At 38.7% G+C, this 130,278-nt stretch overlaps 2 protein-coding genes and 1 pseudogene across 4 annotated transcripts in view; all 3 read right to left on the bottom strand.

Annotated features, from left to right (window-relative positions):
- METTL2A (methyltransferase 2A, methylcytidine) overlaps positions 1-6,770 on the bottom strand; it is a 17,756-nt gene extending 10,986 nt beyond the window's left edge. Inside the window, exons 1-4 of one of the 2 annotated variants that reach the window (XM_053569794.1) lie at positions 6,647-6,770; positions 6,353-6,444; positions 4,333-4,679; positions 3,146-3,195 (exon numbers count right to left, since the gene is read on the bottom strand). In XM_053569794.1, the coding sequence (XP_053425769.1) occupies positions 3,146-3,195; positions 4,333-4,679; positions 6,353-6,444; positions 6,647-6,756 (599 nt within the window). In that variant the 5' untranslated portion in view covers positions 6,757-6,770. Of the gene's footprint in view, positions 1-3,145; positions 3,196-4,332; positions 4,680-6,286; positions 6,445-6,646 lie in introns of both variants that reach the window. The other variant, XM_053569793.1, reaches the window with a different exon arrangement.
- Positions 6,771-13,431: 6,661 nt separating this feature from the next.
- EFCAB3 (EF-hand calcium binding domain 3) lies at positions 13,432-111,351 on the bottom strand. The gene is made up of 25 exons (XM_053568994.1): positions 111,321-111,351; positions 107,748-107,801; positions 104,746-104,850; positions 97,693-97,746; positions 95,483-95,587; positions 92,577-92,630; positions 91,427-91,531; positions 89,675-89,728; positions 89,063-89,167; positions 87,265-87,318; positions 86,566-86,670; positions 85,873-85,926; positions 85,071-85,175; positions 79,869-79,922; positions 77,607-77,711; positions 75,631-75,684; positions 47,659-47,749; positions 42,895-42,968; positions 37,687-37,830; positions 35,941-36,012; positions 34,121-34,241; positions 27,087-27,280; positions 26,321-26,505; positions 17,799-17,924; positions 13,432-13,880 (listed from the first exon to the last, which is right to left on the bottom strand). The coding sequence occupies exons 3-25, from the start codon at positions 104,804-104,806 to the stop codon at positions 13,554-13,556; spliced, it is 2,403 nt and encodes an 800-aa protein (XP_053424969.1). The 5' UTR covers positions 104,807-104,850; positions 107,748-107,801; positions 111,321-111,351; the 3' UTR covers positions 13,432-13,553.
- Positions 52,527-53,930, bottom strand: LOC128570185 (trifunctional enzyme subunit beta, mitochondrial-like; annotated as a pseudogene). Its single transcript, XR_008375533.1, has one exon. The product of XR_008375533.1 is annotated as a trifunctional enzyme subunit beta, mitochondrial-like (transcript).
- Positions 111,352-130,278: the final 18,927 nt, after the last annotated feature.

Here is a 130,278-nt window from a genome sequence, read left to right as displayed (position 1 = left end):
GCCCAGATGTTTGAGGTTGCTGTGAGCTGTGACGCCACAGCACTCTACCAAGGGTGACATAGTGAGACTCTGTCTCAAAAACAAAACAAAACAAAACAAAACTACGTTAATTCTAAACCAGTGAATTACACAAACAAATGTATTCCAGCAAGACACTGAGTATAGTCACCTTATTTAAATGGTACAACCACTCTGTGGAGAAGATGCTATCTCAATTCATTTTTACATTCATTGATGACACTGATAATTGATGGCCATAACTCCTGAAGGGAAGTCAATCCCGTCTAAGGTGGGTTGCTGACATCAAGGGCAGAACAATCTCTTTTCTTCACTGTTAGCTACTATGACATGCCATTTTTCTATAAATTTCTAATAAAATACATAATTTGTAATGAGGTTAATGATCCTATTAAGTAATGCAGGCTAAAGTAGAATTTTTTTTCTTTATGTTTTCTGAGACAGAGTCTGTTGCCCTGGGTAGAGTCCGTTGCCCTGGGTAGAGTCCTGTGTCCGTGTTGTCTCAGCTCACGGCAACCTCGAACTCTTGGGCTTAAGTGATTCTCATGACTTAGCCTCCTGAGCAGCTGGGACTACAGGTGCCCCCCACACTGCCTGGCTGCTTTTAGAGCCAAGGTCTTGCTCTTGCTTAGGCTGGTCTCCAACTCCTGAGCTCAAGCAATCCACCCGCCTTGGCTAGGATATTTTTTACATACAACCTTTGAGACATAATGAGTTTCAATGGAAAATATGAAACTAGAGTGTCATTTTCATGAGTAGTTTGAAAACAGGATTGACATAATAAATATATTTGGTCTTTGTCTGTGGTTCTAGGCACGGAGCTCCAAAAACCCCAGGAAAGTCCTTGGGTGGCAGAAGTGTCTTTATTCATAATGAACCCCTTCTGGGTCACACAGAATTTGTATTCATGAGGTGACTTAAGAGTGGGGTCCCTGCTCGGCGCTTGTGGCTCAAGCGGCTAAGGCGCCAGCCAGCCACATACACCTGAGCTGGCGGGTTCGAATCCAGCCCGGGCCCGCCAAACAACAATGATGGCTACAACCAAAAATAGCTGGGTGTTGTGGCAGGCGCCTGTAGTCCCAGCTACTTGGGAGGCGGAGGCAGGAGAATCGCTTGAGCCCAAGAGTTGGAGGTTGCTGTGAGCTGTGAAGCCATGGCACTCTACCCAGGGCGACAGCTTGAGGCTCTGTCTCAAAAACAACAACAACAAAAAAGAGTGGGGTCCCTAAATAGCCTCAGGATGGGGCCTATACCACAAAGGGTAAGGATTTAAAGGGTTGAAAGTTTCAGAGTCACTCAACAATTTTTTTTTTTAATTGAGACAAGTCTCACTTTATCACTCTCTATAGTGAAGTCATAGCTCATAGCAACCTCAAACACTTGGGCTCAAGCTATTCTCTTGCCTCAGACCACCAAGTAGCTGAGACTACAGATGCCCTCTAGGATGCCTGGTTATTTATTTTTTTTTTAGCAGGCCTGGGCCGGGTTTGAACCCATTAGCCCTGGAACATGTGGCCAGAGTCCTAACCACTGAGCTACGGGCGCCCAGCCTCACTCAACAATCTCCACGTAGGATGTGGGGAGATAAAGATTAAGCTGTATAAAAACTCTTGCTGAGCTTCTGGGTCCAGGAAAACATCCATGTGCTGGAAGGCAACATGTCCCAACTCCTTAAGGACAGAAGTTCCTGATCGTAGGACCCTGCTGGACCCTATCTATGTACCTTTGCATCTGGCTGTTAACCTGTATCCTTTATAATAAACAGGTAGATATAAGTAAAGTATTTCCCTGAGTTCTGTGAGTCATTCTAGAAAATTAATGAATTTGAGAAGGGGGTCCCTAGGTCAGAAGTAGAGACCTGATTTGCCAGTGGCATCTGAATTAATAAAGACTTATGGGACAAACCCCTTAACTTGTGGGATCTGATGCTATACTAATTCCAAATAGTAGATACTATATGAACTGTACACTCAAGCTTGTGTTGGAGAATTGGTTGGTATGGGCAATCTCCGGCCCCCCACATCTGGTATCAGAAGTATTCTGTGTTAAGTATGCAGAAACAGTGCAGGGTCTCATCTTCATGTATGTCAGTTTTCTCAGCTCTACCATAGGGGTTAACAACAGCATAGCCACTGACTGTTCCTCCGAGTAATCATGAGAATGAAGAACTTGAACACGTATTTTAAGCACCTTTGAGGAAGGGAGGTTTTACATCTAATTTCCCTAATGACAAAAATAACTTATGCATCAGATTAAATTAAAACAGCCCAGGCCAGGTGCAGTGGCTCACGCCTATACTCCCAGCACTTGGAAGGCTGAAGCAGGTAGACTGCCTGAACTCACAGGTTCAAGACCAGCGTGAGCTAACGCTAGACCCCATTTCTAAAAATATCTGGGTGTCATGGTGGTCACCTGTAGTCCCAGCTACTTGGGAGGCTGAGGCAAGAGAATCGCTTGAGCCTAAGTGTTAGAGCAGTGGTTCTCAACCTTCTAGTGCTGCGGCCCTTTAATACCCTCACTCAGGTGCCTCTTCTCTTCTGGCAGAGGGAAGACATTCCTGATGGCATGTGCTCTAAGGACAGTGAGTTAGAGATTGCTATGAGCTATAATGCCATGGCACTCTACCAACGGTGACAAAGTGAGACTGCCTCAAAACAAACAAACAAAAAACTAAAAAAACAGCCCATAAATGAATAGTGCAGAAATCTACATTTCTTTAATCCATGCTTCCCAATGACCACTGTTAAAAGTTTGATGTAGGCTAGGTGAGATGGCTCATGCCTATAATCCTAGCACTTTGGGAGGCCAAGGCAGGTGGAATGCCTGAGCTCACAGGTTCGAGACCAGTCTGAGCCACAGTGAGACTTCATTTCTAAAAATAGCCATGAACTGTGGTAGGTACCTGTAGTCCCAGTTACTTGGGAAGCTGAGACAAGAGAATCACTCGAGCCCAAGAGTTGGAGGGTGCTATGAGCTATGATGTCATGGCACTCTACCAAGGGAGACAAAGTGAGACTGTGTCAAAAAAAAAAAAAAAAAAAAAGTTTGATGCAGCAAGTTTTGAAAAAACAAATCTCCACTTTTTTCCTCTTTGCTGTCATCTAGTTAATCTTTATAACATACTTACTTGTTAGTTTGTAAAATTGGAAAGACTGTATTTCCCACACCACAACCAACCTGCAGGCAGAAAGGAATGATTAATCATAGAACTTCCCGAAGAATTTCTCTGAAGCTAGATAAATAATCCTACCTATTTATATTAGAGAAGGCATGGTGAACAGAGCTAAATAGTAACCATGAGATTCCCTAGTCTTGACTTTGGGAACCCATAAAAGACAAGAACATAGAATTTCATAGAAGGGTATGAGGTTATTTCACGTTTTGAGTTTTAGCTGTCCTATAAATGGAATATTTTCTCACAGAACTCTACTATATCATTATTGGGAAAATGTGTCTAATAGACTATGGTGAAATTTATAAAAAGGAGATTCATAAAGGTAAATCTGTCCTATATACGGGGTGGACATAAAGTTCATGTGCAATTTAAAATAGGTCAACATAGTAAATTGCACACAAACTTTATGGACACCCTGTATAGTGCTGTGTGTGGTAATAAAAAAAGCAATCATTTACTAAAGACTTAATCATTTGCCAGACATTGATTGTTCTTAGCCATTTTATATATATCATCTGAAACCTATTATGTACAAAAACAGTCCCATTGCTCAGAGAAGGTAAGGGACTTGTCCAAGATCATGTGTCCTAAGGCTAACCAGCTCCAGAATTAGCTTCCAGTGAAGTGTGCAATCTTTACTTGTGAATTTATGTTATGGTACCAACCTAGACATTTTTCCAGGTCTAGACTCTCCAAACACCATCCAACTCAGAATAAAAACTGTCCCAGGCCTGAGATTCAGGTAGCATCCCAACTACTCTCTATGTTCTATAACTGTATCAGAAGAGAAGTAACATGTTGTCTTATGACCTAAGACTTTTTTTCCAGAAGGGACAGCACCATCACCTTGAGCTTTTGCACCTGTATGAGACAGTGGCACATAGCAAGTACAACATGATGCTATAACTTTTAGAAGTGATAGGGTATTCCCAAGTGATCATCCACCATATATCTAGCCTGCAATCAGGGTATCTCATTAGTTTAAAAATGGAGGCAAATCCAGGCCAACATAAAGGTCAAGTCTAGTCAGCTTTTCTCAGCAGCTATTCAAGTCACTTTTTCGTCAGCCTCTTTATGCTACTCCCTGTGCACAATACAACAGCTTTACTTACTCCACTAGTAGGACAATGAAAGCTTACCTCAAGTATTCGGTAGGTGGCTAAGGATCCAGGAAACTCATCAGCACAAATTTCCATGTGACTGAGTTTCTGAGTTAGGTTCTCCTCCACAGGAGGCATCTGTGTTGTATGTTCAAGGCTGTTCAAAGAACACTTGTGCGGTCCTTCTATTATTAAACCAGGTCCATCTTCCCTGCTTCTAGGTTCAAGTGTTTCACTCTTCTTGTTCTCTAAGAGCAAACCCTTTGAATGACTAGGTGCCAGCTCAGGAAATTCAGTAAAAAGCCAATGTCTATCTTTGAAAAACCCATTTTCGTGAACTTTGTAGAACTCATTCCAGTATTTGTGAGCATTGATTTCATAATCAACTGTGAATAGTTAAGAAAAACATTTAAATGACTTTTACTTAAAAAAAAAAACCATTTTTTAAGGACAATTCTCAACTATCAAATATCAAGTAGTAGAATCACAGTCTCTATGCTGATGGCCTAGACTTCACTGAGTCCTACCACTTATCATTATAATCAAAGTCCCCCTTTTATCATTCCCAAGGTGTCCAACTTCTGCTGGAACTGTCGGTCAGAGACCTTAGTACCTATCAGTTTTTCCCCCACATCTCTAGATGTCCTTTAACACAAGACAAATTCTAACATTAAGCAAAATCTTTCTAAAAGCTTCTAGTCAAAACATCCTACCATTTCTCAGGGCCATGCAGAACAACTCTATTTATGGAGAGTTATTTTCCTCTCTAAATGTTACTTTTTTTTTTTGAGACAGAGCCTCAAGCTGTCACCCTGGGTAGAGTGCTGTGGCATCACAGCTCATAGCAACCTCTAACTCCTGGGCAAGCGATTCTCCTGCCTCAGCCTCCCAAGTAGCTGGGACTACAGGCGCCTGGCTATTTTTTGGTTGCAGCCGTCATTGTTGTTTGGTGGGCCCGGGCTGGATTCAAACCCGCCAGGTGTATGTGGCTGGCACCTTAGCTGCCTGAGCCACAGGCGCCGAGCCTAAATTTTACTTTTTACAAGCTGAATGGCCTTGTTTCTTCTCTTGTTCCTCTTGGAAACTCAATACTACTAACTGACATATAAATATTAAAAATGGAAACAAGGCTAAAAGGAAAATAGAAAATGGTGCCAAGTGAAAAATGTCTGCAGCGTAGAAGAAAGAATAAAAATCTAAGAAACTGGACTTTAGTTCCACTACTGCTACTACTAACTGACTGCTTACCTCTGGGAAAAGCACTTAATGTCCTGGGGTCCAAATTTCTTTAACTGCAAAAAGAGGATATTGGACTACATGATTTTCAAAATCCCTTTCAACTCTTTAATTTGTTTTGATCTAGTCTCTGTCAAACTATGCTGGGTAATATTTTATAACTGGAATGTTCCCATTGTTGCACAAAACTCTTTCAGTGATAACTCCCCTCAAATTCCTAGTCCAATCTTCAAACTGTCTGGACCGATCAGTCCAGGTTTTATTGTCTAGGGATATTTTGCAGTGAAATCAATCACCTCTTTTTCTTTGGTCAGATTTATTTCCACTTAGCTTCATCCACCTTTCCTTGGCAAAAGCCCTGACCCCTCATATCCACCACACAAGTAAAAGACATTAATAATTACCAGTCTTTAAGAGTTATTTAGCCACCCCCAACAGTATATAGAATGGGATTGCTTGAATCTAGTTTCAAAGGCAACATCTCCTCAAACAAAATGCAAATCATGTAGGAAGTACAGCTTCTAAGATAATCATGTGACCACACAGTTGAGACAGGGCAGCCATATCCATACAAGTCTCATCAACAGAATTAAAAACAGCTACCTTTTCCCAAATTAAAATTACCACGAATCTTGCCTTCACAAGATTTTGCTCCTGGGCCACCTTTTTCCCTCCTTGCTCATCCCGTCCCCCAATCTACTCCTGAGTTATGCAACGGGCCAGTAACAAATGATGTTGGCGGTCACAATTCTCGGACCTCTCGGGCGGGCGCGTTCAGCAGTAGGGTGGCTGCTAATACCACTGACGGCCCACCTGCGCGCACCTTGTTTCTCCTGGCACACCCGCTGGGTACTGTTCTCCTGGACTTTCTTCTCTGCAGCCGCGGCCTGCTCTTCCGACCACTCCACATTGTCCCTGGGAAAATGAAACGGGCAGCTTAGGGGCCTCACCTCCTGCCCGCGGAGAGAGTGAGTGGCTAGCCGGGGAGCGCTGAGTCCCCCCACTCCCCGGGAGAGAGCGCCTAGGATAGGGCGGCGGGACTCGTGACCAGCGGTTAGAGACTTCTCGGAGCTCCAGTGCAGCGGGACAAGGGGCGAACAGCAGGCAGGTCGATTACCAGGCATTGTGGTGGAAGACGCGCCCCGGGTCATTCAAGAACCGGCTACCGAACTGCTGCCTCTTTCCGCCAAGGGCCGCCGACACCTCTTCAGAGTAAGAACCCGCCATGACACCGGAGCCGGAAATACCCCCCTTTCTGTAACAGCAGAACTTCCTGCGAGCCACGCCCCCTTCCGGACGGCGCCGTGTCTGGGCGGGAAAAGAGGAGGCCGGGGCGGAGCTCCGGGTCCTGGCGGCGTTTGAATTCTCTTGGGTGGGGCCGGCGTTGGGGAAGGGCTCGTGGGAAAGGAGACCCAGCTGGCGGAAGTCTTCTCAGTAGTCGTTTCTTCCCTAGTAGACGCGCAGGCTGGGAAGAAAGTGGGGGACATTTCACTTGAGTCCCAGTTCAAAGCTGGAATCCTCTACCAAGTTTCACAGTTTCCTTCAAGTGGTAAAACAGGAAAAATCTTAAATCATTGGTAGTAAGCAGCGGGAGGAAAAAGTGCAATTTTTCAGCTTTTCTAGTTACACATACAATATGTATATATAGTAGAACCTCTACTAAGTTGACCACTCAAGGGACTGTAACGAGCTGGTCAGTATGGAGAGGTGGTCAACATAAGAAACTAGGCCTGCTGTAATGCTACTTACCAGTGAATGGTGCATTCGGTCTATGAAAATAAGGTCAACTTAAGGAGGTAGTCAATGTAAGGAGGTGGTCGACTATGGAGGTTCTGTGTATTTTTGTGGGAGTAGGGGGATTAGGGATGTATATGAAATGAACGAGGCTTGCTCTTTCAATTAATTGGCAGATCCAAGGATACATTTAGAAAATATAACCATTTACCTTTTGCTGGCTTATTAGTACAATCAAGATCGTAATACGTACCTACATACAGTTTGTTATATTAATATATTTAGCCTTACGTGTCTATTTCCAAAATTACTACAAACCAATTCTCAAAGTAATTTAAAAGAAAGTATTCGGTCAACATTGATAGAAGTTGAGAAGACTTCTAAGAGAAACAGGATGAATACCACTTGGAAGAAGAGAAGGAAAGGGTTAATGTGCAGTGTTGGACATAGCAAATTGGTAACCTGTAATCCTTTATTCCATTGCAGATTCTGTAGGTAAAATTAAGGGAAGCTATGAGTGATTCTGTATTTTTCCCACCAAAGAAGTGAGAACAAACTCTAAGCTCTTTTTTTTTTTTTTTTGCGATAGAGTCTCAAACTGTCACCCTCTGTAGAGCGCAATAGCATCATAGCTCGCAGCAACCTCTTAACTGTTGGGCTCAAGCGATTGTCTTGCCTCAGCCTCCCAAGTAGCGGGGACTACATGCACCGGCTACAACGCCCAGCTGTTTTTAGAGGCAGGGTCTTGCTTTGTCCTCCTGCTCTCGAGCCTGTGAGTTCAGGCAATCCACCCACCTCGGCCTCCCAGAGTGCTGGGATTACAGACACAAAAGCTCCTTTCCAAAGAACCAGAGTTTCTGTCTTATCTCAAGGCTAGCTGTTAGTAGATTTGGTGATTGATTTATATTTATTTTTGGCATCTTGTTCACTCGTCTTCGTTTTTTTTCTCTCTTCCCACCAGAAGCTATTTAGTGCTCCCAATCAACAGTTCCACTGCATGTTTTCTTGTAGAGAGCTCACTCTCTGTATTCACTTGAGATTGCTTACTACTGTATCTTAGTTCTTCTAATTAGAACCATTTAAAATGTCAAACAGCTTGGGCCCTTTTTGGGAAATGTACTGATGAAGTATACTAAACCTAATTCTATACAGTTACCTTCGCTTGTCCTGTATCATTAGTTTTTTCCAATCTCTTCAAGCACCTACAATATTTTTTTCCAAGTAAAATTGGAAGACATGGCTGGGAGCTATCTGCAGTATTAGACTTGGTACTGGACTGTAGCCTCAGAGAACACAGTTTCAGAGAAGCTAAGGGTCCCTCTTGTGGTGACTAAAGAGAACTCTTCTAGCTCAATGGGTGGCTTGGGTTCAGAGGTTGTAAAGATTAAGAACTCTCATTCTCATTATTGCCTTGGGTGTTAGTAGAGGACAAGGGTAGTTAATTGTTTCAAGCTTTTCTTTCACTCCCAGTGAGAATTCTAGGCAGTTTGAGCAGGTGCGCTGGAACTGGACGGCTGAGGAAATGGTTCCTAGTATCCTTATTTCCCCTCAAGGTTTCACAGGCCCTCGACAGCCTTTGTAGCAGCCCTAGATAATTGATAAGCTAGTTTAATGACTTTAATTTAAAAATAGCATGTGTGGGGTTTTTTCTCATTGCAAAATAAATATATGCTTATTATAGAGCATTTAGAACATTATAGAACATTATCTATTATCTTCATTTAGAAGATATGGATAAAAGAAAATATCCTAGCCTACCATTAATTTAACTCATTAATACTTTGGTGTATATCTTTCTTTTTCTTTTTTTCTAATTCATTTTTCTAAATAACTTTTTTTTTTTTGAGACAGAGTCCGAAGCTGTTGCCCTGGGTAGAGTGCCATGGCATCATAGTAGCTCATAGCAACCTCCAACTCTTGGGCTCAGGTGATCCTCTTACCTCAGTTTATTCTATTTTTAGTAGAGACTAGGGTCTTGCTTTTTGCTCAGGCTGGTCTCGAACTAGTGAGCTCAAACAATCCACTTGTCTTGGCCTGCCAGAGTGCTAGGATTATAGATGTGAGCCACCGCGCCCAACCGGAAAAATTTTTTTTTTCTTTTTTTTGAGACAGTCTCAAGCTGTCACCCTGGGTAGAGTGCCCTGGCATGACAGTGCACAGCAACCTCAAACTCTTGGGCTTAAGCTATTCTCTTGTCTCAGCCTCCCAAGTAGCTGGGACTACAGGCGTCTGGCACAACGCCTGGCTATTTTTTGGTTATAGTTGTCATTGTTATTTGGTAGGCCCAGGCTGGATTTGAACACACCAGCTCTGGTGTATGTGGCTGGCACCCTAGCTGCTGAGCTACAGGCACCGAGCCATGGAAATAACATTTTTTTTTTTTAGAGATAGAGTCTCACTTTATCTCCCTCGGTAGGGGTGCTGTGGTGTCACAGCTCACAGCAATTACCTCCAACTGGGTTTAGGCGATTCTCTTGCCTCAGCTTCCTGAGTACCTGGGACTACAGGTGCCCACCACAACACCTCGATATGTTTTGTTGCAGTTTGGCCGGGGCCGGGTTTGAACCTGCCACCCTTGTTATATGGGGCTGGTGCCCTAGCCACTGAGCCACAGGTGCTGCCCCGGAAATAACTTTTAATTTAAAATAATTTCAGAAAAAAATGCTTTCTTCTTTTTTTCACAGCGTCATGAGGTATAATTTACATACAGTTACATTCATCTATATTAAGTATACAATACATTTTCACAAAAATCTTTATTCTGTGCATCCACCATCAAAACCAAGTTAGAACAACTTCATGAAGTTACCCCATACCTCTTAGCAGTTGGAGCTTGCTTTTTGTCTTAACAGTAGCTTGGGAAATTATTCCCTTGTTTGAAATATTCTTTTACAATATCATTTAATAACTTTCTGGCATTGTTTTGTGTAACTATATCATGATTTATTGGACAGTTAGGTGACTTTCAGGTTTTTAACCATCAAAAATATGATAAACTTCTTGTAAATAAACCATTTTGTACACGAATGATTATTTCTTTAGAATTAACTTCTAGAAGTGCAGTGGTTATAATTAGCTCCATTACTAAGCTCTGAGGTCAGGGCATTTTATTGGTCTGTTCACTGTTACATAAACAGGACCTAGAACTGGTTCCAACACACAGTATGCAGTAAATAATTAGTGAATGAATGGGTGAGCATCTGTTGCCATACTGTATTGTAGCAGAGAGGTACCAATTTATACTGGCATCGACAGTGTGTGACAGTGTAATAGAATGAATGTATTGCTTGCTGTACATTTTAGATTTTCAGAACAAACCTGCTTAAAATATTCTGTTATCTCATTGATCCAAGGATGTATTCCAGGAATTCTAATATTTTGGCATCCAAATTACTTCTAGATTCTTTGTTATACCCATGACCATACAAAAAAAAAGTCTCTTGTCAAATCATAAGTCTTGTTTTTTTGGCTAGAAAATATGGTTACTTATCCATAAGGTTAGTTCTTTTCTCTAATTTCATAATTTTATAAAGAGTAGCCAGTATATTTAGACTCTTTTGAAAGAATAGTCAAGGTAACATTCATAAAATTATTTCAATAAACAATTTTGGTGGTCTTTACTATCTTCATTGCTTTTTCCAGACATTTTATAATTTTACATTGTAAGTCACTGTCCTCATCCATATCAAACATATTTTTTCATTTTTCTAGATCATATTTTTCTAGAATAATCATTTGAATTTGAAAAGCATTTGTTCTATATGCCAAGTGTGGACTTAGCCACACACCTGCAAACCAGTCTCTTGGGTGACATTTACAGATAGTTCATCTTATCCTTAACATTTTTAGATCAGAATTGGCTAGGAAATAAAACATTTTTTTGCGGGCGGTGCCCATAGCTCAGTGGGTAGGGCGCTAGCTACATACACTGAGGCTGGCAGGTTCATACCCAATCCTGGCCAGCTAAAATCAACAATGACAACTGCAACAAAAAAATAGCCGGGAGTTGTAGTGGGCGCTTGTAGTCCCAGCTACTTGGGAGGCTGAGGCAAGAGAATCGTTTAAGCCCAAGAGCTTGAGGTTGCTGTGAGCTATGATGCTATAGCACTCTACTAAGGGCGATGTAGTGAGACTCTCTTTCAAAAAAAAAAAATTTTTTTTTTTTGCCATCTTGACATTAGATCAAAAGGTTAATAAAAATTTAGTTTTTGTAGATACAGATTTCCTGAGTCCAAAAGTGTAGCAGACCACCATATATCTTCAAGGGAAGGAGAAGTTATAAGAAACATCTGTAACAGCTCAGTAATGTAACACCTTGGGAAGGGACTCAGGAGATGAGAACATCAGTGATTGGCAGTCACTAGACCTGTGGTGTAAGTAGCCGCTGGATCACATCTATAAGAAGCTACAGGAGAAGGCAGTCTGGGAGTGCTTATTCTTTCACTGACCGGCTCTCTGACTCTTTTGCTTCTCCTGCCTAGATGGCCCCTGCCCTGGGCCTAAGAAGACTGCTGAGATTTACTCTCCTATTAAGTCTGTTTCTATCCCTCAGAGACTGTCTTTCTCTCTCTCTCCCTTCTGCTAAAGCGAATAGCCCTCAGGCACCTAATGGTAATTGTTCCTGAGCAAGATAGCACAGCGGTCCTGTCCGGACGATAGATAAGCCGAGGCTGGAAACATGGCCAGTGCCAGGCCCTGACAAGTGGCACCCCAGAGGGGACAGTGGAAGCCACTGGCACAAAAGTGATCTGTGTCTCTGTGGTCAACCCCTAGAAAAATGCCCTAACAACTCCAAGGTGGAACAAGGAAGAATGAAAATGTAATGGATGGGGCGGTGCCTTTATCTCAGTGGGTAGGGCAATGGCCACATACACTGAGGCTGGCAGGTTTGAATCTGGCTGGGCCTGCTAAAACAATAACAACAACAACAACAACAACAAAATAGCTGGGCATTGGGTGGGCACTTGTAATCCCAGCTACTTGGGAGGCTGAGGCAAGATAATTGCTTAAGCTCATGAGTTTGAAGTTGCTGTTAGCTGTGACACCAGGGCACTCTACCCAGGACGACAGCTTGAGACTCTGTCTCAAAAAAAAAAAAAATGTAATGGATAATACATATCTAAACATGATGAAAATAGCAAATTTTATGTAATGTATATTTTCCCACAATAAAAACATTACAACCCTCACACTTGTATTATAGTTGTGTACGTGCTTCCTTTTTAAATGCATTAAAGAACAACACATGCAATGGACAAGTTAAGAGTAATCCAAGGGTGCAGGTTTGTAGCTAAGGAACCTTGGGAACACTCAAATTTAATCAAAGTTTTTTTGTGGGACTGGTAATATTATTCCTTAAAACTGAAACACAGAGCCTCAAGCTGTCGTCCTGGGTAGAGTGCTGTGACATTACAGCTCACAGCAACCTCCAACTCCTGGACTCAAGCGATTCTCCTGCCTCCGCCTCCCAAGTAGCTGGGACTACAGGCGCCCACCACAATGCCCGGCTATTTTTTGGTTGCAGCCGTCATTGTTGTTTGGCAGCCCGGGCTGGATCGGAACCTGCCAGCTCAGGTGTATGTGGCTGGCGCATTAACCACTTGAGCCACAGGCACTGAGCTTTCTTTTCTTTCTTTCTTTTTTTTTCTGAGACAGAGTCTCGCTTTGTAGCCCTCAGTGGAGTGCCGTGGTGCACTACTGAGGGCTACAGCTCCCAGCAACCTCAAACTCTTGGGTTTTAAGCGATTCTCTTGCCTCAGCCTCCCAAGTAGTTGGGATGACAGGCACCTTCCACGACGCCCAGCTATTTTTAGAGATGAAGTCTTGCTCTGGCTCAGACTGTTCTCCAACCTGTGAGCTCAGGCAATCCACCCACCTTGGCCTAACCGAAAGGTTGTTTTCACCTGCTGTCTTTGGCCTCTTTCACAATTGAAAACCTAATCCCGAGACAGTCACTGTCAACTCAGACGGAAATTTACTGCTTGGAGGTCCCTTAAAAGCTCAGAAGGTCCTTTCCTTTCCTCCTTCCGCAGAGGCCCAGGCAGCTTTACACCAGGTGGGGGCAGGAGAGCGCAGCTGGTTGCTAGGAAACTAACCAGCACCACATCTATTTACTATAAAGATTTAAGACAGGGAAACCATTTTATGAGTTAAACTTCTTTACTGGTCAGAATCCAAAAGATGTCAGAATTTCCAGCTGCTAAGAATGTATTAGATAAAAGCAAGAAACCATAATTTTGATAACTATGAAAAAGTAGTTTGTAATGAGCTGTTTAGAAAATGTAGAAATTTCATTGTTGAAATCCTTTGAAACTTATCCGTTTTCTTTTTCTTCCAGTCTCTGTGTCACTTTCACTGGTTACTGACGAGGAAGAGAATCCAGAGTTGTGAAAGGAATTTCTATATGTGTAGGCATCAAATAATCTTAAGTCCTTAGGAGAAAGTAATTCTTGGCAAACATTCCATGACCATGTATAAGTAGAAAATGTGTCATAAAAGGACTCATTTTTAGTGTCTATCCCAACCAAGTCTCCTCGGATTTTCTGCCAGAGGTTTAGCATTTCCTTCCGGTGCTCAAGGGCAATTCCTAAATTATAGTTGTCTGTAGCTCTCTTCACCTGCAGCGAGAAAGCAGAAGTTTACAATAGTTACCATAATTATCTTTGATTTATAGACCACAATATAGAATTCCAAGAGTTATGTTCCCAGGCCTTGAAAGTTACTGAGCCTGTACATTGGGTAGTGCCTCTTGAGAACATGTGGGTTAAGAGTTGATGAACAATCAAAACGTATTATTCAGGGCTGGGCCCGGTGGCTCACTCCTGTAATCCTAGTGCTCCGGGAGGCTGAGGCAGGTGGATTACCTGAGCTCGCAGGTTCAAGACCAGCCTGAGCCAGAGTGAGACCTCGCCTCTAAAAATAGCTGGGTGTTGTGGCAGGTGCCTGTAGTCCCAGCTACTTGGGAGGCTTAGGCAAGAGAATCGCTTAAGTCCAAGAGTTTGACGTTGTTGTGAGCTGTGATGCCACAGCACTCTACCGAGGGTGACAAAGTAAGACTCTGTCTCAAAAAAAAAATGTATCACTCAGGAACAATGATATAAGAATATTAAAAATACAATGAACTAAAATAGGGAGAAGTGTAGGATGGTAAAAGTCTCCGGATATAACAGGAGTCCAAGGATGGGCCCTAATTCAGCCTAGAACAGGAAGAACCACCTGGGAGAAGAAGCTGAACAGGTCCTCAAGGATTTGATCAAATTGAGGGAGTGAGTTGTAATGAGGAGGTGTCACAAGGAGAAGGGACAGCATAAACAAAAGCTCAAAGGCTTTTAATAAACATCTGGAGTTAGTAGGAGAGTACAGGCACTTGGTATGGCTGGAGTATCAAGTTTAAAGTAGGAAGGAAGGAGTAATGTTGGAGGAGAGGCAGGCCCTTAGACTGTTTTGGCAGAAAGTGAGATAAATCCCTTAGTTGTGTGGAGCAGAAAAACCCTGTCATTGTTGAGAGGGACACAATCACTTTTAAGCAGGACAGTGACATGGTTAGACCTTCATGCAGCTGTGTGGAGAACAGTCGGAGGGCAGGAGCTATTAAGGAAAGCAGGCTGGAGACCTGATGAGGGCCTTAATTAAGGTAGTGGTAATAGGGACAGAGTGAAGAGAACAGACTTGAAATATCTTTAAGAGAATGAAAGGGGCTAGATTTGGTTGGTGGATGTGACGAATGAGTAAAAAAGTCTAAGTTAATGATGGTTCCTGGTCTCATAGCTTCAGTGACTGTGTAGATGGTGGTATCAACAGAGGCACTGAATCACCCAGGGAGAGCCAGTTTGATGCAGAAGATAATGAGTTTGGTTTTGGACATGTTTAATTCTTTATGAGACATACATAGTGGCAGAAATGTTCCTTATGTGGTCAGTGAGATAGATGTCTAGGTTAGTGACAATTTTTTTTTTTTCTTTTTCATCGGTCTCTCTTTTTTTTTATTTTTTTATTTTTTTTTATTGTTGGGGATTCATTGAGGGTACAATAAGCCAGGTTACACTGAAGGTTAGTGACAAATTTAAGAGTTTTTAGTATATGGGGGCAGCTGAAACACAGAGCATAGATTGAGATAGCCCAAAGAATACTCTGCCTAGCTGTCTTCATCTAATGCAGAAATCCCTAACGTTCTGCTCCAGTTGGGTCACTGGGATGCAAACTATTGATCTTCTCAAGTGTCTCAGCCCTTGGGGCAGCTGATGCCCCAGAGCCAGAGGCCTCTGGATGAAAACAGCCTCCATTTACTTTACTGTGAATTTGTGCCATGATGAGACAGAAGTTGGTAGTGCACTCTTTTTTCTTTTCTTTCTTTCTTTCTTTTTTTTTTTTGAGACAGAGTCTCACTCTGTCACCCAGGCTAGAGTGCCGTAGCATCATAGCTCACAACAACCTCAAACTCCTGGGTTCAAGGGATCCTTTTGCCTCAGCCTCCCAGGTAGCTGGGACTACAAACACCCACCACAATGCCCAGCTAATTTCTCTATTTTTAGTAGAGATAGGGTCTTGCTCTTGGTCAGGCTGGTCTTAAACTCCTGAGCTCAAGGGATCCTCTGGTCTTGGTCTCCCAGAGATAGGATAACAGGCATGAGTCACCACACCTGGTGGGGAGCTCATTCTTGTGATTATGTGCATGCAGCATTGAATATCTGTAATTCCATTTATCTCAATATATTCCTCCTACCCATTTTCTTCTCCAAACTTAGTGAGGGAGGAACTGTGTATTTTATTCTGTGGCATCTCCTAATCTAAGGACATCTTATTGAATAAATACATGAGCTAGTATATACAAATGAAGGGATGCGTATACTGAACAAATGAATGGGTGAGAAGAGCAATAGGATGAGAGTAGAAAACTAGGAAATATCAATCCTTAAAGAATAAACATTGAGGAAAGAGAAGAGGGAGGAAAGGACACAGAGCTACAAGGAGAAACGAAGATGCAGTATTGGAAAGGCTGAGTAAGTAGAATTGTCTGGAAGAGCTGGATTATTAGTACCAAATGCAGAGGGGGGTGCTGTAAAGTAGATCCCTGTCTGTCTTTGTGGGGTACAAAGTTTGCTGAGAAGTCAGGGCACAAAAGTAGCTTTATGGTTAAAAGTGTGTATTCCAGCTAGGTGTGATGGCTCACTCCTATAATCCTAGCACTTTGGGAGGCTGAGATGTCAGTATTGCTTGAGATAAGGAGTTTGAAATCAGCCTGAGCAAGAATAAGACACCCCTCCTTCCCTTCTCTACCAAAAATAGAAGAGGTGGCCTGTGTCTAGTCCCAGCTTCTCAAGAGTCTGAGACAGAGGCTGGATGCAGTGGGAGGCCGAGGCCGGTGGATAGTCTGAGCTTACAGGTTTGAGATCAGCCAGAGCAAAAAGTGAGACCCTGTCTCTACTAAAAATAGAAAAACTGAGGCAAGAGGATCACTTGAGCCCGAGTTGGAGATTGCTGTGAGCTATGACGCAACGGCACTCTACCTAGGGCGACAGTTAGAGACTCTGTTTAAAAAAAAAAAGAGTCTGAGACAGGAGGATTGCTTGAGCCTAGTAGTTTGAGGTTGGAGTGATGATGACACCACTGCATGCTAGCCTGGGAGCACAATGAGCCCTTGCCTCAAAAAACAGTAACAACAAAAAAATAGGCTTCTTTTTTTTTTGAGACAGTCTCACTTTGTCACCCTTGGTGAGTGTTATGGCATCATAGCTCACAGCAACCTCAAATTCCTGGGCTTAAGTGATTGTCTTGCCTCAGCCTCCCAAGTAGTTGGGACTACAGGAGCCTGTGACAACGCCCAGCTATTTTTAGAGACGAGGTCTTGCTCTGGCTCAAGGTTGTTTTTGAACCTGTGAGCTCAGGCAATCCACCTGCCTTGGCCTCCCAAGTGCTGGGGATTATAGGTGTGAGCTAATGTACCCGGCTGAAAAGTGTGTATTCTTGAACCATATTTCCCATGTTTATAATTCTTATTACATATTAGCTGTGTGTTTTTGGCAAATCACTTAACCTCTCTGTGCATCTCTATAAAATGACAAGAAATAACAGCGCCTACCTTAAAGTGGTGTGTGATAATCAAATGAATCAGCACTGTATATCACTTGTAGAGCACAGTGGCTGACACTTAGGTGCTATTATTATCATTGTTTTAGCTGCTATAATAAAGATGCTTTCACTCACCACTATTCTCTGAGTACAACACTCACAGTAACTGTTGGTTTACTACCTTAGTTTGCTATTTCCAGGATGAAGCAAATGAATGTTCTAGAAATGAGGCTGGGTATAGCTGCATAATTGATTACCAGGATGAAATTATAATACTTAACATTAGAATCCATTTGATGGTGGAGCCAGAAATGTTGTCATTACAATGGGTTAAAATGAGAAACAATCTTGTCTCATTTTAAAAGCATAGAGCAGATAAAAATTCTCTTGGTTTCATGGTGTAGTAATGAAGTAGACAATGCTTTTTTCAGTGCCTTCTGTGAAGGGATTCAGCAGTGAATACTCACCTGGTGTTTAATAGCAGCTGCATCAGCCACTGTCCAAGTCTGCTTTTTCTTGAACATTTGAGCAATGTCAAGGATGTCATCTGAATAGCCGGAGGCAGGGTCTATAGGCTTTTTTACATTTGCTGCCTTTATGCATATTTACAAAAGAAGGTTAGTAATATGTTTCAGTTTGAATTAGGCAACAACAAAGCTATAATAAACAAGTATATTTTATTATGAAAGGATTAGTATATAATTTATAAGGTTATTACTACACTATTGTCAATTGTTTTGGAGCACCTAGGAGAGCACCGTTTGTGAATAGGTATTTGGTAAATTCCCATTAATAATGACCGAAGCCTTGTTCTAAGAGAAGTATAGACCACTTGGTTTTCTTTTCTTTCTTTTTCTTTTTTTGTAGAGACAGAGTCTCACATTATCGCCCTCGGTAGAGTGCTATGGCATCACACAGCTCACAGCAACCTCCAACTCCTGGGCTGAATCGATTCTCTTGCCTCAGTCTCCCGAGTAGCTGGGACTACAGGTGCCCACCACAACGCCCAGCTATTTTTTGGTTTGCAGTTCAGCCGGGGCCGGGTTTGAACCCGCCACCCTCGGTATATGGGGCCGGCGCCTTACCGACAGAGCCACAGGTGCCGCCCTCTTTCTTTTTTTTTTTTTTAGAGACAGAGTCTCATTTTATCACTCTTGGTGGAGTGCTATGGCATCACAGCTCACAGCAACCTCCAATTCCTGGGCTTAGGCGATTCTCTTGCCTCAGCCTCCGGAGTAGCTGGGACTACAGGCATCAGCCACAACGCCCGGCTATTTTTTTTTGCAGTTTGGCTGGGGCCGGGTTCGAACCCACCACCCTCAGTATATGGGGCCAGCGCCCTACCCACTGAGCCACAGATGCTGCCTTAGGCCACTTGGTTTTCATGTGGAAAGGATATGGAGGAGCCAACACCATCATGATCCCAACTTTCCAAGCCATCAAAAAGCACCAAAAATGACTATGGTCTCCATTACAGCACAACCTCTGTTACTCTCAAACTTCTCCCTGGGAACTAGCCATCTCTTTCCCCTGTTCCTGGGCTGGTGAACAATGCTGGTGAAAATCATGTAAATATGCTGATTGCTTTCATGCGTATTTCCTTTTCTTCATTTGCCGTTAACTCTATTACCATCAAGGAAGGGTGTGGTGGCTCATGCCTATAATCCTACCACTCTGGGAGGCCAAGGTGGGTGGATTGCCTGAGTTCATGGGTTCAAGACCAGCCTGAGCCAGAGAGAGACCTCATTTCTAAAAATAGCCAGGTGTGTGGCAGGCACCTTTAGTCTCAGCTAACTTGGGAGGCCTAGGCAAGAGGATAGCTTAAGCCCAAGAGTTTGAGGTTGCTGTGAGCTATTATGCCATAGCACTCTATTGAGGGCAACAAAGTGAAACTATCTCAAAAAAAAAAAAGAAGGAAAGAAAACAAACAAACAAAAATCTCTATTACCATCCTCATAGTGGCTGTTGGAAAACCAAACGTTCCAACTCTCTCAGCTGGTGAGCTTATCTCTTTAAAGCTATCTAATATGAATTCTCTCTATTTGTCTTTCTGTCTTAGGATTTCTCCATCCTTTAGCTATTTTTTTCTCTTTCCCTCTCATGTGTGGGAGATCTTACTTCGGTTTTCCTCTTTCACTGGCTAGGCTTCCGGTGTTTGGCTTGTGCAGTTACACAGTCCCCTTCCTTAGGAGGGCCCTGCATCTGGCTTAATGTTTTGCTATTGCTGTCTTGAAATTACTTTTTTTTTTTTTAATACAGAGTCTCACTCTGTCGCCCCAAAGTAGAGTGCTGTGGAGTCATAGCACCTCCAACTCTTAGGCTCAAATGATCCTCTCACCTCAGGCTTTCAAGGAGCTGGGACTATAGGTGGCCCACCAAGACACCCAGCTAGTTTTAGACAGGGTCTAGCTCTTGCTCAGGCTGGTCTTAACCTCCTGAGCTCAAGCAATCCACCTGCTTTGGCCTCCTGAATACTAGGATTACAGCTGTAAGCCACCTTGCCCGGCCTGCTATCTTAAAATTCTTGATTATTTGCAAGCAAAGGACTCTACATTTTTATTTTTCACTGGGCCCTGAAAATTATGTACTCAGTTCTGTCTCTCTCTTCTATATTAAATTTTTCTTTCCCTTGAGCAGTGGTTTTTAGCCGTGACTGCATGTTGGAACTTTAAAAAATACTGACACCTGGGTCCCACCACAGACTACTGATTTAATGAGACATGGTGGTAGCTTTTTTTTTCTATACTAAGACCTTGAGACTTCATTATTTTTTGAGACAGAGTCTCACTTTGTTGTCCCAAGCTAGATTGTTTTGGTGTCAGCCTAGATCACAGCAACCTCAAACTCCTGGGTTTGATTGATCCTCCTGCCTCAGCCTCTGAAGTAGCTGGGACTACAGGCACCCACCACAATGCCTAGCTATATATATATATTTTTATTTTTAGTAGACGTGGGGTCTTGCTCTTGCTCAGGTCAGTCTGCACCAGGCACAGGGTTTTTAAAAAGCTCTCTTAAGTGATTCTATTATGCAGCTAAGATTGAGACAGCTTTAAAGGTCCTTCCTCCTGTCTACAAATATGCTTAAGTGTTTCAAGTCCCAAAATAACTTTACTGATTCTACAGTAAGCGGTAGTTCCACTTCACTCTTTCTTTCTTCTTTTTTTTCCTTTCTCTCTCTCCTTTTTTTTTAGACAGAGTAACTCCATGGTCATGGGCTGAGTGCTGTGGTATCGCAGCAACCTCAAACTCTTGGGCTCAAGTGATTCTTGCCTCAGTCTCCGGAGTAGCTGGGACTATAGGCGCCCACCACAATGCCCAGCTAGCTTTTCTATTTTTAATAGAGACAGTCTGGTTCTTGTTCAGGTTGGACTCAAACTTCTGAGGCAATCCACCTGCCTCAGCCTATGGGAATGCTAGGATTATAGGTGTGAGTCACCATTCCCCGCCTACTTTTTCTTAATAGGGATTGATTTACTTATTGTTGTCTGCTTTATCAATTTCTGGAGTTTCTAGATAAAATCTCCTACTGTGATTATGGATTTGCCTGTTCATTTAGCAATTATCAGAGGCTGAGCATGGTGGCTCACGCCAATAATCCTAGCACTCTGGGAGGCCGAGGCTGGTGGATTGACTGAGCTCACAGGTTGGAGACCAGCCTGAGCCAGAGCAAGACCTTGTCTCTAAAAATAGCCGGGCATTGTGGCAGGTGCCTATAGCTCTGGTTACTTGGGAGGCTGAGGCAAGAGAATCGCTTGAGTTCAAGAGTTTGAAGTTGCTGTGAGCTGGGACACCACAGCACTCTACTAAGGGTGACTCTGTTTCAAAAAACAAATAAACAAACAAAAAAGCATTTAGCAATTATCCTTACATTTTAAAATATGTATAATTCTTTTAAAAAGTCTAAAGTTAATCCTTGTGATTTTATTTTTCTCCTTATCTGTCAGTTCACTAGGTGTATACAGGTTCAGGGTAGTTATATCTTTTTGGCATTTTGTAAAAAATCATTAAATAGCCTCTTTAGTCATATTTTCTTTAAAATTTATTTTTTATATATTATATACACATATATACATACACACTCTATATATTGATACAGATTATTTTGATTTATATTTGTCTGGAATATCTTTTTCTCTCCCTTTATTTTCAAGCTTTCTGTGTCATGTATTAGGTATGTTTCCTTTAAAGAACAGATATCTGAAAATTTTAAAAGAATCAATCTTAGAATCCTTTTTTTTTGATACTTGAAAGATACATCCTCTGCATGTCTTCCTTCCTTTTCTTCCTCACTTCATCCCTCTTTCCCTCTCTTCCTTTCTTTGGTTAATTTTTTTTTTTTTTAAAGAAACAGCTTTTTACTCTGTTGCCCAGGCTGAAGTGTGGTGGCATGATTATAGCTCACTGTAACTTCAAACTCCCAGCTCAAGTGTCTTCCTGTCTCAGTCTCCTAACTAGATCAGACAACAGGTGCACGCCACCATAGTTGGCTAATTTTTCCTATTTTTTGTAGAGACGGGACTTCACTATGTTGCTGAGGCTGGTCTTGAATTCCTGGCCTCAAGTGATCCTCCTGCCTCAGCCTCCATGTGCCTACAGGTGCCTGCTACCATGCATGGCTAAGTTTTATATTTTTTTGTAGAGACTAGGTATCACTATCTTGTCCAAGCTGGTTTCAAACTTCTAGGCTCAAGGGATGCTTCTGCTTTGGTGTCCCTGAGTGCTAGGATTACAGGAGTGAGATGCTGCACCTAGCCAGGTTTAATCAATTTTTAGAAAGCATTTCAGTACTGAATTTTTCATCTCTAGAAATTCCATTGATTTTCAAATTAGGCTGTTTTCCCTCATTCTGTGTGGTCTTTTTCTCCATTATGATTTCTATTCCTTTAAATAAAACCAATTTAATAATATAAAATATTTTTACAGGCTTTTAAAGATTGTTTTGTGAGCGGTGCTTGTGGCTCAGTGAGTAGGGCGCCAGCCCCATATGCCGAGGGTGGTGGGTTCAAACCCAGCCCCGGCCAAACTGCAATAAAAAAATAGCTGGGCGTTCTGGCGGGCGCCTGTAGTCCCAGCTGCTGGGGAGGCTGAGGCAAGAGAATCGCGTAAGCCCAAGAGTAGAGGTTGCTGTGAGCCGTGTGACGCCACAGCACTCTACCCGAGGGCGGTACAGTGAGACTCTGTCTCTACAAAAAAAAAAAAAAGATTGTTTTGTTATATCAAATTATTATGATACTCCTGTTTATTTTATCTACTATCTTGTTTGTTTAGGCTAGATTGCTTCTTTATATGGCTAGTAATTAAAAAAATTTTTTTTTTTATTTTTTGAAACTGAGTCTCACTTTGTCACCCTTAGTAGAGTGAGCACCCTCAGCTCACAGCAATCTCTAACTTTTGGGCACAGTAATTTTCTTGCCTCAGCCTCCCCAGTAGCTGGGGCTATAGGCGCCCACCCTAACGTCAGGCTATTTTTTAGAGATGTGGTCTTGCCATGGCTCAGGCTGGTCTCGAATTCCTGAGCTCAGGCAATCCATCTCCTCAATATCGGTGTAAGCCACCGTGCCTGGCCACAAATAAATAAATAAAATAAAAATAAATTAAAAAAAATTTTTTTTTGGTAGAGACAGAGTCTCACTTTATCGCCCTTGGTAGAGTGCTGTGGCGTCACACAGCTCACAGCAACCTCCAACTCCTGGGCTTCTGCGATTCTCCTGCCTCAGCCTCCCGAGCAGCTGGGACTACAGGCGCCTGCCACAACGCCCGGCTATTTTTTTGTTGCAGTTTGGCCGGGGCCGGGTTTGAACCCACCACCCTCGGTGTATGGGGCGGCGCCCTACCCGCTGAGCCACAGGCACCGCCCTAAGTTAAAAATTTTTTGGTATAAGCTATGTGAACCTTAAGATTTGGACATGTTAGTGTCTGGAAGAACTCCCAAGGTAGTGCTGGTCTAAAATCTGTTCTTAGGATAATTTCTCAATGTGGAGATTTCATCCAATGCAGAAATGATAAATTCAGATCCATATCCATCCATTCTACAATCTTGAGTTTTCATAGAATACTTTTCCATTCAGAGCTTTGGGCGGGTCAAGCTTAGGCTTAAGTTTTTTACTTCTCTTTTCAGTGAGAGGGGAACCCTTCCAGAGTCTAGTTTTTGCAGAAGTTTCCATTCTAAGGTCTTTACCTGCAGGGGTCCCTGTCTCTTGACCCTGAATGGGCAGCATCTATACCCCACCTCTAACTATCAGGGCCTAGAACTATTGGACCTACCTACCATCACTCCCTGGCCACTCCCAGGGTCATTTTATGAACTTGTCATTCTGGCTTTAGGTTCTCTCTTGCTTCCTAAAAGTTGATGTTTTCCTTTCTTTTGAATATTTTTGAGTGTTTGTCATTTTATTTCATCTAGTAAGACTATCTTTTTGACCATAGGGATCATAGGGAGTCTGGGTGTGGGGTGGAGTAGTGCTCATGTAAAACTCAGTTACTTTCATGCTTTTTTTTTTTTTTCCAGTTTTGGCCGGGCCTGGGCTTGAACCTGCCACCCCCAGTATATGGGGCTGGCACCCTAATCCTTGAGCCACAGGCGCTGCCTGTTACTTTCATTCTTAAGGTTGAAAGTTCCATTTCTTGTTTCTAATTAGCATTTATAAACATACAGTCTATTAGATTAGATGCACTAAAAATATAAAAGATTAGCTGTACTATGCTATGTAGTGTATTAGGTCTAATATACTATATATGTAAACATGTATAACATAATTATATATATTAATAGACATTTATAACATGTTTGATATAATATATACAGATGTAGTACATATAGATGTAGTGGGCATAGATGTACAGATAATAAACATGTTTACAGTGTTATAATAAATATGTCATATATTAGATATAATATATCAATAAATATGTAATATATCAGATGGCAGTAAGTGTTACAGAAAAAAATCAGGGAAGAGGGTAAGGTATTGGAGGTTGTGTTTTAGTTTAAATGTATATATATTTTAGGTTATGCTATCTACCTATCTGGAGAGAGAGAGAGATAGAGAGAGAGTATTTAGAGATGAGGTCTTGCTATGTTACCCAGGCTGAAGTGCAGTGGCTATACTATACCCTCAAACTCTTGGGCTCAGCAGGTCTTGCCTTAGCCTCCTCAGTATCTGGGACTACAAGAGGACACGCCTGGCTGTTTAAGTCTATATTTTAAAAGTAACTTTTGAGGTGAAAATTCACATTACATAACATTAGCCATTTAAAGTGAATGACTAAGTAGCATTTAGCTAATATAATTATGTGAGAACTTTGATTTTTTCCTTTGTTTAACACAGGGTCTCCTTCTGTCACTTGGACTAGAGTGCAGTGGCATCATCATAACTCGATACAACCTCAGACTCCTAGGCTCAGCCTCAAACTCTCGGCCTCCCAGACTGCTAGGATTACAGGCATGATCCTACGAGAAAGATTTTGATTTTCCCTCTGAATGATATGAAAAGCCACTGAGGGTGTTGAGTTGATATTTGGCTGCTGTGTTGATAATAGATTAAAGGAGACAAAACTAGAAGGAAGGGGATCATTTAGGAAGCTGTTAACTCTACCTCTGCTGAGATTATTAGAGACAGTCTAGCATATAATGTGCTCTCAGTAAATAATTTGTATTATAGTTTTCTTTCTTCCAAAAAATATCATGTCATCTGTGGCCAGGCCCTGTTTTAGGTGATGGGGATACCTCACTAACAGAAATAAAGTCCTGGCTGGGCACAGTGAGTGGTTCATATCTGTAATCTTAGACTGAAGTGGGAGGAGGATCCCTCAAGCTCAGGAGTTTGAGACCAGCCTGAGCAAGAGGAAGACCCCATGTCTATTAAAAATAGAAAAATTAGCCAGGTACTATAGTCTGTAGTAGCTGTGGTTCCAGCTACTTGGGAGGCTGAGGCAGGAGGATCACTTGAGCCCCCGAGTTTGAGGTTGAGGTAAGCTAGGCTGACACCACAGCACTCTTTCCTGGAGAACAGGGTGAGACTCTGTCAAAAAAAAAAAAAAAAAGAAAGAACAGAAAAAGAAAAAGAAATAAAATCTTGCATACGTGAACCTAGTATTGTAGTTGGAGAGACTGACAATAAACAGATAAGCCTTATGGGGGGGTTTGATGCTGGGACATAAATTTAAAGGGGATAAATGTCCATTTCATCTTGTTATTGATATTTGCTTGTGGGTAAGACTTAATTTGGACAAATGACTAAATTCATGGACAAATGACTAAAGACAAAGACTAAATTCAAGGTCATTTGTGACAGTGTACCCTGCTTAAACCCTATGTTTGGAGGGACCTTCCAAGGATTTTAAAATGACGTGAATAATACATGGACCTCTGAACCCAGAAATGCCCAACTGGGTGGGCTGGCCTCCAGTTAAAGCTCTATCCTGTTTCTCAGGCTGGAAGGCTTGTGACAAATCTGCCATAACTTGGGCATACTTGCTGAAGACCTTAAAACTCATGACGACAGAATATGACTTGGAGGGGGGATAGATTAGAAGCAACAGAGCTTGAAGCAGGGCCAGAGGTGCTGCTGGGACAGAGTGGGATTCTAGTCAAGGCCAGGGTGGCCTTTCCATAACAGCATTGCTCCATCAGGCTGTGGACTTGTCTTTTCATCCCATGGTATCTGCCCAGCCACAATCTAGAGCTGGTTGAAGGATTCCCTAGCGCGGCTCTGGAGAGCAGTCAGGTGTAGGACCTGGGCATTCTGTTGTTATTTTTATATTCCTCACACCTAGCCCTAAACCTATTTTTCAGTAAGTTTAAATATTTATTGAAATTAAATGAAATATTTACACCTGGGCTTAAATTTTAAAACATGGCTACAGAATCTGGTTTGAAATACTGTATAATGACTAAAAATATCTGTAAAAAGCATGTTATTAGTTCTATGAAATTAGTACTTAAAAATCTCGACTATTTAAATTAGCTAATGTGACAACCTAATCTCACCTGTGTTTTCCAGTCTCTTTTATGGAAAAAATAGTTCTCAAAGTAATTCAGAGGCTCCTTTTTCCTTAACATTTCTAATTTCTGTAAGTCTTTGAATGGCTTTCCCATCACCACCCCATCCATGTTAGGAAATAGTGGGAAGACAGGTATTTTTGAATATGGGCTATCTGAATAGGGACTCCATCCTAAAAAGATAAAAATAAAAATGATATCACAAGCAAGGTCGGAAGAAATTCACATAAAAGACAAACATGTGCTGCCTGTTTGTTTTTTTTAATCTATTCTCCTCAGTGGCCGTGCCCCCCCACTCTTCACTCTCCTGTCCCCACTTCCCACCCATCCACAGACTCCATGCTTCATCCAGGCATCTAAATATTCAGATAAGATATATATTTGCTTTCAAATGGTACCTGTGTGACAGAGACTGGTCACTCAGAATAGGCTGTGGTCCTGCTCTTACAGCACGTGGCCTCTAGTACTGCCCATGGACCAGTACTGGTCCATGGCCTGTTAGGAACTGGGCCACAGAGCAGAAGGGAGGTTCTGCGAGCAAGTGAAGCTTCATCTCCATTTACAGCTGCTCCCCATCACTTGGCTCACCGCCTGGACTCTGCCTCCTGTCGGAGCTACACCCCCACCCCAGTCTGTGGAAAAATTATCTTCCATGAAACCAGTCTCCCTGGTGCTCTGCTCTAGTACTTATTTCTGACTGGGCATATACATATAAATCCTTCACAACAGTGGAGAGAGAACAAGCGGCTCTTACTCTTGAGCTCTTCAAGAAATTTATATAAATCCTTTTCTTTCATTATTGCAACTCGGGCAGCATTAGCAAAGGCAGCTGTGCTTGAGCTTGCATGTGTATATATGTCTGGCTTAAGTCTCCTTTTTCCATAACCCATCGCATAGGGACTCCACAGTGCTTCTGCGCCAGAATGCTGGAACCTTCTTCGGAAATAGCTTTAAAAAAATAGTAATTCAGAGATGGATTAAAAGATCTACAGGCCAAAATAAAATGACAAGTTGCAAGTTATATATGCTGTATAAACTTCTTTTAAATCTAATTTGAATATTCATTCAATAATATTTGAGTGCTTATTTCTGTGACATTTATAGAATATCTATCTAGTGATATTTTCCACGGGCCAGTTGACTATTTTGTATCTGTAGTCCTTGGCTTTTGGTTTCCTTTGTCTTCTCCCAAACCTCCTAGTCTTTTCTAGAAAAAAGTTATGGATAGTGATCCTTGACAAACACTGAAGTGGTACCAGTTTGAATACAAACATTAATCATACCTATTATCATTCATACTTTGTGCTGGGTTTTATTTATTTATTTATTTATTTATTTATTTATTTATTTATTTACTGAGACAGAGTCGCAAACTGTTGCCCTTAATAGAGTACCATGGTGTCATAGCTCACAGTAACCTCCAACTTGGGCTCAAGTGATCCTCTTGCCTCTATTTTTAGTAGAGGCAGGGTCTCAATTTTGCTCAGGGTGGTCTGGAACTCATGAGCTCAAGCAATCCACCCACCTCAGCCTCCCAGAGTGCTAGGATTACAGGTGTGAGCCACCGTGCCTGGCCTGTGCTGGGTTTTAAAATGCAACATTTTTTAATTAAAAAATTTTCATTGCAAAGAACTTGGAAAGCATAGAAAAGTATAAAGAAAAATATACTACTAGTAATCTTACTATTCAGAGTAAATCACTATATATACATATCTATATTTTTTTTAGAAATAGGATCTTGTTCTGTCCTTGAATCTAGAGTGCAGTGGCACACTCACAGTTCACTCTGCAACCTGGAACTCCTGGGCTCAAGCAGGCCTCCTGCCTCAGCTTCCGAAAAGTAGCTAGAACTACAGGTGTGCACCACTGCATCCAGCTATTTTTTATGTTTTATAGAGATGGGGTCTTGCTATGTTGCCCAGGCTTCAAGTGATCTCCAACTTCGGCCTCCCAAAGTGCTGGAGGATTACAGGTATAAAACATGTTTCCCAGACATAAATCACTACTGATTGTATTTCTTTCCAATTTTGGGGGGGATGTACAGATTTAGGAGATATGTTACCAGGCATTTTAGGTTATAAATTCTTTCAGGATAAGTACAACAGGCTATCTCTGACAAGAGACTCTAAATCACAGTATAAACATCCGATTTCCAAACATGCATGCCTCAAATATCAACGACTTTAACTTCAACGGTGTAAGATGCTGTATAATAAGGAAAAGAGAAACATGTAGGAGTGAGCTTGTCTTAGAACTGGGAGGCAGAGAAGCCTCTCAGAGGAAGTGACCAGTGACTGGGATCTAAAAGAGAAACAAGAGTCAGTTAAGCTTAGACAAGTGTGGTGTGTTTCGCAAAAAGATACATCCAAGTCCTAAACCTTGAACCTGTATATGTGGTCTTTATTTGGAAAGTCTTAGCAGATATAATTGAATTAAGGATCTCAAGGTGAGATTCCTCGATTTAGAGTGGCTCCTAAATCTAACAACAGGTATTCTATAAGGCAAAGGAGAGGGAGAATTGAGACACACAAGAAGGAAATGGAGGCAGAATTAGGAATTGTGTTGCCGCAAGCCAAGACATGCCAGGAGTCACTAGAACCTGGAATAAGCAAGGAAGTGTTCTCCCTTAGGATCTTAAGAAGGAATGTGGCCCTGCTGACACCTTGATTTCAGACCTCTGGCCTCCAGAACTCTGAGAGAATAATTTTTATTAGTTTAAGCTACCAAGTTTGAGTTAGTTTTTTATGGTAGGCCTAGGAAACTGATTCAAGAAGGGAGAAAATGTTTTAAGCAAATACCAGAAGGTGAAGGATCATGGAGTATTTCAGTACCTGCACCATATTTAGTCTAGTGTGTAAAAAGGGAAGTTACAGGAGGGGTGACCGGACAGCTAAGCAAAGGATTATCATGAAGCTACCTTGAAATGTCATGTTAAGTTGGAACTTTTTCAGAGGTGACGTGAGAGGACATTGTAGGCTTTTTAGGAGGTAAGTGATATGATTAGATTTGTGCTTGGCACTGTGGGCCAAGGTGTTGGAAACTCCCTCACAGCATTTTCTAACTAAATTTTATTATTATTATTTTAATGTTATTATTATTTTTGGAATGTATAATTTTATTTTTGCTATAATAAAATAGGAAATAAAAGTACATCAGAGACAAATCCCGATTTAAAGTCCATGATGACCATGCCTTAACGACTCATCAAAAATTTGGGGATAATTTATTGTCATCTATCTGTCAAGTACCAAGCAGTGGGAGTGAATCATAGAAAGGTCAATGTGATTTTTGAAAGGAATCACTCCAACCAGACCACACGCCCTGGATCTGCCCAAGTGTATTGATCCACCTGGATCCTTTTGCTGGTGACACTGTGTGCCTTCTGCCGCACTTTTTACCAAAAGATTACTGGGATAGAATGATCACTTTCTAGATATTTTCTTTCTTTCTTTTTTTTTTTTTTTATTGTTGGAGACTCATTGAGGGTACAATAAGCCAGGTTATACTGATTGCATTTGTTAGGTAAAGTATTTTCTAGATATTTTCCACATTCAAAAGGAGTTTTTTCTTAAGTCATGATAATTTTATTTATTTATTTGAGACAGAGTCTCAGTCTGTGCCCTAGGTAGAGTGCTGTGGCATCGTAGCTCACAGGAACCTCAAACTCCTGGGCTCAAGTGATTCCCTTGCCGTGGTCTCCTGAGTAGCTGGGTCTATAGGTGCCCGCCACAATACCCAGCTAGTTTTTCTATTTTTAGTAGAGACATGGACTTGCTCTTGCTCAGGCTGGTCTTGAACTCCTGAGTTCAGGCAATCACCAGTTTCGGCCTCCCAGAGTACCAGGGTTACAGGTGTGAGCCACTGTGCCTCACCTGTCATGATAATTTTAAATAAGGTTTGAGCACATTGTTTTGGCTTTCAAAACTCCATATTTTCATTAGCACATCACTGTATACACTAAAATAGCTTATCATACAATAGGGGCCTACAAATCTGTTTTTATGTCTCTCTACACCCCATCAAACCTATGAATAATGTTTTGTGAAGTAGATCAACTTGCCACACATTCTTAAGGGATTGGGGGGCTATTGAGGATTAATATAACAAAGACTATGAAAATATAGTCTTGCTTTGTGGTAGCTGTTAAGTGAGTCAGTGAGAGCACACAAGAAAGGCTATGATATCCCTGAAGACAATCTTGGAACCTAATTCTAACTACATGTTATATTCAGTTAGCATTTGGCTGCAGTATGGAAAATGGATAGAGATGGCAAGAACAGAGGCAGAGAGACAAGGTACTACAGGAAGTATAGGAAGACAGTGGCTCACACTAAGGTAGTTTCTACAGTGATAGAGAGAAATGTATGACTCTCATGTTTAGGAAGTGAAATAGACAGGATTTAATGATTGGTTGCATGTGGTGAGTGAGACAGCAGCACCTGAGGACATGCTGGGCATTTGGCCCAGGCAGAGGCGAACACACTAAGATGATAAAGCCTCCCTGAGATTTGGTACCCAAGTGGAAGAACTCATACAACTGGGTGTCGAGCAAGAGGTGAATTAATTTTGACATTTTGGATTTGAGGGGCTTCCATATGGAGATGCCTAGTAGGCAGCTGGGAACTCCAGAGAGGGCAGGGGCTGGAGATACAGTGTGACCTTCTCTGTGTCTCATTCTCCTTTCCCGTCTATAAAGGAGGTGTTGGAAACTCCCTCACAGGTTTGATCTGGGGATCAAATGAGGTCATTCGACAAATAATTATGAGTGCCTCATGTATATACCAAGCATTTTTCTAGACTTGGGGACATAGCAGTGAACAAAACAGACAAAAAATAATCCCTGTTCTCCTGGAGTTTATATTCTAGCATGCAAAAACAGATAATTTAAATAAATAAGTTACATAGTATATTAAAAGATGATAAATACTATGAAGAAAAAGCAGAAAAGGGGAAACAGGAGTGGTACGAGGGTTGCAGTTTTAAATAGGGTGGTCAGAGAAGGCTTTACTGAGATGACATTTGAACAAAGACCCGAGGGTGGGTGAGAGTGAGTAGAGTGAGTCATGGGATATCAGGGGAATAGTATTCCAGATAGAGGGAAAAGCAAGTGCAAAGGCTTTTCACGTCTAGTGTATTTGAGGAATAGCTAGCAGTCCAGAGTAGCTAGAGCAGAGTAACAGGAGATGAAGTTAGGGGTCAAAGGGAGTGCAGATTACAAAGAGGGCCCATAAATCATCATAAAGACTTTGGCTTTTACTTGGAGGGAAATGGGAGGGTTTTGAATGTTTTGAGCAGAGGAGTGACATGATCTGTAATGATTTTTTTTTATGCTGCAATTTTTGTATTATTTTTATTTATTTATTGAATTGTTATCATTATTAAGTCATGAAAACATAGATCATGTATACATTAATGCATTTATGGGGTACAATGTATTGATTTAGGGTCATTTACTGCTGTAGGAGTCAAAGAGTCAGCGAGGCACAAGGAGTGTTGAGAGTAGACAAAGCCACAGGTAAGGCATGGGAAGAAAAGTGAAAAGGGACAAGCACGGAGACTGTTTATTCTAGGGAAAAACAGATGTATGTAAAGGGCTTGCTCGGAGCTTTGTACTTCGTAAATGTTCAATAAATGGCATCAACAATATGAATACCTATCAAATCCAACAATTAACTAGCTCAAGAACTGCTTTCTCAGGAAACCAAATTATCTTTGCCACTTATTTGACAATTATATAACATCTTTTATATTATTTTACTTCTATATATTTACATATCCACATACTTATGGCTTTTCTCTTCATTTATATTTTAAGCTCCTCAAATGCAAATACTATGTCTTAAACAGTTTTAATTTCCTTATGTACCAGGCAATAGCAAGATGACCAGATGCATAATTAGCAGATGAAAGAACCAGATAAATACCAAACACTACCACCACAACAATAAAAAGACCAATATCTCTTGGGGGCAGGACACAATTATAAGAGAGACTTTACCTAACAAATGCAGTCAGTGCAATCTGGTTCTTTGTACCCTCAATGAATCCCCAACAACAATAATAATAATAATAAAAAGACCAACATCAGCTAACGTTACCTGAGCACGTACTTACTGAGTGTGAGAGGCAGGACTGGGAAGTGGATAAGAACATGGGTTCTCAGATCAGACTGTGCTAAAATCTAGGCACCATTGCCTCTTTGGTAAGTTTTTTTTTCTTTTGAGACAGAGTCTCAATATGTCGCCTTCAGTAGAGTGCCGTGGTGTCACAGCTCAGAGCAACCTCAAACTCCTGGGCTTAAGCAATTCTCTTGCCTCAGCCTCCCAAGTAGCTGGGGCTACAGGCACCTGCCACAACACCAGGTTATTTTTTGTTGTAGTTGTCATTGTTGTTTAGCTGGCCTGGGCTGGGGTCCAACCCACTAGCCTTGGTGTATGTGGCTGGCGCTGTAACCACTGTGCTACGGGCACTGAGCCCTTGAGTAGCTGGGACTACAGGTGGTCACCACAATGCCCAGCTAGCTATTCTATTTTTAGTAGAGACAGTCTGGTTCTTCTCCAGGCTAATCTCAAACTCCTGAGCTCAGGCAATCCAGCCACCTTGGCCTCCCAGTGTGCTAGGATTACAGGCATGAGCCACTGTGTCTGGCCTTTGCCAAGTTATTTAACTGACCTGTGCTTCAATTTTTTTATCTGTCAATGAGAGATGACAGTGGTATCTACCCATTAGGGAAGTGAGCTTTTAATTAGGTAATATGAGTGTTCTATGCTCATTCTAGTGGCTACCACATAATAATAATAACTAAATTTATGGAGATCTTAAATGTGTTAAGCACTTCAATCCAGCCCACAATTATTATCAAGTGCATTATCAAAAACTCATCCCACAATTGTCCTAAAGGATAGGTATTATTATTATCCCCATTTAATAGATCAGGAAAACTGAGGCTAAGAGGTAAGGAATGTACCAAATTTGTGTACCAATAGCAGGGATTTAATAAATGTCTTTGAATTGGAATGAAAAGTAGAATTTTGTGCACCTTCTGTTCCACATTTGACAGAGATAAGATAGTATAAGGATAGTACCTGCCGAGGGGTAGAAGAATATTTTCACATTGTTAGGGATATTCTGTACTCTCTTAGTGGGACACCATAATGCTTTGAAGGAGTATGAGTTGAAAGATTGATAATGGCAACATTTGTTTACTTTCTATAATTAATATAATATTAAAAACAGATCAAGGAAGTTTATTTTTAGTACTATTTGCTGGAATAAACAAACAATTTTGGGCATGAGAATGTTTCCTCATCCTTTATTCTGAGTCTGAGTCTGGCTCTGCTGTAGTTCAAGGGCTACTCTGGTCTGAACTTGCTGTACCTTATCTCAGAGTCAGAGGCCCTCTTGAGAGCCTCTGGTAGTTTCAGCATCAACAGGAGTGTTTTGTATTCCAAACTGGATTTCTAAGTCTACCCAAAATCATCCCTGGAAAAGTTTTATTCTGCTGGGATTTTCTGGCCTGAGATATGAGAGGCTGACATTTCTTGCCTGTCTTAGGCTCTCAATGGAGCCCCAAGATGGTCTGAGGTTAGCCTTGCAATTTCAGAGTGAGGCAGGACTGTGGTGATAAAGGAACAAGATCTTATATTAACAGGAGCTTTGTCCAGTATCTTTTCCTTTCTTTTGGACCAGAGCCTCTGGAGTTGTATGTTAATGAGAGATGATTGCCATGATATGATCCTCATAAGTACTTCTGAGAAGGCTGTTTTTATCCCTTTCCTTCCCACTTACCTTACTATTTCCATTATAGCTCTTCTGGGTAGGGCTGAAGTCTCTACAAGCTTTGATAGGATTTCAAATAATAGGATCCCTGGGTTGCCAGCTAAATTTAAAGAGGTCTCCTTTTCTGGAGCTACAGAAGGAAAAGAAAAGATTTTAAAATGCCTTCTGAACAAACCATCTATCATAAAATAATAAAATGACAGTCTTTTTACTAATTATTTATAATAATAACACCAAGTCAGGGAAGATGCAGGGAAACATTAAAAATTTGTTCTATTTGGTGAAAAGGCCATTTTGATTACTCAGCAGACAGAATAATCATGGAATATAAGAATACTTTTAGTTTGGTGACTTTTAAATAAGTATAACAATACTTCTAACATAAATATGAGTTATACGTTAAATGCTATTGTCTTGTTCTTCTAGACAAAGATTCTAGCCAAATCCCCATTGCTATAGTAGTACTTGCAAGCAGTAACTTCTCTTTATCCTAAGGTTATATTTCAGATCTTAAGAATGTGTGTATTTTCTTTTTTTTTTTGAGACAGAGCCTCAAGCTGTCGCCCTGGGTAGAGTGCTGTGGCATCACAGCTCACAGCAACCTCCAATTCCTGGACTCAAGCGATTCTCCTGCCTCCACCTCCCAAGTAGCTGGGACTACAGGCGCCTTAGCTACTTGAGCCACAGGCGCCCAGCCGAACATGTGTATTTTCAAAACTGTATACAGTACTTGGAATTTGGAATGTATTTATCCTAGAAAACATGATATGAGTAGTGGTTAGATTTTCCAAGGGAGGCTGCTAAGCTCATACACAAGTGATGCAAATACCACTAACAGTATTTTGAGTGCACCTATATACCATGTGCAGCCTATATAACATGCTCTCTAACCTCCAGCAGACTCTCCTGCACTGAGGGTAGAGGCTTCTTCAGTGTGAGGAAAGTATTTTTTCAAGAACGGTAAATTACCAACACCTCAAATTTGCATGAATGAGAACATTTTTATTTTTCTGAAAAAAAATTGTTTTTCTTTTGTAAAAGAATGCCTACCGAGCTTAGTGTATATACTTGAAGTAAAGAATTCAAACACTAGTGGTGCCATGGTTCATGCCTCTAATCCTAGCACTCTGGGAAGCCAAGGTAGGAGGATACTTTGAACAGGAGTTCATGACCAACCTGAATAGAAGAAAAAATAAAGAGCAAGACCCCTGTCTCTACTAAAAATAGAAAATAATTAGCTGGGTGTGATGACACATGCCTGTAGTCCCAGCTATTCGGGACCCTGAGGCAGAAGGATGGCTTGAACCCAGGAGTCTGAGGTTGTTGTGAGCTAGGCTGACTCCATGGTACTCTAGCCTGGGTAACAGATCAAAACTGTTTTTTCTTTCTTTCTTTTTTTTTGTTAAGCAGGCCCAGGCAGGGTTCAAACCTGCCACCCCTGGTACCCGGGCTGGCACTCTAACCTTTGAACTATGGGAGCCCAGTGAAACTCTGTTAAAAAAAAAAAAAAAAAGAATTCAAACACTATAAAAGGAGATGGAATTTTTCTATACCAGTCACTCCCTGTCTCAATGTAGACCAAAAGGCAGTGTGACCTATAGGAGGGTTTCAGGAGAATGCCAGTGCCTGCTTGATGTAGTTAAGTCACAATTCTAAAACTCTCATCAGTTTGCTTAGCAAATATTGTTTTGAAGAAGCAGTACACAACTGAATCATATCCCACACTATCCTCTCCTGGTCTGCCTCCTGATCAGAGCCTAAGTGAACGACGTTTACTGTGGAGTAAGCTGAGCTGCCCAACTACCTTCTAGTCAGTAACCTCTACTCACCCACGGCCTTGATGAAGCGGTTCTTATCTGTTAGCACTTTTATAAAGTCTGAGAAGTTCACCTTCCCATCTCCTGCAACAGAAATCTAAGGCTCAGAATAAGGATAAGATGTATTTTACTTATCAGAATATATTTTAAGTATAAAAATTAAAAACACTCTGGACCATTTAATACTTAAAATCAGAGCTGGACATATGCTCAGTCAAACAATGGTCTTCTTCACTGGATCTTAGCTAAAAGGCTGAGAAGCCATATGCCACGGTTTTCTCAAAGTGGTCTCAGCCCCATTATAATAGCCCTCTGCTCTGAGCCTGAAGAAGTGATTGTAACCTGTAAACATCAAGCTGGGGTGTCCAGCCGCTGCAGTCTGCCACTCATTCCTTTATGAGAAACTTGCCATGCTTGCAAGGAGTCCACCCAGCCTTCCCATTCCATATCAACCCCATTATTCTTATTATGACATCCTTACGTTGTGCCCTGTTTCCTCTAAAATGAAAGGATAGTGAATGCTATCAGAGGGGTGTGTGTGTGTGCATTTCTATGAACTAACAGAAGAAAGGGCAGAGTTAGTAGAAACAAGTGACACCTTAGTTAACTGGTGACACTGAATCACATGTGGAACTGAATGGGGCACTGGCAGTTGGGTGGAGACAGGTGAAAGGAGGCAATATACTGAATATATTTTCACACAACAAGATATCAGCTTGGACTACTATTCACTAGGTACGTATTTCAATAAAAACATTATCTGTGGGCCTTAAAAATACTAACAAAAGTAGGTGTGGCTCAGTGGCTCGTGCCTATATTACTACCAGTCTGGGAGGCTGAGGTGGGTAGATTGTTTGAGTTCAGGAGTTCAAGATCAGCCTGAGAAAGAGCAAGATCCTGTCTCTAAAAATAGCCAGGCGTTGTGGCAGGCACCTTTAGTCCCAACTACTTGGGAGTCAGAGGCAAAAGGATCCCAAGAGTTTGATATTGCTGTGAGTTATGACGCCAAGTTACTCTGTCGAGGGTGACAAAGTGAGACAGTGTCTCAAAAAACCCAAAAAAACCCCCAAACAAAAATGCTGTGACATTTGAAATTTGATATGAGTGGGCCCTGATGATGGAGGAGGAATATTTATGCTATTGTGATTCAAACAGAGACAAAGGGTTTGGATTTTCTTGGTAATGTGTTTAAAATTGTTATTGCCTTTGTATCTGTTATTTAAAGGTACCTTCCAACTTCATCATAGGTAACCTAAAATTGATACTGGAATAAGACACTCTTAGTTTCCACACAGGATTTTCAAATAGTTCATTTTGTAGCATTAATTTGATTTTTTTTTTTTTTGCAGAGACAGAGTCTCACTTTATCGCTCTTGGTAGAGTGCTGTGCCATCGCAGCTCACAGCAACCTCCATCTCCTGGGCTTAGGTGATTCTCTTGCCTCAGCCTCCCAGTAGTTGGGACTATAGGAGCCCGCCACAATGCTCGGCTATTTTTTTGTTGCAGTTTGGCCAGGGCTGGGTTTGAACCCACCACCCTCAGTATATGGGGCCAGCGCCCTACCCACTGAGCCACAGGTGCCACCCACATTAATTTGATTTTATAACTTGTACACATACCTCACTGATATCCTCAAAGGGACACACACACACATTTTTGAGCAAGAAAGCATTCTTTTTCATGTTTATGTAGCCAATAAGAGAAAAATACATGTTCACCAATATCTTATATGAGAAAAATAATTAGAAAAGTACTCACCATCAATATCAGCACATCTTAATTCATTGTAGACATCATGCTTGGTTAGATTCATTCCCAATCTAGCTAAAGTGCACATCATCCCATGTAAGTCAATACAGCCAGTTTTATCCTTGTAGAAAAAGTTGTAGGCAGCTCGGAAGGCTGGGGAAATAGAATTAAGGACAGTTATTCAAGAAGAAATACACATGCTAATGAGACTGGAACAGATAATACGGTTGACTGAAGATCATGTTCTTATAAAGGACAATGTCCTTCCATAAAATTTGAACTGGGAAAAAATTGGTGAAAAACTAAATGTTGTAGGGCGGTAGATGAGATGGCCTTCTAAAGATGTCTAATCCCTAGATGTTGTGAATGTGTTACCTGAACATGGCAAAAGAGACTTTGCAGATATAATTAAAAGATTATTCTGTGTCATATTTAAGTACATAATCCCCCACATAACTAGAAGCCAGAGAAATATGGCAGAAGTCATAAAGATTCAGATCATGAAAGACCTGACCTACCATTTCTGGGTTGGGTAAATATAAGGGGTGATATGATGTAGAATACAAGCAGCCTTTAAGGGCACAAGAGAGGCTCCTGACTCATAAACAAGGAAACTGGGACCTTATTCCTATAACCATAAGGAACTGAATTCTGCCAAAAATCTGCATGAGATTAGAAGCAGACTACTCCAGAGCCCTCAAATAAGATTCCAGGCTGGCCAACACCTTAATTTTGGCCCTGTAACATCCAGAGGAGAGAAACTAGCTGAGCTGACCTGGACTTCTGAACTATAAAACTATGAGATAATACATTTGTATTATTTTAAACTGTTAGGTTTATGGCAATTTATTACAGCATTAATAGAAAACTAATATACCAAATTGGACATTGGGAGCTTATTTGAAGGTTCTAGAAGGGGAGATCAGCTACTTGTATACTCTTGACGAAAGAAGGGTCTGCCTCTATCTGGGAAGGATGTCCTCTTTGACTGAGCTCTCAGCTTTGGAAGGGACACACATGGAGTGGTGACGGAGGAAGGGGACACTGGCCTAGCTAGCCAGATAAGCTGAATCGACCCTGGTGATCAATGTGGTGACAGATGTCACAGCCAGATCACCCTCACATCCTAATACATCAAACTGGACCCACAATATAGAAATATATGCATGTTTTATATGGACCAAAAATTTTCAAAGAAATAGTCAAGGTACTAACTGGAGCTAAATTAGACATGTGTTTTCTGAAATTAGTGAATAAGGAAATAAACCCAGGACAAAATATATCCCAAATGACACCAAAAGAAACTTATTTCATATCACATTCAGATTTCAGTACATTTATGTACAAGAATGATTACTTCTACAGAGTTAAAAATGATACCTGCCCTAGAAGTCTGGTAAAAGATAATATCTTCCTTTTTGATAAAAGGTAGGCTTCTCTAGGGCTGGAATCGAACCATCTCTGACTAGTGTCTACTTTCTCCCATTATGTCTAGCATGTTAGCAGGCATTCATTCATTCACGTAACTTAGTCAACAAGTATTTACTGTGTGTGTTCTAGGTACCAGGTGCTGCTCTAAGTGCATAGGATACATTGGTGCATGAAATAGACAATGATCTCTGCCTTCATGTAAGTGTAATAAATAGGTAAATCAGATACCATTTTAGAAAGTAGTACGTTCTATGGAAAAAAGAGAGGTAATATTGGGTGGGGGATTGGGAAGAAGAGAAATAGAACTTCTACAGACTCCCACCTCCATATTTACCTCCCTATTGGGACCTGTACCTACATAGTTTGTCTTCTTCCCTATTCCACAAATGAACTTTATGCCTTTATTTAGAGCCAATTCTTTTGTTGTAGATTATAGCCCATCTCTTCTCTCATATTCGAAGAAATTACCGAAGAAAAGATCTTCTCTGTTTCGAATACCAACTTTTTTGACTCTCTATATCATTCATATTATCATAAAAACTTGCTGTAATTTCTCACTTAAAAATTTCTTGTGACCTCATTTCCCCCTCCAGCTACTACTTCCTCTGCCATTTGTCTCTTCTCCATATTTAATACTAAAAATTCAAGCACTTATTTCAATCAGTATGGACTCGTGGATTTCTATTTTATATGTCGAGTTATAGTCCAATTCTGTTATTTATTTTTGTCACTCAAATTGTTAAAAAAAAATTGGTCGAAGGCAGAGTAGCTAGAGATGCTGACAAGGAGCTTGAGTTGGCGAGGAAGTCTGTGGAAATTCTGTTCTGATTGCTTCAGTTTTCTTCAGGGAAGTAGGAAGCAGGGATACCAATTGAAAGTGACAGTGGAAGATGTCCTAGATTTTGAAGTATTCGATAAATATTTTTAGAATGAATAAATTAAAATTTCATAGGAAAGTTGAGGATTAAGCACTATAATGAACACATTTTTAGTTTCTGTATTTGATGCTTTGATGTCTGGGCCCTTTACTGGCCCTGGAAGGACTGTCTTTTCAGGGCTAGTCAGTTCCTAGGAACAGTAAAAACTATCAGCTTGTGCATCTTGCTTTCATATGCGAACCAACTAACCAAAAGCCCATACCCTACCAGGGGTCCTCCTCAAACTTTTTAAACAAGGGGCCAGTTCACTGTCCCTCAGACTGTTGGAGGGACGGATTATAGTTAAACAAACAAACAAACAAACAAAAAAACTATGAACAAATTCTTATGCACACTGCACATATTTAATTTTGAAGTAAAAAAACAAAACGGGAACAAATCACACCGCCTCATGTGGACTGCGGGCCATAGTTTGAGGACTCTTGCTGGCCTAATCACTTCCCTTCTCCAGCTCTTGTACTCAGGGCCACTGGGAGCCACAGTAGAGGCTCTTGTCCATATTCTGCCCCAACTACTGCCTGACTGAGGTGCTTCCTCATGTGGCCCTGCGTGGTGTGCTGTGCCTCTTTTTTCTAGGAATTTGTGAGTATAAAAAAACTTCATGACAGTCATTTCCACATCTGCATGTCTTACTATACCTGTCTAAAACAGATCCCTTAAAATTAATACCAACGCACACTGATGTACTTTGAATTCTTAGAATTTTACACAATCATAAGCTCTCATTATTTACAAATTTAGTTCATTTTTTACAATGAAAAATGCAAATCTGATCTTGACAATCCTTTGTGTTTTTCAAACCAGCCGTCCCAACAACAAAGGTGGTTCTTTGATTTCTTTGTGTCTCCTAGGTCAATTTCTCAATTGGTTCTCAAATTGGAGTGGTGAAGCATTAGCTTCCCCAGAACCCAAACACAGTCTTCCTTCTTCCTGTCCTTCTTTCTTTGTCTTCTTCTTTCTCTTCCTCTTCTTCTTTGAGAGAGAGTCTCACTCTGTCACCCCAGGTAGAGTGCTATAGTGTCATAGCTCACAGCAACCTCAAATTCTTGGCCTCAAGTGATCCTCCTGCCTTAGCCTCCCACGTAGCTGGGATTATAGGTGCCCGCCACAATGCCCAGCTAGCTTTTGAGACTGGGTCTTGGTCTTGCTTGGGCTGGTCTGGAGCTCAAGCGATCCTCCCACCTCAGCCTCCCAGAGTGCTAGGATTAAATAGGTGTGAGCCACTGGGCCAGGTCAACGCTTGACTTCTTTTAGTTTTTCTGGTGCATCTTGTTTTCCATTTTCTCTGGATCTTTATATATTCTGTTCCTCTGTGTGCTCTTTGCCTGATTTACTCTGACTCACCATTCAGACTTCTCTGGGACTCTCCTTCTTCCCTCACAGGATTAAGTTAGGAGATTTTCTTTCTTTTTTTTTTTTTTGTAGAGACAGAGTCTCACTTTATGGCCCTCGGTAGAGTGCCGTGGCCTCACACAGCTCACAGCAACCTCCAACTCTTGGGCTTAAGCGATTCTCTTGCCTCAGCCTCCCAAATAGCTGGGACTACAGGCACCTGCCACAACGCCTGGCTATTTTTTGGTTTGCAGTTTGGCTGGGGCCGGGTTTGAACCCGCTACCCTCGGTATATGGGGCCGGCGCCTTACTGACTGAGCCACAGGCGCCGCCCAGGAGATTTTCTTTTATGCTTCTATTATATTCTACACTTTTCCTATCATAGTTCAAGTAAGATTGTAATTTAAGTGATTTATTCAACAAATTTATGGTTTAACTTCCTTCCATGCTCGACTTCCTATGAGGGAAGAGACCATGTCTGACTAGTTTTGTTGTATTTTCTGTGTCTATTACATTTTTGACTTTAAGTAAATATTTGTCGTTTGGATGAATGAACTGTAGCCAGTATGGCTAATGTTATCATTGTAACTTTTTTCTCTGAGAAATTCTGGGACTTTGGTTGTTGAGTTTATACTCTTCAATCCATTTTTTTTTTTTTTTTTTTTTTTGAGATAGGGTCTTGCTTTGTTGCCCTGGCTAGAGTTCAGTGGCATCCTTATAGCTCACTGTAACCCGAAACTCCTAGGCTTAAGTGATCCTCTTGGGTCAGACTACCAAGAAGCTGAGACTACAGGTGTGTGCTACCACCATGCCTGGCTAATTTTACCATGTTTTTGTAGAGACAGGGTCTTGCTCATATTCAGACTGGTGTCGAACTCCTGGCCTCAAATAATCCACCCACCCCACCCTCCCAAAGTGCTAGGTTTGCAGGCATGAGCTTCCTCATGACTTAATTTATATTTTACCTCACATTTGTTCTTTTCCACACCCACAAATTCTTCTTTGAATACTAATATTTCACCAGGAGTGTCTAAACCTAGGGAGATGCCCATTTGAAAGCAATTCCCCTCCTCTGCCACAAAAAGGTGTTTTTTTTAAAAATTCTTTTCTCATTAGCCAGGCACTGGGTTGCCACTTATAAAACGAGGCTATTGGGCTAGGTTGATCCCATTAGGTCATTCAGGATGGAACAAGGACAAGGGGTTCTTTCCCTTGACCTCTGGCCTGTTCTTGTTTAACCACTAGTGGATTCCCTGATAGCAGAGTTGGGGCCTGAGACTAAATGATCTTGGAGGTCCCGGGATTTCCTGCTTTAGAATTCTGTGATTTTCTGTTGTCTTGTATCTATGGAGACAAAATACAGTGCAGTTGGCGGTGAAAAAAAAAAAAAATCTTTTCTCAAATGACAGCTGGTGTTGAAAACCCTTGAAATTCTAGAGTTCTCTTTGAGAAGAAAGGGTCAGATATATTAAGGGGCTGTTTATTATGTTTTGGTTTTGAGGTTGATTCTCATTACCTTCCTTTTGTGAAGTACTTATCTTCTTTTCTTTGTGTTGTGTTTGGCATTGAGATCTTGCTAAGTCTTTATCCCTGAGAAAAGATGTGAAAAGATTTAGATTTAATACATATGTGGAACCAGCAAATGTTAGTCCTGTTCATCAGTTTTTGCTGACTGGAATGTCTGTAAGCATCACAATATATCCAGTCTTACTACCTAAGGTAGTAAATACCTATTACCGTCAATTGCCAATAGCCACACGGGATGGAAAGTGAGAAAATGCTGGCCTCTGACCTCTGCCCTGTACTTGCTCATCACCCCTTCCTTGGAAAATTCTGATTTACCTCCTTTTATCAAACAGGAAACTGAGGCTCAGAGGGATTAAATAACTTATTTCAAGTTGACAGGTATTAAGTAGAAGACATGAGATTCAAACCCAGATTTGTCTGACTCCAAAGCTCAAAGATATCATCTTTACGCTATTCCTGTTATTAAAAATATAAGTTGTTTCAACTGGGTGCAGGGGCTCACACCTTTAATCTCAGCAGTTTGGGAGGTCAAGGTCTCCTCTTGAGACCAGGAGTTCAAGACTAGCCTGGGCAAAATAGCGAGACTTGCCTATTAAAAAAAAAAAAAAATTAGGGCAGCGCCTGTGGCTCAAAGGAGTAGGGTGCCAGCCCCATATGCCGGAGGTGGTGGATTCAAATCCAGCCCTGGCCAGAAACTGCAAGAAAAAAAAAAAAATTAGTCAACCATAGTGGTACAGGCCTGTCTGTAGTCCAGCTACTTGAGAGGACTACTTCAGCCTAGGAGTTCAAGGCTATAGCTAAAAACCTGCACTCTACAATGGGCAAAAAAGCAAGACCCTATTTATAGAACAGAAAAAAAAAAAATATATATATATATATAGAGAGAGCACACGTTGTTTCAAATTTTTAACTCGTAGAAATAATGTTTTGGTGAATATCCCTCTAAAGAAACCTTTGCATTTATGATTATCTTACTACTTTATTAGGTATTTGTTATTTATTTTTTGAGACAGAGCCTATAACTCTGGAGAGTTGCAGAGTGCAGCGGCATCACAGCTCACGCAACCTCAAACTCTTGGGCTCAAGTAATCCTCTTGCCTCAGCCTCCTGTGTAGCTGGGACTACAGGTGCCTGCCAATGCTTGGCTAATTTTTTTCTATTTTTAGCAGAGATGGTCTCATTCATTCTCAGGGTGGTCTCAAATTCCTGAGCTCAAGGGATCCTCCGACCTGGCCTCGCAGAGTGGGAGTATTACAGGCATGAACCACCATGCCCCAGATTCATTTTACTACTTTGATTATCAAATTGCAGTGATAGATAAGGATATAAATAAAGATAGAAAGAATAATTCTGGAAAGTTTGGAAATCTGGGTGACCTTTCATTTCCCAGGAAAGTAAAATCTGAAAAAGGAAGGACAATATGAATCCCTTGAGGATGCTTTGTATAGGTCTGCAGTAATTTATTAATTTGGGAACACAAAAATGTATTGTGTAAAACTGGGTTTGCTTATAATATTGCAACTAAAACTTAGATACATTTAAGTAAATGTAATTTAGTTATAAAATTTAATTATAATGTTACAAATTTATTTTATTTTGAATGCTTTTAGTTTTAATGCTCATAGAACTAAAGTAAGCTTTAAAAATGAAATCTTATAGTTTTTTGTGGTTTTACAAAAGGCAGTTCAAAAAGTAAAACTAGAAGAAATATTAAACATTATAGTTAAATAAAAACATTATTATGGTTTATTAACTTAGTATCCTCTCTACTAGATTCAACTCATATTTAAAGTGGGGCTTGGAAAAAAGCAGGTGATAAGCTCTCAAAATGCATTGTTCTCAACTTTTCAACATGGAAATTTTATATCATTTGTCATATTTTCTCAGCTTTTACTAACATTGATTTCTTCATTTAGTGTTTCATCTTTATCACCTACTTGAACTTCTAAAAACTCTGGTTTGCTTTTACTCAGATGCTATTTTATATTTGTTGTACAGATGCCCCTTGACTCATGATAGGGTTCCATCCTAATAACCCCATCATAAGTTGAAAATATCAGGTCAAAAATGCATTTAAGGCTTGGTGCCCGTATCACAGTAGTTATGGCACCAATCACATACACAGGCTGACGCGTTCAAACCTGGCCTAGGACAGCTAAACAACAATGACAACTGCAACAAAAAATAGCTGGGCGTTTTGGCGGGGCCTTTAGTCCCAGCTACTTGGGAAGCTGAGGCAAGAGAATCGCTTAAGCCCAGGAGTTTGAGGTTGCTGTGAGCTGTAACACTACAGCACTCTACAGAGGGCAACAGTGAGACTCTGTCTTCAAAAAAAAAAATGTGTTTAATACACCTTAACCTATTGAACATTGTAACTTTACCACCTTATCTTAAATGTACTTAGAATACTGACATTAGCCTACAACAACCAACATAAAGCCTATTTTATAATACAATGTTGAATGTCTTATGTAAATTATTGACTACTGTGGTGAAAGTGAAAAACAGAATGGTTGTTTAAATATTTGAAGTACAATTTCTACTGATTGCATACTGCTTTCATAGTATTGGAAGTAGAAAAGTCTTTTGTTTGTTTGTTTTTTTAGCTGGTCTGGGCAGGGCTCAAACCTGCCACCCTCGGTGTATGTGGCTGGCACTGTAACCACTGCACTACAGGTGCCAAGCCCCCAGAAGTTGAAAAGTTTTAAGCTGAGGCATTATTAAGATGGGGACTATCTCTGTTTCTAAATATAAAGAAATTTCTTTTGCATGACATAAAAGATGCAGTAGATGGAGAAATACACAATGTTCTCAAGAATCAGAGGATAATAGAAGGCTAGGCAATGGAAAGCTTTTTAGATGCATTTTAAAAAGTATACTCTTGCCACAATTTCAAACTTTATCTTGGATCAAACATTGGAGAAAGTCTTTATTTTGCAATGTTTCAAATGACTAAGGAATCTTAGATTTGGAATGAACCCTGTTCAGCCTCTCATCTAATGTAGGAATTCCCTCAGTATGTGGTATTATTTAGTCTTTGCTTAACTACTTTTAGCGACAAGAAACTCAACTACTTCAAAAGACAGCTTGTAATGCAGGGCAAGGGAAAGTGAAGTCAAGGTTTTGGCTGTGATAAGGTTTTCTTACCCACTTCCCTCTATAAAAGTCAGTAATTGCTGGGCACGGTGGCTCATGCCTGTAATCCCAGCAGTGTGGGAGGCTGAGAAGGGAGAATTGCTTGAGCTCAGGAGTTCAGAGTGAGACCCTGACTCATGAAAAAAATGGAAAAACCCAGACTGGCACCGCGGCAAGCGTCTGTAATCCCAGCAGCTTCTGGATGCTGAGGCAGCAGGATGCCCACAGCTCGAGTCTGAGGTTGCAGTGAGCTATGATGCCACTGCACACTGCTCAGGGGCATAGGGTGGGACTCTGTCTCAACAACAACAACAACAACAACATAAAGCAAAGAAATAAAAAATAAGCAAGGAAATAAAATAATACCCCCACCCCCAAAGTCAGTAATATGTTTCTTTGGAGTGGCATAGTCAAGGACACTAGGAAAAATACTTTCAAATTAGCAAACTACATGAATAATTGTGGGTAAGGAATATGATTTCCTTCTTATGACCTGATAAAATATAGACCAGGCTCTCATTTTCAGGCATTAGTGACTGTTTACTTAAATTTCTTGTTAGCTGACTAACAAAAAGCTTAGGGTTAATGTCACAGGCAAACCTCTTTTCCCACGTTTAGCTTAGGGTTTGCCATAGCTAATTTACCAGATTTCATTTACTGGCCATATTTGATATAAAGACTCTTTTTCTATATTTTGACTTGCTTGGTAGTTTAGGTCTTATTTATAATCTTTTCATTCTCCCCTCCCCCTTCAAACTGGCACTCAGCAATGTCAATGTATAACTGATAACTCCTCAAGTGCTCCAGGGTATTCTGTGTACTGACACAAAAATAGCCTCTAGTTTGGGCGAACAGGAAGGAGAACTCTTTGCTTCTTCAATCAAAAAGGGTATATATCCTTTTCTTTTCATAAAAGAATCTTTATCTTAAATTCAGATGTTTTGTTTTATAACCAAACATATTACAGAATATATATATTTTTTAAGAGATAGAGTCTTGTTCTACTGCCCAACTGGTGTAATCATAGCTCATTGTAATCTCTAACTTCTGGGCTCAAGTAACCCTCCTGCCCTAATCTCCTAAGTGGCTGGGACTACAGGCTAATTAAAAAAAATATGTATTTACGTTTTTGTTTTATTTTTTTTTTTTTGAAGCAGAGTCTCACTCTGACATCCTGGGTAGAGTACGGTGGCATCATAGCTCACAGCAACCTCAAACTCCTGGGTTTAAACAATCCTCTTGCCTCAGCCTCCCAAGTAGCTGGGACTACAGGGGACCTACCACCACACCTGGCTAGTTTTTGTATTTTTAGTAGAGACAGGGTCTCACTTTTGCTCAGGTTGGTCTCAATCTCCTAAACTCAAGCAATCCAACCACTTCAGCCTCCTAAAGTGCTAGGATTATAGATGTGAGCCCCTGTGCCCAGCCTAAAAAATATTTTGTAGAGAAAAAAAAAAATTTGTAGACATAGGATCTCACTATGTGGTTGAGGCTACAGAAGAGATATTTAAAGAGCATTTTATTTGTTTCATCATAGCCTTTATGAGTATGATTCAATATATTCATCATCTTAATAATTCTTTATTATATTTACCATTTTAATACATTTATTACCTACCTCTTGCTGTGGGAGATCGGTACTTTTGTTAGAGGATTCAGCTTAAACTTTGCTTTAATTTCTGAAACTTCCATGTGGTCAGTGACTTTGTCTGGAATTCAGAAAATGTAATTAACCAACTGCTCACAGATTAATTTCTTATATTCTTTTGTAAATTTTCCAACTCAAGGCTTTGAGTTTGAAAGTCCAGGGCCTCATAGAATAATATTATATGCAGATTCAGGTTAGAGGCATGTGCAAAGTTAGAAGGCCATGTGGAATCCAACTTTATTGTTTACTCTTCCCAGATCTCTTAGCAAAATTTCTTGCCACTGGTCCTCCTTCAAATGGTATCACACTGATCTTGTATAAAAATAAATGCTAAGTGAAGTAAACCAGACACAGAAAGGCAAATACTATATGATCTCACTAATATGTGGAATCTAAAATAGTCAAATTCACAGAAGTAGAGAGTAGAATGGTGGTTAACTTAGCGTTAGGAAGAGTGGGATGTAGGGAGATGTGGCTCAAGGGTACAAAGTTTGAAGACGTGTAAGTTCTGAAGGTCTAATGTATAGCATGGTGACTATGGGTCACAATACTGTACTGTGTATTTGAACTTTGTAAGAGAATAGTGTTAGCCACACACACAAATGGTAACTATGTGAGGTGATGGATGTGTTTATTAGCTTGATTGTGGTGATTATTTCACAATATATGCATATATCGAATCAAGTTGTACACCTTAAATGATAAAAATGGTGCCATGCGATACATAGTATAGATAAAGCATCCTAGAAATATGTGATAAAAGTTATTTATTTTTATTTATTTATTTATGAGACAGACTCTCACTCTGTCTCCCTGGGTAGAGTGTGGTGGCGTCCTAGATCACAGCAACCTCAAACTCTTGGGCTCAAGGAATTCTCTTGCCTCAGCATCCCAAGTAGGTGAGACTACTGGCACCCACCACAATGCTTGGCTAGTTTTTCTATTTTTAGTAGAGACATGGTCTTGCTCTTGCTCAGGTTGGTCTTGAACTCTTACTGAGTTCAAGCAATCCACCCACCTCAGCCTCCAAAAGTGCTAGAATTATAGGGAAAAAGTTATTTGAAAACAAAATTTGTATATAAAATCAGTAGACTATTTCAAGTCACAATTGACAAGGAATAAAATGTTATACCATTTCTAAACTATTTGCCTACTTGTTTATACCTTAGGTTCCTACCTGATGGTAAGTAGATTTTCTTAGGGTTTCCTTCTGGGAGACCCATCCCTGCCCTGTCATTTCTTATGAACTAACCGGTCTTTTTAAAAAGTAGGAATGGGGTGGAGTACAATGCTGTTTTGCTACCCAAGACTATCCTTCATGGACTCTTTAACTAGTATGGCCACTAGTCCTTCCTTTCCACTTTTGCATAGTGTGAAAAATAGGGCCTATGGACCAGAAGCTGGGTGGGCAGGCCTCCCCACTTTGTTGGTTTTCTCTCTCCAGTTACTTCTCCTAAATGTAGAGTGTGTTAAGTAGTTAATGACAAGAAAACTAGGTCACTAACTAAGAATAATAAACAATTGAATACTATTAAACTATGAAGAAAAAAAGTCCCTCTTAGAATTTGATCAATTTTCCCAGGTTTTCCCTCAGAGCCTGGAAAGCAGTTGTTTTTAAACAATTCAATTATAAGTGCTCCAAGTCTGGAAACTTACCACAGAGCTGGGAACTCCGGAGAAGGTCAACAATTTAGGCACTTGAAAGGTGCTGTGAAATCATCCTTGTGGCTCAAAATAATCATTACTTAAAAAAAATACCTTCAATCTCTCATAGATTATAGATTTTTAAAAAATCTCTCAGCATAGAATCTTATAAAATCCTGCTATTTACTTTTAAGCTGTGCTACTTACCACTCTTGGCTTCAATCAGATCAAGACTCCAATAAAGGGTTTGTTCCATCATACAACTGTGACCTCATTCCCTGCTCAGGCTCAGGCCAAGGAAGAGAATGACCCATAAGCTCCTTCCAGCCTTAGAGCTAAAGTGTTTTCAATGTGGGTCATTCAGCATCCCTGGGGTATATGAGGATGTGAATTACAGAATCAGATATTTGGACACTGACTGTTTAGATTTCAGGGAAGGACAAGAACAGTTTTGTTTTAAATTCCGTATTAATGTATTTTCATGTTAATATATTTTCATTAGTGAGTTGAAAATTGTTTTGGTAAAACATATTTACCAAGGTGCCTTGACTGAATGATGGTTAAGTCACCATTAGGCCAGGCATGGTGGCTCATGCCTGTAATCCTAGTACTCTGGGGGGCCAGGGCAGGTGGTTTGCCTGAGTTCAGGAGTTTGAGACTATCCTGAGCATGAGTGAGACCCCATCTCTACTAAAAATAGAAAAACTGAGGGAACGGGATTGCTTGAGCCCAGCCATGAGAGGTTGCTATGAGGTATGATGATGCCCAGCATGGCACTCTACCCAGGGCAACAAAGTGAAACTCTGTCTCAAAAAAAAAAAAAAATCACCATTAATTGTTCAAGCCTAGAAAGAAAGTAAAGAAACCAAACTCTGACAGGCTTGTAGTCTTTACTATTGTTGGGAAAAGTGATTTAAAAGGAGCAATTACATAAAAAATTGTTATTTTTAAGCAGGTACCACAGCATTCATGATATGACATGTCTAATGGTGTTGTAAATCCTCTATCATAGGAGTTAAGAGTGTCTTTACTATGGCTAAGCACAGAATACCTCTGGCACCCAAGAATCAGCTAGTTATGTAGTTGGACCCCCCAAAGTTCTTTGGGCTTCACTTAGCGGCAGCAATTCTAGAAGTTCCCTATTCCTGCTCATGAGGTTTGCCCATTATGAGCATAATTTTTCTTTACCCCAGTCTTTTCAAACTTGGTACATTGCCTCCCCTTCTGGCTGAGGACTTAAAGGGAAAGAGAAGAAAGGTTTAATTTATAAATTATACAAATTAACTCAATGCATATTTACTAAGGGGCTTCTATGTTAAAGGCTACCAAAAAATTTTTTTGAGATGAAGAATCTAACTTTGTCACTCTAGGTAGAGTGTGGTGGCATCATAGCTCACAGCAACCTCAAACTCTTGGGCCCAAGTGATCCTCTTGCCTCAGCCTCTCAAGAGCGCTAGGATTACAGGTGTGAGCCACTGTGCCCAGACTTAAATCATTATCTAAAAAAATCTTTAAATGGGGCAGCACCTGTGGCTCGGCGGGTAGGGTGCCAGCCCCATATGCCGAGGGTGGTGGGTTCAAACCCGGCCCTGGCCAAACTGCAACAAAAAAAATAGCCGGGCGTTGTGGCGGGTGCCTGTAGTCCCAGCTGCTCGGGAGGCTGAGGCAAGAGAATCGCCTAAGCCCAGGAGTTGGAGGTTACTGTGAGCTGTGTGAGGCCACGGCACTCTACCGAGGGCCATAAAGTGAGACTCTGTCTCTACAAAAAAAAAAAAAAAATCTTTAAATGTGGTAAAATACACAGGGCTAAAATTTACCATATTAATCACCATTGTAAACCAATCTACAGAACTTTTTCATCTTGCAAAACTGAAACTCTGTACTCATTAAAAAACAATTGTACATTTTTCCTTCCTGCCAGCCCCTGCCAGCACCATTCTACTTTCTGTTTCTATGAATTTGGCTACTCTAGATAACTCATCAAAGTGGAATCATATACTATTTGTCTTTTTGTGACTGGCTTATTTTACTTAACATAATATCCTTGAGGTTCATCCATGGTATAGCGTGTGTCACAATCTCCTTCCTTTTTAAGGATGAATAATATTCTATTGTATGTTATAATATAAACCACATTTTCTTTCTTTTCTTTTTTTTTTTTTTGAAACAGAATCTCAAGTTGTCGCCCTGGGTAGAATGCTGTGGCGTCATAGCTCACAGCAACCTCAAACTCTTGAGCTTAAGCAATTCTCTTGCCTCAGCCTCCCAAGTAGCTGGGACTACAGGCACCTGCCACGTGCCCGGCTATTTTTTTGTTGCAGTCATCATTGTTGTTTTAGCTGGCCCAGGCTGGGTTCGAACCCACCAGCCTCAGTGTATGTGGCCGGTGCTGTGATCATTGTGCTACAAGTGCTGAGCCAAACTCTTGGGCTGAAGCAATTCTTTTGCCTTAGCCTCCCAAGTAGCTGGGACTATAGGTGCCCACCACAACACCTGGATATTTTTATTTATTTATTTATATATTTTTTGAGACTGAGTCTCATTACATCACCCTCAGTAGAGTGCTGTGATGTCACAGCTCATAGCATCCTCAAACTCTTGGGCTTTAAGTGATTCTCTTGCCTCAGCCTCCCAAGTAGCTGGGACTACAGGCACTTGCCTATTTTTTTTTCCCCAATACGTCTCCACTTTATTAAGGTTGACCACCATGATATTTACGTATCTAAACATGTAGTACAGATTTCAGTGACATTTAGATTCTGAATAATTTTTCCGTAATTGTTAATTTAGGCACATTGGTTTGTATCTTATAGAAAACACTGATCTTTATGACACAGATAGGAACAGGCATAATATGCAAAAGTTACAAAGATGATTCCAAATCTCAGCTAGTGTCTTTCCTAACTGCAACCACTCATTTAGTCTTTACTGATAATAGAGACCAAAACCAACTATTTACACATATCTGTATGAGATTCTGGTGACTTAGAAATCCCTGAAAAAGCAGAAAGCTGTGATTATTGAAAAGCCCAGAATACTGGCAAGGCTTAATTTGCAAAGTATTCAACAGAAGGCCACAGAACTATTTTCCTAAGAGGCGCTAGGAACTGCAGATGTCATTTAGAAATGCATTGAAATGGCATTGCCTAGTATGAGTGTTGCACAGACACTTCAGGTCACCTCTTCTGGATCAATTATTTTGAATAAGCCTCCACTATCATAGCATGGCCCTGCCCTCCGACTGCACAGGCAGCCACTAAGCCATACTGGCCTCCTTCCTTCCATAATCTGTTGGCAGCTACCATGACCAGCCGACAGCTAGTGGCTCCAAATGGGTGTCCCAGGGACAAAGATCCACCCCAATTATTGAACTTCTCCAAAGGAGGCAATCCAACCTTGGTTTTTCTACCCATGTAGTTTTGTGCAAACCAATCAGAATCCATGGCTTTAAAATTAGCCAAAATTTGACCTAAGAAAGCTTCATGAAATTCAAAAACATCAATATCATTCATGGTTAATCCTGCCTTTTCTAGAACTTCTGGAGTAGCATATGTTGGTCCAAGTAAAAGTTGATCTTTTGGATCCTGAGATACATACACAAAATCCCTCAAATAAGCCTTCAGTTTATAGCCCATGGCTGGAGCTTTTTCCGCTGCCATAATCAGCATTGCAGATGCCCCATCAGTCAGGAAAGAAGAATTTGCAGCTGTTATGGTGCCATAGGGCTTGATGAATGCAGGTTTTAATTTGGCCATCTGCTCCAGTGAGGAAGGATGGATGCTGTTATCTTTGGTAAATGTATCTTTTCCTGGCACTTTGAAAGGTATAAAATCAGAAAGGAGTCCTTCATCTTGTGCCTTCTTGGCCAGACTGTGAGAGCGCAGTGCATATTCATCCTGTTCCAGGCGAGAAACAGCGAAGGCAGCAGCCAGTCGGCCCATGGTCTCACTGGTAGAGAATTCAGCCACTGCAGGGAGCTCACATGAGAGAAAATTCAGTCTGAATTTAGAGATTAAAGACAGTCGCTGGCCCAGAGTCTTGGCCTTATTGAGATCAATCATCATTTTCCTCATTTTCCTTGAATGACAAATAGGGACATCAGACATTAACTCTACACCACCTGCCACAATCACATCACACTGGCCAGAAGCAATCAAGCCAACACCTGGGGTCATGGTTGGCAGAGATACAAGCCATGGTTACAGTGTGAGCGGGAGTCTTGTCAGAGCAGCCAGCTCCGAGGGCACCCTCTCTAGCTATGTTGCTTATTTTCACTTTTTGAATAAAACTATGCCAAAGATGATATAATCAACAATTTCCTTTGGGACACTGGTCTGCTGCAACAACCCCGTTAGTGCTGCTCTAGCCAAATCATGTGGCATCAGGTCTTTGTATGAAGTGCCTGACAGCAAAAATGGAGTCCGGACACTGTCCACCACCACTATATTCCTTACATTGGGTTTGGCTAAGGTCTTCTTTGATTTCATCTGGCTAGTTGGGGCAGCTCGAAGCTGGGAGGAACAGCTCAGACCTCTTACAGGAAATCTGAGCGTCCATTTTGATGCATTAGGAAGATTTTTTAGCCATTCGTCTGTCATATTTAGAGAAAGTTCTATTCATGTCTCTTGCCCATTGATATATGGGATTGTTGGCTTTTTTCATGTGGATTAATTTGAGTTCTCTATAGATCCTAGTTATCAAGCTTTTGTCTGATTGAAAATATGCAAATATCCTTTCCCATTGTGTAGGTTGTCTCTTTGCTTTGGTTATTGTCTTCTTAGCTGTACAGAAGCTTTTCAGTTTAATGAAGTTCCATTTGTTTATTTTTGTTGTTGTTCATGAAGAGGAAGATTTTTTAAAGTGTAAGTCAAAATAGTAGTCATTCTGAAATCGTTTCACCTTAGCTCACGTCCACACTCGCTCCCACTCTGGGAAAAGTTCAGCCCCAAGTCGCACCTGCCTATTTTGTTGTCATTGTTGTTGTTGTTGTTGTTTAGCAGGCCAAGGCTGGGTTTGAACCCACAACCCAGTGCATGTGGCAGGTGCCCTAACCACTGAGCAACAGGTGCTGAGCCACCTGGCTATTTTTAGAGGTGGGGTCTTGCTGTGGCTCAGGCTGGTCTTGAACCTGTGAACTGAGGCAATCTATCTGCCTCAGCCTCCCAAGTGCCAGGATTACAGGCATGAGCCACTGTGTCCAGTCTGATTTAAATTATTTTGAATACATATATACCCACAAGTGGAAATACTAGATCATAGAGTAATTCTATTTTAAAATTTTAGAAGAGGGCGGCGCCTGTGGCTCAGTGAGTAGGGCGCCGGCCCCATATGCCGAGGGTGGCGGGTTCAAACCCAGCCCCGGCCAAACTGCAACAAAAAAAAAATAGCCGGGCGTTGTGGCAGGCGCCTGTAGTCCCAGCTGCTCGGGAGGCTGAGGCAAGAGAATCGCGTAAGCCCAAGAGTTAGAGGTTGCTGTGAGCCGTGTGACGCCACGGCACTCTACCCGAAGGCAGTACAGTGAGACTCTGTCTCTACAAAAAAAAAAAAAAATAAATAAATAAATAAAATTTTAGAAGAATCATCATGCTGTTTTTCCACAGCATTTGTACCTTATTACATTCCCACCAACAGTGCACGAAGGTTCCAATTTTTTCACATCCTTGCCAACACTAGTTACTTTTAATAGCCAATATGATCTGTGTAAGATGATAGCTCATTGTCGTTTTGATTTGCATCTCCCTAATGATTGTGATATTGAGCATTTTTTCATATGCTTTTTGGTAACTTGTATATCTTCCTTGAAGAAATGTTTATTCAGGTCTTTCCATCTTTCTTTTTGGCAGTTTTTGGCCGGGGCTGGGTTTAAACCTGCCACCTCCTGTATATGGGGCCGGTGCCCTACTCCTTTGAGCCACAGGTACCTCCCTGGGTCTTTCCACTTTTTAATTGAATTTTTTTTTATTGAGTTGTAGCAATTATTCATATATTATGGATATTAAGTCCTTATAAAATACATGATTAGCAAGTATTTTCTTCTATTCCATAAATTGCCTTTTCACTTTATTGGTTGTGTCCTTTGATGCACAGAAAAATTTTGATGTGGTCTAATTTATCTATTTTTACTTTTGTTGTGCATGCGTTTGGTGTTATATCCCCCCCCCCAAAAAAAAAATCATTGCCAAATCCAATGTCTTGAAGATTTTTGCTTATGTTATCTTCTGAGAGTTTTGGTCTAATTTATCTATTTTTACTTCTGTTGTGCATGCGTTTGGTGTTATATCCCCCCCAAAAAAAATCATTGCCAAATCCAATGTCTTGAAGATTTTTGTCTATATCTTCTGAAAGTTTTTTTTTAGAAATAGAGTCTCACTTTATTGCCCTCAGTAGAGTGCATCAGAGCTCACAGCAACCTCTAACTCCTGGGCTTAGGAGATTCTCTTGCCTCAGCCTCCTGAGTAGCTGGGCCTATAGGCACCGGCTAGAACCCCCGGCTATTTTTTGTTGCAGTTTGGCCAGGGCTGGGTTCGAACTTGCCACCCTTGATATATGGGGCCAGCACCCTACCCACTGAGTCACAGGTGCTGCCCATCTTCTGAGAGTTTAATTTTAATTTTATTGTGGTAAAAAATATTTAATATGAGATTTACCCTCTTAACTTTTTTTGTACAATATAGTATTTTTAAACTATACCCACAAGGCTGTACAGTAGATCTCTACAACTTATTCATCTTGCATAACTAAAACTTTATACTTTTTTTTTTTTTTGACAGAGTCTCACTTTGTCACAGTGGCATGACAGCTCACAGCAACCTCAACTCTTGGGCTTAAGTGATTCTCTTCCCTCAGCCTCCCAAGTAGCTGGGACTACAGGTACCCACCACAATGCCTGCCTATTTTTTTTTTTTTGCAGTTGTCATTGTTGTTTAGCTGGTCCGGGCTGGGTTCGAACCTGCCAGCCAGGGTGTATGTGGTTGGCACCTCTACCCACTGAGCTATGGGTGCCACTTCAATTTTTAATTTTTTGAGAAACCTCCATACTATTTTCCACAGTGGCTACAACATCTTGTATTCACACCAACAGTATAAAAGGGTTCCAATGCTCATCAATAGTGTTGTCTTTTTTTTTTTTTCAGAATAGCTATCCTAACAGGTATAAGGTGATATTTTATTGAAGTTTCAATATACATTTCCCTGGTAACTAATAACATTTAGCATCTTTTCATGTATCTTCTGGCTATTTCCGTGTCTTCTTTGGAGGACTATCTATTTAAGTCCTTAACCCATTTTTAAATTGGGTTATTAGGTTTTTGTTTATTTCTTTTTCTTTTTTGCTGTTGGGTTGTAAGAATTTTTATATATTTTGGAAATGAACCCCTTATTGGATGTATGATTTGCAAGTATTTCTCCCAATTTTGTAGGTTGCCTTTTTACTCTGTTCTATACAAGAAATCATTGCTAAGACCAATGCCATGAAGCTTAGCCCCTATTTTTTCAGTGAAAAAGTGAAAGCTTTTTCTCTAAGATCAGGAACAAGACAATGATGCCCACTTTTACCCCTTCTATAAAAAATAGTACTGGAGGGCGGTGCCTGTGGCTCAGTCGGTAGGGTGCCGGCCCCATATGCCGAGGGGATGGGTTCAAACCCAGCCCCGGCCAAACTGCAACCAAAAAATAGCTGGGCGTTGTGGCGGGCGCCTGTAGTCCCAGCTACTCGGGAGGCTGAGGCAAGAGAATCGCTTAAGCCCAGGATTTGGAGGTTGCTGTGAGCTGTGTGAGGCCACGGCAGTCTACCGAGGGCCATAAAATGAGACTCTGTCTCTACAAAAAAAACCAAAAAACAAAATAGTACTGGAGATCCTAGCTAGAGCAATTAGTCAAGAAAAATAAATGAAAGGCATCTGAATCAGAAAGGAAGAAGTAAAATTGTCTTTGTTTGCGGGTGGCATGGTCTCATATGTAAAAAACGCAAAATATTCCACGAAAATCCTATTAGAACTATAAATGGATTCAGCACAATTGCAGGATATAAAATTAACATACAAAAAATCAGTGTCATGTCTATACACTAATAATGAACTATCTGAAAAGGAAATTAGAAAAACAACCTGATTTACAATAGCATCAAAAGGAATAAAATATTTTGGAATAAAAATAGCCTAGAAAGCAAAAGACTGACAAGAACAAAATATTGATGAAAGAAGTTAAAAAAGAAACAAATGCAAAGATGTCACATGTTCATGAATGGGGAGACTTAATATTAATAAAATGTTCTTACCTATCCGAAGTGATCTCAGATCAATGCAATCCTTATCAAGATCCCAGTGGCATTTTTTATGGAACTAGTAAAAAGAATCCTAAAATATATGTGTGTGGGGGGGGCATGGTGGCTCACACCTGTAATCCTAGCACTCTGGGAGGCTGAAGCAAGAAGATCTCTTGAGCTGAGGAGTTCAAGACCAGCCTGAGCAAGAGCAAGACCTCTCAAGATGTGGGGTAGTTTTGTTTCCTAAGCATGAGATTAACTCTTAGGAGAAAAGTGATGGATATAATGGCTCAATGTCATATATTTGGTTTGGTTTGGCCTGGCCAGATAAACCAATAATGTATTACTTTAATACCAAGAAAGGTCTGTGGCAGATTGTAGAAAGATGGAAAGTAATTGGTAATTGCTAGAGGCTATGGAAGCTGTTCGAGGTAATATATAATGCAGAACCCAGTGCACATAACGTAGAAATATCTTTTCTATGGGGAAGGGTTAATTCTAATATAAAACACATAATTTACAGAATTAAGAAAAACCTACCAAACAACCCTTTATTTCTCTTCTGATATTTTCCTCTCTCTTTCTTTCTCTCTCTCCCTCCCGTACTCATTTTTTTCTTCTTCCCTATTTCTTGGTTAGTCTCCCTTCCCAGATATTACTTTGCTAGAGGTACCCTATGCCATTCTTGAATTTTGCACATAGTACCATTCTGGTTAGGAATGTGACTTAGAAGATTTCTGTTCCTGAAAAGAAGAAGACTTTGCACAGTAAAATTTTGTTTCTAAATGTAATTAGACTGTCTCTATTTCCCTAATAAGTACAGTTTTAAAAATTCTCATCTGGAATCTCACAACCCAAGCATCTCCAAACGCCAGAATGGAATTCTGAATTTTTGCCATCAAATGATAGAAATATTAACAACAAATGCAGTTGTTCATATGTGAATAACATTTCTGTTTTATCATGCTTAGGTTAACTGAAATTCACCTTTATTCCTTATAAAACAGAAGTGGTAAAATGGAAATTTGGAAAAGAAGATATTTAAGTGTGAAAATTGCAGCTTGGTGCCCATAGCATAATAGTTACGGTGCCAGCCATATGCACCAAGGCTGTGGATTCAAACCCAGCCTGGGCCAGCTAAACAACAATGACAATTGCAATGAAAAAATAGCCGGGCATTGTGGTAGGCACCTGTAGTCCCAGCTACTTGGGAGGCTGAGGCAAGAGAATCACTTAAGCCCAAGAGTTTGAAGTTGCCATAAGCTGTGACCCCATGGCACTCTACTGAGGGTGACATAGTGAGACTCTGTCTCAAAAAAAAAAAAAAGTATGAAAAATGCTATTATTCCTATGTCTAATCATCAGAATATTTGAGTGTGAAAACTTAAATAACAATAGTATATCTTTGAATGCACATAATACAGTATTAAGAAATGAAATTTCTTCCCTTAATACCTATGTCTATATAGGTTATAAAACTTTATAAGCAAAGATTGAGTTATTATTTAGTGAATCTTTAGAATAGGTACTATGTTTGAAATTTCTAAAATTATGAAACATATTTTTAAATGCATACATTTTCTTTAATGTACAATAGACTTCACAGCATAAAATATATTTTGGTGATTCTGGGAAGATGGCTGACTGGTAGCAACCCTCTACAGAGGCTCCTGACCATAGAGGGAAAAAACTGGACAGAATTGGATTCTATGAAGACAAAGGCAGGGAGCTGAGCCAAGAAAGAAGTTCAGCAAGCTGTAACTCCAAGGAACAGCATTGCAGAAAACAAATTACAGGTATAAAGCCTATTGACTAGAGGACAGGAGACCTCTCCAACAAGCGGGACACCCACCACAGGCTCTCTGCAAGCAAGCATATTAACAAAAGACCTCTTATTTTACATCACTGGAGAGAGCTGCTAAACACCAGGTCTCTTTCTTTAGGGAGGTACCACTTATGAACCTAGACATCACCCTACTAGGCATAAAATTGAACAGATATTTTCCCCCACAATTCCAAACTACCAGTCCCTTCCCCCCTTGCATGGCGGTCTGAAGTTCTGCTCCCTAGAGAGTACAGAGGGTTTGGTCTTTTCCTGAGAGATCTGGGCATAGTGTGGACCACCAACAATCAAGACAGAATCTGTGACTAATGGGAAGAAAGAGGGTGTGGGAAGAAAGGGACACTTGGTGGGAGGAATAGTCCCCTGGTTATGACTTTGCCTAGCCAGTGGTGGTGTTGACCCTTGGTTCAGGCTGTGTCTGGTGGGAGTGAGTACAGAGCCCCCAGCTCTGATGGTTCCCACAGTGGGAAAGTAGTTGAACTGAGTTCGGTGGGCAGGGCTGGTTGCCAGCCTCAGCTGGGCCTGCAAGCAGAGGCTTGCCAGGTGTGAAATGAGACTGGTGGGCAGGGGCATGGTCCCCTGACTGCAATTGGTCTTGCTGGGTGTAGACTGAGACTCATGGGCAGGGGCATGGTCCCGGCTCCAACTGGGCCTATGAGCAGAGAAGTGGACAATGGTGTGGACTGAATCTGGTGGATGGAGGCATGAATCCATGGTTCCAATTGTGCTGTTGGAGACACTTGGATCCCTCTCTGTTGAGCAGGGTTTACACTGCCTAAAAATTTAAATGGAACTCGTGTCTGGGGCTGTCCACCCAGGGGCACTCTGAGGTTGACCTTTGTGACCTTTGAAGTTCTGTAGCAGAAAAGAACTGAAGGGTGAGGGCTGGGCACCACAGCTGTCTGTATCTCTTCACAGCTGAGATTTAAACCTACCATTGTGGCTTCCTAGGATAGGGTAGAGGTTGGCTGATACCAAAACAGAGCTAGCTTGAGCTATGTCACCAAGTAGGTCCTCAGAGTCTCCAGCCAAAACTCTGAAAAGGGCCTTTGTAAGGTTGTAGGAGATAAGCCACAATTACAAAGCCTAGAGCTTTGGTAAGGAGCTGATTATCTCTACTGCCTGGAAACCCCAATTCAATCACACCCTACTAATAACCAAATGGTGGAAAATAAACATGGTGAGGAACCAATGGAAGAACTCTGACAACATGAATAACCAGAGTAGATCACCTATCCCCATAAGGAATGACTTACAGGAGATACAACTGAAGATGCCATATATAGACAAATGGCTGAAATGTCAGAAATTGAATTTGGAATATGGATGGCAAATAAGATGAATAGAATGGAAGAAAAGTTAGAAATTGAAATACAAAAAGTAGTTCTAAAGTTGTCTCAAGAAATTAATGAATTCAAAGACAAAGTCACCAAAGATATGGACATAATAAAAAAAGAAATAGTGGAGCTCAAGGAAATGGAAAAGTTAGTTGAGGAGCTCTGAAATACAGTAGAATCCCTCAGTAATAGAGTTGACTAGGCAAAAGAAAGGATCTCTGAAACTGAAGACAAAGCTTTTGAACATTCTGAACAAGATGCACAAAGAAGCAGACGAATGGAGAACAAAAACTGATCATTCCCTGAGAGAGTTGAGATATCACTCAGAAGATCAAACATTCATCTTATAGGAATTCCTGAAGGAGAAGAGAATGGTCCTAAAGGTACAGATGATCTACTCCAAGAGATTATGGAGGAGAATTTCCCAAGCATTGCAAGAGATATAGAAATTCAGATAGCAGATAGTTTCAGAACCCCAGCAAGACTCGATCCAAATAAAGCATCTCCTAGACACATTGTGATTACTTTGCCAAAGTTAAGACAAAGGAGAAAATGTTGCAAGCAGCCAGATGTAAGAAAAGCATCACCTACAAAGGGAGAAATATCAGATTGACTGCAAATCTCTCAGCCAAAATGTTTCAAGCCAGGGACCTGCGATCGGCACCCTCACAGACCTCCGGAAGAGCTGCCCCATGACCTGCGATGGGCACCTCCCGGACCTCTGGAAGAGCTGCCCCGTGACCCACAATCAGCACCCTCCCGGACCCTGGTAAGAACTGCGCTGGGACCCTCCCAGACCTCCGGAAGAGCTGCACCGTGACCCGCGATCGGCACACTCCCGGACCTCCAGAAGAGCTGCCCCATGACCCATGATCGGCACCCTCCTGGACCTCCGGAAGAGCTGTCTGGGACCCTCCCAGACCTCTGGAAGAGCTGCCCCATGACCTGCGATCAGCACTCCCCAAACCTCCGTAAGAGCTGTGCCCGCCTGGACCCTGGTAAGAGCTGCGCCAGGACCCGCTACCCTGCCTGCTGGGCCTCCCCATGCCCAGACCAGGAACTCTGGGAACCGCACAACCCCATGTCCTCCCTCCTGTACACTCCCTGCCTCCACACTGGCCTGCTCATCTGGCCGTGTGCCCTCTGGAGCCCTCCCTTCCTCTGTGTGGAGCCCTTCTCCTGGCCAGAGACTGCTGGAGCCTTGGGCCCTTTGTGCCAAAGTCAGTGGGTGCCAGGCACTCCCAGAACCATGTGCACCACCCCTAGCCCTGTTGCTGGATCCAGGGGTGTCACACTCCAGAGCTGCTCCCACAACCAGAACTCCCTGGCTGGGGCAGGCCCAGAAGAGCTACACAGGGTCACTCTCTACAAAGATCCAGCAACAATAGAGTGATTCCCCCCGGGGTCTAATTTCGGAGAGGCACCACCCCAACTCTGAGGATGGCCAGAGGCAACAGTGAAAAACAATCATGAGACAAAATCAAAGGAAAAACTCTGGCAATATTAAAATCAGAGTAGATCAACTCCCCCAAGGAACAATGGGGCAGACACAGCACAAGATCCCATGCACAAACAAATAGCTGAGATGTCAGAAATCGAATTCAGAATATGGATAGCAAATAAGATCGAATTAGAATTCCAAGCAGTAACCCAAAAGATGTCCCAAGAATTCAACGAATTCAAAGACCAAATGACCAAAGATTTTGACACATTGAGACAAGAAGTTGTAGCCCTCAAAGATCTGAGAAACACATTAGAATCCCTCAGCAACACCATGGAGCAAGCAGAAGAAAGGATTTCTGACATCAAAGACAAAGCTTTCGAATGCTCCCAAACTCTCAAGAGGAGGAGAAATGGAGGGCAAAAACAGATTACTCTTTCAGAGAGCTCTGGGATAATTCGAAGAAAACCAATATTCATCTTATAGGGATTGCCCAAAAGTGACGAAGTGGCTTCACAAGACACAGAGTCTCTTCTCCATGAGATTATGAAAGAGAACTTTCCAGACATGCCAAGAGATTCTGAATTTCAGATAGCTGACAGTTTCAGAACTTCAGCATGACTCAACCCGAATAAGACATCCCACAGACACATCATAATCAATTTTACTAAAGTTAATATGAAGGAGAAAATTCTGAAAGCAGCCAGATGAAAGAAAACCATCACCTACAAGGGCAAGAATATTAGAATAACTGCAGATCTCTCTGCTGAAACCTTTCAAGCTAGAAGAGGATGGTCATTGACTTTTAATGTCCTTAAAACAATATAACTTTCACACAGGATCCTGTACCCAGCTAAACTGAGTTTCATTTATGATGGAGAAATTAAACACTTTAATGACATTCACATGTTGAAGAAATTTGCCACAACTAAACCAGCTCTCTAGGATATTCTCAGACCCATCCTCCATAAAGACCAGCATAATCCTCCACCACAAAAGTAAACCCACCCAGAAAATTTTGATCAAATTCCAACTTCCACAGTTGCAAAAGGATTAAAAATATCCATCGGACTCTTGAAAGGCTTATCAATATTCTCAATTAATGTGAATGGTTTAAATTGTCCACTAAAGAGGCATAGGTTGGCTGACTGGATACAAAAACTCAAGCCAGATATCTGCCGCATACAAGAATGTCATCTTACAATAAAAGACAAATATAGACTCAAGGTGAAGGGATGGTCATCTATACCCCAGGCAAATGGAAAGCAGAAAAAGCAGATGTTGCAATCCTATTTGCAGATGCAATAGGCTTTAAACCAACTAAAATAAGGAAGGATAAGGATGGATACTTCATATTTGTTAAAGGTAATACTCAATATAATGAGATTTCAATTAGTAATATTTATGCACCCAACCAGAATGCACCTCAATTTATAAGAGAACTCTAACAGACATGAGCAACTTGATTTCCTCCAGTTCCATAGTAGTTGGAGATTTTATTATCCCTTAGCAGTGCTGGATAGATCCTCCAAAAAGAAGCTAAGCAAAGAAATCTTAAACTTAACCATTCAACATCTGGACTTAACAGACATCTACAGAACATTTCATCCCAACAAAACTGAATACACATTCTTCTCATCAGCCCACAGAACATACTCCAAAATCGACCACATCCTAGGCCACAAATCTAACCTCAGCAAATTAAAAAAAATAGAAATTATTCCTTGCATCTTCTCAGACAATCATGGAATAAAAGTTGAACTCAATAACAATAGGAATCTGCATACCCATACAAGAACATGGAAGGTAAATAACCTTATGCTGAAGGATAGATTGGTTATAGATGAGATTAAGAAGGAAATCACCAAATTTTTGGAACAAAACAACAATCAAGACACGAATTACCAGAACCTCTGGGATACTGCAAAGGCAGTCCTAAGAGGGAAATTTATAGCACTGCAAGCCTTCCTCAAGAAGACAGACAGAGAGGAACTTAATAACTTAATAGGACATCTCAAGCAACTGGAGAAGGAAGAACATTCCAACCCCAAACCCAGCAGAAGAAAAGAAATAACCAAAATCAGAGCAGAATTAAATGAAATTGAAAATTAAAGAATTATACAACAATCAATAAAACCAAAAGTTGGTTTTTTGAAAATGTCAATAAAATAGATAAACGTTTGGCCAACCTAACCAGGAAAAAAGAATAAAATCTCTAATTTGATCAATCAGAAATGGTAAGGATGAAATAACAACAGACCCCCTCAGAAATTCAAAGAATCCTTAACGAATATTTAAGAAACTTTACTCTCAGAAATATGAAAATCTGAAAGAAATTGACCAATACTTGGAAGTACACCACCTACCAAGCCTTTGCCAGAACGAAGAGGAAATGTTGAACAGGCCTATATCAAGTTCTGAAATAGCATCAAGTATACAAAATCTCCCTAAAAAGAAAAGCCCAGGACCAGATGGCTTTACACCAGAATTCTACCAAACCTTTAAAGAAGAGTACCTATATTACTAAACCTCTTCCAAAATGTAGAAAAAGAAGGAATACTACCCAACACATTCTATGAAGCAAACATCACCTTGATCCCTAAACCAGGGAAAGACCCAACAAGAAAATTAAATTATAGACCAATATCACTAATGAATATTGATGCAAAAATATTCAATAAGATCCTAACAAACAGAATCCAACAACACATCAAAAAATTTATTCACCATGACCAAGTGGGATTTATCCCAGGCTCTCAAGGCGGTTCAATATACGTAAATCTATAAATGTAATTCAGCACACAAAAAACTAAAAAATAAAGACCGTATGATTCTCTCAATTGATGCAGAAAAAGCTTTTGATAATATCCAGCATCTCTTCATCATCAGAACACTTAAGAAAATTGGTATAGAAGGGACATTTCTTAAACTAATAGAGGCCATCTACAGCAAACCGACAATATCGTATTGAATGGAGTTAAATTGAAATCATTTCCACTTAGATCAGGAACCAGGCAAGGTTGCCTATTGTCTCCATTGCTCTTTAACATTGTAATGGACGTTTTAGCCATTGCAATTAGAGAAGAAAAGGTGATCAAGGGTATCCACATAGGGTCAGAAGAGATTAAACTTTCACTCTTTGCAGATAACATGATCGTATATCTGGAAAACACTAGGGATTCTACTACAAAACTTTTAGAAGTGATCAAGGAATACAGCAATGTCTCAGGCTACAAAATGAACACCCATAAATCTGTAGCCTTTATATATACCAACAATAGCCAAGCTGAAAAAAAAAGTCAAGGACTCTATTCCTTTCACAATAGTGCCAAAGAAGATGAAATATTTGGGAATTTATCTAACAAAGAACGTGAAAGATCTCTATAAAGAGAACTATGAAACTTTAAGAAAAGAAATCGCTAGATGGCACCTGTGGCTCAGCGAGTAGGGTGCCGGCTCCATATACCGAGGGTGGCGGGTTCAAAGCCAGCCCTGGCTGAACTGCAACCAAAAAATAGCCGGGCGTTGTGGCAGGCACCTGTAGTCCCAGCTGCTCGGGAGGCTGAGGCAGGAGAATCGCGGAAGCCCAAGAGCTAGAGGTTGCTGTGAGTCCTGTGACATCATGGCACACTACCGAAGGTGGTAAAGTGAGACTCTGTCTCTACAAAAAAAAAAAAAAAAGGAAAGAAATAGCTGAAGATGTTAACAATGGAAAAGCATACCATGCTCATGGCTGGGAAGCATCAATATCGTTAAAATGTCTATACTACCCAAAGCAATATCCATTGTCATATTTTAAAGATGTTGAAAAAATAATACTTTATTTTATATGGAATCAGAAAAAACCTTGGATAGCCAAAGCATTACTCAGAAATAAAACCAAAGCAGGAGGAGGAATCACATTACCAGACCTGAGACTGTACTATAAATTGATAGTGATCAAAACAGCATGGTATTGGCACAAAAACAGAGAAGTAGATGTCTGGAACAGAATAGAGAACCAAGAGATGAATCCAGCTACTTACTGTTATTTGATCTTTGACAAGCCAATTAAAAACATTCAGTGGGGAAAAGATTCCCTATTTAACAAATGGTGCTGTATGAACTGGCTGGCGATCTGTAAAAGACTGAAACTGGACCTTTCACCATTAACTAAGATAGACTCTCACTGGATAAAAGATTTAAACTTAAGACATAAAACTATAAAAATACTTGAAGAAAGTGCAGGGAAAACTCTTGAAGGAATCAGCCTGGGTGAATATTTTATGAGGAGGACTCCCCCGGCAATTGAAGCAGTATCAAAAAATACATTACTGGGGTGGTGCCTGTGGCTCAAAGGAGTAGGGCGCTGGCCCCATATGCCAGAGGTGGTGGGTTCAAACCCAGCCCTGGCCAAAAACTGCAAAAAAACCTCCCAAAACAAAACAAGCAAACAAACAAAAAACATTACTGGGACCTGATAAAACTAAAAAGCTTCTGCACCGCCAAGAACATGGTAGGTAAAGCAAGCAGACAGCCCTCAGAATGGGAGAAAATATTTACATGTTATTCCTCTGATAAAGGTTTAATAACCAGAATCCACAGAGAACTCAAACATATTAGCAAGAAAAGAACAAGTGATCCCATCTCAGGTGGGCAAAGGACTTGAAGAGAAGCTTCTTTAAAGAAGACAGACGTATGATCTACAGACACATGAAAAAGAGCTCATCATCCTTAATCATCAGAGAAATGCAAATCAAAACTACTTTGAGATATCACCTAACCCCAGTAAGAGTAGCCCACATCACAAAATCCCCAAACCAGGGATGTTGGCATGGATGTGGAGAAAAGGGCATACTTCTACACTGCTTGTGGGAATGCACACTAATACGTTCCTTTTAGAAGGATGTTTGGAGAATACTTAGAGGATCAATACTGCCATTTGATCCTATAATTCCTTTACTAGGTTTATACCCAGAAGACCAAATATCACAAAATAACAAAGAATCAGTACCAGAATGTTTATTGCAGCCCAATTCATAATTGCTAAGTCATGGAAGAAGCCCAAGTGCCCATTGACCCACGAATGGACTAGCAAATTGTGGTACATGTATACCATGGAATATTATGTAGCCTTAAAGAAAGATGGAGACTTTACCTCTTTCATGCTTACATGGATGGGGCTGGAACATATTCTTCTTAGCAAAGTATCTCAAGAATGGAAGAAAAAGTATCCAGTGTACTCAGCCCTACTATGAAGCTAATTTATAGCTTTCATATGAAGGGTACAACCCAACTATAGCACAAGAATATGGGGAACGGGCTAAGGGAGGGGAAGGGAGGGGGAGAGTCAGGGTGGAGGGAGGGTAATGGGTAGGGCCACACCTACAGTGCATCTTAGAATGGGTATAGGCAAAACCTACTAAATGCAGAATATAAACGTCTACATATGATAACTAAGAAAATGCCATGAAGGCTACGTTGAACAGTTTGATGAGAATATTTCAGATTGTATATGAAACCAGCACATTGTACCCCTTGATTGCACAAATGTACATAGCTATAATTTAACAATAAAAAAAAAACCCACCAAAATGTTTCAAGCCAGAAGAGGATGGTCATTGACCTTCAATATCCTAAAACAAAACAATGTTCAACCCGGGATCTTGTATCCAGATAAACCCAGTTTCACTTGTGATGGAGAAATCAAATACTTTAATGACATATTCTCAGATCCATCTTCTGCAATAACCAGTACAATGCTCTACCAACAAAGTAAACTCGCTCAGAAATTTTTGAACAAAACCTAACTTCCAGAGTAGTGAAAGAATTAAAAATGTCCACTGGACATCCAAAAAACATACAACCAGGCTTATCACTTCTCTCAATTAATGTGAATGGTTTAAATTGTCCTCTAAAGAGACACAGGCTGGCTGGCTGGATACATAAACTCAACCAGCTATCTGCTGCATACAAGAATCTCATCTTACCTTAAAGGATAAAAATAGACTCAGGGTGAAGAGATGGACATCTATAATACAGGCAAATAGAAACCAGAAAAAAGCAGGGATTGCAATTTTAGTTGCAGATACAATTGGCTTTAAACCAACAAAGATAAAGAAAGATAAGGATAGTCACTATATATTTGTCAACATGAAGAGATTTCAATAATTAACCAGAATTATATACACCCTACCAGAATGTGCCTTAAGTTATAAAGCAAACCCTAATGGATATTAACAACTTGATATATTCCTGTACTGTAATAGTTGGACATTTTGATAACTGTTTGACAGTTTTGGATAGATCCTCCAAGAAGATACTAAACAAAGAAATAGTAGACTTAAACCTGACCCTAGAACAAATGGACTTAATAGACCGCTACAGAACATTGCATCTCAACAAAACTGAATATGCATTCTTCTCATCAGCCCACTGATCATCCTCCAAAGTTGATCATATCCTACGACACAAGTCTAAACTCGGCAAATTTAAAAGAATAGAAATTATTCCTTGTATCTTCTCGGACCACCATGGAATAAAAGTTGAACTCAACAGCAACAGGAATCTTCATACTCAAACAAAGTCATGGAAACTAAATAATCATAGGCTGAATAAGCTGGGTCGAAGACAAGAATAAGAAGGAAATCACCAAATTTTTGGAATAAAATGATAAGGAAGATTCAATTTATCAAAACCTGAGGGATACTGCACAGGCAGTCCTAAGAGAAAAATACATAGCATTGGAAGCCTTCATCAAAAAAACAGAAAGAGAGGAAGCCAATAAATTAATGGATCATCTTAAGCAACTGGAAAAGGAGGAACAATCCAACCCCAAACCCAGCAGAAGAAAAGAAAGAACCAAAATTAGGGTAGAATTAAATGAAATTGAAAACAAAAGAATTATTCAGAAAATCAATGAAACAAAAAGTTGTTTTTTTGAATAGATTAATAAAATTGATATAACTTTGGCCAACTTAACCAGAAACAGAAAAGTAAAATCTCTAATATTATCTATCAGAAATGATAAAGAAGAAATAACAATAGACACCTCAGAAATTCAAAATATCCTCAATGATTACTACAAAAAACTCTATTCCCAGAAATATAAGAATCTGAAGGAAGTGGACCAATACCTGAAAGCATGCCACCTTCCTAGACTCAACCAGAAAGAATTAGGAATCTTGAATAGGCCTATATAAATCACTGAAATAGAATCAACAATACGAAACCTCACAAAAAGGAAAAGTCCGGGATCAGATGGCTTCACATCTGAATTCTATCAAACCTTTCAAGAGGAAATAGTACCTATATTATACAACCTTTTCCAAAGCATGGAAAAAGAAGGAATACTTCCCAACACATTCTATGAAGCAAATATCACCCTGATCCCCAAACCAGGAAAGGATCCAACAAAGAAAGAAAATTATAGACCAATATATTAATGAATATTGATGCAAAAATATTCAATGATATCTTAGCAAATAGAATTGAACAACACATCAAAAAAATTATACACCATGATCAAATTGGTTTTATTCTAGGGTTACAGGGTTGGTTCAATATATACAAATCTATAAATATAATACATCACATAAATAAAATAAAAAACAAAGAACTTCTGATTCTCTCAATTGATGCAGGAAAAGCTTGTGATAATATACAGCATCCTTTCATGATCAGAACACTTAAGAAAATAGGCATAGAAGGTGCATTTCTTAAACTGATAAGGGCCATCTATAGCAAACCAACAGTCAATATCATACTGAATGAAGTAAAAGTGAAAACATTTCCACTGAGATCAGGAACTAGGCAAGGATGCCCACTGTCTCCACTGCTATTCAACATAGCATAGTGGGTGGAAGTGTTAGCCATTGCAATCAGGCAAGAGAAGGTGATCAAAAGTATCCAAATAGGGTCAGAAGAAATCAAACTCTCACTTTTCACTGATGATGTGATCCTATATCTAGAAAATCACAGAGAGTCAACTACAAAATTCTTAGAAGCAATCAAGGAATACAGCAGCATCTCAGGATATGAAATCAATACTTACAAATCAGTAGCATTTATATATGCCAACAATAGTCAGGCTGAAAATATACTCAAGGACTCTTTCCTTTTACAGTCATGCCAAAGAAGATGAAATATCTGGGAATTTACCTAACAAAGGACGTGAAAGATCTCTATAAAGAGAATTATGAAACTCTGAGAAAAGAAATAGCTGAAGATGTTAACAAATGGAAAAGCATACCATGCTCATGGCTGAGAAGAATCAACATTGTTAAAATGTGTATACTACCCAAAGAATTTTCTGATTTAATGCAATTCCTATTAAAGCACCATTGTCATATGGTGCATAAAGAGCTTGAAAAGTAGTGCTTCATTTCATATGGAATCAGAAAAAACCCCGAATAGCTTACTCAGAAATAAAAACAAATCAGGAGATATCATGTTACCAGACATCAAGCTATACTATAAATCTATAGTGATCAAAACAGCATGGTACTGGCACAAAAACAGAGAGGTAGATTTATGGAACAGAATAGAGAACCAAGAGATGAACCCATCTATTTAAGCATTATTTGATCTTTGACAAGCCTATCAAAAATATTCAGTGGGGGAAAGACTCTCTATTTAACAAATGGTGCTGGGTGAACTGGCTGGCAAACTGTAGAAGACTGAAACTGGACCCCTACCTTTCACCATTAACAAAATTTGATTCTCACTGGATAAAAGACTTAAACTTAAAACATGAAACTATAAAAATACTAGAAGAGAGTGCAGGGAAAACACTTGAAGAAATCAGCCTGGAGAAAATTTTATGAGAAGAACCCCCTGAACAAATGAAGCAACACCAAAAATCCATTACTGTGATCTGATCAAACTAAAAAGCTTTTGCACAGCCAAGAGCACAGTAAGTAAAGCAAACAGACAACCTTCAGAATGGGAGAAGATTTTTGCAGGTTATGCTTCCGACAAAACTTTGATAACTAGAATCCACAGAGAACTCAAACTAATCAATAAGAGAAAAACAAATAACTCCATTTCTATGTGGGCAAGAGACTTGAACAGAAACTTTTCTGAAGAAGACACGCACATGGCCTACAAACACATGAAAAAATGCTCATCATCTTTAATCATCAGAGAAATGCAAATCAAAACCACTTTGAGATATCATCCAACTCCAGTAAGATTAGCCCACATCACAAAATCCCCAAACTACAAATGTTGACATGGATGTGGAGAGAAGGGAACACTTATACTGCTCATGGGAATGCAAGATAATATGACTTTTTTGGAAAGAAGTTTGGAGAATACTCAAGGAACTAAAAGTAGACCATTCAATCCTGCAATTCCTATACTATGTACATACCCGATGATCAAAAATAATTTTACAACAAAGATATTTGCACCAGAATGTTTATTGCACCCAAATTCATAATTACCAAGACGTGGAAACAGCCCAAGTGCCCATCAAACCATTAATGGATTAGCAAATTGTGGTACCATGGAATACTGTGCAGCCATAAAAAATATGGAGACTTCACATCTTTTATCTTTACCTGGTAGGAGCTGGAATACATTCTTCTTAGTAAAGTATCTCAAGAATGGAAAAAAATGTATCCAATGTTCTCAATACGACTATGAAATCAATATATAATCACCTATACCAGGCGTCCTCAAACTGCAGCCTGCGGGGCACATGAAGCGATGTGAATTGTATTTGTTCCCGTTTTGTTTTTTACTTCAAAATAAGATATGTGCAGTGTACATAGGAATTTGTTCATAGTTTGTTTTTTTAAACTATAGTCTGACCCTCCAATGGTCTGAGGGACAGTGAATTGGCCCCCTGTTTAAAAAGTTTGAGGACAACTGCCCTACACATTTGTATGAAAGGTAAAACATAACTATAATGTAGAAAGTAGAAGGGAAGAGGTGAGAGAGGAGAGAGGAGGTGGGAGGTGGGAGGAGGGAGGGCATTTGGGGAACCTCACCTAATGTGCATGATGCAATCATACATTTCAAAACTATTAAGAAAAGAGTATTATTGTGATGGATGTGTTACTTAGTTCAATAAGCATTTCACATTGTATATCAAATCAGTACACTAAACCCCATAAATGCATCAATGTACAAAGTTCTGATTTAATAAAAACAAAAAATATATAAATAAAAAATATATATTTTTGTGCCAGTAGGCAGATTGGGGGTTACATATTGAAGGAAGCCCCTGGGCGAGCAGCATAGCCTTGTGAAATGTGTATATTTTGATAAAGAGAGAAGGAAAGAAAGAATAACACTAGAAAAAGAAAGGGAAACTGGAATGAAAGAAAATGTATTTTTTAGAAACACAGAGAAGATAATAGAAAAGCAAAAAAGAAGAAATGGAAGAGGAGAAAGAAGGTAATGGAAAAGTAAGAAGAGAGGACTATAAAGTAAGAAGAGAGGACTATAAAGTAAGAAGAGAGGACTATAAAGTAAGGAGAGAGGACTATAAAGTAAGGAGAGAGGACTATAAAGTAAGAAGAGAGGACTATAAAGTAAGAAGAGAGGACTATAAAGTAAGAAGAGAGGACTATAAAGTAAGGAGAGAGGACTATAAAGTAAGGAGAGAGGACTATAAAGTAAGAAGAGAGGACTATAAAGTAAGAAGAGAGGACTATAAAGTAAGAAGAGAGGACCATAAAGTAAGGAGAGAGGACCATAAAGTAAGAAGAGAGGACCATAAAGTAAGGAGAGAGGACCATAAAGTAAGGAGAGAGGACCATAAAGTAAGGAGAGAGGACCATAAAGTAAGGAGAGAGGACCATAAAGTAAGAAGAGAGGACCATAAAGTAAGGAGAGAGGACCATAAAGTAAGGAGAGAGGACCATAAAGTAAGAAGAGAGGACCATAAAGTAAGAAGAGAGGACCATAAAGTAAGGAGAGAGGACCATAAAGTAAGGAGAGAGGACCATAAAGGAGAGAGGACTATAAAGTAAGAAGAGAGGACCATAAAGTAAGGAGAGAGGACCATAAAGTAAGAAGAGAGGACCATAAAGTAAGGAGAGAGGACCATAAAGTAAGAAGAGAGGACCATAAAGGAGGGAGAGAGGACCATAAAGTAAGGAGAGAGGACCATAAAGTAAGGAGAGAGGACCATAAAGTAAGGAGAGAGGACCATAAAGTAAGAAGAGAGGACCATAAAGTAAGGAGAGAGGACCATAAAGTAAGGAGAGAGGACCATAAAGTAAGGAGAGAGGACCATAAAGTAAGAAGAGAGGACCATAAAGTAAGGAGAGAGGACCATAAAGTAAGAAGAGAGGACCATAAAGTAAGGAGAGAGGACCATAAAGTAAGGAGAGAGGACTATAAAGTAAGAAGAGAGGACCATAAAGTAAGAAGAGAGGACCATAAAGGAGGGAGAGAGGACCATAAAGTAAGGAGAGAGGACCATAAAGTAAGGAGAGAGGACTATAAAGTAAGGAGAGAGGACCATAAAGTAAGAAGAGAGGACTATAAAGTAAGAAGAGAGGACCATAAAGGAGGGAGAGAGGACCATAAGGTAAGGAGAGAGGACCATAAAGTAAGGAGAGAGGACTATAAAGTAAGAAGAGAGGACTATAAAGTAAGAAGAGAGGACTATAAAGCTGCTTTCCCAGCTTTGTAAGTAAATGTCTTTAAAGAACCAATTCTGATTTGAGTGATTCTCCTATGTTCCCTGGGGTTGTTAGTTTTCTAGAACTGTTTGTTCTGATTGGCCAAGGAAGGGAGGATTATCTCAAGAATGACCTTGATACAGCTGCTTGGGTTAGTGATTCTTCAATTATCTGAAAGTCAATCAATAAGCATTTATTGAGCACATATTATATACTCAAAAACTAAGCCTCAATGAGAGCCGGAACCTTGCTTATCTCTTGTGCACCCCTAAACTTTCTTCACCTGTGCCTGGGTACACAATAAATACTTATTGATGGACACAGAGCTTATACATGACCATGGAGATTGATTCCATTATCCCTAATTCAGCAATACAATTTTAAATGTTGGAAATAAAAGCTGACAAGTGAACATTCCTGAACGTTTTCTAGCAACAGCATAGAACCCATGATAGGTAGGACAGACTGGACCAATTCAAATGATATTTTTTTCTTTTACAAATAATAAAATACAACAAGACTCATTTAAAAATGTTAAGTGTGGGTACCCAGAATTTAAGTTTATTTTCTCTTATTAAAATTCATTTTGTTGGTACTTATATAAGTATCTTATAAAAGATCTTATTCTTAGATATTTTTAACAATTTTGTTGTTGAGATAAAAGTCTTGCTGTGTCACACAGGACAGAGTGTGGTGGCATCAGCATAGCTCACTGCAACCTCAAATTCCTGGGCTCAAGCGATCCTCCTGCCTTAGTCTCCTGAGTAGCTGGGACTACAGGTGCACATGATGATGCCCTTAAGTGATCCTCCCACCTTGATATTCCATAGTGCTAGGCTTACAGGTGTGAGCCACCACACCCAGCCTTAAATCTTTCTTTGTGAAATGCAGGCTTGCAGAGACACACCAATATTTTTGTCACAGCTTTTGGGAAATGCAGGTGCAGAGAGCAAATCAAAATTACATAAAATGAATTCAAGATTGAGGTTGTTTGTGTGTGGGAAGAGGGAAGAGACAAGTTTTACTTTGCCTCTTCTGATCAGTTTCACAGCATGATGTTCAAACCTTCCACTCTGTCTTTGCTATGTAAGTACAGATCATAGCATTTTGCCAAAGGGAAACTTATTTTCGAAATAATTAAATATACTAAGGGGTCTGCAAAAGAAAAGTACCAAGATTATTTATTAAACTTCAGAGGCATCAAGAAAGGAATTTTAGATCATTAGATATATTTATAAATAGATAAGACTTTAGTATTAGTAAGAAATTGGAATGTAAATAAGTTGGAAGTGGACAAAAATGCATAAAATTGTGCATGAATGAAGAAAAAATTATAGTGTAAAATTATGAATTATCATTGGATGACAGAATTATTAAAATTTCCCCCCCTTTTTTTTAGAGACAGAGTCTCACTTTGTTGCACTTGGTAGAGTACCATGGTGTTACAGCTCACAGCAACCTCCAGCTCTTGGGCTTAGGTGATTCTCTTGCCTCAGCCTCCCGAGTAGCTGGGACTACAGGGGCCCACCACAACAATGCCTGGCTATTTTTTTGTTGTTGTTGTTGCAGTTTGGCTGGGGCCGGGTTCGAACCCGCCACCTTTAGTATATATGGGGCCAGCGCCCTACTCACTGAGCCACAGGTGCCGCCCTGAAATTTCCCTTTTTTCATTGTTTCATTTTCCAAATATAGAAACTTTCTGTAATGAATGAGTTACTTTTATGTGAAAAACACATAAAAATAAATGATAGCATCAAAGTATCAAGTTCATTATTATATCATAAGTTTTCACTCACGTTTAAGCTTCTTCAGGCCTTCCATTATTGACTGCACGTTGACCTTCCCATATCCTGTAAAACATTTTGATTCATATACACAGGCAGCCACATAAAAATTGATGAAAGTTTTGAAATTATTAAAAATAATATAGTGAGCTAAATCTTCTTCCACAAGTTGGAAGAATTAGAAACTGCTTTCGAATTTGGACTCTTTTCTTTCAAGTAAGTATGATGGAAAAGAGGATTCATCTTTCAGGGAGACAAGTATCTCTACTTCTTCAATGAAGTTCCTATTTTCTGTGTTTCAAGAAATTATATTAATCAAAGGGACAATAGTGGGAAGGAACAAGGCAATCTGAAGGAACTGTGGGTAGTTCAGTTAGTTTGGAGCATAGTATGTTGGCAGTAGTGGAGGAGAAAGCTGAGAAGTACATGTAGGTTATGTTGCGGTGGGTTTTGTTTGGATGTTTTTTGGAGCAGAGGAAGGAGCCATGAAGGCTTCTGATCACTGCTATATAAAGACTGATTTGAAGGCAGCTTTCCTTTTTATAGGCAGTGTGGAAATTGATAGATGAAAATGAACATGTTGGAAAGGAATTTATTAAGGGAGTCATTTCTTTTTTTTTTTGAGACAGAGTCTCACTTTGTCGCCCTCAGTAGACTGCTATGGCGTCACGGCTCATAGCAACCTCAAACTCTTGGGCTTAAGCAATTCTCTTGCCTCAGCCTCCCAAGTAGATGGGACTACAGGTGTCTGCCACAACACCCGACTATTTTTAGAGATGAGTTCTTGCTCTGGCTCAGGCTGATCTTGAACCTGTGAGCTCAGGCAATCCACTTGCCTTGGCTTCCCAGAGTGCTACGAGTACTGACAGTGTGAGCCACTGTGCCCAGCCCTAAGGGAGTCATTTTTAAAGTATTAAAGGAAAGGTGAGGTCCAGTGTAGTGGATTTGTAAGGGTTGTGAAGAATATCTTAAACAGAAGAGAGGAAAGGATGAGAGTGTAGGTGAATAGGAAGAAATGACAAAGTGGAGAGAATAGAAAATGGAGATGTTTACAATAAATTGTTTTAAATTTATTGCTATAAAACTATGATTTGAGTAAAATAATGCTTCAGTGTTTTATCTCCTATTTTTAGCTGGGCTTAGCAGAGAAAGCTAAGTATGACACCCTTCTTGAGTGTTACATCCCTAGAACCCAGTATAGTGCATGAACATATTCAGTGACCAATAAATATTTGTTTGTTGAATAAATCAATATACAATCTTTTAAATTCAAGGCCAGAGCTGCAGAGAAACTATCTGATAATATCACTGAAGCATTATATTAATAGTAGGAAATGCTACCTTCCAATGTGCTTAGATTACATTCTTATGGTATCAAAACAAAGAAATTAGTGGAAATACAAAAGCAGTTATATAACACAAGAGCCATTAAATCTTGTAACTAGACACAATAAACAATAAAAATTTCAATAAACAATCAACCAACCCCAAATTTCCCTTGCTTCTTCTAGGTATCTCTCTATTATACTCATTTTTATTTTCTAGTTTCAATCACTATAATATTTTTCCTTCCTTTTTTTCCTAAAATCATGACCTCAGGCACAAATTAGCATATTAATTGTATTTGTGATTTAAGAAATCAAAGTCCAGGAACAATTTTAACATTATCATCTCATTTTTTTTGGTCTTTGACAAGAAAAATGTTGTTTGTGGACCAGCATAACTGGCATCACCTGGGAGCTTGTTGGAACTGCACAGCCTCAGGCTCTACCCTAGATCTGAATCAAAATCTGCCTGAATCAAAATCTGAATCAAAATCACAAGATGCCCAGGTGATTCATATGCACATTTGAGTTTGAGAAGCTAACTAGGTGATATAAAGATAGTATCAATTCTGAGGTTCTTATATACAGGATAACAAAAATACACTCCTAAGAAGATAATAGAATTATAAAAAAAAAAAACAACAACAAAGAAAAACACCTCACCGTTAAATATCAAATGAGGCATCAACTCCTTCTTTTCTTCTTCTGTGAGCTTAATCCCTTCACTTGCTAGTAAGTTGTCTAAACTCTGGACATTAATCACCTCTCCTTAGAAAAGATGAGAAATGAATTGCAGAAATATTATTATTATTATTATTATTATTATTGTTATTAGAGACAGAGTCTCACTCTCTTGCCCTCGGTAGAGTGCCGTGATGTCACAGCTCACAATAACCTCAAACTCTTGGGCTCCAGCAATCCTCTTGTTTCAGCCTCCCAAGTAGCTGGGACTACAGGTGCCCACCACAACACCTGGCTATGTTAGAGACGAGGTCTTGCTCTGGCTCAGTCTGGTCTCGAACCTGTGAGCTCAGGCAAGCCACTTGCCTTGGTCTCCCAGAGTGCTAGTATTACAGGTGTGAGCCACCACACCTGGCTAGAAATATTATTATTTATAAAGGATGAAAAACATTATCTGTGCTTATATATATCAGCACCAAGAATTAATAGGAAGGCCAGCAAAAAAAATACTGTCTTTAATTCTGGTTTATGGAACCAGTAGGTAGCTACAAAGAAGAAAGTACACCAGGGGTTAGGAATTGACTGGTGGGTTGTTTCAAAATCCATAGCAACTTAAGCTACACATAGAGATTTATGTATTATTATGTAAGTATTGTTCAATTTTTTCTACGGACCACTTTTTAAAATTTAATTTTCCATTTATTTAATAATATGTTTGGCTGTAGTTTGCATCTCTCGTCATTATACATTTCAAGACTTTTATTCATCTCAAAACTATCACAATGAATTTTTCCTCATTCGTTGTAAAAATAATGTAGTAATATTAAAGATTAATGTAAAAGAGGAAAATATAATTCTACCACACAATCACAAGAACAATTTTTTTTCATATTGCATTCTCATCTTTGACAATGAGACTGTACTTTTACAATGTGAAAATCTCATATATGTATAATTCTGAATTTTGCTTGTCCTACTTAAAATCATTGCTTCATAAACATGTTTCTAAGTTGCCATATAATCTTTAAAATTATAATTTCAACACATTATCTCATTAAATTGATATACCATGGTTTATGTAGTAATCCCATATGATTAGATATTTCTAAACTGTTTCAATTTTATCACTGTTATGAGAATGAATGTTTTAGGTAGAGGTTTTTTCCTTTTAGTCACTAAAATTATTATTATTATTATTATTTTTGAGACAGAGCCTCAAGCTGTTACCCTGGGTAGAGTGCCGTGGCATCACAGCTCACAGCAACCTCCAACTCCTGGGCTCAAGCAATTCTCCTGCCTCCACCTCCCAAGTAGCTGGGACTACAGGCACCCACCACAATGCCTGGCTATTTTTTGATTGCAGCCTTCATTGCTGTGTGGTGGGCTTGGGCTGGATTCGAACCCGCCAGCTCAGGTGTATGTGGCTGGCGCCTTAGCCGCTTGAGCCACAGGCGCTAAGCCTCAATAAAATTATTTACTTAGGATAAATTTCTAGCAGTGAAATTACTGAGGAAAAGGGTGTGAATAGTTCTGTAGCTCTTAATGAGTATTATCTATTATTATATTGAAGAACTCTTTTGCGGAAGATTTCAGAGACTAGTATGGGCACTGATAAATAAATACAGATTTGTTATTATTTACTCAAGTTCAGCAGAATCCACAAAAGTGGAACATATATTATAATAAAACATTAAAGGCTTGGTGCCTGTAGCTCAGCAGCTAGGGCGCCAGCCACATTCACAGGGGCTGGTGGGTTCAAACCTGGCCTGGGCCTGCTAAACAACAATGACAACTACACCAAAAAAATAGCTGGGCATTGTGGTGGGCACCTGTAGTCCCAGCTACTTAGGAGGCTGAGGCAAGAGACTCACTTAAGCCCAAGAGTTTGAGGTTGCTGTGGGCTGTGACTCCATGGCATTCTACTGAGGGTGACATAGTGAGACTCTGTCTCAAAAAAAAGAAAACATTTAAACACTTATGAATGGGAAACATTTTTCTCCACTATTAATTATAAAGTAATGATATATATATATATACACACACATATATATATAATTTTTTTTTTAGACAGAATCTTGCTTTGTTGCCTGGCCTAGAGTACAGTGGTGTCATCAAAGCTTACTGCAGCCTCAAACTCCTGGGCTGAAGTGATCCTCCTGCCTCAGCCTCCCATAAGATGCTATTTACAACATATAATGTGTAAAATATAACATACAACAAATAACATCATGGCTTACAACTCACCCTTGATGTAACTGACAGTATCCAGCAACTCATGCAGATCAGCTGTTCTTTCATCTGTAAGGCAAGGGAAATATACTTCAGAATCAGATAAAATGTTCCTGAGAAGTACAAAATTTATGCTGTATTACATTCTGAAACTATGATGATAAGAATTCAGTAGCCTTTTAGAGAATTTTTTTCATAGGCTTTTATGGACTTATCCTGAGAGATAGCAGTGTTATCTTAATTTTTTTTTTTTGACATAGAGTCTCACTATGTCACCTTTAATAGAGCGCTGTGACATCACAGCTCACAGCAACCTCAAACTCTTGGGCTCAAGTGATTCTTTTGCCTCAGCCTCCCAAGTAGCTGGGACTACAGGCACCCAGCACAACACCTGGCTATTTTTTTGTTGTGTTTGAACCTGCAAGCCTCAGAGTATGTGGCTGGGGCCATAACCACTGTGCTATGGGTGCCGAGCCTTATCTTAAAAAAAATTTTTTTTTTGAGACAGAGCCTCAAGCTGTTGCCCTGGGTAGAGTGCTGTGCCATCACAGCTCACAGCAACCTCCAACTCCTGGGCTTAAGCGATTCTCCTGCCTCCGCCTCCCAAGCCTCTCAAGTTGCTGGGACTACAGGCACCTACCACAACACCTGGCTATTTTTTGGTTGCAACCGTCATTGTTGTTTGGTGGGCCCAAGCTGGATTCAAACCTTCCAGTTCAGGTGTATGTGGCTGGCGCCTTAGCCGCTTGAGACACAGGTGCTGAGCCCCCTATCTTAAATGTTTTTAAAATTTTTCTTACAGTTTGATGGACTTACCCTGAGAGATAACAGTGTTACCTTAGAAACAAAGAAAGCTTTTAATTTATAACAATTTTTTTCTTTGCTTTAGAGACCACCAGTGGTCTAAATTAAGAAGTGATTAGTTCTTAAGAAGTGATAGTTAAGTTTAGGGAGACAGGACAAAGGACCCTAAACCTATATATTTTTATTTAGTAAGTTAATTAGGAAACATTTATGGATCACCTTTTATGTGCCAGGCACATTGCTAAGATGCAAAAGTAAGCAAGCAAGCTGACAAAGTTCTTGCTCTAAAGGAGTGTACAATTTAGTGAGTGAGACAGATGAGAAACATATAAACAAAAAGGATAATCTGAAGAACTGTTAAGGTGCTATCAAAAATAATAAAGAGTAATAAAGGATGAGATTGCTCTCTTTCTTTTCTTTTCTTTTTGACAGTTTCACTCTGTTGCTCCAGGCTAGAGTGCTGTGGTCTCATCCTAGCTAACAGCAACCTCAAACTCCTGGGCTTAAGTGATCCTCTTGCCTCAGCCTCCTGCATAGCTGGGAGTACAGGCACATGCCACAACACCCAGCTGATTTTTCTATTTTTTAGTAGAGATGGAGTCTTGCTCTTGCTTGGGGTGGTCTCAAATACCTGAGCTCAAGCAATTCTCCCATTTTGGCCTGCCAAAGTGCTAGGATTCAGGTGTGAGCCACCGTGCCTGGCTGAATGAGATTGCTTTAGATAGGGAGGTCAGGGAAGCCCTCTCTGAGGAGGGTCTATTTGGATGATGAGAAGGGGGTAGCCATGAGAAGAATTGGGGAAAGGACATTCCAAGTAGAGGAAGAGTATGTGCAATAGTCCTAAGATGAGAATGGATTTGACATGATTGAGAGACAGAGGCCAGTGTGACAGGGGCCAAATCATGCAGGGCCTTGTAGGGCTTGATGATAAAGTTTGGAATTTATTTTGGTTGCAATGGGATGTCATTGGAAGGGGAGCAATTTGACATGATTTCAGTTTTCAAAAGAACACTCTGGTTGGTGCATGCAGGATGAAGAAACTGGAGGAATGTAGATGACATAGAAGATTGTTTCAGTGGCCAGGAAAGAGATGATGGTGGCTTGGGCTGTGGTTGCAGTAGTGGGGATGGTGATAATCCATCATATATTCAGATGGATTCTGAATATATCTTTCAGGTAGAACCTGGATTTGAATATGGGTTATGAGGGAAGGAGAAATGAAGGATGAAACCTAGTCTTCTCCTCTCCCACAATCAAAAGGATAGATGGATATTTTTATTAAGATGAAATCTGAACAGAGAAGGTGCAAAATTTTGAGAGTTAGAAAGTGAATTTACTTGGAAAGCATAGCAGGTACTCCTTTGGCAATGTTAAGGAATGCCTTGAAATTTGTGGTCATTATGTAAAGTGAGCTCATTAGCATGCTTTTGTGATCTTCAGGAACGTCAAGTTGTTCCAGAATGGAGTAAGGAGATGGCTGAGATTTTGCCAATCAAAACTGATAGTTTGTTCTGATAGTTTGTAAGCTCATATGATGTTTAAGCACTGAGTCTAATTTAAGGGAGGAAGGACATGAGGACATGGAGGTGGTGGGGTTGTTGAATAATGGAAGAATAGCAGGGTCAAAGGCACAAAGGTGTCCCTGTGGCTGGAGGATGGCTGGAGCTAGCATTCTAAACCCTTGTTCTGCTACAGCACATGTTCCAGTGGCACCAGTTCATCATATTCAATTAAGAAATGGAATCATGTCACAGTAATGTGAAAAGTGTGTTGCTTTATACATAATTCTTCTTCAGTAAGAAAAGTAGAATTATAAACGTTAGTAAGAAAAGAAAACGTCCTAGGTTGGCTACAGCAAGAGACATTTCTGGTTTATTTTAATGATATTTAAAAGCTAAGTGTCTGTGATGTAGGAGGGGATGCCAGGTTTACCCATTCAGAACTCTACTTCCATTTACACTATTCCAGAATGGCAAGCCAGCTTTTCACCTCTTTTTTCACCTCTTTTCACCTCTTTATGTATGTGTGAGTGTGTATATGTGTATATATTTTAAAATGTCTTTTAGCCACTCTGAATTATTTGCCCGGGCTGAACAAATTTCCTCACATGGTATTATATTAATTAGTGTTTTTGTTAATGTTCTGGTTACAAAGTGACAAAGATTTATTTGGAGGGTGCTTCCAGAATTTATCCCATAAGCTCAATTATTTTGGTGGCCAATTTTATAGAACAGGAGTTTGTTACGGCAGAAATGTCTGCATAGTAAGTGAATGAGAAGGATAAAGATTAGAGAGTGGGTATATGAAATGGATTTGGGAGGTGATAAAATATTAGATGAGCATAAGGTCTAGGTCATTACCATGTGAGTAGTAATTAGGTGGAAAGGAAGAAAAAGTGATTTAAGTTAAAAAAGATATCAAGGAACAGGAGGTCAGAGTGGTGAATGGCTGACCTCTCTCAGGGTTTGGGTCCAAGGACCCTGTATTGACAGAATTCAGGGAGATCTTGAGCTTGAATGGGAAAAAAATATGTCTTTATTGTCACTAACAATTAACTTAAATTTAGTATTTTCTTCAATTATTAATGTAGGTACCAAAATATGGTAGTAGTCGCAGAACCTGTGACTTCATTGCTAATATAAATCACTGACATTTTCATATCATAGTTGTTGCAAATATGTTGAAATGTTGCTTATGCTCATCATTGTTTTAAAATTATAATAATGATTTGATGTGCTTCTAGAAATTCTTAAATGTTTTAATAAGTACTAATACTTTGTATTTTTAATGTTTTGATAAATTATATTTTAATATAATTTGTTTCTTTATAATCTTATGCATTTTGTGTTATACATTTTGAAACATACTCAAAAGTGGTTCATTCATCAGACTTTCAAAGGGGTCCATGGCACAGTAAATTGAAAAGCCCCCGTGGCTCCGCGCCTGTGGCTCAAGAGGCTAAGGCGCCAGCTACATACACGTTAGTTGGCGGGTTCGAATCCAGCCTGGGCCCACCAAACAACAATGACGGCTGCAACCAAAAAACAGCTGGGCACTGTGGCGGGTGCCTGTAGTCCCAGCTACTTGGGAGGTGGAGGCAGGAGAATCACTTGAGCCCAGGAACTGGAGGTTGCTGTGAGCTATGATGCCACAGCATTCTACAGGGTGACAGCTTGAGGTTCTGTCTCAAAAAGAAAAAAAGAAAAGAAAGAAGGTAAAGCCCCTGATCTATATGGAAGATATTGAAGTGGACAAGAATAAGAACAGGAATAGTATGGGAGAAAGACAGTGAGCCCAGGGGTATTTCTTGTAAAATGTTTTAAATTACATCTTGCTTTATTTATTTGTCATAAAGTCATAATTAATAAATAATGTTCTGCTAGGACTTATATTTTTGTAACAGGCAAAATTGATTTATAACTCACAGAATTTCCTTTTGTTCTTCTTTCTGTTCTTTTTCAATGTCTTTCCATCTTTCCTATCATCATCACCACCACCACCGCCATTATCATCACTAACATTTACTGAGTATTCTAGACTGCATCAAGTCTAGAATACTTTGTACACATCATCTATTTAATTTCAGAGCAGGAAATGACCACAGAGGAACCTTTCACTCAACTCTTCATTTTACATATGCAGAAACTAAGATTAAGTAAGATTAAATTATTTTTCAGCAAATCTGTGAGAAAACAGACACCAGGACTTAGCACAAATTCTATACGCTGCAGACAAGGAATGTAGGCTAGATTCACCAGGGAAAGGGAAGATTCCCACCCCTGCTTAGATACTGTCAGATGACTTTTCCAAAAGGATATATAGCAATGGAGACTCTCACCTGAAATTTACCAATCTCTTTCCTCATACTCTCACAAGAAATATCATCATGTTAATTTTTGCCAGTCCAATAAGTGAAAATATTTCTTTTTATGTTTTATTTTGTATTTTAATGATTATTGGTGAGTTAAACATCTTCTTACATGTTATCTGGACACTTACATTTCCTCTCCTCTGGATTACCTATTTGCATATATGCCTATTTTTCTACTCTTAGTATGTTTCTTAGTGTACAAGAACTTTTTCAACCTTAGGGAAAAACCTCTATTTTGCAACCATTCTCTCCTATTTTATAATTTAACTTTAACTTTATTACTTTTTCTCTTAAATGTTCACCCTTCAATTCATTTTTCTTTCAGCTCCTTAAGTATGTGGCATTCCCAAGCATGGCTGAGTACTGCAAGTGGCATCCCTGACATAGCTTTTCAAAAGCATTTTTGAAGATGACATTTTTTCATATGTCAGGATTAAGTCATTGCATTACTTAATTATTATGCTAAAAAGGCTGTTTTCAATAGTTCTAATAGAAGGGCTTGATGTTTCTCTGAAGAGCATAGTGATGTCTATATCACTTACCATCGCTTTGTAGTTGGGTTATTAGTTTGTGAAGTTCTGCATCCTTGATTCTAATTTCCATGTTTTCCAAAAAAGGTTCCACTTTTTTAACTTTGACCCTTGGCCCTTAGAAAATAAAAGAAGGAATAAGAGCATGAATATTGATGCTTAATAGTAAAAGTGCTAATCATGGTCATCGTCAAAAACCCCAACTGAAGAATTAAAAGCACAAGAGCACAAAGAAACTATTAACCTGTGTGTGGTGTGTGTGTGTGTATCTCCCTAGGTTTATATTTGTCTTTTAAAAGTAGGAAAAACTTTAGAAGGATAACCACTGAATTATAAGCAGTATTTAGCTTTTTGGGGATGGATTGGGTTGGGAGGTAGAAGGATTTCCACTTCTTTATATCCATTTTTTAAGTGGTTAGAGTTATAATTTTCTTGTAGTGTTTTTAGCAATATTTTTCTAAAAGAATAATTGTTCTTACAGAGTAGCATGGAAAGGGGCAATAGGATATGTCTCTTCATACTGATTCAGGGGGCTCTGCCTCAGTTTTCCACAGGTCAATGGAGAGGAGGAGGCAAGTCTAATGACTGTGGCTGAAGCAACTACTCTATACAGGTCTAGTCAGAAACAGTGTTAGGAACTACCTGTAGTAATTTGATACTTAACTTACAAACCAAAACATCAGTGCATTCAAGAAAATAGTAAGTTGTAACTCAACAACAGTGGATCAACAAATTGGCAGGAAGCAAAGTTGGAACATTTAAAAGAAAACGCTAAACATAAGGTTTTTTTTACTTGCTCATGCTTCTCACTCACCACTGAGGGCCTTCACACCTTTCAGCAATCTATTCTTATATACTTTTCCACCAGCTGTAAGATAAGACCCAATTCAAAATATAGGTTAAATGATGGGAAGATTAACAAAGCACAAAGATGACACAACATGTATAATTTGGAAAAAAAGATGTTTCCAGTTTGTTTGGAATTTTATTCTAAGTTATTCTCAGATAAATTAAATGAAAGATAGGGCGGCGCCTGTGGCTCAAGGAGTAGGGCGCTGGTCCCATATGTCAGAGGTGGTGGGTTCAAACCCAGCCCCGGCCAAAAAAAATCACAAAAAAAAAAAAAAAAAAGAAAGATAAAGAAGGCTTTCACTGTTGTAAATCTACCTATTGGTTGAACTAAAAACAATTTTCATTTCTCCGTTTCTTTCCCCTTTTCCTTCCTTCTCTTACTCCTCTGGTTTCCCTCTTCTCTTTGGTCATGATTTAGATTAGACAGTGCTCTCAGGGAAACAGGAATAATTTAGCTTGGATGGTGGGAGACTAGTGAAAGATGTTGCCAACTTTCAATATATAAGGAACACAAATAGGCAACAGGATTTTTTTTTTTTAGTGTGAGAACTGAGTTTACTACATGAGTTTTGTTGGGCACACACACACACAATTTAAGAAGTTTTCACACACAAATTCCTAAATTCAAGCTTCAAAGGATGTGCTAAATACTCACTGTGAACTGGCAGACTCTGTAGCAGCTCCTGGTGCTCCTGTTCGGTGAGTACAAGCCCCATCCTTCTCAGCACATTGCCCAGGTTATTGACATTAACCTTCTCTCCTTTGGAAAGATGGGAATGGCTAACAGGTAAGAATTTTAGGAATAGACTAATGACTTCAAATTATGATAAAGATTGTCCCTGTGGAATTATCCTTAATTAAAAGGACAAATTTACAATGAAACTTGTTAAACTATATAGAATTCAAAGTACATAAAGATATGTAGTTTAAGTCAGATACAGAATTTATACTTTTAATTCAGGAGAAAAAAGCCAAGCATAATTCTACATACAAGTCAAATACTACCATATTATCTGAATGATGTGGTCTTTTGAGACAGAACCATACTTCTCAGCTATACTACACAAGCTTCACCTTGAGAATGAACAGTGTTGACTTATGTTGTGGCTGTTCAAACAACTGTGAAGTGGAAAAACCTATTGTTCAAAACTCTACACAGTATAGGTCTCCATAGGAAAAATCCTAGCTCAAACGTTAAGATTATGAAGCAAACATTTAATTGTTAAGTTTGTGAGGGAGTCAATTTAGCATGTTAGTAATAGCATGGAGAGAAAACATTCCCATTTTTTTCTCTATAATGCTTACAGTCTTAATTAATAATAAATACCCCTTTCACCATAAACTTTTTACTCACCTGTAAAAGCTTTAGCTTCATCCATTACCACATTCAAATCAACCATTTCATTCTCTGTAAGAAAAGACAATTTGGGCACAGAGACCAAATCTTAGACTGAGAAAAGTGATATGAAAACTTAAGTTGTTATGTAAAGGGTTGGAATTCAGTTGTTATTACCAATTTTCTCTGGTAACTCTTTTAACTAAAAAAAAAAAAAAAAGAAAAGAAAGAAACAGAGGACAGAAAAAGATCAGATATAAGTTTAAAGTGAGCATCTATTTAATATCACCTTCTATAAACTAGCAAATGACTCTTAACATAGAGAGGAAGCATGTTTAATAGTAGTCCATTCATAGGCATCTCCCAATTTCAGACCCGTCAAGGGTATCTATTTCAATAGACATGATTGAATTTGAAACCTAGAAGTCACTCATTAGCAGCTAACTCTCAAATGTTAATAGAATACCATATTCTCACTCTTTAAATTTTGCTTATGTCCCCACCTCTACCCCTCAAGACTGTATGCTATTTGAGAGCAGGGCTTATGCCTTAATTTTCTTATATTACCATGTATAAATTGTCCACTCTTTATTGTTTTGCATATTGTCTGTGCTAGCTAAATGAATGAAAGAATCCCAATGGTACAGAAATAGTCACAATAATGGATTAGAAAAAAAATATTATACCATGTTTTATAAAAGTTAAGTATTCTAAAAAACACCTCACTGGTAACAATACCTTTTCTGGTAGGAAGCATTGTGCAGACCCCAAACTAATGTGTGGGGACAATATCACAATTAAAGAGTAATTTATGATAATTTTTTTCAGAATAGGAAAAGGAGCCAGATAAAAGTATGAATAATTACCAACATTGTAAAACCCAAGTAGAATGAGGTATTAAACTACAGATTAGGACAAAAATGATTTCGATGTTAGGGCCAGCTACAGGTAAAGGCAGCACAGAAGATAAGACATTGGCTGGTAGCAGTGGCCTACATTAGTTACACCTCCCTAAACAGAACCCCTGATTTAGGGAAGAAGAACTACTTGTTTATTTTGGGTTGGCATCTGGTGGCTCTACCCAAAGATGTACTGTCTGGCTTTCTGATGAAAGCTTGTTTCTTATGGAGAAGACACCAGCTCTGCATTTGAATCCCAGAGCCATGTAATGAAGAAATCTTAGCCAGGGGTTCATCCCTTAGCAATTTCTTCCTAAAGAATATTCTAGCTTTGTCTTTGACATTTTTGTCCGATTAAAAATGATCATATTGAGTCATTAATGAAATTTATCTTGTTAAAAATGGTACATTTGGGAAGAAAGGAGGGAAGGAAGGAAGATATATGAAGCAAATATGGTAAAGTGGTAATATTTATTAACTCTGTCAGGGGCACACGGTTAGATTGTTCCCTGTTTTTGTGTATGTTTGAAATATTTCATAAGTTTTTTTTTTTTTCTTTTTTTTGAGACAGAGTCTCACTTTGTTGCCCTGGGTAGAGTGCCATAGCGTCATAGCTCACAGCAACCTCAAACTCTTGGGCTTAAACGATTCTCTTGCCTCAGCCTCCCAGGTAGCTGGGACAATAGGCACCCGCCACAATTCCTGGCTATTTTTTAGAGATGAGGTCTTGCTCTGGCTCAGGTTGGTCTCGAACCTGTGATCTCAGGCAATCCACCTGCCTTGGCCTCCCAGAGTGCTAGGATTACAGGAGTGAGCATAAGTCTTTCAAAGAGATTAAAAATTAGGTTTACTTTAAGAGGCCCTGCTACAGGAGACCTGAGGTTCCTCCTAGGCACAGGGGTGTGTGAAATACTCACCATCAACCGGCAGGTGTTTCAGTAGATCCTCATACTCCTCTTTCTCAGCCTCAATTTCCATGTTCTTCAAAAGGTTTTCCAGATTATTGACATTGAATTTTTTCCCTTAAGAATTAAGAGAGGCAAAAAAGAAACACAGAAATTTGAAGAAATGGAAGCTCTATGCTAAGTGGAGAGTGAAACATATTGGTTGCACAGATAGTCAGCATTAGAGTTGAGAAAAGAAAATGCTCTCTCACCACTGAGCTGTAACTTTCAATTGATGAAAAAGAATAATTATACTACTGTGATGAATTGTGATAAAGATGGTAATCCTAAATGAAATGAGAATTTCAAACTTGCTACAGTGATATATAGGGTGGCCATAAAGTTCATGTGCAATTAAAAATTGCACACTATTTTAAATTGCACATTAACTTTATGGCCACCCTGTATAACAATTACTTTCTCAAATATACTTATACTAAAAGAAGAACGGTAGGTTATGAGGCATAAATTCTGAATCAGTAAACTGGAGGAATAGCAGAATAGCAAGATTCTATTCAGTGAGGGATTTTTCAAAAGAAAATGCAAAACACAATAAATTTTAGCTGCTTTTCTCATAATTCTTACCTTTGAGAAGCTTTATACTATCCAGTAATCTTTTCTTATACACCTTCCCATCTCCTGTAAGATATATTAGAATTTGAGTCAAAAGAAAAATGATGATAAACTCTATAATTTTATTTTATTTTATTTTTTTGAGGCAGGGTCTCTCTCTGTTGTCTGGGCTGGAGTGCAGTGGCTGCAACCTCAAACTCCTGTACTCAAGTAATCCTCTTGCCTTAGGCTTCTGAGTGGCAGAGATTATAGGCCCTCACCACCATGCCTGACTAATATTTTTATTTTTTTGTAGAGATAGGGTCTCTTTATGTTGTGCAGGCTGGTCTTGACCTCCTGGCTTCAAGTGATCCTCTGACCTTGGCCTCCCGAAGTGCTAGGTGTGTGCCCATCCAAGAAATTCTATAATTTTATAAGGCATTTTATGTGGTACACCTAGAAATTTGTTCTAATTCACCCTCAAATAATAATCGAAGCACTCCTCTTAACATGGTCAATCTATCCCCCAGTTAGAATAAGTGGCAGTAGTGGATGTGCCCTGCAAACACAGACACGTAAGTGCTTCTTTCTTTTCCTTTCTTCTTGTTCTTCCTTTCTTTTGTTGCACTCTGACCTCTCTGTCTTTCCTTCTTTTCCTTGCCTCTGCTCTAGGCCCATGGGGTATACTTATACATGTTTTGCTCTAACGGTCCTATAAAGGGATGATATTAAAAATAGTTATCAACCTGAATAGTAATAAAAAGCATATTTAAATAAAAAATTAAAAAATATTTTTGTTCTCTAAACAAACTCTATAAATGGAGCTGAAATTCAACTGGGACAGAGAACAGAGGGTATCTACCAGTCTACCTCATCCTCATAGTTCCTGCCTATCCTGAGGCCCCTGTCTTCTGGTAGGAGTGTCTGCGGTGCTGATAAAACCCTCAATGTCTGGTGTATGTCCATAGTGTTCTCTGTTATGGTACAGCTGCATGTCCCTCCTGTTCTTTCAGAACTAAATGAACTTCTCATGAACAGCCTCTTGAGAGAACAGTCTTGGGGGAATGGCTGGCACAAAGAGTGCCCAAAGTTTTAAATGTGGAGAATTCACATGGGTATTAAGCATTTGCTGCCCAGGGTGCTACTTCTGCCTCCAAGGGTACTAGCCCTATGGGCAGGGTGCAGACTTGTTCTTGCCTGGGGGAAAATTGGGGACAGGAGCTATTGAGGTGGGGAAGATGTCTCTGTGGAGCAGTTCTTGGGACTGGGCAGGAGACACAGGTGAAGCACAACCTGGCTCTAGGGTCTTTATGGGGGAGGGGTCTATGCAAATGCCCAAGAGGTAGAACTTTGAGGGTCTGACTGGTTGTGCCACTGACCAACTAATCAGAATGGATACTGACAGCACAAGGGCCCAGATGTGGAGGCCACCTGTTCTCAGGTATTTCCCTTTTAGTTGCGGGATTATGGGGAGATAGGAAGGTTTTGGAGGAGGGACCGAGGATATGGGCTACATAGGGAGGCTACAGAATGATTTAGCTGTGTAGCTGTTAAAATATTTAGCATGGGCCCACTGGCTGAATGAGAAAGAAGCTTCTCACTTAGAAGTTTCTCATTTCCAAATTAAAACACAAGCAATGAGAACAGGGTTTCTTATGCTATAATTACATTTTTCTTAGGGGGTTTCTCGTATTTCTTATCCAGAAGCCCATGAAACGAGAGTTCTCTGAACAAATACAATCATGGTATGTTAACAAATACCATGATGGTATGTTAAGTACTCACTACGGATTGGCAGAGTTTTCAATAGTGTCAATCGTTCTTTTTCAGTGATCTCAATTCCCATGTTTCTCAGTATATTTTTTATGTTACTGGCTTCAACTTTTTCTCCTTTGAATAGACAAGAATTGTTTCAGATGACATTATAAGATTTAACCTAAATCATAAAAGACATAATCCAGTACAGCACTATTTCTAAAGTATAAATACACGAACTGACTACAGGATAAAGTATAAATACATGAACTGACTTTATTTTGAAATTCAGTATCTGAAAGGGTTCTTTAACCCAAATAAGAAGATAACACTTCTGTGTATGGGCCAATATAGCATGGGCTAAAGTAGGGTTTGCATAACTGCCCATTGACTTATGATGGTGTTATGGTTTGAATGTTCGTGTCCCCTCCAAAATTCACGTTGTTATCTTGATTCCCAATGTCATAATATTAAGAGGTAGGACCTTTAGGAGGTGGTTAGGTTATGGGGCTCCTCCCTTGTGAATGGGGTTAGAGCCCTTATAAAAAAGCTTTCACACAGCAGTCAGCCGTTTTTTTGCCTGTTTTCTTTTTAACATGTGAGGACACAGTGATCAAATACCATTTCGAAGCAGAGGGAGAATAGCCCTCACCAAACACTGAATGTGAGCATCTTGATCTTAGAAATAAATTTCTTTTGCTTATAAATTACCCAGGCTGTGGTATTTTGTTATAGCAGCAAGAACAGACTAAGACAGATGGTATATAGAATCTATACAATTCTACCTACAAATAATATCTCTGTGGCTACTTCATGGACAGATTCCTCATGGTGACCATATTTCCTGATGTGAGACTTCATTGAGATTCACTATGTTCACCTATGTTTTGTTTTTTTAAACATTTCTGAAATTAACACATTACTGGGCCAGATAATAGACAAGGTAATACTTCTGTTTTGAGAGTACCCATACTTTTCCTAAATCTTTCATAATCCAAACAGTTGTTAATAAGACAAAATTATTAATAAATAGGTAAAAGAGCAGAATGAATTTATTAGTGATTTCTAGGGATGGTAAATGACTTCTTTAAAAGATAATTCTCAGAAATAAAAATAAAAGGCAATTCTCTACAAAGCATGAAGATCTCAACGTTGTAATGTCATACAAATTTTCACTCACCTGTAAAAGATTTTGCTGCATCCATCAACACATCTAGGTAAACATTTTCATATTCTGTAAGAAAATCCAGAATTTAGACTCAGAGATAAAAATACTGAAACTTTAAAAATAATACAAAATTCTTAAAAATATAATATGTGGAATTATAGTCATTTATCATGCTTTATTCTAGAATTTTTATTATTTTTCCAGTACACAGGAACATGCAATAGAGGAAAGAAGATTCAAGCTTTTTTTTTTTTTTTTTTTTTTTCCTCTTTTATCTTCTTTTTTTTTTTCTTTTTTTTTTTTTTTATTGTTGGGGATTCATTGAGGGTACAATAAGTCAGTTACACTGATTGCAATTGTTAGGTAAAGTCCCTCTTGCAATCATGTCTTGCCCCCATAAAGTGTGACACACACTAAGGCCCCACCCTCCTCCCTCCATCCCTCTTTCTGCTTCCCCCCCCCATAAACTTAATTGTCATTAATTGTCCTCATATCAAGATTGAGTACATAGGATTCATGCTTCTCCATTCTTGTGATGCTTTACTAAGAATAATGTCTTCCACTTCCATCCAGGTTAATACGAAGGATGTAAAGTCTCCATTTTTTTTAATAGCTGAATAGTATTCCATGGTATACATATACCACAGCTTGTTAATCCATTCCTGGGTTGGTGGGCATTTAGGCTGTTTCCACATTTTGGCAATGGTAAATTGAGCTGCCATAAACAGTCTAGTACAAGTGTCCTTATGATAAAAGGATTTTTTTCCTTCTGGGTAGATGCCCAGTAATGGGATTGCAGGATCGAATGGGAGGTCTAGCTTGAGTGCTTTGAGGTTTCAAGCTTTAAGTATATAGCCATTCAATTAATGATTGGATGCACAGTTTTTCAGAGTTGGCTAACTGGGAGACATCTTCTTATTCCACAAGCTGTCAACTGTTGGAAATCTTTACAGTATTATGGTGAATGGAGTTTTGTTTGAAGCTCTATCTTATAGGCCAGTCTTCCTCTTTTCAGAAGTTGTTCTCTTGCCTTGAGTGAAAGGTTGGAATGTGTTAGAACAGCAATTCTCAAAGTGTGGGCCACAGACCTCTGAAGTCACCCAATACTCTCTGTTTTTTTCACTATGTAGACATTTGCACTGATGATGCAAAAACAATGGTGGGCAAAACTACCGGCACCTTTGCATGACGCAAGGCAGTGGTAACAAACTATACTAACAGTCATGTCCTTCACTGTACATACTTGTGGTAAAATAATTCAATCACTTAAGAATGTTCTTGAGAAAGCAGCAGAAGTGATTAATTTTATTAAATCTTAACCCTTGAGTACACACCTTTTATATATTATGTGATGAAGTGAGACATTGCATAAAGTACTTCATCTGCATATTGGAATATGATTTCTTGAGGAAAAGAATATGTCTGATTGAGTTACAGGCAAAATAGCCACTCTTTCATGGAACATCATTTTCACCTGAGAAAATGAATTAATGCACAAAATACAGTGTTTCAGAGTTGGCTATCTGGGAGACATCTTGAAAATGAACAAAATAACCTGTCATTTTAAGAAAAACAACTGACAGTAGATGATTTAATAGTGGAATTCAAGGCCGGGTGCAGTGGCCTCATGCTTGTAATCCTAGCACTTTGGGAGGCTGAGGTGGGTGAATCACCTGAGCTCAAAGTTCAAGACCAGTCTGAGCCAGAGTGAGACCCCATCTCTAAAAATAGCCGGGCATTGTGGTGGGCACCTATAGTCCCAGATACTCGGGAGGCTGAGGCAAGAGAATTGCTTGAGCCCAAGAGTTTGGGGTTGCTGTGAGCTGTGACTCCACAGCACTCTACCAAAGGTGACAAAGTGAGACTCGGTCTCAGAAAAAGAAAAAAATAGTGGTATTCAAGCTTTCAAACAAAAAATCTAAGTTTCAAGAACCTTTTGTCTGTATTGTGACTTAATAGTTTTCCAATACCTTGATTCTTGAATAATGAAGTCCTACCTAGTAAAAGACATTCTTTCTAGTCCTTGGGGTTCCTGGCTGTTATAAAGAAACTTGAAACCAGTCTTTCATGCAAGTCAAGATTCTTGGTGATCTGTGTCCAAAGCTTCCAAGCTCAGTGGGGGATCTGGTGAGGAAAGAGACTGCTCTCCTTTTTTTTTACTCTGAGTCCTTTCAACTCAACCCCAATACAGTTATGCTGTTTGTTTTTTTTTTAAAGATTGGTTTATATATTTATATTATCTCTTCCTTTTTCTTTTCTTTTACCCTTTCCTCATTTCTTTATTATCTCTTTCTTATTCTACTCTTTAATTCCATTCTTTATTTCTCAAATAATCCTTTATTGTATCTCATTTTCTTGTATTCTTTTGGTATTCTTGTACTTACAGGGATAGTTTGAAGCATATTTAACCCTGGTGTTGGTTCTCATTGTTTGAAGATACCTTATTAATCTTTAAATGAGATTGATAAATTTAGAAAATACATTTTCAATTGTCTGATATGGAGTGTTCTGTAAGTTCTAATTTCACCTATGTCCCAAAAATTATTTTTCTCTTCCTTCTCTTCCTTCTCTCTCTTCTCTTCTCTTCTCTTCATTCTCTTCCTTCTCTTCCTTCCTTCTCTTCTGGTTCTCTGTCCCCCAGTCCAACTTCTAAATTCTTTTCTTGACAATAATATAAGCTGTAAATTTTAGTTTCCACTTTCAGTGTCTCCATACCCATCACTCACCACATCAAACCAGTCTTCCCAATATGTCACCAGTGTGGTTCTCTAGGTAAGGCCCTTATCATCTGTACCTTATCAATAGTCTCTTAAATTGTGCTCCTTCCCCAGTTTTTCCCTTCCCAACATGTCTTTTTCTTACTGCTTTCAGAGTAGACTAGTCATTGTCTACAGGATAAGGGTGTCTTAAATGCTCACCAGTAACTGGCAGATGAGTCTGCAGATCCTTGATTTCTTTTGTTTCAAGTCTGAACCCAGTGTTTTGCAGAACACTATTTAAGTCACCAACATGAATCTTCCCTCCTTAATAAAAACAAGAAGGAGATAAGGATGCCATGAAATGAAGAATGTAGGCCCTCAACCCTACATTGAAAAATGAAAGCACAAAGAAACTATTTGTAGGAAGTTACATGAAAGTCAGGAACAGAATATGCTTTCGTGATCAAACTTCTGACAGAAGTTTATGGGGGGAGACAAAGTAAAGAGTTTGACAACTCTGGTGAATTAATAATAGCAATGAAATGAAGTTATTCTGATCAAAGACTAGGATTTAACATTTGCTACAGTCATAATAAGTTACTTCCCAAATGTAATTGTCCCTAAAGGAGAGCTGTAGCTAATGAGGAAGCATTACTAAAACAGTTGGTATAATTTTGATCAAATCACTCTGAAATACGAGGATTTACAAGGAGTCAATACTTCAGGTGAGTTAAATAATTAAATGTAAAAAGTGAAATCATATAAAGTCAAGGAGAAAGTGTATGTGACTCTTCACATGCTCTCTAGATGCTAAAAAACTTTCAAAATACACAAAGATAAGAAATTATATGAATAAATGGTTGATAGAATTAAATAGATAAGGGGTGGGCATCATGGCTCACACTTATAATCCCAGTGTTCTTGGAGGCTGATATGGGAGAATCAACTGAGGGCAAGAGCTTGAGACCAGCTGGGTAAAACAGTAAGGCTCTGTCTCTACAAAAAGTAAAAAAAAATTAATTGAGTGTGTTGGCACATGCCTAAAGTCCCAACTACTCAGGAGGTTGAGGTGGGAGGATTGCTTGAACCTAGGAGTTCAAGGTTATTATGTACAATAGCCTGGGTGACAGAGCAAGACACTGTCTCTTAAAAAAAGAAAATTAAATCCATAAAAATGAAAAAATGTTCATGTATCAAAATGCAAAACAATGGACAAAAAGTAGAAAAAGTAGATTTGTAGTTGCCTAGGTCTGGGAAGTTTGGAAGGTATAGGTAGTAACTGCTAATGGGTATTAATGAATGATGGGTATCCTTGTGATGAAATGTTTAAAATTAATTGTGATTATGGTTGCACAACTCTGCTAGTATACTAAAAACTATTGTTATACACTTTAAATAGGTGAATTGTATGGTATGTGAATAATATCTCTATAAAATTGTTGTAAAAGGACAACATAACAAAATAGAATGTAACTAGGTAAATATTTACTACAGATATGCCAATGTGCTAATGTTTAACATATAAATAGGTGATTGAAATTAACAGGAAAAATGTTCAGACTTCAGTAAGATAATATGCAAATGGCTACAACATGAAACTCAAAGACTTAAAGGCAGGATATAAACATTTTTAACTTGATTGATAACAATAAAATCAAAACAACAATTAGATTCCATTTTTTGATCTATCAAATTAGTAAGAATCAAAATGTGTGAAAATATATTATGGTTAGGGCATAATAAGAATAGGTGTTCTCACTTACTATGTATGGAAGTACAAATTAACACTATTTTTTTTGAACACAAATTGTGGAATACATCAAAGCCTGAAACATATTAAGACATTTTGACCTACTAATTTCTGCTAAAAGAATATGTCCAAAGTAAATGACTTTAAAGTTGGATGAAGGTGGTAGGATCACTTGAGGTCAATGACTCAAGACTAATCTTGGCAATAACAAGACCCTGTCTCTACAAAAAGTAAGAAAATTATCTGGACATGGTGGCATATGCCTATAGTCCCAGCTTCTCATGGGGCTGAGGCAAAAGGGTTGTTTGAGCCCAGGAGTTGGAGGTTGCAGTGAGTTATGATGATGCCATTGCACACTAGAAACAGAGTGAGACCCTGTCTCAAAAAAAAGAAAAAGTAGGATACATAAAATATCCAGCAAGAGTTTAATTAACAATATATACACATATTATGCACAGAAAAAAGAATAAAGGTAGCTATAATAAAAAAGGTAATATTACTTGGGATTATGGGTAATTACATGTATTCTATATATTCCAGATTATTCTCAAATAACCAGTGTCTAGTAGAGACTTGAATATTTGTTGAATAAAATGATTTACTTTAGGTTTATTTCTATAATAAGAAATAAACCAATAGGACAATCTCAGATTTTATCCTTGTCCTCTTCCTCACTTACCTTTGAAGGATTTCACATGTTCCAGTAATTCTTTCTTAAATATCTTTTTATTAGCTGTAGGAGAAAACATTAATTATGTTTTTAGAGAATCATAAAAACCAAAGTATATACTTATAAATTAATCACAATTCATCACAATGAAATGAAAAATATTTAGAAAATTCACGGTAATGAAAATTTCCACTGGATAGAATACAAAGCAGTTAGTGGCACTCTGCTGTGTTGAAATACGCATAGTTTTTTTCAAATTCATCTTCATCTTTTCCTTCATCTTTCCTACCCTTCTGCTCTTTCATCTTTTTTGAGTTTTTACTTTTTTTTTTTTTTTTGAGTTTTTACCTTAAGCTTTATATTTCCCTCAAGGAGACAAAAGAACTTGTTTATACTATGATATGACTTCTGGCTAAAGAGGTCCCTATTTCCTAAATCAAAGTCTAAATGATAAGAAGAGGATTTTTGGAAATGCTGGACCTCAGTCTTTTCTTTCTTTCTTTTTTTTTTATTTGCCAATTTTTGTACATAGATCATGAATACATTTATACCTTTGTGGGATTCAATGTGTTGATTATTTATACAAATTGGAGTGCCCATCCTACTAATTAACATAGCTTTCACCTCATTTACTTAATCACAGTGTTAAGACATTTGTGTTCAATTCTTGATAGATTTGACTTGTACCCTTGCAATATGCTCCATAGGTGTGGTCCCACCATTAACCCTCCCTCTATCAAACCACTCCCCTCCCTTCCCATCCCCCTCACCTTCCCTCCTTGATCCTGGGTTATAGTTGTGATTCATCTCTCATATGAAAGTATGAGCGATTATAAATTGGTTTAGAGTAGTACTGAGTACATTGGATAATTTTTTTTACATTCCTGAGATACTTTACTGAGAATATTTTCCAGTTCCATCCATGTAAACATAAAAGGTAAAGACTCCATCTTTTTTTAATGCTGCATAGTATCCCATGGTATACATATCCACAATTTATTGATTCATTCATGGGTCGATGGGCACTTGGGCTTCTTCCAAAACTTGGCAATTATGAATTGAGCTGCAATGAACAATCTGGTGCATATATCTTTGTTGCCAAGTGATTTTGGGTCTTTTGGATATACACCTAGTAGAGAAATTGCAGGATCAAATGGCAGGTCTACATTTAGATCCCTGAGTGTTCTCCAAACTTCTTTCCAAAAGGAATGCTTGCATTCCCACCAGCAATGTAGAAGTGTTCCCTTTTCTCCACATCCATACCAACATCTGTAGTTTTGGGATTTTGCAATGTGGGCTACTGTTACTGGAGTTAGATGATATCTCAAAGGGGTTTTGGTTTGCATTTCTCTGATGATTAAAGATGATGAGCACTTTTTCATGTGTCTGTAGACCGTGCGCCTTTTTCAGAGAAGCTTCTGTTCATGTCTCTTGCCCACAATGAAATGGTATCACTTGTTTTTTTCTTATTACTAAGTTTGAGTTCTCTGTGAACTCTGGTTATTAGACCTTTGTCGGAAATAAAACCTGCAAAAATCTTCTCCCATCCTGAGGGCTGTGTATTTGCTTTACTTACTGTGTTCTTGGCAGTGCAGAAGCTTTTTAGTTTGATCAGATCCCAGTAATGTTTTTTTTTTTTTTTTTATTAAATCATAGCTGTGTACATCAATGTGATCATGGGGCACCATACACTGGTTTTATATACCATTTGACATATTTTCATCACACTGGTTAACATAGCCTTCCTGGCATTTTCTTAGTGATTGTGTTAAGATATTTATATTGTACATTTAGTTAAGTTTTACATGTACCCTTGTAAGATGCACCATAGGTGTAATCCCACCAATCACCCTCCCTCTGCCCATCCTCCCCACTCCCTTCCCTCCCTCTCCCCCTTCCCCATATTCTTAGGTTAAAACTGGGTTATAGATTTCATATGAAAGCCATAAATTAGTTTCATAGTAGGGCTGAGTACATTGGATACTTTTTCTTCCATTCTTAAGATACTTTACTAAGAAGAATATGTTCCAGCTCCATCCATGTAAACATGAAAGAGGTAAAGTCTCCATCTCTATGGTGTACATATACCACAATTTATTAATCCATTTGTGGATTGATGGGCACTTGGGCTATTCCATGACTTAGCAATTATGAATTGGGCTGCAATAAACATTCTGGTACAAATACCTTTGTTATAATGTGATTTTTGGTCTTCTGGGTATATACCTAGTAGAGGAATTATAGGATTGAATGACAGATCTATTTTTAGATCTCTAAGTGTTCTCCAAATATCTTTCCAAAAGGAATGTATTAATTTGCATTCCCACCAGCAGTGTAGAAGTGTTCCCTTTTCTCCACATCCACGCCAACATCTCTGGTCTTGGGTTGTGGTATGGGCTAATCTTACTGGAGTTAGATGATATCTCAAAGTAGTTTTGATTTGCATTTCTCTGATGATTAAGGATGATGAGCATTTATTCATGTGTCTGTAGGCCGTGCACCTGTCTTCTTCAGAGAAGTTTCTCTTCAAGTCCCTTGCCCAGCCTGCGATGGGATCCCTTGTTCTTTTCTTGCTTATACATTTGAGTTCTCTGTGGATTCTGGTTATTAAAGCTTTGTCAGAGACATAACCTGCAAATATCTTCTCCCATTCTGAGGGCTGTTTGCTTGCTTTACTTACTGTGTTCTTGGCTGTGCAGAAGCTTTTTAGTTTGATTAGGTCCCAGTAGTGTATTTTTGAAGCTGCTTCAATTGCCCGGGGGATCCTCCTCATGAAATACTCGCCCAGACCCATTTCTTCAACGGTTTTCCCTGCACTCTCTTCTAGTATTTTTATAGTTTCATGTCTTAACCTTTACCATTTCTGATTGATGAAATTAGGTATTTTACTCTTTTATTTTTTGGTTAGGCTGGCCAAAGGTTTATCTATTTTATTGACCTTTTCAAAAGACGAACTTTTTAATTTATTCATCTGTTGTATAATCCTTTTGTTTTCAATTTCATTTAATTTTGCTCTAATTTTAGTTACTTATTTTCTTCTGCTGGGTTTGGGGTTGGATTGTTCTTCCTTTTTCAGTTGCTTGAGATGTCCCATTAAGTTGTTGACTTCCTCTCTTTTTGCTCTTTTGAGAAAGGCTTGCAACACTATAAATTTCCCTCTTAGGAATGCCTTTGCGGTACTCAGATGTTCTGGTAATTCATGTCTTCATTATCGTTTTGTTACAAAAATTTGGTAATTTCCTTCTTAATCTCATCTATGCCTCAGCTATCTTTCAGCATGAGGTTATTTAGTTTCCATGATTTTGTATTAGTACACAGATTCCTGTTGCTACTGAGTTCAACTTTTATTCCATGATGTTCTGAGAAAATACAAGTAATTATTTCTATTCTTTTAAATTTGCTGAGGTGAGACTTGTGACCTAAGATGTGATCAATTTTGGAGGATGTTCCATGAACTGATGAGAAGAATGTGTATTTAGTTTTGTTAGGATGAAATGTTCTGTATATGTCTGTTAAATTTAATTGTTGAATAGTTAAGTCTATAATTTCTTTGCTTACTTTCTTATTGGAGGATCTATCCAACACTGCCAAAGGGGTGTTAAAATCTCCAACTGTTATGGTGCTGGAGGAAATCAAGTTGCTCATGTCTGTTAGAGTTTCTCTTATAAATTAAGGTACATTCTGGTTGGGTGCATAAATGTTAATGATTGAAATTTCATCATGTTGAGTGTTGCCCTTAACACATATGAAGTGACCATCCTTATCTTTCCTTATTTTTGTTGGTTTAAAGCCTATTGTATCTGTGAATAAAATTGCAATACCTGCTTTTTTTCTGATTTCCATTTGCCTGAATTATAGATGACCATCCCTTCACCCTGAATCTGTATTTATCTTTTAAGGTAAGATGAGATTCTTGAATGCAGCAGGTATCTGGCCTGAGTTTTTGTATCCAGTCAGCCAACCTGTGCCTCTTTATTTTTATTTATTTATTTATTTAATTAAATCATAGCTGTGTACATTAATGCAATCATGGGGTACCATGAGCTGCTTTTATATACAATTTGAAATATTTTCATCACACTGGTTAACACAATCTGTGCCTTTTTAGAGGACAATTTGAGCCATTCACATTAATTGAGAGTATTGATAAGACTGGAAGTATTTTGGGTATAGAGTTTTTCAAAAATTCAGTGGACATTTTTAATCCTTTTCCCACGTGGAAGTTGGAATTTGATCAAAAGTTTCTGAGTGAGTTTACTTTGTTGGTAGAGAATTGTGCTGGTCATTATGGAGGATAGGTCTGAGAATATATTGGAGAGCTGGTTTAGTTATGGCAAATTTCTTCAACATGTCAATGTCATTAAAGTATTTAATTTCTCCATCATAAATGAAACTCAGTTTAGCTGGATACAGTATCCTGGGTTGAAAGTTATTTTGTTTTAGGAGATTAAAGGTTGATGACTACTCTCTTCTAGCTTGAAAGGTTTCATCAGAGAATTCTGCAGTCATTCTAACATTCTTCCTTTTATAGGTTATGTTTTCTTATGTCTGGCAGCTCTCAGAATTTTCTCCTTCATATTAACTTTGGTGAAGTTAATTATAATGTGTCTAGGAGATGTTTTATTTGGGTTGAGTCGTGCTTGGGTTCTGAAACTGCTATCTGAATTTCCGAATCTCTTGCCACGTTTGGGAAGTTCTCATTGATTATTTCTTGTAGTAGAGCATCTGTGCCTTTCGAAGCAACCCCGTTGCCTTCAGGAATTCCTATAAGGCAAATGTTAGTTTTCTTTGAATTACACCAGAGCTCTCTGAGAGAATGATCCATTTTCACTCTCCACTTCTCTTCCTCTTTGAGCATTTGGGAGTGTTCAAAAGCTTTGTCTTCAATGTCAGAGATCTTTTCTTCTACCTGCTCTATTCTGTTACTGAGGGATTCTACTGTATTTTTCAGATCATTGAGGGCTGCAAGTTCTTGCCTCAATGTGTCAAAATCTTTGGTGATTTTGTCTTTGAATTCATTGAATTCTTGAGACAACTGTTGAATTACTCCTTGAAATTTGAATTCCATCTTTACCTCCATTCTGATGATCTTATTTGCCATCCAAATTCTGAACTTAATTTATGATATCTCAGCCATTTGTTTATGAATGGGATCATCTGGTGTGTCTTTTTTATTATTTCTTGGGGGAGGTGATCTACTCTGATTATTCATGTTGCCAGAGTTTTTCCACTGAGTCCACTCCAGGATTATTTTTCACTGTTTGGCCAGATGGGCAAGTAAGGTAAAATTGGATTGAGGGCTCCTGTAGTTGTGGTTAACCAATCCTTTGCCAAGGATCCAGGACTGGTGACTATAGCTTTTTCCCCTACAGCTTTGTAAAGGACCTGTACAGTATTACAGACTGATGCTCTGGGGACCTACTTGGTGTGGTGTGGGTAGGTAGCTCTGTCTTGTATTCAGTTGGTCTTTTTCCGATCCTAGGGGATCAGTGACTCTGGGTTGAAATCTTAGCTGTGGAGCAATACAAGCAACTAAGACACCCCACTCCCCCCCACCCCCCCGAGCAACAACTGGGAGAGGAAAATCAACCCTTCTCATTGCCACACAATCAGGTTACTACCCAAGATGGTCCTTGGGTAATTGGCCCAGGTTAGGCATTCCAAACCAATTGACCCAGTTAGTACCAACTCTCAAGTGGGAGAATTTGAAAAGTCTCCAGCAACTAGATAGCAGAGGACTACTGGCTTTCAAATGTGGCTCACTCCAGCACTCTGTGGAGTCAGAAAGGCCCACCCAGTAGCAAAGTTGGACCAGGGGGCTGTAATCTCTTTCCCCACCTTGCACCTCTTTCCTGCCCGTGGGGCTGTGGTTCTGCTCCCTCCAATAAGCAGATGTGCCAGGGCTTTGCATCTGCCAGAGTTAATGGAAAGTTAATGCCCCCTCAGCCTGGCCACCACCCTTCTCTACCTGCTGGCTGGGGGAGGTGTGGCCTGACAGTCTCGGGTACTCAGTGGCAACTGGAGAGTGTTCCACCTAAGATCAGTCTGAACCTGAGGAAAACAAGGACCTCTGTCTTTTAAAAACATATTTTTAATTGACATAAAAGCTTTCAAAAATTAGCATTTCTAACTTAAAACTTTTAAATCAACCTTCCCTGAAATTTAAAAAATATTATTTTTAATTGACATAAATGATTTAAAATATTAGAATTTCTAGTACAAACATTAAAACCAACTTTTCTTGAAATTGTCTTTTTCTATTTCCCCCCTAAATTATAGCTTCTGTTAATTTTTTCCCATAATGGGGGATTTATGTATTTTTAAAATGTTATATTTATTTAATATTTTATTAACATTTTAAATATTTAATACTTTTTTCCCTATGAGATTTTTTTCAAATTAAATCATAGCTGTGTACCTTAATGCATTTATGGGGTACAATATGCTGGTTTTATATACAATTTGAAATACTTACAACAAACTGGTTAATATAGCCTTTACCACACTTTCTTAATTATTGTGTTAAGACATTTATACTCTACATTTAATAGATTTGACATGTACCCTTGTAAAATGCACCATAGGTGTGGTCTCACCGATTACAGTCCCTCCACCCGACCTCTCTCCTCCCCTGCCTCCATCCTCCCCCTCCCCCTCCTCCTCTTCACCCTTCATTTTGGTCCATGAATGGATTAATAAATTGTGGTAAATGTACACCATGGAATATTATGCAGCCTTAAAAAAGATGGAGACTTTACCTCTCTTATGTTTACATGGATGGAGCTAGAACATATTCTTCTTAGTAAAGTTTCTCAAGAATGGAAGAAAAAGTATCCAATGTACTCAGCTCTACTATGAAACCATTATATAATCACCCACACTTCCATATGAAAGCTATAATTAAATTTTTCTTTAAGAGGGCCAGGACTTGGGGAAACAGACATGGTCCCTGATCCCCCAGGGCTTAGGACAGCACCATGCACACAGCAGATTGTCAATAAATGTTTGTCGAATGAATAAGATTTTAGACATTAGTGAAGTAAAATACATGTAAATATTTACCAGAAAATGGCAGAGTTTTCAGCAGTTTTTTAAGTTCCTTATCTGTGGTCTCTATTCCCATATCTTCCAGAAAACTCTTCACGTCTCCAACATGAATCTTCTCTCCTTTAGAAAAAGGAAAACACAATTTCAGGTTATAAGGATGTGTAGGCTCGGCACCTGTAGCTCAGTGGCTAAGGCGCCAGCCACATACACTAGAGCTGGCGGGTTCGACTCCAGCCCAGGCCTGCCAAAACAACAATGACAACTACGACCAAAAAAAAAGAACTGTGTAATACAGTAGAACCTCTGTAAGTTGACCACCCAAAGGACTGCAACAAACTGGTCAACATATGGAGGTGATCAACATAATGAACTAGGCCTAATGTACTGATACATACATGTGCATGTCTGGTCTATGAAAATTAGGTTAACTTAAGAAGGTGGCCAGTGTAGGGAGGTGGTCAAGTATGGAGGTTCTACTGTATTTTATATTATGATAAACCTATCATGTACAGAGGCACCACGCCCAGCCTATACACAGCATTTGATTCCGTTCATTTGTCCTCTGTGTGGTTACTGTGGATGGTCTGCTCACATCCCTTTGAGCCTTATTATGTCAGTGCATGCTAGCCCACTTTCAGTTGCTAGTATCTTGTTGTCTGTGGCATTTCTTCAACTGCCAGAGTTCACTTTGCTTATGGTCAGACAGCTGGAAATGCCAGCAGCATAATACTGCTTTCTCCTCCTTTAAGCAGGTTTCAACTAATGACTGATATGAGTTGGTGTAAAAATAACTTACTTCTATAACCCCTCCCTTGAGGCTATATCATTTCCCAGATATCCCTTGTGGGATTAAGCTCCAGTTACCTGCAATGGTAACTTGTTTGTTAAACAAATGCTTTATTGGCTACCTTCATCCATGTCTCACTTCGCCACTCCCCCTGTGTTTCCTGGGCTCACCTTCCCACTACTTGCATTTGTAATTGTACCTCAGGCTTTGTTTTCTGGGGTACCAAACCTAATTTAAATATCCTTCATCAGGCTTTCGGAGTACCATATTTTTTGGATTTCCACCTACATCACTGGCCACTCCTTGTTTGTACTGCTTTAAGACCTCTTAATATTGAAGCACTCCAGGATTCATTCTCAGTCCTCTTCTCATCTCTACCTATATTTGCTCCTTAGGTAAATGCAGTCAATCTCATGGCTTTAAATACCATCTATATGCCTATAGATGTATTTGTACCCAGATATATTTCTTGAATTTGAGTCTTTCTAGTAACTTTGTACTTTACATCTGTATTTGGAGGTCTATTAGATATTCAAAATGTCCCAAACTGAATTCTTAAATTTTCTTCCTCCCAAATTTATACTACTGGCAACTTTTTCATCTCAGTTAATGGCAAGTCTATTATTTTAGCTAATTGTTTAGGACAAAAATCTAGGAAACACTCTTTTTTAATTTACTTAATTTTAAAAATTATTATAGGTAAATAATAGTTGTGTATCTTTAAAGGGTACATATGAAGTTTTGATACAGGCATTACAGTGCGAATTAATAAATCACACTGCAATTGGGAATTCCGCACTTCAGACATTTATCATTTCTTTGTGTTAGGAACGTTCCAATTCTACGCTTTTAATTATTTTAAAGCATACGCTAACTTATTATTGACTTTAGTCACTTTATTGTGCTATCAAATATTGTTCATTTTAACTATATTTTAACCATTAACCATCCCAAATCTCCCCCCCTTCCCTGCTCCCCTTCCTAGCCTCTTGTAACTATCATTCTACTCTCTGTTTACACAAGATCAAATGTTTTTTTGTATTTGCCTCCCACATGTGAGTGAGAACATTTGAGATTTATTTTTCTGTGCTTGGCTTATTTTACTTACATAATATCTTCCAGTTCCATCCATATTGATACAATGAAAGGATTTCATTCTTTTTTGTGACAATATTCCATGTTGTGTACACCATAATTTCTTTATTCATTCATACATTTATGGACACTTAAGTTTACTGAAAATATTTCCACCATTTAGAAGCATTCTTGACCTTTCTCTTTATCTTAGTACTTTACATCTAATCCATCAGAAAATTATCTTGACTCTTTTAAAAAATATATACAGAATCTAACTACTTTTCATCATCTCCATTGCCTTCTACCTTGGCTTATGCTATAATCATTTCTGTTATTGGTTATCTGAGAGGTCCCCTAAATGGTTTATGTATTTCTTCTGCTGATTCCTTCATTCCACTTCCCTAGACTATTTTCAACAGAAAGATCTGATTAAAACAGAAGTCAGATCACATCATGCCTCTGCTCTAAACCCTACAACAGCTTTCCATTTATCTCAGAAAATAAGCTCAAGTCCTTGCTGGGCTTTCAAAGCCCTGACTGATCTTGTACCCATTGCCTCTCTTATCTCATCCTCTATTACTTTTTTCTTAGTTGCAAAGCTTCACCTATACAGACCTACTCTTTGAAGAGTTGTTCTTTGAATACTCCAGGCATGATCCTGCCTTTGAGTCTTTGCCCTCATCCCCTCTGCTTGCCATACTCTTTGTCTAGAAATCCCCACATGGCCAAAATCTTCACCTCCTTCAAGTTTGTGCTCAAATGTCAGGCCCCAAGGAGGCCTGATTATCCATGTCAGAATACACTGCCTCCTTCCTCAACACACTCTGCTCTCCCAATCTCCTTTATTCTATTCCATGCCTCATTTTTTCTCATAGCATTTATCAATCTTTAACATATTATATAATGTACTTCTCTTTGATGTTTACTGTTTATTACTTATTTCTTTTGCTAGAATGTGAGCTCCATGAGGGCAGTAATCTTTGTTTGTTTCTGACATAGCCTAAGTACCTAGAACAACACCTGGGATATGATAAATGCACCATAAATAATTGTTAAGTAAACAAATGGAGGAAACACTATTTTGTTAAAAATAGAGTTCCACCTAAAACTTTAAAATCACATAATCTAGAATTAATTGCAATATCTCACTCACCAGTAATGTTTTTAACTTCATCCAGCAGCACATTCAAATCAATCTTCTTATTATCTTTAAGACAAAAAAGCATCAAAAAGATTTTATAGAACAATGATATGAAATCCTTAAATCCCAAATTCAGTCATTAGAAAACATTTTCCTAGAAGTTTATTTTTTCATGCCAGATACTCCTCATTAATTTGATTAACATAGCTGTTGCTATCTACCCTATAAACTATCAAAATGCATAAATCACAATGTAAGAGGAAAGTTTAAACCATTCTACTTTCCTTCAGGACATGTACTATCATTAACTTAGTCCTTCCAGAAGTTGGAAATTTTTTTTAAATTAAAAAATTTTGCTTAAAAATGGTATTTCTGGCCAGGTGCTGTGGCTCACGCCTATAATCCTAGCACTTGAGGAGACTGAGGTGGGTGGAAGCTTGAGCTCAGAAGTTCAAGACCAGACTGAGGAAGACCCCATCTCTACCAAAAATAAAAACACTAGCTAGGTGCTGTGGCAGATGCCTGTGGTCTGAGGTACCGGGGAGGCTAAGGCAAGGGGATTGCTCAAGCCCCAGAGTTTGAGGTTGCTGTGAGCTACCATGCCATGGCACTCTACCCAGGATGACAGAGTAAGACTCTGTCTCAAAAAATAAATAAAAATGGTTATTTCCATGTTGTCTGTGCTGACTTTACCTTTAGGTTTATGATCACGTTGGTGCCTAGCGATCCACTCGAAGATTCATGTTGGTATGCATGTCTGGTTGTTCTCAGGTTGCCAATGTGATCATTATCATGTTCATGGATTCAGTTAAAGTCCACTTGTGATGACAAAACTTTCATTTTGTAGTGGTCATTCTCAATTAAAAGACCTTTTTATAGACCATACTTAGTTTCTTTGGTCAGTATTTCTCAAATTAAGTTCTGAAGCCATGAAGGTCAATGGATACATTTTAAACACTTTGTAAAATTGCAAGTTTGAGAAACATTGGATTGGGATTTTAACACAGTACTTAAAAGATGCTATCACTCTAATAGGCAAGATTTGGTTTGGAACTTTTAAAGCTGCCAATGGATACATTCATTTTACACATACGATTTGGTCAAGCTACTCAAATATGTTCACACTGTTTGTGTTATTTGTAAAACTCCCAAGACTTTAAATTCCTCTGAGGAAGAGATACCAAGAATTACTTTGCATTCCTGTAACCAGTTCCATAAGCAAGAAAAAACATTTAAATAGTGCTTTTAGTTCCTTTGTGTTTCAAATGAGTTTTCAGTGATGACATTTTCATTAGAGCTAGCTGCTCTATGTGGCCTTAAATTGATGGTACTGGTACCAATACGTTTTATCTCAACACCAGTAGGTTAGCAACTTCAGTTTCAAAGTAGGCCAAGAATAGACAGACAGCTCTCAGTAAGATTGGATGATGGAAATTTTGTAACTTTGTTGTACTCATGCATTCTTTTGAGTTTCTTTCCCAGGAATGGGGGAACATCCTTGTAGTCATGAGGTAACTACAGAGTCTGACACCACCTGTTTGTACAAAGAAGGTAAGTGTTACCCACCACAAATTATGTCCAAGGACTCACCGAGTCTGCACAGAAGGCTGAAAGAATGACCAATATTAATCTCTAGCTCTTTACAATACTAAAATCCCCACCTTGGGAGGGATTTACCAGGATGCATGTACTAGCATGATTTCCCATTGTGCTTGTGTGCCCTGCCTTCTACCCCAAACACATAATGATGCTTGCTCCCCTCATGCATTATTCATTTCACCTCCAGAAAAACCCCTGACCCTTTTGATTGAGGAGGTGGATTTGTGGCAGTTCATACTCCCATCTCCCAGTTGACGCTTCCACTGTAAAAAAATCCTTTCTTCATGACAATCCTCTTTGTCTCAATAATTGGTTTTCTGTGCAGGGAGCAACAGTGAACCTCCCAATGCCTACTGTTACCTAGACATTAGTTTAATAGTTTACACAAGATTGATGTTCTATAAATGTTGGCTAAATAATAGTTATAGTAAAATGCACACAGAGAGAATGAATTAGCTTTAAAATCAATATATACTTCAAGTTCTTTGAAGAATAATTTAGTTTTGCTTGTCCTTTTTATGCCTTTTTGATTATATCAATCTTTTGTTTTTTTATGGTTTTATAATACTTTATTATTGTATACATTATCACATAAAAGTTATATAACAACTTTAAAATGGGATAAGGAAGAACCTTTTTTGGCTAGAAGTCTGTGCCTGCAAAGAACAGATGCCATCATGCCCTTCGCTTCCTGTGTCTCTAATTAGCTCCACTGGGGCTAATTAGGGCTTTACCATTTACTATTCTCTAATGGCTTTGAAACAATTTTCTACCTTATCTCAGATGATTACATAGATGTACAAGGTACTCCACAAGAATTATAGTGATAGCTTCATATCTTAAATCACTGTTCTGGTGATGTTTTAAGATAATAGGAAAACAGGATAATCACAAGTATCTACATTTATTACTAGGGATTTAAAATCCAAAGAAAAAGTCATTTTTTGGGAAAAATGGCTTATTTTATTAAGGCAAAAGCATCAAGGGCCTAGAACTGTGCCTGATAGACCAAAGGCATTAAAGTTTATGGAATGAAAGAATGAAAGGTACTATTGATGTAGAAGAGCACGTATAGTATTCATTGACTTGGATTAATTTTATATTTTTACTACTTCCTCTAGGAAGTTCCACTAGCGTGAGACCATCTTAGATGGTCTCAACCTCCTAATGCTGCGACCCTTTAATACAGATGATGTCGCCATGCTGGGTACTCGTATGTGGGCGTAATTTGCATGTGGGCAGACCTGCCTGGAGACTGGTAGAGGAGCCGTGTCTCGGTTCCTAAGACCGTTGGAAATATGTGTTTTCCAACCCCCAAAGGGGTCGCAACCCACAGGTTGAGAACTGCTGAATATATTCTGAATTTAATTAATTTCATTTGCAACATTTCTATGTTAAATTTCTTCTTAAATTTGTTTATTTTAGTAGTTTATGAAAGTATAACTTAGTGGTTAAGAGACAGTTTCTGGAGCCAGATTGCCTGCGTTCTTTTCCTGGCTTTACTATTTATTGTTCTTTGGCTTTGGGTAGGTTTTAACTTCTCTGTGCCTTAGTTTCCTTATATGTAAAATGGTGGCAAAATAGAATCTACCTTATAGAGTTCTTTGGAAGATTAATTAAGTCAATAACATGTAAAGTGCTTGGAATAGTGCCTTGGACATGTTGTGACTATGTGGTATTGGTCATTGCTATTTAATGCTGGATTAGCAATAGGGGCTAAAAGATTAATATCCTTAGTATTCTTGTTAGACCTTGGCATTTCCTGTGGTGTTACATGGAGAGTTGACACTTGCCATCTTTTTGTTAGCGTTCTTAGTGATTCTTCCCAAATGGTAGCCATTGGGCTCGGGCTGGTAGCTATAGTGAAGACCTTATTCTTTCTTTTTCTTCTTTTCATATATATCCTATCTTCAATTATTCTAGTCCCACTACTAGCCTCATGCCCAAAGTTTTATTAAGGGGTACTTTGATATTCAAAACTCTCACCATCAACTGGCAGATGCTCCTTCAGTATCTGGATTTCTTTCTCCTTGAGATCAATTCCCATGTTTTTTATGAAAGTTTCCATCTTATCTGAAGACAGCTTTATTCCTTAGGAGATAATGGGTGGATATAAGAAACATTCGTAATGATATAAAGAGTTGGTCATTCTAGCTCATGCTCAGGTATCAATGCTACACAGAGATTGAAGAGCAAAGAACAATTACACTATTCAAGTAAACATGGTTTTGGGTCCTAAGTCAGGAATTTCAGCACTGATTTGTAGGATTCTGTTATGGCTTTTAGGAGAACTTTTTAAGAGATGAAAATGAGGAGTTAGGGGTTTCTGGTAAGTCATGGCAAAGATCAAAATCAATCTTTTTTGGATGTGTCTGCATAATAAGATTTGAAACTTGATAAACTAATGAAGAAAAATAAATAAATGAATAAATCAAGTCCATGGATTTATTTCATCATAATTCCCTGACAAAAACTTATCACCCTCGGTAGAGTGCTGTGGTTTCATAGTTCATAGCAACCTCAAACTCTTGGGCTCAAGTGATCCTCTTGTCCCAGCCAAGTAGCTGGGACTACAGGTGTCCACTACAACACATGGCTATTTTTTAGAGACCGAGTCTCGCTCTTGCTCAGGCTGGTCTTGAATTCTTAAGCTCAGACAATCCACCCTCCTCGGTCACCCAAAGTGCTGGGATTACAGGCCCTGAAAAAATTTTTAAAGTGTTTAAAAATCTGTCAATCTTTAATTGACAGATAATAAGTGTATATGATTATAGGTTAGAATGTGATGTTTTGATACACGTAAATAATTGTGGAATGACCAAATCAGGGTAATCAGCATATCTATCACCTCAAATACTTATGAGAACATTTAAAATCCTTTTTTGTAGCTATTTAGAAATATAACATAGATTATTGTTAACTGTAGTCATCTTGCTCTACAATAGAACACCAGAACTTATTCTTCTAATCGAATATAACTTTGTATCTGTTGCCCAATATCTCCTGGAAATATTTTAATAAAATATATTTCTAGGTACTATCCCTGAAAATTCAAAATCAATATAGCTGGAAAAGGCCAGTGATCTGAACACTGTAAAATTGTTTCCCTTGGTGATTCTGATATATAAATATATTTGGGAACCAACGTTTTTAGGTCTTTAGAAATTATTAAAATCATTTTGGTGATTATAATGTGCCTAAAACCTGTAAAGATGAACACTGAATAATAAACAATTGAGATAGCAGAATTAATAATCTGAGAATGATAGAAATTAAAAATAATAGCAGGGTGGTGCCCATGGCAGTTTAGGCAAAGGAGTAGGGTGCCAGCTCCATATGCCAGAGGTGGTGGGTTCAAATCCAGCCCTGGCCAAAAACTGCAAAAAAAGAAAAGAAAAGAAAACAACAAACAAAGCTTGATGGCTTCATTTTTATCTGCCTTTTCATCATATGTCTAACTTACCTTCAAGACTCTCCAATTCTTTCATTAATCTGTTCTTATACACTTTTCCTTTGGCTGTAAGACAGAGAAAAATTCTAATCTCAGACAGCAATGGAGATATTTTAAAAATAGTATAAAATATGTATAATTTCAGAAACATAGATTTTTAAAAGTTTTGTTCTAGAAATTTATATATTTTTCATTTTCAGGAATAAAGCTCAGGAATGGAAACAGATCTCAATTTGGTGAAATCATTTTGGGTGTGAGACCATGGAATATTCTTTATATAGGGAGTTATGAGTCATGAAAATTCATATGCTAAAGCTCCCTTGAAGGCTTCTGTGGTATTTTTAATGCTCACCATCAATTGGCAGATTATTTAGTAGTTGCATGGCTTTATCTTCTGTGAGATTTATCCCCATATTTTCCAGAAAATTTTCCAGGTTAGTAGTATCAATCTTCTCGCCTTTACAAAGTGAAGTGTAAACATTATTGAAAATCTGAAGAAAATAATGATTCTATATTATGATAAATGGCTATCTGGCATTGTTTGTAGATTAAACAGTAATGGAGTAAATCTGGCAAGAACACCAGCTATTGCTAGGACAAAGTCCTAGAGCTTTTAGGCTAAAATGATTAACGAAGTTAGGCTATGAGTCATTAGATGCAAACATTCACCAGTAAATAGGTAGAATGAGAGAATGTATCAGCAAGGGAAGCAGACAGGGGACCACCTACTGTCATAAGCATGGGTAAGACACAAAGCTAACAAGTTTGTTTGGTAATAGACTTAGTTTTAGTTCCTGGTTAAAAAGATGGAAATCTCCACTTACCCTCGCCCCCTGCAACATCTGCTCTGCTTGCCAGGTGGCTCAAAATTGTCCTTCACAATGGCTCTTTTCTCTAGCTTGAAGATGCACTTTATTTATTTATTTGAACATGACCATAAGATTTATTTTTGTGCTTCCATCTTTTTACCCTGAAGATTTTTTTTTTTTTTTTTGTAGAGACAGAGTCTCACTTTATGGCCCTCGGTAGAGTGCCATGACATCAGACAGCTCACAGCAACCTCCAACTCCTGGGCTTAAGCGGTTCTCTTGCCTCAGCCTCCCGAGTAGCTGGGACTACAGGCGCCTGCCACAATGCCTAGCTATTTTTTTAGTTGCAGTTCAGCTGGGGTCGGGTTTGAACCCACCACCCTCGGTATATGAGGCCGGCGCCTTACCAACTGAGCCACAGGCGCCACCCTTTACCCTGAAGATTTTATTATCTTCATAACAAAATAAAAAATGAGGCTCAGAACTAGATTACTGGATCTTTTTATGTCCTTCTAGTTCAGAATGCTTGCCTCTCCTAATAGCCAGCACTCTCTAGATCTACAGTTGGTCTCAATGCATTTAAACCTCAGAATGATCTTTTTCATAGTTTTATCCCCCTCTCTCAGAAAATAGTCTTAGACTGCCCCACCATAGCCACTCTGATTTTTTGTCATAATGCTTCTTTCTCTGGGGATACAGAAAACCTTTGTTATGTTTGCAGGAGCACTACTGGCATGGAAAAAAAGCTGAAGATGCAGTTTAGACAGACAATTCAGATGTTCTAGTTATTTCCAATTCCTGCATAGGAAAATTCTTGCTTTTCATCCTCTGGAACTATAGTACAGTGTTTCCGAGAAGAGAGGAATCTTTGAAGAGTTAATTAGTCATTTGCACAAGTGCCTGGGAAGAAATGTACATAAGAGTTATTTTCCCCAAGATGGTTCACACCTCTCTTGCAAAGCCTTGGGCCAGGGGAGATTCTAATATCCTCTTGTAACCAGCCCAGGGAATGACTCTTCAGACACAGTAGAGCAACTTCCCACTGTGCTAACTTTATCAGGCTTCTGACAAGACCTGGACATTCTGCCTCAAGGGCACTGGTCTAACTGTATCTTTTCTTCTATATCATTCTCATTCTCCAAAATAAAAGCCGCTCAATGGCTCGGCAGGTGCAGCTCAGCTGCTAGGGCGCCAGCCACATACCCTGGAGCTAGTGGGTTCGAACCCAGCCCAGGCCTGCCAAGCAACAATGACAACTACAACCAGGCGTTGTTGTGGGTGCCTGTAGTCCCAGCTACTTGGGAAGCTGAGGCAAGAGAATCACTTAATCCCAAGAGTTGGAGGTTGCTGTGAGCTGTGACACCATAGCACTCTACTGAGGGTGACATAGTGAGACTCTGTCTCAATAAATAAATAAATAAATAAAATCTCAAATTTTTCTATGCTTTTAGTCTATTCTGTTTTACCACCTTGAGCTTTCTTTCCATCATTAGCTTCTTTTCAACCCTTCCCATAGTGTCCTCTGGAATTGATTTCATTAAAAATTAATTTCTCTATCTCTTATGGACTATTCTTTTTACCTTCTTTCCTAACTGAACTTTGCCTCTTCTTAATAGAGTTTTCTGCCTTTTTTGAGAGAGAAAGCCAGGCATTTTTCCATATCCCATTTGTCTCAGGGCTTGGCATTTTACTAGATTGCAATTGCTGCTTTCCAACCATAACCAAGCCTCTCCTAAGATTTATGAAATTTAGCTTTATTGTTCTTGTAAACTACGAATTTCTTGTTCACTTCCAAAGCCTATCCCAAGACCCACAGTCTTTTGCATCCAAATTCCTAGTTCCTGGTTATTATTATAGGGAATTCCAGACTTTATATAGATAACTCATCCCAAAATGTGGCCTCCAGATTTCTTGACCTTCTTATTCTCAGTGATGACCTCTTAAATCCTGTACTAGTTAACCATCAAGGATACATCCTGGACTTTTTCATCACCTAGAAATGCTTTATCTCTAAAATCTTAAAATCTTTTTTCTTTTTGGGGATTCATTGAGGGTACAATGAACCAGGTTATACTGCTTGTGTTTGCTGGGTGTAGTCCCTCTATTAATAGTGTCCTTCCCCCAACAGGTGTATCACACACCATGGCCCTATATCCCCTATTCCCCCTCCTCCCACCATGTACTAGAATCAATTGTCCTCATATTAGAATTGAGTATATTGGATTCTTGCTTCTCTATTCTTGTAATACTTTACTAAGGAGAATGTATTTCAACTCGATCCAAATTAATACAAAAGATATAAGTCACCATTCTCTTTTTAGTTCCTGTACAATAGTATTTCATGGTATACATATACCACAACTTGTTTTTTTTTTGACAAGCTTTTTTTTTTTATTGTTGGGGATTCATTGAGGGTACAATAACCAGTTACACTGATTGCAATTGTTAGGTAAAGTCCCTCTTGCAATCATGTCTTTCCCCCTTAAAGTGTGACATACACCAAGACCCACCCTCCTCCTTCCATCCCTCTTTCTGCTTCCCCCCCCCCATAACCTTAATTGTCATAAATTGTCCTCATATCAAGATTGAGTACATAGGATTCATGCTTCTCCATTTTTGTGATGCTTTACTAAGAATAATGTCTTCCACTTCCATCCAGGTTAATACGAAGGATGTAAAGTCTCCATTTTTTTTAATGGCTGAATAGTATTCCATGGTATACATATACCACAGCTTGTTAATCCATTCCTGGATTAGTGGGCATTTAGGTTATTTTCAAAATTTGGCAATTGTAAATTGGTCTGTGATAAACAGTCTAGTGCAAATGTCCTTATGCTAAAATGATTTTTTTGCCTTTTGGGTAGAGGCCCAGTAACAGGATTGCAGGATCAAATGGGAGGTCTAGTTTGAGTTCTTTGAGGGTTCTCCGTACTTCCTTGTTGTATTAGTTTGTAGTCCCACAGTGTAAAAGTATTCCCTTCTCTCCACAACCACATGAGCATCTGCAGATTTGAGGGTTTGTGATGTGGGCCATTGTCACTGGGGTTAGGTGATATGTTAGGGTGGTTTTGATTTGTATTTCTCTGATAATTAGGTAAAATCTTAAATTCTAACATGCTGACTTCTGTCCAGAACCATGTAGTGTTCCATTTATTTTACTTTCTAACACTACATCCATTATGTTTCTATAGAGACTTTCATTCCCCTTTTCTTGCTTTTCTCCAAGTTCACAATTTTAATCATAATTTCACTTCTTTCCCTATCCACACTAGACCACTTAACCACTTTCTTGAACTATACCTTCACAGTCTTTATGCTTTCATTCTTTTAGCACATCATCCTGAGAATCTCCTAATTTGGTCTGACTGAAGAATATCATATAATACTGTGGGAACAGGTTACAAATAAATTCCCTTGGAATAGAAGTTAATCAATGTCCCAAGAACTTTCTGACATGGACAGACAGATGTGGTCAGATGTTATACTAACTTGGGTTATTTTAAAAACAACCTGATTAAAACCCCTCTCAATAATTACAACCTGCTTCAAAAAAGAAAAAGGGGGAAGATATAGGATAGAGCATTGGATTAAAAGTGCGAGGTACTAAGGACAGAGTGATCTGGGAAAAAGCCAAGCATCACTGCTGGCCCTGAGTGCTAAAGACAATACTCACTAGACAGAGTATACTCTCCTAACATTAAGTCATGTATTAGAAATGATAAGAAAAAGATAAGACAGAAATGCAATATACAGAAAATGTTAAGATTAATCATGCAGTTAAAGAAAAATTACTTATCTTTTAACCTTTACTCTCTCTTTAAAGCTTTCTGCTGTGTTGTATTTTCTCATGCCTGAGATTCAATAAAAGCCTGTGAGGAACATAGGGAGTAGGGAGAGAGGATGGGGGAGAGGTCCATGATTGTCTCTCCATTAGGAGGGCTTGCTAGTGTTGACCTCCCTGGGCCCCGCAGTTCCATGCAAATGGGCAGCGTAGGTGTTTTTGTTTTGTGTTGTGTAGCACCAACATAAATCAAAACCACCTTGAGATATCATCTAACCCTGTAAGATTAGCCCACATAACAAAATCCCTAAACTACAGATGCTGGTGTAGATGTGGAAAGAAGGGAACACTTCTACACTGCTGGTGGAAATGCAAGCTAATGCGGCCTTTTTGGAAAGAAGTTTGGAGAATATTCAAGGAACTGAAAGTAGACCTACCATTTGATCCTGCAATTCCTCTACTAGGTATATACCCAGGTGATCAAAAATCATTTTACAACAAAGACATTTGTACCAGATGTTCAGAATGTTTATTACAACCCAATTCTTAATTGCCAAAACATGGAAACAGCTCAAGTGCCCAGAATGGATTAACAAATTGTGGCATATGTATACCATGGAATACTATGTAGCCATAAAGATGGAGACTTCACATCTTTTATATTTACCTGGATGGAGCTGGAACATATTCTTCCTAGTAAAGTATCTCAAGAATGAAAAAAAAAGTATCCAATGTACTCAATACTACTATGAAATCAATATATAATCACCTACACATTCATACTAATGCATTGTAAAACGTAACTATAGTCCAGAAAGTAGGAGGGAAAATGAGAGAGAGGACAGGGGAGGGCAGAGGCTGGGAGGAGAGAGGGTATTTGGGGGGACCTCACCTAATGTACATGATGCAATGATACAATTTACAACTATTAAGAAAAGAGTATAATTGTCTTACCACAGCAAATAAGTAAGCGAGGTGATGGATGTGTTAATCAGTTTGATGTAAGCATTTCACATTGTATGTCAAATCAGTACACTGAACTCAATAAATGCATCAATGTACACAGTCATGATTTAATTAAAAATTAGATAAATAAAAAAATTTTTAAAAGTTGCCATTATGTATATATAATATCTAACTGTGATTAGTCTCTCGTACTCCTCAGCAATGCCTCCATATATTTATAACGTCAATTCCTATTCTCTATCAGAGTTACACACAAACAATATCATCAATACCCACCTCATGTATTACCTACTCTATTAAATTATGAAGACTCATTAGTTTCTAAGTGGGGTAGTTAGGTGAGTGATAGTGACATTCTTCAAAATAAGGAATTCAGTAAAAAATTTAGAAGTAAAGACAGAGTTTCCATGTTGGTGCACATGACCATTCCGCCCCTTCTTTACTTTGTATAGGTTCTTATATGCAGGCTACCTTCTTTACTTACATCTGCTCCTACGCCATTTTATCTAAAAGGAATTATTTACAGTATTTTTATCTGCTTTTATGTAGATACTTCCTTTTATAGGCAGATAAAAATACTGGGGAATTTACTTATATGCACTTTTCCTGCCCCAACTACATATGTATTTCATAGATACATACATGCGATGTAGTAGGTGATCAACAATAAATAAAAATCTAACTCACCTGTAAAAAGATTCCCTTCATCCATTACCACATCCACTTTAACCTTCCCTTCATCTGTCAGACAAGACAGAATTTTATGTATAAAGACAATAATAGAGAGAAATAAAAACTATGAAAGTCATACATCTAGGTAAAACACATGAACTCAGCAAATTTTTATGATTTGTTCTAGAATATATCATATTTTCATTCCAGATGGAAAATACAGATAGACAAAACTTAGATTATGGAAAAAGGATACTTCACATGTCTTTTTATTCTATTAAGATAGTAAAATCCATATAGTGGAAGGCTGGGCTGGTACTGAAAAACTTGGCCCCTCTTCTTTCACACATGGAACAAATTTGTTTTACTGATTATAAGGCAACCAAGAAACTTAAAAAATGGCAAATGCTCCAGTAGAAAAGATTTGACTTGGGGCATTAACAGCGCTGTTTCTACACTTGATTTAGCTTATGCTGTCTGTTGTTTCTTTCACTATCCACATTCAATATAAAAAAAAAGGGCTTTGAGAAATCTGATTGAACCATAACAATATGTTAACATTTTTGTTTTTTAAGTATTTATTTTCCTTTTAAATGGGGGGATTTAAAGGAGACAGTGTGATAGATGGTTAATTCCTCCCTTTCCATTCTCATGTATTTCAATTAGCCCCACAGGGCGGTGCCTGTGGCTCAAAGGAGTTAGGTGCCAGTCCCATATACTGGAGGTGGCAGGTTCAAACCCAGCCCCAGCTGAAAAAAAAAAAAATCAATTAGCCCCACAGAAGATATGTGAATAGCCTAAGTAAGTCTCTAATGTATTTCCTACAGGATCATTAACTTGAAAAGTAGTACTCAAGGAGATGGTTGATACTTTGGTTGATACTTCCACAACCAAAATCACTGTGATATCCCAGTAAAGTTTTAAGATAACTGGAAAATGGGCTAAGAAAAAACATCTAGTTCCTTTTACAGGTGAATAAAAATCCTGGGGAGTTAAGGTGAATAAAAATCCTGGGGAGTTACTTATTTCTAGTAACAAGGAAAAAATAAGCTATGGAAAATTTACTTTCTTCCAACCAGAGCAAAAGGCTTAACTAAGTGACAGTGTCTTGAGAGGAATGCATATTAGTTGTTTTATTACTAGTAATGAAAGCTACTAGTGGCTTGGCACCTGTAGCTCAAGTGGCTAGGGCGGCAGCCACATACACGGGGGCTGGCGGGTTGGAATCCAGCCCAGGGCTACCAAACAACAATGACAACTACAACCAAAAAAATAGCCGGGTGTTGTGGCCAGTGCCTGTAGACCCAGCTACTTGGGAGGCTAAGGCAAGAGAATTGCTTAAGCCCAAGAGTTTGAGGTTGCTGTGAGCTGTGATGCCACAGCACTCTACCCAGGGCAACAGCTTGAGACTCTGTCTCAAAAAAAAAAAAAAAAAAGCTACTACTAAATGCTTACTATATGCTAAAGCCTATGCTAAGAACTTGTAACAATTATGAAAGATACTTATTGTTTTCTTTTCAACATAGGGAACTAAGATTCAGATGGGGTTAATTTGACCAGTCTTGCATGGCCAAGAATTTTCAGAGCTGGTATTCAAATATGCATTTGGCTGGTTCCAAATTCTCTTCTTTCCCTAATGCCATATAATCAGTGGGATGAATATAACCAGTGGGATGAATTCCAGGTTTTTGCTGTTTTTCCAAAGAAGGCTATTATTTGGGGGAAATTTTCTTATTGTATACCTGTCAGTCTTACTGATATGAGGCCATGCTGGCACATGCTAGGTGTGTTATTTCTGGTAGTTCAGAATTTATATAAATTCTTTTCCACCTTTCTTTTACTACTGTTTTCCTCCTTATAATTTGCTTACTTTCAAACTTTCCCTTTCAGGTATTCCCTCCATTTATTAATTTATTTGCTTCTTCCTTTGGTCTGTTAATAGTCTCGTAAGTACTCTAACATATTGCTGAACTTTGCTAAATTTGTAAACTGCTAACTTCCTAAAGATAAAATGAATTATTAGAGTATTCAACCATATTTTCATGCATATTTCTAACTCAATGTCTGTTAGGTTCCCAAACTCAACTTGTCTAAAACTGAAACTACTCTACTAACACCATAACTTGAACCTTTTCCTGAATTCTTGAATTGGCTTATATAATTAATATGACTGATGAATTCAAGATGTTCTTTCCTAATTTTTTTCCACTTTTTCATAACTCACATATAATCCATAATTAAGCCTTATTAATTTTAAATTTAAAACTAATATAAACTTATTCATTAATTTTAATAAATAAATTTTAATTCTACAATCTTTCCCTAATCAATCTCATATTCATAATTAAGTTCACTTCTCTTGCCTATGCTCTCATTATCTCTTGTTGGATCATGGCAATATCTTTCAAATTTAAGTCTTTGCTTCCAGTAATGCCCTTTGCATTGCCATCAGCCCTGATCTTCCAAAAGAGAACTACTCTAGATATACCACTGTCTATATGATGGCTAAATCGGAAGGGAGAAACAGACAATTAAAGTGTAATAGTTGGTACCCCACTCTCAATAATGGATAGAACAACTCAATAGAAAATCCATAGGATAAAGAAGATCTGAACATTATCAACATTCATTCATTGAAACATTCTCCAGGATAGACCATATGGTAGGCCACAAGACAAGACTCATTCAGTTTAAAAGAACTGAAATCATACAAAGTATGTTTTCTTACCACAAAAGAATTAATTCAAAGTCAATAGCAGAAGGAAATTTGGGAAATCAATAAATATTTTGAAATTAACACATTTCCAAATAACCCATGGATCAAGAAGAAATCACTTGAGAAATTAGAAAGTATTTTGAACAGAATGAAATGAAAATATAACATATCAAAAATTTTGGAATGCAGTTAAAGCAGTGCTCACAGGAAATTTTCTGGTTGTAAACACTTATATTAGAAAAAAGGAAAGATTTTAAATTAATAATATAAAATTTCACCTTAAGAATCTAGGAAAATAAAAATAAACTAAACCCAAGATAAGTGAAAAGAAGGAAATAATAAAGATTTGAGATGAAAATAAAATGGAAAACAGAAAATAAATAGGGAATATTGATATTGGTTCTTCGAAAAGATCAACAAATATTGACAAACTTTTAGCTAGACTACATAAAAAAGACACAAATCAAAATTAGGAGAGAGGACATGATCATTGACTCTACAGCAAATAAAAGAATTATAAAGGAATACCATGAACAACTTCATACCAATGAGTCAGACAACTTAGATGAAATAGATAAACTTCTAGAAAGGCACAAAGCTTACCTTTTCGGCCTTTTTTTTTTTTTTTTCTCTCCTAGCCTTCTGTGATTTTACATACATTTATGCTTTTGCATGCATTGGTTTTCTCATCCAGAATGCCTTTTTTAACTGAAGAATTTTTACGCATCTTCTGACAAGCCTTTCTCTGATTCCTTTCTAGCACACTTAACTCTTCAGAATCTCACTGTACATATTTTTTAGTATTATAGAATTACCACATAGAATTATGATGAACTATCAACATGTTAGATATCTTATTAGACTATGAGGTCAAAGAACCAGTCATCTTCATTTTTGTCCTCCTAATAGTTAATATGCACTAATATGAGGCACTCAAGAAAATCCAATGCATGAATTGATAAATTCTTGAGGACTGGACTCTTATTTTTTAATTTATTTTTTAAAGCTTCTGCACTTCTCAAACTACTCGCAGAAATTCTCATGAATCCAAAGTTTCACATAAAAAGCAGCTCACCATCAATGGGCAGGTTGTTTATCAGGTCTTTATATTCCTCTTCTTCAAGCTTAAAGCCCATATTTTCCATGAAGCCTTCTAGCTTACTAGCACTAAGAGTCACTCCTTAGGAAAAAAGAGGATGAGAATGCTAACAACAATAATGACAAAGTGAACAATGTTAAGTATGTTCATGAATTAATTTCAGGGTAAACATTAAACGAAACAATAAAGTTGTTTTTGGGAAAAGAGCTGTTTTGGGAATCAAGAACAGAACTAACTCTGTCATTTTTGTTCAAAGGATCTGTCTCTCGTGAGACATTTATAAGGAAGAAACTAAATAGGAACGTATGATGAATTCTGGTGAGAAACTGTCTTTATAATTCTATTTAGAAAACAGACTTGAGCCAGGCTTGGTGGCTCGCGCCTGTAATCCCAGCACTTGGGAGGCCAAAGAGGGTGGCTTGCCTGAGGTTCAAGACTAGTCTGAGCAAGACTAGTCTGAGCAAGAGTAAGACTTTGTCTCTAAAAATAGCCAGGCATTGTGGTGGGTGCCCGTAGTCCCAGCTACTTGGAAGGCTAAGGCAAGAAAATCACTTAAGCATAGAAGTTTGAGGTTGCCACATACTGAGGCTGGCGGGTTTAAACCCACCCCAGGACAGCTAAACAACAATGACAACTGCACAACTGCAACAAAAAATAGCCGGGCATGTGGTGGGCGCCTGTAGTCCCAGCTACTTAGGAGGCTGAGGCAAGAGAATCACTAAAGCCCAAGAGTTTGAGGTTGCTGTGAGCTGTGACACTACAGCATTCTACCAACACCAATGTAATAAGACTCTGTCTCAAAAAAAAAAAAAAGAAAGAAAAGAAAAGAAAAGAAAACAGACTTGAAATGAAACGCAGAGTCGAAAATCATTTCGTTCAAAGTAGTAAATAATGAGACAAAACTACTCAAATAAATAGGTTAATAGACAAATTTGTCACCATCAAAAATACATGTGTGTTTAAAAAAGTAAATGCAAAATGAAGGAAGTCTGGGTTTCACCTGATTTCTTACTTACCTTTGAGAGATTTTATGCCATCTAGCAAATGATGCTTATATAATTTTTCAGCAGCTGTAAGATAAGGTAGGATAGAGTTATTTGTAAAGAGACCTCAAATAAGTCAAAATCCAGCAATTTTGGAAAAACTACTCTTATAATTTTACTATTTCCCCCTATTAATAACCCAAAATAAGAATTAGACCAATAGAAGACTCTTTAAGATAGTAAACTTACTCACTTCTTTTTTTGACAATTTAAACAGTTTCTCATCGGTACCTTGCCATGCCTTTGTCTTGTCTCTCTTTCTTTTCCTCTGATTTCTTCCCTCTACCTTCTGTTTAAGATCACGCATATTAATGCTCATATACATAATGTTAGGTATAGTGGGACTCATGAGTGGGACTGCTGATTCCTAAGCTAAAAAACCTGATGATTATGAAAAGATTTCTTTGAATGATAGTATCAAGCATTTCTATATATTTTTCACATGACTTCAAATGATTGTTGTTTTAGATATTTTCATTGACAAGCCCATAAAAAGAATTCTTCTCCATGGTAATTCCTCAGTAAGACATCATCTGTTACCATCACAGGTTTTATACTTTATAGAAATTCAAATATTGATTTCTATTTCAACATAGATGGTAAATGGATTTCTGGTTCCCTCCCCACAAATCAACCCTAGAGTAGCTGAAGTTTCAGCAGAAACTTGAATTTTAGGAACTAAGTAAAAAGCCACCACAAAACCCTTGGGAAATGGAAAGCTGAACATGTGTGTGTGTTTACAGCCTAGAGTGAAGGGCTTCAAGCAGTGGCAGGTACCATGTAAAAGACCAATGGGGAAAACTTTTTTTATTTTTTAAATTTCTGACCTTGCCTTTCTGTATCACAAACCTGAAATTATCATTGCCTATTCCTTCACGACTGAAAGCACCAGCAAAAGCCTAGACCACTGCTGCAGGTGTCTGGAGGGTATCATCAGGGCAACACATAAGCCCTTCAGGAGTGAAGTGCTAAGGTAAACAGGTGACAATTGATAAGGTGTTCTCAAGTATTTTATCCAAACTTAACCTTTATGGCTGGTGGATCTCCTTCTTACAATTTTACTTCTAAGTTTAACGGTGAAACTCTGACCAGAGGAGCTATCAGGAACAGTGTCAACTCAAGAAAATGATCAACAGTGACTGGGTCTCTCTGCCCTGGGGATCATCATCTTTTTTCTCCTTAAACCCAATAGTGTGAACATGGACTGGCACCTATCCTTGAGTCTTTATTTGAAGCACGTTTCCAGACATAGTAATGATAATCCCAAGAGAATGAGGAGTATAACTACTTCAAAAGAAAACAAACCTATTAGCATATACTATCTGAATCAGAATTACTGGAAGAAAAGGACTAGAAATTTTTTTTTTTTTATTGTTGGGGATTCATTGAGGGTACAATAAGCCAGTTACACTGATTGCAATTGTTAGGTAAAGTCCCACTTGCAATCATGTCTTGCCCCAGGACTAGAAATTTTAAATAAGCATGATAAATATATTTGTAAGAGAAGCAATGACATTAGCAAAATGTAATAAGAACAAGAAAGTATAATGAGAATAAATGGAAATATGAGGTATAAAAACACCGGGTATACAAAGGTCGAAATAAAGAAACATAATAGATGAGATATAGCAGAATGGGAATAGATTGAAAGTTAACTAGTGGGCTCTGATCAGATTGAGGAACTCTCTCAGAGGGCAGCAGAAAAGGATAAAGAGGTAAGAAATGGAAAGTTACAAGGTGTGAGAATAGAAGTAGGAATACTAAACTTTGGGTAACAAGAATTCCAGAGGAGGGAAAAATAAAAATAGTGAAGAAAAAATATTTGAAGAACAATGAAAATAAAATTTCTATGATCAAAGAAAGATGAAAAATCTTATATTAAAAGGGCTTATATAGGTTCAAATAGAAGAAAGACATCAGGAAAATTTCTACCTAGACACTATAATTACTTTCAAAATATTAAGAAGATTAATTCTAAAATCTTTCAAAGGGAAAATAAGGTCATGTACAAAGGAAGAAAAATCAGATTGATGCCAGGTATCTCAAAAGAAATGATAGATTCTGAAAGGCAATGGATTAATATTATTTGGTTAGTGAAAGAAAATTGTTTATTTGATAGTGAAAGAAAATAACTTTGAGTCTACACACAAAGTGTCATTTAAGAATGAAGGCATAATAAAAATTTTCTCAGGCATTCAAGATTCAAGATTCACCATAGAGATGCAAATTAAAAATACCTTTTAAAACATACTCAATAAGTGAAACAAATCCAGAAAAATGCTGCAAAGGGTATGGAAAGAATGATCACATACCTTAGTAAAGTTTATTGCTGATTTCTAAAAAGTTTAGGTACAGAGAAACAAATAGAAATTATTTTGCTCAGATTTGAATTCTAGAGAAATACAAATGTGGGTTGACAAATAGGACCTGAAAGTGTGCTAAAATCCTTGTCTTATCATGGGGAAGATATAGATTGACAAGTTTAAGAAGATAAAGGGCAATAAATGGAGGTCTGAAGGTCAACCACTATAATTTTTCAACCTGCAGAGGAAAATCCAATGAATCTCATGGTAATTATAAAGGAAGAAAAAAGAAAAGAATACTGTAAATGGAAACGATGAAATACAACAGCAAAATCATATCCTGTATAAAAGTAACTATGGTAATTATAAATGAATTTAACTCAACCATTATAAAGTAGAAACTCTCTATTATATTAAAAACAAAATCAAATAATATATTGTGTACAAGATACATACTTAAAACAAAAAGCCAAAGAAAGGTTAAAAAGCATGGATATGTCTTTCAGAAGCTTGTGAAATTTTTGACTGCAAAGACTTGTTTTATGGATATATCTTCATATTTCCTGAATCTAGAAAAATACCTTAAAGTAGAAATAATTTAATATTCTATAATTGAATTTTCATTAAAAATCTAGTAACTAGCATCTTTTAAAATTTTGTATTTTAAACATTTAAAAAATTTTAACATTTTTACATTAATTCCTTTTCTGATCCTCACCATCAACATTTCACATATGGATTAGACATAAACTATTGATTAAACTGATTCAAATTAATAATGTATTTCTCCATGTATTGTGAAAGTCACTGTGTACTCTATACTATGTCAGCATGAGATTTCACATGGCTCTCCAAACATGCCATGGCTGGGTGTGTCTCTGTGCCTTTTTTATGCTTTTCCTTTTAGTTCTTGCCATCTCCTACTATGGAACTTTCCAGGTTCATTTGAAATAATATCCACTCTGAGAAACCTTAGAGTCTTGTTATAATTGGTCAATCTTCCCCATACTTTTATAGCAGTTCATACTTAATAATATTATAGCACTTTCCGTAGTATACAGCATTATTTTTTGGCATGTGCTGTTCATATACATTGAGTTATTCTAGGACCTGGACTTTGCCTTATTTATCTTTGTTACTCAGAGTCCAGTATAATATCTAGTGGCAACGAATTAACTTTTATTGAATGAATGAATATTTCATTGGCAAATTAATGCTTACCATCAATAGGCAAACTTTTCAGTAATGGTGGATTTTCCTTTAGTTGTTGGAGTTTTAGCCCTATGTCGTTCAGAATATTTTCTAGGTCTGTGTGGTTAACTTCTTCCCCTTAAAAAAATCATGGTGAGAGGTCAATTTCAATAACAATAATAAGACCTATTGCATTAGCATCATCTTCATATATAGAATTAAAAGCAGCAGAAACATTGGCATTGTCTAATTATATAGAATTAGAAAAGAGATTCAGAATAGAACTTCTTTCTGATAAAAGGGAGCTCTTTAATGTTGGGAACAAGAAACAAACGTAGCACAGAAAGTTGGCATTTTTGTAACAGTTCACTAAACAAGCAGTATAAATAATTCTGCCAACATGTAATATTTGCTGTACTATTTTATTTTTGCCTGCATTATGAGTTTCTTCACAGTGGTCACATTACTTATATGTGTAATTTGTCTGGTAATTTTGCTATTAAAATAGTAGAGGAGGAAATTATATTATTTTTCCTTCTTGTTATTTAGGGTTTATACAATGGCCTTTAAAATAAAACATAAGTAATAATTGATTATAATAATGAGTAACATTCAGTTTATAAAGCATGTCTCTTTAGTAGCATATAGATTACCAATAAAAATAGATAAAATGACAAAATTAATATGTATGTTATGGACAGGATAGCAGAAAATACTTAAAAATAACTTCTTTTGCTAATCGTTTACCTTATTTATATTGTCTTTTTATTGTTTCTTAAGACTCACCTAAAATTTCATCTACTTCATCCAGAAGTAAACCCATTTGAACTTTTTTCTCATCTACAAGACAAGAGACAATTAGATATGCTCCTGCTATAGACTGAATTATGTCCTCCCAAATTCATATGTTGAAGCCCTAACCCCCAATGTTATTGATTTGGAGATATGGTCTTTAGAAGGTAATTAAGGTTGAGTCCAAGGTGGGTAGATTGCTTGAGCTCAGGAGTTTGAGACCAGCCTAAGCAAGAGTGAGACCCCATCTCTAAAAATAGCTGGGTGTTGTGGTGGGCGCCTAAGCCCAGCTACTTGGGAGGCTGAGGAAAGAGAATTGCTTGAGCCCAAAAGTCTGAGGTTGCTGTGAGCTAAGACACCATGGCACTCTACCAAGGGTAATAAAGTGAGACTCTATCTCAAAAAAGAAGGTAATTAAGGTTAAGTGATGTTATAAGGGTGGGGCTCTAACCTGATAGGACTGTGGCCTTATAAGATGAGGAAGATAGAGAGAAGATCTCTTTGCCTTTTTCTCCACCAGGACGTGAAGACATAGTGAGAAGGCAGCTGTCCTCAAGCCAGGGACAGAGACCTCCCAGAAACTGAATCAGTCTGCCCTTGATCTTGGAAATCCCAGATTCCAAAACTATGAAAAAATAAATTTCTGTCTCCTCTTCTTTTTTTACTTCCTCCCTCCCTCCCTCTCTCCCTTCCTTCCTTCCAACACTGGGAGTATAGTGGCACAATCATTTGTAGTTCACTATAACCTTGAATTCTCAGGCTTAAGCCATTCTCTTGCCTTAGCTTCCCAAGTAGCTAGGATTATAGGTATGCACAACCAAACTTGGCTAATTAAAAATAACTTTTTTGTAAAGGGTCTTGCTATGTTGCCTAGACTAGTCAATCTCTATTGTTTAAGTCATTCAGTCTATGACATAGTATTTTGTTATGACTGCTCAAGTAGACTAATACAGGTTACAATTACAGGGTCTCAGTCTGTTGCCCAGGCTAGAGTGTATTTGTGTGATCATAGCTCATTGTAACCTCAAACTCCTGGGCTCTATTGATCCTCTTGCTTCAGCCTCCCAAGCAGCTAGGACTACAGTTTCATGGCACCATACCAATTAAAACTTTTTTTGTTTGCTCTGTTGCCTAGGCTGGGCTCAAACTCCCGGCCTCAAGCAATCATCTTGCTTTAGCCTCCCAATGTTCTGGGATTATAGGTGTGAGCCACTGTATCCAGCCTAATTATATAAATTATTTATTTATTTATTTGAGACATTGTCTCACTTTGTTGCCCTCAGTAGAGTGCGGTAATGTCATAGCTCACAGCAACCTCAAACTCTTGGGCTCAAGTGATCCTCTTGCCTCAGCCTCCCAAGTAGCTGAGACTATAGGCCCCTGCCACAATACCCTTCTAGTTTTAGAGACAGGTCTTGCTCTTCCTCAGGCTGGTCTTGAACTCCTGAGCTCAGGCAATTTGCCTGCCTTGGCCTCCCAGAGTGCTAGGATTACAGGCGTGAGCCACTGTGCCTGGCCAATTACATAAAATTCTTAAACTGTGAAATAAATGTTAAAGATTTAGTAGTTGTCTAGATTTTTTTCTGATTAGATATATTCTTATCAGCTTATATAATCATAAAGTTGAGAAAAAAGAACTTAAATATGATAAACACATTTTTCTTGTTTTTGTTCCTCACTCATTGATGTAAGAAAGAAAACAAAGAAATTATTTTTATTTCTTAATTCATAAAATATTTGTTGGGTGCCTACTATGTGCCAGGTCCTGTTTCCAGTGCTGGGGATACAAAAGCATACAAAACGAAGTCTCTGTTTCTGTGGCAGCAATCACTAACATCAAAGCAACTGATCGGTTATAAACAATTTCAGACCCAACAACAGAGCACATCTTAGAAACATAGAAATTTATTTCCTCCTAATTACTTCAAATACAGACAGCATAAAAAAGTATATAAATTTTAAGAAAGGAAAAAACTGTATTAAAATTGTAATGCTCAACATATATCAATAGCAAAAGATGAATAAAAGTCACATTTAACTTCTGCAATTGTGAGAGGTGCTCAAAATGATTATCATCATCATTCAGACACTTCTTATTACAGCAAACTACTGCTTGAGTAA

Source organism: Nycticebus coucang, chromosome 18 (assembly GCF_027406575.1).
Source record: "Nycticebus coucang isolate mNycCou1 chromosome 18, mNycCou1.pri, whole genome shotgun sequence".
NCBI lineage: Eukaryota > Metazoa > Chordata > Mammalia > Primates > Lorisidae > Nycticebus > Nycticebus coucang.
Note: the sequence above shows the minus strand (reverse complement) of the source record. Positions and strands in the feature narration are given on the sequence as shown.

Bases quoted from the DNA above. Each gene is read 5' to 3' on its own strand.
- EFCAB3 (XM_053568994.1), bottom strand. From the start codon at position 104,806: ATGGGAATAGAGACCACAGATAAGGAACTTAAAAAACTGCTGAAAACT. The intron at 89,168-89,674 runs GTAAGAATTATG...TTAATTCTTAAG, and splicing joins TAGTATAAAGCTTCTCAAAG to GGAAAAAATTCAATGTCAAT. The intron at 36,013-37,686 runs GTGAGTACTTTT...TTTCTGTTGCAG, and splicing joins AAGATGTGCTGATATTGATG to GAGATGGGAAGGTGAACTTC.